Here is a 144,179-nt window from a genome sequence, read left to right as displayed (position 1 = left end):
GAGTGGCACTTCTTATTTGTGCTGGTGGAGGAGGATTAACTCTTTGTCCATTACCAAGAGATTGGGCAAAGGCTGTGAGGCCAGATCCCGAAAGAGGTCTGCCCATTTCAGTTTGAGAATTGGGATTTTCAGATCCATAAACAACACTGTCAGACAGAGGAGAGATGTGGCGCTGAGGTACCAGAGATTCTTTCGAACCCTTCCAACTTTGCCTGCGATTCACTGAATGCGGATTACCTGCACAATAATAATAAAAAAGTCAAATTACCTCAACTATAATTGCAAAAGCAATGTTTTATCTGCTTATTCCTAATACAGACAATACTGCGCTATGCATTTTATTCTTTTTTCCCTCAAGTTCTTATCCCTTGCAAAGGCAAACTGATCCTGCTACAAAAGCAGAGATACGTTTGGCGCGTCTAATTTTTATCTTACATAGTGTTTTGACATTTAGATATTTGATTTTTCTTAGCACACGTCTTCAGTTGTATACTATTCTTCTAGTTGTGATGTACTGGGGAAGTTTTTGCTGCTCATATACATGGGGAAGTTTGTACACCTTTGTTTCAATAGCACCTCTGGTTATCCTCATCCAAGAGACTGCCAGACAAGGTTGCTTCCAACCCCGTATGATGTCCACATGGGACTCTTTGGACAAGAATTGGCCTAAAGGCATTAGCCACATCTTTGGAATAAACAATGTCTCATATCCTTAACACAAAAGGAATCTTAAGGGCATTACTAAACTACATTTACTAGAGAAACCCTGGCACACTTCCAGAATGTCAAAGACAAGTCTGGAGGTAAACAATATAAACGTTCATTAATACCTCCAGATAAAATACCCAGGGTCTATTATAACAGGGATACAGGGTTCCTGGATAAATAGAACACACAACAAAAAAAATAAAAAAAAACAAAAACCACACACACGTATATTTGATAAAATTTGCTAAAACCCTGAATTCCACCAAATCAGACAAGTAATACTATCTATAGGATTAATAGTGATGTGTAATTGCACTTTAAAGCAGCTGGCTTATTTGCAATGCTTTTGTGTAGCCGTTTCACTTGCCTGAAGATTTCATGCCAACATTGTGTGGTCTTGCAGGTACAGTAATCAGCGGTTCCCGGTATGGCTCCTGATAGTTCATCCTGCTGATATACTCGATCGCTGCTTCTATGCTGCGGTTGTTGGTTTGCTGAAGGGCACGGATCACCATTTCCTGCATTGTAATATCATCTTCATCAATAACAGTTAAACATATCAATTATAGTTTTTTTTTTTGTTTGTTTTTTTATTAAAGGAGAAAAAAAAGGTAAACAAAAAAACTAATAGATGCTATAAGTACTTGCATAGCACCATTATCAGGTTTTACTACACATTTTCAAAATATTTTGCAGTATATACTTGCAGTAAAGACTGTGAAAGAATATTGCTTCTGTATATAGAAGCATCTATTGCAGTATATCGGACAAAGAGTTATCCACCATCAAGGTCCATGGTTTTAGTAGCTTTACGTAAAAATTTATTAACTAAGCCAGGTTGAGAACAGCCAGCTTTCATGTATACTGCGTACACACTCCTTAACATGAAAGAATAGCAGTATTTCATAAAATAGTTTCATACATAAGTAGGGCTGCAACTAACGATTATTTTAATAATCGATTAATCGGCCGATTATTTTTTCGATTAATCGATTAATCGGATAAAAAAAAACAATATGCAAATTTTTCGTTTATTTAAAAGAATTTAATGAACTGGATGTTAAAAAACAACTTAAAATTTACATTAACATTCTTATTTTGTTATGATGTAATAAAAAACAATATTTTCAAAGTACAAGAACCCAAACACAATATTTATGAAACAAAATAACCCCAAACATTCTGAAAAGAGGTGGACTATTACTGTTCAAGAAACTTTGCCCCAGCACTTTGCACTTTGCACCCAGCACTTTGCACCCAGCACTTTGCACCCAGCCCTGGCACTTTGCACCCAGCACTTTGCACCCAGCACTTTGCCCCAGCCCTGGCACTTTGCATCCAGCACTTTGCACCCAGCATTCAGCACTTTGCACCAGCACTTTGCACCCAGCCCTGGCACTTTGCACCCAGCACTTTGCACCCAGCCCTGGCACTTTGCACCCAGCACTGGCACTTTGCACCCAGCACTTTGCACTGTGCCCCTGCACCCAGTCTCTAACTCTGCCCTGCACCCAGCCCTGCCCCCACATTCTGCCCTGCCCCCACACTCACACTCTGCCCTGCACCCACTCTGCCCTGCACCCACACTCACACCCTGCCCTGCATCCCCACCCCCACTCTGCCCTGCACCCAGTCTCCCACTCTGCTCTGCACCCACACTCACACCCTGCATCCCCACCCCCACTCTGCCCTGCACCCAGTCTCCTGCCCTGCACCCCCCACCCCCACTCTGCCCTGCACCCCCACCCCCACTCTGCCCTGCACCCACACTCACGAACCGCTCTGTGCGAATGGAGCCACTCGCACAGAGCGAACCGCTCTGTGCGAATGGAGCCACTCGCACAGAGCGAACCGCTCTGTGCGAATGGAGCCACTCGCACAGAGCGAACCGCTCTGTGCGAATGGAGCCACTCGCACAGAGCGAACCGCTCTGTGCGAATGGAGCCACTCGCACAGAGCGAACCGCTCTGTGCGAATGGAGCCACTCGCACAGAGCGAACCGCTCTGTGCGAGTGGAGCCACTCGCACAGAGCGAACCGCTCTGTGCGAGTGGAGCCACTCGCACAGAGCGAACCGCTCTGTGCGAGTGGAGCCACTCGCACAGAGCGAACCGCTCTGTGCGAGTGGAGCCACTCGCACAGAGCGAACCGCTCTGTGCGAGTGGCTCCATTCGCACAGAGCGATTCGCTCTGTGCGAGTGGCTCTGTGCGATCCGTGCACATAGACATGAAGAATACTTACCTCCGGAACGCGTCACATCCGTCACGTAGCTAAAAGAAGGCGGAGACTGCAGAGCGTGTAGCAGAAGCGGGGAACGCTCGCGGAGGTAAGTAAAAGGAGCCGAGTGCTCCAACAACGAATTGATCACTCGATTAATCGATAACGGAAATCGTTATCGATGATTTCCGTTATCGATTATTATCGATTTTATCGATTCGTTGTTTCAGCTCTATACATAAGCATTATTGGCTCTTATATGGTTATATAGCTCTACACATTAATCACTACCCAAGATCTTTATGCCAGTTATCGGAGTGCAATTGGTCCTTTAAAACTTCTATTGAAAAGGAGATGCAACATAGATGTACCCAGATATTACATTATAATACCATTATACCATTTAATACCAATATTATCTCATATCTTATATGAGAGGTAAAATGTTTTAACCCGGTTAATAGAAAATACTACAAGGCTGTAAGCTCTACAGCAGAGGGGCGTAACTTCTTATTGTATTCACATCAGTTGTACTCAAAGTGTCTGTAGGCTACAATACTTATTAGAAGACTGCTTAATAAGAAAGAAAAAACCCATACAACTCCAGCAATAGCACAAACACTAACATTTTCATTGCATGCATATAGTTTTACCTCATCAAAACCTGCAGCCTGCAAGTCATGAAGCATTTGCCTGTTGACGTCGGACCCACTTATCTGAGAGCTTCCGTTCGCATTAGCAAAAGGTTGCAGAGAGTTGCGAATCTCAGCCAGGGCTTTATGGTATGTAACAAACTTCGTAGGATTGCGTCCCTGTCTGGGATCCTCTGTCTTGGCAACATCAGACGGTTTTGGCAAGTGACGCAGGCTCTCGCGAATTTCCATGAGCATCTGTTTGCTGTTGACCGGGTAGTTGCTTGCCGGGAAGGTTTTGGGCCTCATTTGCCTGTGTCCCTCTGGTTTTTCCACTCTCTTCATTAAAACACATGTATCTTTATTACTTTCCCAGAGACAATGGCAAACTAGCAAATTCAGTCAGCGATAGTTGAAGAAACGTCAATTTCTCCTTGCTTAGGTGAACTGAAGTCAGAAGTGAGTTCAACCTAATAAGAAAAAGGGAAAAGTCAAACATTAATAGTCGTTCCATCTTGCAATCAAGTACAATACGAAAGGGGGGGGTGGCACTATGCACTTTAACACAATAGTGTTCACAAGAACAGAGTAAAAACAGTAAGACAGACACTAGAACATAAGGAGACAAACAGCAGGGAAACAATAACAATTCACACAACTAAGTAGAAAAATACAGTACAAGATGCAATAAAATTAAGAAAATTTATGAGCATATTCAGTAAGTCCGGAGGATTTGCAAGAGAACTTAAAACATAGAAGGTTCCTCTAGGGTGAGGACTGAGATGGCCCTGCATAACGTATAATTCAGTGATAACTTGTGAACAGTAAAATAACCCAGAAATCTAAACGCGAAACACATCATTCACATTCTCTTTGATGCCGCAAATCAATCACCAGTGTCTTGGGTCCCCATGTCATGCTGCGCTTCTAAGGAGCACCAGGTACACATATATAAACCAAAAGCTAAAAGACCCCCTCCCCCATTGTTTTTGCGATTACTACTAGTGACATTTTAGGTCACTGATCGGATTCACTTACAAGGGATCTGATATAAGAGGTTACATTTTAAATATCTTTCAATATTTATTTTTAACCCATTCACTATTTGAACACTGGTTAGCGACTCTGAGCCACTGATCATCAGCATACTTATCACTAACGCATAACTGCACCAAAAACCATCCCTCACCTTATCTCCTAACCCCTAGATATCATCACTAAGCTGTTACATTGTGTGCTATTTTGTTTTGAGACTCACAAAAAAAAACATTTAAAGTTTGCCCTCAAAACCATGGAAAAGGAGAGAATAAAAACCCAGGAAACCCAGGGCAAAGAACATTATTATTATTTGTTTTATATAGCGCCTTCAAATTCCGTAGCGCTGTACAACATGAGCAAAATCCATGCCATGTGTGCAAGAAAAAAGGAGAGACTCCAGAGTGCAGCACTCATGTCAATAAGTGTATGAAATGTCAGGAGACGGGGAAAACAAAACAAAAAAAGGAAAAAAATAAAGTCTGTGTCCCTGTTAGACTTGGTATTGCAGTGGGCTATCTAAAAAGGAAAGTAGGGTATCGGAGATCCTCAGCAATGTGCTTTCAAGTACACCGCGGGGTACACCGCGCATGGGGGTCTAAACAGATCCTCACTGCACTGGAGCTGACTGGAGGCAAGTATCACATGCAAGGAGTTGCGATCGGCCAAACACATCCCTTGCGCTGCAAACAGATGGGGACGATGGATGTATTATGCAGAAGCCACCCAATGCAATTGCAAAACGAACATAATGAAAATCTGAAGGGGCCTCGCGGCTACCATATGCTTTAAAATCCCAGTAACTTCTAAAAACTTTAATTTTTTTGTACAAGCTTTCAAGTGTATTTGCTTCCCTTTCTCATGTGAGAAGCATATGGAAAATAAAGCAGAACGCAAAGCATGCTAACAACTGATGGGGAGCTAGAATTAAATGTAGGACGTCTTGTGTAAAGCCTGTGTGATGTGACAAGAACCCTATTTCCATAATTAATCCTGTGCTCCATTTGAATATAGGTTTTGGGAAGAGTTTGATTTGTGTCAAGTGGTGACTAACAGAAGGGGATATACATTTGATGTGTTTGACAACCGAGTGCCTGTGTAAATACATGATTTTTAACAGATTTAAGTGACGTGCTCTTTTGTTTTCCTTTTCTTTGCTTGTGCGTGATCCTTGTCCCACCAGTCTTCTCACATTGATCAATGAGTTTAGGTGCATTGCCCTCTCTATACGCTGTTGCAAAAGCCTGACTTTGAATCACTCCAGTATCATACACGCATTAGTGCATAAGATAGCTGAGGGGTCCCGTTAAACGTTTGCAGAGATGCTTTTGCTCTGAAGAAAGCAAAGCACAACAAGCTGCAGCCCTGGCTCGAAGCCGAGAAAACGAACGAGAGCACCCATCTCAAACTACAGGTATGTCAAGACAAACTCGCTATACAGTAAATACAGAAGGAAAAAAACACAAACATGAGGGAATGCATAGAAACGAGCATGAGAAACAGTTCTTCACACCACTGCCCTACCCACAGGCGCTAAAAGGGTTAATGAACTAAGAGTAACGAAGCGTACAGTGACAGGCCCGGACCCGAGCGAAGCTGCAGCAGAACAAACACCAACTGCACCATGCCACTTCAGGCCTCTGGCTGGGCCCGAGTTGAGCCCTTTGCACCCCACTCGGATACCAGGCCTCAGAGTTCATTCCTCCAATCCAGCCACCTCATTTACCTTTCCGTTTCCGCCAGCCCGGAAATAGGCCCGGGAAGCACTGCCGGCGACGCCCCTCCCTCGCTGCCAACCGGGCTCCCGCCGCTTTTAAGCTGCCAGCAGTTAGTGGGTTGGTGAAGGGGGGAGGAGTACAACTGCCGCTTCTCCTGCCCGGCCAGGCAACCAATCACACCACCACCTCCCCCCTGTGCTGCACAGAGTAACGTCCCTTCTTCGAGAACGCGCTTCGCTTACTAACGCTTCAACGTAATATGGGGGAACCAACGGTCACAAGAGTAACGGTCCCCACCTCCCCTTTACTGTAGTAGGATCGCCGTATGGTTATTCCCTTAGCTTCTAGGCAGGAGACGAAACAAAAATAGTAGCAGGGAAAAACATGGCGGATGAGAACCAAATGAGATATCGCGAGAGCTGAATGATGCTGGGTTACGCATCAGAAGAAGAAAAGAGGTGGTGGTAATACTACTTCCGTCCACCTTCTGCTGTTATGCTTTATAGACAATGTCTTACTGTCTTCGAGTGAGAAACGTAGGGGACGCGTAACCGCCAAAATAAGCGAATGATACATAGCTATATACTAGAATATAATATTAGAATTATCTAATAATTTAGACATATGCTACTACATACAATCAAACCGTAATAACCATGCTTATTAAAAGCGGCTCTGCAACAGTTTAGTGAGGTAGCTTGAGATTCTGAAGTAATACGGTCAGAAGAGTAGCCTCTTTGACATGTCACATATAATTTGATGCTGGTATGTGATATATATATATATATATATATATATACACCAAAAACATTACATTTCATCCGAATATTGTACACGATCATGCTTTATTTTTTTCTACTCTTTATTTCTCTAGTGACAATGGCTGATACTGTTTTTTTACTCGTGACAACGGCTGTTTTAACATTTCTGTGGCGCTCGTGTTTAGCTGTAATTTCCTTCTTTCTCATTTACTGAACCCACACAAGGATTTTTTTCCAGGACAAGAAGGGCTTTAAACCAATACCAATATTCTGATCGTATAATTTACTGTAAAAAGTATAAAATATGGTGAAACATTGTGAAAAATGGACTTTTACTTTTCTACCAAAGCTAATGAAGAAAACTTGTTAAATAAATTATAAAATTTGTCATGAGTTTGGTAATACCCAATGTTTTTCTGTGAACAAGTACAAGCAGCGTATTGCTATTTCAAAACCATTTTTTTCCCAATTATGGTTATACTGCCCACTGTCCTCTTTAGGACATCTTTGAAGCCGATCAGTTCTATTTACCCTCATCAAACCATCAAACGTTTGAAAACTAGACAACCCTGTCATGCACCTGTTACCCAAAACCAATTCAGCCCAATCTTCGCCCTGAGAGATACAGAATGGGGAGACTCCTAAAGGGAGACACCAGGCAGGGTAAAGGCAATATATGGATAGTCTCTGAGTAGAAATAATGGCAGTAGCGTGGATAATTGTAGTAGGGCTGAATCTGCTAAATAAAGCGTTGTAAGCAAGCCAAGTTCGGTACATGAAGAAGGTAGTCGTACAAGCCAGGTCGGTACACGGGAAGGTAGTCAAACAAGCCAGAGTCGGTACACAGGATAACACAATATAGGAGAGAACTGCTAGAGCATCTGAACAAGAAGACCACACAAGGGTAACTGCAAGCAGGATGTCTGGACGCGGCCAATTGACTACATTCTAGACACCCCATGGGCATTAACATGCCAGTATTTAAACTCTTTACATGCAAGGATTTTTGTAAAGATATGGCGCTAATTTTGGGACTTGCTCATAAAAGTAAATCTGGAGAGACCATCATGAGAACTTGATTAGGACTGCAACAACTAATCGATATGATCAATAATGAAAATCGTTGCCAAAGAATTTCATTATCGATAAGTTGAATCCATTTGATCGATTATAAGATGAGCGTTTTTTCAGAACAAATGCTCTGAAAAATACCAGTCGTTTTATAATCCAACCTCAGAAGAGGTCGGATAATAAGACTAAAATCCAGATCCCCTGCAGCTCTGCAGGGAACCCGGATTCTCCTCTCTGACAGCCAGTGCGGAGTTTCTGTGCAATTCGCGCAAACTACCTCCGCTACTGTCCTCAACTTCCGCCGGGGCTTCTATGATGGAGCACCAGCTTGACGTGACCTTCTGGTGCTCCACCATAGAAGCCCCGGTGGAAGTATCGGCCAGCACGGTGGAGGTGGTCTGCTCGCATTGCGCAACATTCGCCGGCTGCCAGAGAGGAGGATCCACCGCCGGTACTTCCACTGGGGCTTCTTTGATGGAGCATCAGTGTCACATGACCTTCCGGTGCTCAGTCAGAAGCAGAGGTTGTCTGCGCACACTGGTATATAGGGGGTTATAAGGCATATTAAGGGGCCACAGTGGCATATAGCGGGTAATAAGGCATATTTGGGGGGCACAGTGGCATATGGGGGGTATAAGGTATATCTGGGGAGGACGGAGTGACCTATCTGGGGGTTTAAGGCATATCGGGGTATGTGACATAAAAAAATTTGCCACATTACACAAAATTGAAAATAATCTGGGGGTATATGGCATATCTGGGAGGCAGTGTGGCAAGCTTGGGCTCAAATGTGCATAACTGGGGGGGACAGGTTGGGAAATAAAAACAAGAAATGCATTTTTTTTTATTCTGCTGTTTGTATTTAACATCCTGTTTATTAAATTATTTTAAATAAATGAAAAAGTTAATCGAAAAAATAATCGATTATGAAAATAATCGTTAGTTGCAGCCCTAAACTTGATTATTTTTTAATGGGCCCCACCATCTTGCGAGAGACAAAATCTCTTGCACTGTTGCTTGGTCTCCTCCACACTATTGAAGCTTAGGAGGAGATCATTGATCCACCTGTTTTTCCTGCATGTGAAAAACTTACACACCAGTCGGCTACTTCACTAGACAGGCAACGCTGCCAGTGGGTGTCTATGGAGACCTCAGCGTGCATGTGAAGAAGGTTCTCCCATTTATTTTTTCCCTCAAATTTTTAAAGAATGCATATTGATGTAATCATTTGACTGCCCAATTAGTGTGGATTTCTCATTAGGCATATTGAGCATGTGCCTAACATGCTATGACTTACGAAGAATCAGAGAGGGAAACATTAAATCCCATACTTGTTTTCATGAGCAATTATAAAGGTCTTTTAAAACTCTAGGCGCTCTCGAGTTTGTTGCTCAGTTGCTAGTACACTTCATGCTTGTGTTTCAGCGGTCCTGTTCATTTCTACAGTTTTACAGTGGCTCCTCTGACACCAGTGTGGAGATCACTGAAGTTCTGTGGCTGTCAGAGCCACGGGTCAAGTCCTGGTAAAAGCTGTTAGGCTGAATAATTCTCAGTGGTAAATGTGGTCTAGTCACTGGACCACTGAAATAGGGGCAGAAATGGGACAGGCAGGCTGCTTGACTTCCTAAGCATAAACTGTGTTGCTGACATGCCTCGATATCGAGGCATGTAGTAACACAACCCCCCTACCCCCGATAGCCTTGTGATTGCTCCGAAGAGCAACCACAAGTGCCATCGTGTAAATGACGTTGCCGTCATTCACACAATGGCATCAACAATAGATCTGAGTTCACAGAGGGTCCAGACCCTCTTGAGAACTCTCGTGCTCCATCCAACCTGCATCCAGCCATGCAAGGTCAATGGAGCCCTGCTCACTAAATAAACACAAAATAACCACTTCTAACACAGCACTGAAAACAGATAAAATACTATGCTTAGGAGAATGAAAAATAGTGTAAAAACAGTAACTGTAAGAACTTGCCCTTCCAACCAGCAGGTGTCCCTCTCTTCTTAAACCAAGAAAAGGAAACTTACTTACTTGGGTATAGAATATACCATAAGGCAGATCCAATAATACAATAATTAAATAAGTAATAATGAAAAAAACAATATGCAAAATAATAGTGTAGTGTGTACTATAAAGATTAGCCTAAGGAATAGGATTGCACTCACGAAATGAGCTCAATATAAAAGCTGGCAGCCCTAGAATTTGGATTTATCTTCACTATCCTTCTGCATACCAGACATGGCAGAAGAGGGCTAAGAAATTAATGTTCAAAAAAAATATGGTAACATGGAGAATTCCCCACTGTCACAAAAAAAAAATCTTCACAAAAATTCCTGCATGGAAAGAGTTAAAATATTGGCATTATAAACGCCCATAGGGTGTCTAGTTTTACAAAAATGTATTATTTGATGGGGTAAATTGAATTGGCCGGGTTCAAAGATGTCCCTGATGTAGGATCAGATGTCTAAATGGCAAAAAATACACACCTCCCAAAGGTGGCCTTTTACCTCCCAAATAACCCAACAAACCCATGCATGGGGGGTATCACTGCGCTCAGGAGATGTACTGAATACATATTGGGGTGTTGTTTGACACGGACATATACCAGGAGCGGTAAATTTATACCTGAAGTACAACGTGTGTGAAAAAAAAAATACTACCATAAAGTTTGACAAAGGCTGGTGGTAAAGTTAGTGCATGGAAAGGGTTAAAATACCAGCATTTCAAATACCTTGGGGGGGTCTAGTTTTCAAAAATATTTAGTTTGATGGGGTAAATTGTATTGGCCAGCTTCAAAGATACCCGAAATAGGATATGGGGCAGAATGACCAGCTTTGGGGAAAAAATGGTTTTGAAATAGCAAAATGCTACTGGTACTTATTGCCCCATAATGTAGGGCCCTCTACACTTAATTTATCGGTTTGTCTTAGTCTGTCAATTCTAGTCTTGTCATAACCCTTGAAAATATGTATTGTAAAATGCACTGTGTAAATTGTTGGCAAAATATAAAAGAAAAATGAAAATGATAATAAATGCATGGTATTAGTGTTTTATATGTAAAATGTCACAGTTAGTAATGGACTTTAGCTTTAGATCTTTCTGGAACCTAGCAATGCCCCTGGTTGCTGGAAAGCCCAAAAAAACAAGTATGAACTCTATCACAACAGCTACATTGCTTAACACAAAATAACCACTTCTAAAACAGCACTGAAAACAGATAAAATACTATGCTTAGGAGAATGAAAAATAGTGTAAAAACAGTAACTGTAAGAACTTGCCCTTCCAACCAGCAGGTGTCCCTCTCTTCTTAAACCAAGAAAAGGAAACTTACTTACTTGGGTATAGAATATACCATAAGGCAGATCCAATAATACAATAATTAAATAAGTAATAATGAAAAAACAATATGCAAAATAATAGTGTAGTGTGTACTATAAAGATAATCCTAAGGAATAGGATTGCACTCACGAAATGAGCTCAATATAAAAGCTGGCAGCCCTAGAATTTGGATTTATCTTGACTATCCTTCTGCATACCAGACATGGCAGAAGAGGGCTAAGAAATTAATGTTCAAAAAAAAAATATGGTAACATGGAGAAATCCCCACTGTCACAAAAAAAAAATAAATCTTCACAAACATTCCCGCATGGAAAGAGTTAAAATATTGGCATTATAAATGCCCATAGGGTGTCTAGTTTACAAAAATGTATGATTTGATGGGGTAAATTGAATTGGCCGGGTTCAAAGATGTCCCAAATATGGGACATGGGGGCAGTAGGATCAGATGTCTAAATGGCAAAAAATACACACCTCCCAAAGGTGGCCTTTTACCTCCCAAATAACCCTACAAACCCATGCATGGGGGGTATCACTGCGCTCAGGAGATGTACTGAATACATATTGGGGTGTTGTTTGACACGGACATATACCAGGAGCGGTAAATTTATACCTGAAGTACAACGTGTGTGAAAAAAAAAATACTACCATAAAGTTTGACAAAGGCTGGTGGTAAAGTTGGAGGGGAGGAGCCAAAGTGATGTATGGGAGGGGGAGGAGGCAGAGTGGTGTATGGGAGGGGGGGGGCAGAGTGGTGTATGGGAGGGGGGGGCAGAGTGGTGTATGGGAGGGGGGAGGAGGCAGAGTGGTGTATGAGAGGGGGAGGGGCCAGAGTGGTGTATGGGAGGGGGAGGAGCCAGAGTGGTGTATGGGAGGGGGAGGAGGCAGAGTGGTGTATGGGAGGGGGAGGAGGCAGAGTGGTGTATGGGAGGGGGAGGAGCCAGAGTGGTGTATGGGTGAGTTATAGTGGTGTATGGGGGGTATAAGGTATATCGATATTAGGCATTTCAGGGGTAAAAGGTATATCAGGGGGCTCAGTTGCATATCACTGGCATATAAGGAGTATAAGGCATATCAGGGGCACAGTGGCATATCAGGGGGCACAGTGGAATCTGGCATATAATAGGTATAAGGCATATATATGGGGGCAGAGTGGCAAGCTGGGGGTCAGATGTGCATAACTGGGGGCAGTTTGGTAAATAAAAAAAATTTAAACAAGGCTTTTTTCTCAGTTTTTATTAAATATGAAAAATAGTTAACATATGAATTAATATACACTGTGTTTGGGTTCTTGTAGCTCTTATTATTATGTCAGTAAAATAAGAAGGTGAATAGAGAGAGGCCATTGCAATAAAGAGATGAAAGTGTAAATTGTACGTTTTTTATTGCAATTTTTCTTCAATTTAAAATAATGTATTTTTTTATCCGATTAATTGAAAAAATAATCGGCCAACTAATCGATTATTAAAATAATCGTTAGTTGCAGCCCTAGATGAGTTATTCATTGGGTGATGTAGTGCTAGAACGATTGTGTAGTATAAATGGCCAACAATTCTGTTGAAGTTTCTTATTTCCTTTTGAAGAATAATGGTATCGCTGTTTTGTTGCACAAAATAAAAGTGAACTTTTTTATCTAAATGTTTTTGTGGTAGCAAATGCTTTGATTCCATTATGTCTAATCTCCTTAAATTATTTGGGCCTTTTAACACTTGATTTCTGGGATTTTAATAATAATGTGATAAAAAAAAATATTTAGTTATTTGGATGGCAAATAGAGTGACTCTGGTATGTATAAGTGGTGCGTGTGGGTAGATGAGATTGACCACGCAATAAAATATATTTGGTGTCCAAATATTTCTAGGGCTGCTTTTCTTTCCCACTCCAGCCTTGTCTGTACAGCATCTGCATTATTTTGACAATACTGTAGCTTGGTATGAAAACTAAAAAGTTGTGTTTTTCTAATGGTGCTAACTAAATGCTTTTGCTTTACAAAGCCAAAACTTCCACAGCATACCTATATGTCAAATTTACAATAAATAGATCCATTTCTGAGGCTTCTGTTGTACAAAACACAATGCTTTTAATTTTATGAAGAATTCAGACCAAAATTATAAATCAAAGTCCAATTAAACATTATATAAGCACTATTTTATCACTTAACAAAAACTGACGATTTATTTTAAATATAACTGGAACTAATAAAAAGGGAAAGTGGTGTTTTAGAAGGATATAAGGCTGTTGTTTTAACAATGTAACGTGAAACATGTTAACTTACCGAATTGCTTTATTTTGTGAATTACTTAAACCTGCAATATGATGCAAGGTAGCTCAGTATATTGTATGTGGTACAAGTGAGTATGATAAGATACACTTGAATGGATGCATTTCAGAAACGGTATGTCTGTCTTTGACCCAACTATGATATCAAGGGCCAGTTTATGAAAATAGATGCTTTGTTACATAGATGGCCTCTGTGTCTGTCCCACAGACTAAGCATTCTCCTAAAACATCCAGGCTGTTCACAGATAATGTTGGGCTGGGTAGCAGGTTGGTAATTTCTAAGTTGTTCTTTGTAGGGTCACTGCTGAGCCAAGGTGACATCAAGAACTGTCCACCATTCGAGGGTGCAACAGTACTACGGGACATAAGAGAAGAGTTTCTTCCACCTGTTGAGTTTCAGAAACATACACATTAGAGAGTGATTCATAGTTTACCTAAGTAACTTCATGAGAACAGAGGATCACTAATTTATGTATGCTCACCAAGGAATGAAGGCTTTTCTGTAACTTCAGCTGAGGCATCCCAATGCCACAAAGAACCATCTTCAGAGCAGGAAAACAAATGATCTGGCTTTGATGGATGGAAATGAACTTCCCACACTACAGAGGTACAGAGAGATTAAAATGACTAGCTTTTTAGTATGAGCTTCTTTTGCTACAGTTTATCTTTTCATGATTACCACAAGAGCAATTGTGATATACTAAATTGTATACTGCGAAAGTATGTCCTCAATAAGCCAGCAAAACCATTAGAACAAAATATTATATATATACACACATATACACACACAATATATATATATATATATTGTTCCTTAGCAGGTCTAAAAATACAACACATGACATATTACACTGTGTCATGATTTATGAAAAAAATAAAGCCAAAATGGAGAAGCCATGTGTGAAAAACCAAGTACACCCTTACTGCTTTATAGGAATAAAGATGCGAAGTATCAGACAGGTGCTTCTAATCAAATGCCCTTGATTAATTGATCATCAGCAAGTGTGGTCACCTCTATGAAAGCTGAAGTTTTAAAAGTTGCTGGAGCATTCATGTGTCAATGCAAAGGAGGAAATAAATCAGCAATGACCTTCGATAAGCAATTGTTGCTACCCATTAACCTAGGAAGGGTTATAATGCTATTTCCAAACAAGTCCATCATTCTACAGTTAGAAAGATTATTCAAAAGTAGAGATGCAGCTATATATTGATGGCCAAGACGTACTGGCCGAAAATAGCATTATCTGCAAAAGGCCGAAACAAAAAAACCCACCCAAAATAACCTGCCGCTTCCCTCGGTGTTGCTAAGCAGCGTCTCTTGCTCCGTCGAGGGGATACAGGAACCCAGCGGAGTCACGTGAATGCGTGTCACCTCACATGACTCCGCTCCGTTCTTGTTCCCCTGGGCAGGTCAAGAGAAGTTCAAACAGAATGTGAGCAACGCAGAGGGAGACAACGGCCCCTGCATAAGTCTGCGAGCGTTACCGGAAGATCTGCAGTTCAGGTAAGGGTGGGGGAGGGTGTGTAAATGAGTTTATGTGAATGAGAGAATGAATGTTTGTGATGAATAAATATGTATGTGATAGCATGGATGTATAAGTGGCAGGGGCAAGGGGCAGGGAGGCTGTAGGTTATGTGCATGTATTGGCTGCTTGTCCATGATAGGAGTGTCATTGCTATATTAAATATATATGATTACTAACAGCAATCACACTCCTATCATGCCCAGGAGCGTGACTGCTGTTAGTAATCATATATATTTATATTAAATAGAGCAATGCCACTCCTATCATGTACAAGCAGCCACAGTGACAAAAACAAGCAGAAATTACACTTCTATCATGTCCAGGTTCCAGGAGGAGTGTGACTGATGTTAGCAGTTGCTGTTAGGAATCACATTCCTATCATGCCCAGACAGCCAGTACATGCTGAACTCTGGGTATGATAGGAGTGTTAGGTTCATAAACATGAACCTTTATTGGAAGATCTAGATTGCTTCGGGGAGAGGATCACACTCCTATCAAGCCCAGGTTCCAGCATGTACAGGCTGCTGTACTAGCAGCTAACATCAGTCACACTCATATTATGCCCAGGCAACCAGTACATGCTGGACCCTGGGCATGATAGAAGTGTCATCCTACCCCACAAGCCTATCCCCACATTTCATATACATGGTGTCATTCAATCACACTGACTATCATGCCCAGGCAGCCATCACATGCTGGAATCAGATTCCAGCATAAACCGACTGCCTGGGCATTATAGGAGTTTAATTGCAGTTATTATTTATATAACACATTATATATATATATACACTGCTGTTTGAGTTTATTATTATTTGTTTTTTGTCCAATTTTAGTGTGTTACTTATATTTAATAAAAGTGTGTGTTTTTTTATTTTCTAAAGGGGGGGTCATTTTCAGGTTTCTGCCAAGTGCATCCTGAATTTTCTGTTTCGGTCCAGAATTTTCATTTCGGTGCATCCCTATTCAAAAGTGGAAAACATCAGACAGTTGCCAATCTTCCCATTAATGGACATCCCAAATTCACCCCAAGGTCAGACCGTGCAACACTCAAAGAAATTGCAAAAAAACAGAGGGTTACGCTGTAGACTTTACAGGCCTCAGCAGGTTAAATTTTATGACAGTATAATTAGAAAAATACTGAACAAGTATGGTTTGTTTGGAAGGGTTGCCAAGAGAAAGCATCTTCCCTCTAACAAGAACACAGCAGCACAGCTTAAGTTTAAGTTGCATCTGGACAAACCACAAGACTTCTGGAACAATGTCCTTTGGACCGAGATGAGACCAGTGGAGATGTTTGGCCATAATGCACAGCGACACACTTGATGAAAACCAAACACAGCATATCAGCATAAACACCTCATACCAACTGTCAAGCACGGTGGTGGAGGGGGGGATGATTTGGGGTTCTTTTGCAGCAACAGGACCGTCCAATCTTTGAGTTGACCATGAACTCTGTATACCAAAGTATTCTAGAGTCAAATCTGTCCAACAGCTAAAGCTTGGCTAAAATTCATTCATGCAACACGACGATGATCCAAAGCACACCAGCAAATCTACAACAAAATGGCTCATCGAGGCCTCATCCCAATTAAAATGCTCTGGCGAGACCTTAAGAGAGAGCTGTGTATAAACAAATGCCTGCGAACGACAATGAATTCAATCAACATTGTAAATAAGAGTGGGCCAAAATTCTTCCAGAATGATGTCAGATTCTCTATTCCGGCTTTATTTTTGTTGAAAAAATCATGACATGGTTATATTTCAGGTTGTATTTACCTAATTTTTAGACCTCCTATGGAACAGATGATTGTTTTGTCCGTAAAAACCATAGAGGATGTACTTTTTTTCACATGACATATACATCCATTGCAGTGTTATTTGCCACCATCACCATGCCATCTACTGTGGAAATGATGTTTCATGGATTAGACTTACTTTCTGCCTTGTGAGCATTCATCAAGGATATTGGCATTCGACTCTGACGGACATCCCATATACACAGCATACCATCTTGCCCGCCAGTTGCTACAATATGCTGCTGGCTAGGGTGTCTGTCTACACAGTGAAGTGGGATTCTGTCTCCTGTTCTGTTTAAGAAAAAGATTGAAAATGTAAAACACACAATAAATTTCTAATTTAAACAGATGACCACATTGTAAAATATTAAAGTAAAACCCCATGCACTAGCTTATGCTGAATGTTTTCTAAGTGAACACACCAAAGTAATGGTGCTGGCATATCAGTAGTTTTATCAAACAAGCAGATGAAATCAGCAAATCTACTGAAGATATATAGGTATATGCCTTTAAATTACTTTTACTTTGTCAAGGAAAGAGGGGTATCTTAAAGAATAGAGAAATATTTATTTTAAAAATCTTATTCCTCCAAGGCTGGGAGAGGAAACAATAAGACAGACACAAGAAGTTCACAACATTAGTTAATATTTAATCTGATATATAGAGTTTGGATATTTCACTTCATGCTTTTCTTTCACTAAATATGCACTCACACAGAGAAAATTTGGGTAGGGTCATTGCCTTGTTGTCTCAAATCCCACATCTTCAGCTGTCCTATTGAATTCACAGTAAGGATTTCAGTTGTACGGAGAAAGGTTACAGCATGCATAGTACTGCTGTCTGCATCATCTGAAACAAAGAGTGCCTTGCAATTAAAAAAAAAAAACAAAAAAAAAATATAAAAATAACCTAATTTAAGTTAACAGTCTGTCATAGTGGTGTCTGTTTCACCTCTCTTTTCAATTTCCTCTGGTATCAAACAGCATGTACTATAAGTAGAACATAAGTAATCTTGCATGTTTTGCCTGTATTGTGATCTCCTCTATTAGTTAACATCCCTGGATGAAAAGGAAATATATTAACTATAACAGATTCTTTATAACTAAATCATTTTCTGCCTCTTGCTCCATAACAACCAAGTGTATTAAGTGCAATAACTCCACAATACTTTTATCCATGTGACTATATGGGTGGCATTCCCTGCTCAAACATCCCCTTGAGCTGATTTTTATGGAACATACACACACATACACACAAACATCCTGGAACACTGCTTCATTTTTTTAAATAACTTACCAATGGTCCTCACTATATCTTTGCTATCTGCTCTGAAAAAGTTTATACGACCATCTTCTCCAACAGAAACAATTTCTGGACTGCTGCAAACAATACCGGTACAGGGAGCTGCTGAGCCTTCTGATCCCACATGATGGTGAGCTCGTACCCATTTCTGTTTTTCTGATAATGTCTTAAGGAATACGGCATTAAGAATATATATTGTTATTACATTTATACATACACAAACACAGGCTAAATCATCATGTTACTTTATTATTACCTGATTGTTTTGATGGTGACGAAAGATTGTGACACTTCCCGTTGACGAAGCAGTTACAACCCTCTCCTGATCTAAATACTAAAATATTAATAGGAAAATAAATGCATTATTCACCAGGCTAACATATTTTCTAGCTATTAATGAACACAAAAAATAGCTTTTATATTGATTTAATGCATGTTTAAGTTTAATTGAGCAGATCCTTCCTGTTTCTTTAAGTCACAATTATGATGTTTTGTCTTTTTACCAGTAGAGATCTTTGGGATATGATGGCACTATATGAAATAATATTGTACCTGTTTTTGGCTCCTAAAAATATTGTCGGCTCTAATTTATAAAAATGTGTCAATCGCAAAAAGGTTACAATGTCTTATGTCTAATACCATACAGTCTGCACACAAATGGTTGGAAAGCCAGTAGTCCTTACAGCAAAGTTGGATGAACTTAAGGAGCATTATAAGCCACATATTTCACAAATGCTTAAATGGCATGATGGTTGTGAAACAGTTATTTAAGAGTATACATCCCATAAATAAAACAGATACCTGTAAATCTAGCACATCACCACTGTGTCGGATATCACAAAGCAATTTGGGCTCTCCTTGATAGTCATCATCCAGATTTATTGCTCCAAAATCCCCCGTGGTCCAAACAGATACTTTGTTTTCCTGTAGAAACCAAATGAAAAGTTGAAGCAATCACAAGTTAACATATTATGTGTAAAAGTCAATATGTGCGTAGATTCTCAAATTCCATGAATGCACTGAATATCTTCAAAGTATTGAGCAACATGCACTTGAACCTATCACCTTAAAAGATGTTTTTTCTTAAAAAAGGAGGAATGTCTCATGTTGTTACAATTAATAAAAGGTCTCCAGATAAGCAACAGATATCCTAACATTATTTTATTAATCTGGGAAAACGTTTGCCATAAAAAAAAAAAAAAAAAAGTATAAATAGACGTACAGATTAATAACACGACTGCCCCTAAAGTTTTTACTTGCACATTGTATAAAAGGTCGATTTAGGAGTTTTATTTGGTGCAAGTCCTGTCCTTTTTACTGCTTACACAGGAGCTCATCACTAGATCTTTTTCAATTTTCCTTGTTGAAGAAAAGAGCAGCCATGCTATGTGAGGGAAGGTCTTTAAAGTGGGTTTTAATTATTTTAAATATGCTAATTGGGCAGGAAAGGGCAGTAAGTACCACTACGTACAACTAAGGGTTAACTAAGGGATAATATGTGTTCTAAAGGGTTAAAATGCATTCTACATTTTAAACTTATCTTAAGAATCTGCAGTTCTCTACTACCTCATCCTTGGGCTGACAGTTCTCGTCACTGATTGGCTGCTTGAAATTGCCAGAGCCAGGAAAGCGCTCCCACTGAATACCTAATTTATATAGATTTTCCATACTTTCCCAGCACTTATAGGGAACATACATTCGTAGAATGTTTATGCTTATGGCTTAACGAGTTTGGGGGCTGTGAACAGGGGCAGGGGGGATATACTATTCAGATGTTGTGTTAGGGCAATGGGATGTAAGGGTTTTTTCTTTTTTATAATTATCTTTTTTTTTATTTCATTTTTTTGTGTTTTAAAAAAAAAAAAAGAAAAAAAAGGTTAGAGGTTAGAGGTCCTCTTAGGGACCTCTTGAACATTTTATTAATGCCAGTGATGTCAGAATGAGCTCACTTTATTGCTATGCTGGCTTCTGCTGTCGGGGGGGGGGGGAGTCCAGGCTGTCAAGAAGGGCAGGACGTACCATAGGGGATTCTTGGGATGCGTTTTTTGGACGTAACGGTACGTCCTTTGGGCACTGAAAGGGTTAAAGTGCATACAATTGCTGGAGTGTCCCTTTAATGACATGTTATCTTGTATTACTCAGAAGCATAGGCTGAGTAATGGTGAAGCAAATGTGGATCCAAGTAGTTCAACAAATCTTTGGTTTACCTGGAAACACCACTTTACCAGCTGTATGTAAGCTGTAAACCCATGCCAGCTCATCTTAGATTGTTAAAAAAAATTGTCAGCTGAGCTCCCACTGAAATTGTTTTTGTGGCAATGTGCATACATTAAGATGGGCTCCATGCAATATGGACTCATATATAGGCACTGGAGTGACCTTTAACCCCTTAAGGACAATGGTCGGTCCCCAAACCCATTGAAAATAATGCATTTTGAGCCTGTACATGTACGGGCTTTGGGTTAAAGGCCTGCATAGGGCTGGTCAACTTATATTGCCTTGTAAACTCATACATTTGAAACTCTGCGTCAATGTAGTAAACACATTTAGACAGTGATCACACCCATCCATACACAAGTGCAACAACGTGCTCTCTCAGAAAGTTATGGAATTTGCTGCACACCAATGGATACTTATCAAGAATATAATTGGATCCAAAATGCCAAGTCTGTTGCAAACAAATGTAATGGTGAAGATAAAAATGAGATCAGACCAATGACCATAACAATCTTTGACTTAAAGGGGTGACCATATGGCTTTGTTGACCTTATAAATTACCATACCAGGAGGCTGCAAGTAAATGCTCGTGAAATTATATCCTTACTCGCGCATGTCCTTAAAGTGAATGTTGTTAAAGTGAGGAAAACCTGTAGTAGATGCCTGCTCTTTTTAGTCATTTGCATATTCTCAGTCCTACATTTTTCAATAAGTTTATATTTTGATTCACATGCGTAAATATTAGGACTATTTTCCTGCTTTAAACATTTTGACTAAACACCACAGACCACTAATTTAGGCTACAGATGACAGAGCACAATAAAGTAAAGCTTTTAGAATGCATCTGTTTATATGTTGGCCTCTCTGAATTGCTTTAAAAAAAAAAAAGAAAGTCATTTTTAGTATAATCTTGGTTATAGCAATAACCAGGTGTGGTGGTTCTTGGACAAAACATACTTGATTGCTTTAGCATGTAAAATAAAATAAGCCTTATTAGACTTGACATTTTCTTGTTTACTTACATGAAAATACAGAAATGTTTAACCCCTTCAGTACCAAATGTTATTAGTATCCTACGTACCACATGTTTTTGGCCATTATTCCATGTGTGGGCTTAGTTAAGATTCTTCTTTTCCATGTTTGATGTACCCACACAAATTACAAATTCAAATACAGCGCTTTAATTTGAAACATGCAAAACTTTTTTTTTTTAATTATTATTATTTCTATTTTGTACCCCTTTAATATTTCTGCATTGCTCGTGTTCAGCTGTTTTGTCCTCTCCTATTCAGTGAACCCACACAAGTTATATGTTGTTTTTCTTAGGGCAAGAAGGGCTTTTTTCAGATACCATTTTTTGACCATATCTAAAATTTCCTATAAAATAATAATAAAATATCCAGAAAATTGTGAAAAAAAAAAGCACTTTATGGGCGTGGTTCAGATGATGCAAGAAAAAAAGATCCACTGTCCAGCAGCAGAAGTCTTCTCCAAGGATATATTCTTTCAATGCGTTTCACCGGATAACTGGCTTCCTCAGGAGATATCTAATTGTTCTTCAAACTTGCCCATATATAACAAATAGCAGCTCCGTATCAAGACTTGCATAGAGATCACAGTGTCTGATCAGTGCCTCATCAGAGTGATAGACAGTCCCTGCAGGGGATATCCTATCCTTCGATGACCTTCCGGGTGATGTCAGCAGTCCAGGGAATGCCCGATTGTGCAAATCGGTCATTTAAGACTGTGACAGTTTACCGGCGTTCGCGGCAGCTGCTACAGGCGATGGCGAAGCAGAAAGCCGATGCTGCCTTCTGCTGACAGAGGGGAGCCCAGGCTGTCAAACGACAACCTGATCTCCCGTGTAGCGGCAGTGATGTGTACCTGCAGCAATAGGGGACTGAAGGGGTTAATGTTAATAATTATATTAATTAAATATTAACTCCTGCAATGCTGCAATCTTAACAGAGCGATCAGGCAGCAGGGGAGGGTTGGGGCTGGTCTCCACACTCATGTGGAGACCGAAGAAACCTTGGTCCCTGTCCCTGAAGCTGCCTCTGGCGGCAGAGACACAATCGCCGGTGAACCAGCGATTGCAAGGAGGAGCCTCTTGGATCATTCCTGTAGGAGTGATCTAAGAGCTTTGCAACAACAGAGCCCCCTACAAAAACGGGCATTGAAGGGGTTAACACTACACTGACGCACTCACGGAGCAGGGGAATGTTGTGGCAGGTTCCCGCACAGAGCAAACAGAGAGGGAAGCAGCGGCCCCTGTGGAAGTCTGCGAGCAGCAATGAGTACCTGAATGAGGGAATATTTGTGAATGAGTATCTGTGGATAAGGGAATGAATGAGTATCTGTGAATGAGTGAATGTGTGTGTGTGATAGGCACAGGGAGGCTGCCTGAGGCAAAGATGCCACAGCGAGGCTGCCTGAGGCAAAGATGCCACAGGGAGGCTGCCTGAGGCAAAGATGCCACAGGGAGGCTGTTTGAGGTCGAAGATGGCAAGTCCTATGCTTTCGGTCTGGGTGCCAGGGCAATATGCAAGGGTGTGGGGGTATTAATTCACAAGGCGGTGCTGGCTGGGGGCATGGCATAAATCAATACTAAAGGCTGGGTGGTGGGATAAATATACAATGTGGGGCTAATTTTTAAGTTGATAATTTTGTATGGCCTGCAAATTATGTTATAAATATCCAAATGGTCCTTGGCAGAAAAAAGTTCCCCAGCCCTGGCATCAGTGATAGCATTGGGTTCCTATTCGTGGAGAGTAATTGTGTTAGGTACGGTAAGATTCTAGGCTTAGAGTTAGTGTTTGGCGTGAGCAATAAGGATGGTGATCAGATCAGACTACTGATGTGGGAGACTGAGCAATGATAAGTGACCTAAAGGTTCAATTAGTGGTCTCATAGCATTTTGTTAATTTTTTTCCCTTGGATGACCTCCCCCCTATGACAGTTGTCACAGGCACAATGATCAGGTCACTTCTATTAGTAAGATGTGATGTGATCTGATCATTATCAGCATGCTTCCAATTGGCTCTGCAACAGTTTGAACTGCAGCAGTCTGACCTAGAAGCATTTTTGACTTCCAGGTAAGTACTGTTAAAGAGTTGTTTTTTGCTCTTTCAATGCTGGTGTCCCTTAAATGTTCCATTTGCAGCACTGAATGGGTTATAGCAATCATTCTCATGGAGCGTGCATGCAGCAGGGAGGGTCAGGGCTGGTCCCCACATGAAGAAACTCAGAGTCTGCCCATGGCTCCTGGAACGGGATTGTGGCGTTAAGCCTTGCATGATCGCTCCAATTGGAGCAATCAAAGGTTTACTGCTGCAGGTCTGCCTGGACTTCACAGCTGACAGCAGCCCTGCCACGATCACCACATTGTTTACCCACAACGTACCAGGTATGCCACTGATCCTCTAAGGACATTTCTTCATGTCATACCTCGTACGTCATTCTTCAGAAAGGGGTTATAGAACTATTTCTGGGAAGAGTCTGAATTGTTTGTGTATTTTATGTACTACGCTTTTCTTGTTCGGTATAACGCGGTATTATCTACATTTCGTTAAGATAGCAGAACTAAATTGGTTCAGGGACACACAACTTGCAATGATTTATACAGCTTAAAACTCCACATGTTGTGCAGTTCAAAGCGACACACGTGCTCCCGTGGAAACTGGTTAGTGACCCAAGTAGTAGTTTGCACCCCTCACCTCATTATCCCAGGAGCCAGCGGCGAAGACATCTGGCTGTTGCAGTGAGGAGGCCGATACCGGCCGCCAGCGGGTCTTGCTTATTTTCTGTGACACGAATTTTGCGAACATGTCCTCCATAGTTTCGCAAACCGACAAATAAGCCTTTGACGTTACAATAAACACGAGCGAAACGAGGAACAAACAGAAAGTGGTAAAACCGGAAAGAGACGCGATATGAATTACTATACCGATATGGAAACGAAACCGCCAATTTTTTGTGTGTGTTAGTTAATGAATGGCTGTTCGTGGCCCAGCATACAAGGGTCTCATTTCATTGGCGTGAATCTGCTTCCGCCCCATTGCCTAGAATAGGAATACACTCTATCGTGTCGCATGCTGGAGGTGCTCGGCCATTTTGTTGGTTTTCAGTTTCACGGTGTAGATAATACCGCGTTATACCGAACAAGAAAAGCGTAGTACGTAAAATACACAAACAATTCAGACACTGTCTTGAGCATCTTGAATATTGAAACCCATTTTTGTCTCTCATTTCGTACCCTATTTTTTTTCTTTTTTAAATTTTTTTCTGCAATTTGTTTTCTGGGAAAACATAGGCAATTTATGGTCAATGACAACCCAATGCACCCATATGTATATTTTTCAACATATGAAAGTAATCTAACCAGATCTAACCTGTTACTTCTATTTTTGGGCCAACTCTCTTTACAGTATAATTGTGCACTTTTTCATTCACAGGTGTATATATATTGCCTTGATTGTCACAGTCACACAATCTTTTATACAGTAATTCGGTTTGTACTTTTTCCCACCATTTACCGTATTTATCGGCGTATAACACGCACTTTTTTAACTAAAATATGTAGCTGAAAACCTACCTGCGTGTTATACGCCGATAAATCCTAGAGCCAGTGGCGGAACTACCGGGGTCGCAACTGCGACCGGGCCCTGGAGTTCTGCCAGTCAGGTGGGCCCAAGGGGTGCCGAGCGGTTGCTGAAGACGACCGCTCGGCAACTCTCGGGCCCCCCTGACTGACAGAAATCCAGGACTCCTCTGCTGGCCGCCGCCTGCCTCAGCCTCAGCAGCAGCAGCCGCCGCCTGCCTCAGCCTCAGCGCTTCAACTCCTGTGTTGGAAGCGTGAGGCGTTTGTCTCGGGTGCCGGCGCTCAGCAGTGAAGCGCCGGCACCCGAGACAAACGCCTCACGCTTCCAACACAGGAGTTGAAGGTAAGTGACCGGGGTGGGGTTAGGGAGAGAGAGGGGAGATCCTGAGAAGGGGGGTTAGGGTGTGTGTGTCTTACTGTGTGTGTGTCTTACTGTGTGTGTGTGTGGTTTCCCAGATAGCAGTGATTCTGATGAAGTTTTTTTTGTTCAGTTTTTTTGTTCGAAAATGGGGGTGCGTGTTATACACCAGTGCGTGTTATACGCCGATAAATACGGTATGTGCCTGTGTATGATGGGTGCAAGGTGTGCTTATTAACGGTTTATTTTTTAATTGCATATACCGGTATATGTCTTTGTCTTCTTTATTTTATGTTGATTTTATTGAGGAAGGAGATGTTTTATAGTGATGTCACAGCGGGGTGAAGGTTTTCTACCAGAATAGTTTGGCTGGCAGCATTCTGTATGCTTCTTCCTGTCTATCACTAACATTTCTTGTGGTATTACTGGTTACCATAATAGCAAGCAGCCATATTGGCTGCCCATTGCATGAACCCAACCCCAAAGCAGCATTTTTTTCACTTTAGATGAGCTGACAGTCCATTACATAGTGATATGCACTTTACTCAATTCCCAACTGTCCCAGGAATTGGCAGTTGCGAAAGTGAGGAGCAAGGCCAGTTGGGGAGATCATGGATCTCAAAATAAAGGGAGCACAAGGTCTTTCCCCTTCAAATGAGTGAAAAAATGAGGAGAGATAATGAGAATAAGGGCAGAAGGGGGGGGTAAAAGAGAAATAATGATAAAGAATAGGAGAGATAAGGAGAAGGAAGAGATTAAGAAAAAGGGGAGCGTTAATAAAAAAAGGGGAGAGGGAGTGTGTTTGTATTTTGAAAATGTTAAGGCAAGTGTGTGTAAGAGCAAACAAGCATGTTGCTGCAATGGCAAGTGTGGCACAGTATGTTTATGTGTAAGAGAAAGTGCGTATGTGAATGTATGTGTAATCCTATGAACATGTGTGGGGGTATCAGTGTACAGTTTTAAACTGTGTTGGGTGTCAGTATACAGAATTAAATGGGGCAGAGCAATTTCTTCCTGTGCCTTGGGGTGATGCACCATGTGTACCTGCCTCAGCTTTGCATGCACGAGAAATTATTTCTCTGCAGAAACCTTTTGGGCGAAGCATGTGGTGTTATGGCATACTACACGCCTAACTATGAACTGGACCCAAACTGAGGTCACATGATCTCGCTGAGAACTGTACTGTGGGAAATGCCATACTATCTGCCACGGAGACCCTATTTCAACTCCTCAGGAGCATAACTTTTTTTTTTTTTTTTTTTTTTTTTTTAGGAAGCCCGAGGTGCGTGCTCCTTGGTGCCGCATTCTGTGCACAAGGCAGCAGAAGCCAGACTACGATACCGAGTTCCCTCACGGAGAACTCGGACAAATTCCAACCCCCCCCCATGGGAGGGTCGGATCTTGAGTCTCACCCCGAAGAGTGAGACTCCTTGCTGGCCTTCTTGAAGAGAGGAAAGGGCCAGAAGGCTCCAATCCTCCTCCAGCAAAGTCCAGGCTTCACTGCCTCTTAAAAAGAAAACAGTGTCCAAAAACGAAGTGACAAAATCATGTGCCAAAGAATAGTGATGGCCAAGCCGTGAATTTCAAAAGCCGTGAATCAAAAAAGGGGGACAAATTAATTGGCACTCGTGACCACACGAAGTGATTAAATAAATAAAGAAAAATAATTTAAGGGCAGGCCATTTCTGGCCTGCCAGATTCAAAAATAAATCTCATCCCCAAGACCTGATGGTACATGGGGGCGAGTAGTGCTGGAAGGCCGCCAGTGAGAACGTGCGCTCACCGTGTGTAGTGGCGTGCAATACCACACACGGTGACTCCGACATTTCTGCCAGGGCAATTCCACCTCGGGTTCCATTTGCTTTCCCGAACCCTAAGGCCAGAGGATCAGTGTCATCTCTCCTCCCAGTAAGAGAGACTACACTTGATCTTAGCCAAAAGGCCGAGGAGCATAACAGCTTACTTGAATGGAAGGATGTATATGTCGTTAATAATTATTAAATAATTATAACTACTGCTACTCTTAGTGTTTGTGCTCCACAATTTTGAGGAACCCTGTGAGTTTTGGCGCTACTGTGGTCTCCAGCGTGGGTCTCCTTTTTACAGGTGTCATCTGGGGTCATATAACATAAATTCAGATGGGAGTACGTAAAACTGTGGGTAAGTCGTTACACAGAATAATGAGGACTTGCTGAGAAAGAAAAAAGTTTTTTTACCGCTCCTCTCTCCGCAAATTTGCATTATTCCAGCCTCTCTGTGCACTTCCACAAATGGGGAAGAGGGTGTGCTCAAAGGCTGTGCACTTTTGCAGAAGTTCACTTGGAGGCCATGTCCAGGCATAAACAGACAAAGCAAGAAGATGGAAGAGAAGAAGTGGAGCTGTGGGAAAGGACACAGAATAAGAGAACGTTAATGAGAGTATGAGTGGGTGAGAGTGAGTGAGTGAGTGAGAAAAACAATTCAAATGAAAATTCTGAGCTCTTCACTTTTTTGTTTGTTTGTTTCGTCAAGGTAGTCCTCCTTGTTTTCGGAGATTCATATGAATCCGAATGCACAAGTCTAGTGAACATGTTCTCAATGAAGTAAGATGTATTTAAGTGGAATATATTACAGCTGGCTATGAGGCTATGTGTGAAATTGACAATTTGCCTACTTGTCTGGATACCTTGAGATTGATTTAAATCTTAATAAGTGTCCAGTGTAAAACACATTAGGCAGGTAACTTAATCTACCCATATTTATTCATAAAATTTAAAAGCATAGATGCCCTTAGATGCTTGTAATTAGGCGCTACGAGCTAAGATTATGTGGAAAGTGTTCAAAATGTTTTTTCATGGATTTGGCATTTAATGTTTATTATCAAGAGTATCATTCTCATGTAAAACTTCCTGTTTTTTTGTTGAATGGGGCAGAAAGTACCATTGTCTGGGGTGCCATTTGGTCTAGGGTGTTTATATATGATATAGAGTTAAACAATGGCTTCTAAATATATCACATATGTTGATAAAATGTAATTCTACAGAAATATGTCCTCTTTCTTAGAAAGGAAAGAACACACTTGGTTGTGATAATCATATTAAAATACCACAGTACAGGAAACTCTTTGTTTCTATCCCACCTGGGGCCTTTTAGCAAGAGAACCTCATATAATATAAACATACTTTATATGTATACTATTACCAGAAATTAAAAAAGATCTCACCCCATCACCGAAAGCAAGAAAATAACCATATACCATGATATTTTAATATATGCTCTCTTTTTATGTATTTGCCCCATTCCAGATGTCCTCTATTTTTCCTTATTTGTCACATTTAAATGTTTGAGATCATCCAACTAATTTTAACACTTTCAGCCCCAGGGGTTTTTGGTACATCACTTCCCAGAGCTATTTTGACATTTTTACCATATGTGGGTTTAACTAAGATTCCCCCTTTTCTATTTGATATACCCACACAAATTATGCATCTTTTTTCAGAACAAATGGGGCTTTCATTTTAAACCATAGACACTTGCAAAAATAAATAGTATGCTAGTATGTAAAAGAAACCTAAAAAATACTTGTTTTGCTATTTATTTTAGGAGCCCCTGTTGAAGAATGACTGAATTTTTGTTCCACGACATTCCCGGATTACAGACATACCCCACATACATATTTTTTTTTGTAAATAACATTTTATTCGGATTCTTAGACAAAAGAATGAAAATACATACATCTAGTGTCCGCAGTCGAAAAAGGAAAATGATCCCATGAATTGCTGCGGAATATGTACAGAGGAACCCATAATAAGATACAATGATATAGAAAGAAACAAGCAAAGATACAATGGATCCATATCGACAAATAAAAGTGAGTGAGCCTGCAGGCTGGTGCGGTATGTTGTCATGAAATCAGTACAGAGTGAAAAATGATGAATCCGAATTAAATCTTTTTTTAGTTTTTCTAAACAGAAAAAAAACAAACCGCAAACTAGATGCCCAAGGGGCTAACAAAATAATTAAAATAAAAAAAATAACATTGGAAATACAAAATGACTCATGTGAAGGCAACACATGTGTTAAAACTCATGGCAAAATAAAGAAACCAAGTGAGGTGTAGAATCGTCATATTACCATGCAGTGCGAGGAACCACTCAAATAACCCGGCGAGATTTGGTCAAGATACAATGCATGGCATAGTGGGAGATGGAGTGGGAGGAAAGTATGTCAAATACGAGAGCGCGGTCAACCCCTACAGTAGGACCAATCACGATGAGTGTAGAAGCCATGGAACATGCTGATGTAAGTAAAAAGAGTAAATACCGTATTTGCTCGATTATAAGACGACCCCGATTATAAGACGACCCCCCAAAATCAAAATATTAATTTAGGAAAAAAACAAAAAGCCTGAATATAAGACGACCCTATAGGAAAAAAAGTTTTACCAGTAAATATTAATTCATGTAAATATATTTTTTAAATTTCCTTTTATTTGCCAACCTGCCCCCCCCCAGTTATGCCACTCTCTGCCCCCAGAAATGCTTTATACCCCCCCTATTTGCCACTCTGCCCCATGATATCCCTTATACCCCTATATGCCACTCTGGCATATAGGGGGTTAAAAGGCATATCATGGGGCTGAGTGGCATATAGGGGTTAAAATGCATTTCTGGAGGTATATATGCATATCATGGGGCTGAGTGGCATATAGGGGGTTAAAATGCATTTCTGGAGGTCCAGAAATGCATTTTAACCCCCTATATGCCACTCAGCCCCATGATATGCCTTTTAACCCAGCATGTACTGGCTGCCTTGGCTTGATAGGAGTGTGATTGCTGCTAACAGCAATCACACTCCTATCAAGCCAAGGCAGCCAGTACATGCTGGAACCTGGGGATGATAGTAGTGGGATTACAGCCTCCCTATGCCATGCTACAACCCCCACCCCCCTTACACATCCATGCTATCACACACAAACACACATTCACAAACATTTAAATACTCATTCATTCCATTAATCACACATACTTCACACATTAATCACACATACTTACCCAAAAACCCTCCCCCACCCCCTTACCTGAACTGCAGATCTCTCACTCGAAGACTTCTGCAGGGGACCGGCTGTACCAGCAACTTCTCTGGCCCCGCCCCCAGGGGAGGGAGGGGGAGATAGAGTTCTGTGAGGAAGCTACAAGCTTCCTGTCCTCCTGCTTCTAACGGAAGAGACGCTGCTCGCGACCGGTAAGCAGCATGGCCCCAGCCATTTTTTTGGGGTCTGATTATAAGACGACCCCGATTATAAGACGAGGGGTATTTTTCAGAGCATTTGCTCTGGAAAAAACCTCGTCTTATAATCGAGCAAATACGGTACAAAGGTATTACAAAACATAAAAAGGTATTACAAAACATAAAAAAGTCAGGCGGGACTGTAAGCAATAAACACAGTAATGGACATAATGTAAATAAATGCGTGAATCAGTCATCAAGGGAAATGGTATCACGATTATTGAGCCAGGGAGACCAAATTTTTTGATATAGTTCACAGGAAAGAGAGGATTAATGTGACATCTTTTCTAAGGAGCAGTGCCTATCCAAGACAGTCAAAACCTCAGATAGAAGTGGAGGGGTGGCAGATTTCCACGAGCGTGCAATACATAACTTTACAGCTATAAAAAAATGGACGGCCAATTTACGGACTGGACTAGGGGGGGTCTCAGGGAACATATGTAGTAGTGCAGTTTCCGGGAGAGGGTCTAATCTAATATGAAGTAGGGAACTGATAATGGAAAATATCTTCCTCCACAATGGAATTAATATAGGACAAGACCACCACATGTGTAACATTGTGCCATCTTGGCCACAACCTCTCCAACAAGATCTGGAGTAACCAGTGACCATAAAGGAAAGGCGGACCGGCGTCAGGTACCAACGACAGCTAAGTTTTTTGTGGAGTTCCAGATGGTTCAAACAATGGGAAACACCCTGCATCATTGATTCAGCTTCTAACCAGGATTCTAGAGGAAACGTGGTCTGCAACTCCCTCTCCCATGCCTGCATGTGAGATAATTTAGTGCTAGTAAACCTGGAAAGCAAAAGGGAGTACCAACATGAAATTGCTCCCTTAATACTCGGAGCCGACTTAAATAGTTTTAAGATCGGGTGTAGAATAAGGGGAGATGGAGTCACTGGGGTGACCGTGGTGTGAAGGGCATGACGGATTTGTAAGTACTTGAAAAAATCATGATGTGAAATGTTGTGTGTGCAAGTAAGATGGCTGAAAGGAGCTAAAGTACTACCTTGATATAGGTCACCCAAGGTCTTTAGTGTTGGGCGAAGCCAGTTGCGTAAAGTGAAATTAGGGATGAGAAGTTCCAATGTTTCTAAAGGCGTAAAAGAAAAAAACCTAGCGAGGGAAGGAAAACGTCGGAGGGTTTTCGTCCAAATGGTCAACATATAGGCAGTCGTGGGAGGTAAGTCCGGGAGAGGAGGGTGGTATGTGCGTTTTGTCCATAAGAGTTGAGAGACTGTATAGGGCGAGAGGATAGCATCCTCATGTGTAACCCAAACCGGAGTGTTGGAAGTGGAATGAAACATTAAGGACTGAGATAATATACAGGCCTCATGATAAGATAATATATGCGGGATACCTAGACCACCTTGAAGCCTAGGGACAAAACGGGTTCGGTTAGCGATCCGTGATTTACCCTTGATTTTAGTGAAATTAACAAAATAAGTTTGTATGGAATGTAACAGCATCGGGGGAGGAGCCACAGGCACCGTACGTAGAACATATAATAGCTTAGGAAGAGCAGACATCTTAAGGGCATTGATTCGCCCCAACCAAGAGAGTTCAAACTGACTCCAACGGAAAATATCAGATTTAATTTGTTTCCATATAGAAACAATATTGACCTCATTGAGCAAGTGGATATTTTTAGGCAATTTAATTCCCAAATAGGTGAGATAAGAGTCCCTCCAATCAAATTGATATTGTGTAATGAGTTGTGTAGTGTGTGCGTGCGTCATATTAAGGCAGATGGCTTGTGTTTTAGCAATATTAATTTTATGATAAGATATTTTGGCATACGTATCAAACTGATGGAGGAGAGACGGTAAAGATGTAGTAGGTGAAGTGATGGAGGCTAAAATGTCGTCTGCAAATAAACCTAAAGTGCAGACAGAGTCTGCCGAGATAGGGAAACCTTTGATAGAGGGGTCAGAATGGATGCTTTCCGCAAGGGGTTCAAGCGCAAGTGCATAGAGAAGAGGGGACAGGGGGCATCCCTGACGTGTACCATTCGTGATTTGGACGGGAAGAGAGAAAACCCATCATTGAGATACAAGCAGTAGGATTGGAGTACAGGGCAAAAACAGCTTGAACAAAAAGGGGGGGAGGCCGAATTTAATAAGGGTCGCTTTTAAATAGTGCCAATGAAGCCTATCAAAGGCTTTTTCAGCATCAAAGGAGACTAATAAGGTAGGATATTTGCGTTTTGTCGCTTCCCAGAGAAGATTAATAAATTTACGGGTGTTGTCTGATGATTGCCTGCGCAAGACAAACCCCACCTGATCCGGATAAAGCAAGGAGGGGAGAAGGGGAGCTAGTCTATTGGCAAGTAGTTTGGCATATATCTTAAGATCACAATTGAGGAGGGAAATTGGTCTGTAATTGGAGCAAGAGTCGGTTGGTTTGCCAGGCTTGGGTATCGTAATCACAACGGCTCGTAAGTTCTCAGGTGGAATAGTGCCTGAAGTCATATATGAATGAAATAAGGCTAACAAATAAGGACCTAATGTGGGGAGAAAAGTTTTGTAATAAGAAGAAGTGAAACCATCAGGGCCTGGTGCCGAGTGGGTTTTTAGTTGGGCCACCGCTCTCTCAATTTCCCTCAATTCGATGGGAGCATTAATGCCATCAGCAACCTCAGGGGAGATAGTCGGTAAGCGGATGGAAGTTAAGTAGGAATTAATATCTGAGGTAGATGGTTGGTGAGTCGAGGTGTCGGAACGGATATTGTATAGTTTGGCGTAAAAATCTGCAAAGACTTCGACCATAGCGGAGGGGTTGGAGATCAGGTGACCCATGTGGTCTTTTAAGTGAGAAGGTCTAGAGGAAGCCACTGTAAGTCTTAATTTTCTAGCTAAGAGTGTGTCCGCCTTGTTGCCTTTGGCATAAAAGCGTTGTTTCAACTTCATCAACATGTAAGATGTGCGTTGGGAATCATGATCCGCAAGTTGCTGACGGGTACGTTTAATCTCTTTTATGAGAGAATCTGTGGTGTTTAGTTTGTTAAGTATCTCTAAATCATATAATTTATATAGTAAGGTTTCACGGGAGAAAGTATATTGTTTTTTAGCATGAGCCGAAAGGCTTATTAGGCGCCCGCGTATAACGGCATTCCAAATTGTCTCAATGGGCACGTCATCTGAATGATTGTCATGGAAGTATTGGGATAGGTCAGATTGGAGTTGTGTTTTATGAGTGGAAGATTGCAAGAGAGTGTCATTTAGTCGCCATGTCCCCCTGCCCGAGGTTGGGTGAGTTATCTTAATACTGAGCAGGACCGGAGCATGGTCCGACCAAGAGATTACACTGATTTGGCAAGAAAGAACCTTTTGAAGAGATAGTTTATCCAAAAAAAAATAGTCCAAACGGGAGTACGATTTATGCGGGGCGGAGAAGAAGGTATAATCTCTCTCCCCCGGGTGAAGGACCCTCCAAGCGTCAAACAGCATGTGAGAATGAAGTAGGGCAGTCAAGTCAGAACTCGTTTTAAGGACGTGTTTCGTGTGGGAAGTTTGTCGTGTCGTCGAAGTGTCTAGGGACAAATCAAGAGGGGAGTTAAGGTCACCGCAAAGAATTAACTGGCCCTTTTAGTAACGATCTAATTTCTCTAAAAAAGAGCAGAAAAAGGAGGATTGACAAGTATTCGGAGCATAAAAAGAGGCTAAAGTATATATCAAAGAATTAATTGTGCAAATGAGGATGAGGTATCGTCCCCGCGGATCAGCAAGTTTGTGGTGAAGAGTAAATGCTAAGCTCTTGGAGAGCAAGATCGATACTCCAGCTGTCTTAGTGGCAGACGTTGAGTGGTATTGCCAGGTAAACGTTTTAGAGTAGAGAGTGGGAGAATGTGGACCTTTTTTTAAGTGGGTTTCCTGAGCACATATAATGTCAGCCTTAGAGGCTTTGGCCTCCTCCCATAGCATTTTACGTTTGTGGGGAGAATTAAGCCCCTTAACATTCAAAGAAAGCAAGTTAAGTGTAGCCATGGTGAGTGGAAGAGGAAATATAAGTGCACAAAATTAAATCTAGTGGATAGCCTGCGCCCGCGGGGAGACGCCACACCTCAGAGCAAGTTTCAACACTGGGCAGTCGTGCCCTATGTAAGAAGAAGGCATAATGTGTCATGAAATAATAAAATGGAGGTAAATGGTATATAAAACAGAAAACAAACAAAAAACGAGAACAATGAAACCATGTAGAAGCGGTCATGTGCTAAATCAGTAGATAGCACAACGGGGATACGTGGAGAGCTAGAGTGGAACAGAAGATGCCCTGGGAGAGCGACCACCAAATCCAGAAATAATAATAATAAACCGTGGAGTAAAAAAAAGAAAGAACATATAAAATAAAGTCAGATACGACTTAGCTGATTAGGACTACCAGTCCAAACGGAGACTAAGATGAGAAGGACAAATGCAGCGGAGATTCAGGTCTTCGATTGAACTGTCCATTCTCGGCAAAGTTTCTTTGGTGAAGACGAGCGGTTCCGGGTGGTGTCGGCGTGTGGAGATGATGGCGGATGGTCGGTAGTAAGGCCCCAGGTATGTAGGATATGCATGCCTTCCTCAGGCGTAGAGATTGTAGATGTTGAGCCCTCTCTGGAAACGTAGAGACGTACCGGGTAGCCCCATCTGTACGGGATCTGATGAGAGCGAAGAAGTGTCGTGATCGGTGAAAACAGCCGTCTGCGTTATAGTGTGAGTTGGGATAAATCGGTGAGGAGCTGCACATCACGGAAGCGCAGAGGAAAGTCAGGTTTGCGGCGGGCCGCCTGCATAATTTGTTCTTTAATATCAAAATAATGAACTCTGGTAAGAACATCACGTTAAGATAAGTTTTCCAGCAGTCTGATGGCCGCATAGTGATGGGAGCAGCGTGAGGGGTGAAAGGTGAGTGCGAGGGGGCGGAGCCACTTCACTTGACTTGCCCCCCCAGGCTTTAGGCTGCCAGCCCTCCCCTGCTTACAAAGTACCCTATAGGGTAGTATTTTTAATAGTTATGGCTTAACGAGTTTGGAGGTAGAGAATGTGGTTTTATGTTTTTGCACTGTTATCGGTCCAATATGGATAGAGATCCCGCTAGGTACTCTCTGGAACATGTCATTATGGCAATAGCTCACTTTATTGTTTATTTTTAAAATTTTTATTTTTAGTCAATTAAAAAAAATGAAAACATTTTTACTTTTATCACTTGTGGAAAGATGCAGGAATATTATTTCTCACACTCTTCCCCGCGATTCCCCTGCACTGATCACACTATGATCACCAAGCAAGTCTCCATAAACTTGCATTGGGGATTGCAATGTGTGTGATTGGATATACCAGCAGGGTGTAGACTAAAGGGGTTAATATAAGATAAAGACAGCATGAGTAATTACAAAATGCATCTTATAAATCATAATTTCATTTGTTGAAGGTAATAAAATAAATGCCATTTAACCCCCTATATGCCACTCTGTCCCATGATATGCCTTTTAACCCCTATATGCCACAGTGGCATATAGGGGTATAAGGCATTTCTGGAGGCAGAGTGGCATATAGGGGTCAAAAGGCATTTCTGGATGCAGAGTGGCATAAAGGGGGTTAAAAGGTATATCATGGGGCAGAGTGGCATATAGGGGTTAAAAGGCATATCATGGGGCAGAGTGGCATATAGGAGGGTATAAGGCATATCAGGGAGGCAGAGTGGCAAGCCTAGGGGCAGATGTGCATAACTGGGGGGGGCAGGTTGGCAAATGAAAGGAAATAAAACAAAAAAATTTTTTTTTTCTCAATCATAGCTTTTATTAAATATGAAAAAATAGTTTACACGAATTAATAAAGAAATAAAAGTTTCTTACAAGAATATCGTGAAGAACAATATGATCACTGTTTTGTTCCACTGAATAAAATGGAACTTTTTCATCTAAAACTTTTTGTAGTAGCAAATGTTTTGATTCCATTATGTCTAATGTATTTAATTTATTAGGGCCTTAACACTTGTGCTTTCTAGCATTTTAATACAAATAATGTGATAAAAAGAATGTTTTATAGTTATTTGTGTGGCAAATAGTGTGACTCGGGTATGTATTAGGGGTGCGTGTGAGTATAAGAGCTCGACCGTGAGATACATTATACGGGGCTGGTCTCCAAATGTTTCCAGGGCTGCTTTTCATTCCCAGTCCGGCCCTGCCTGGCATCAGGTGGAGAGGCAGACAGGGGAGCGGCCTCAGCATGGTGTCTTTCTGTCTCTTCGTAGTAATGCCTCCTGGCCAGTCCGAAGATCTTGAATTGCATGGGTCAGGGCAGTCAGCTGCTGAGAGAGGGCAGCGATGGTGTCGCTGGCTCCTGCAGGCTCCATGGAGGCCAGGTTATTATGTAACAAGGTGAGATATGTAACGAATTCTGGAATGCAGTGGCAAAGTGTGACTAACAAAAAGTCCAAGAGCGTCAAATCCAAAGGGAGTAAGAAAAGCCGTAGTCAGACAGTCCATGTTCAAGCAGCAGAGTAGCATAGGTCAGGATAACAAGCCAAGAGTCAATAGACCAGGAGTCCAAAAGGGGATACAGGAGTGCAGGAAAATGGAACAGGATAGCAGGAAAGAATGTCACAGAAGCCTCCGTGATCTGGGACTTGGGGTGGGGGTGCCTGGAGGCTGTATTTCCCATTTTAGACGGTGGACTCCTGGATTGCATTACATACTTCCAGCAGGCGACAGTGGACACTAATTGCAGTGCAATATCTGGTTCCTTTGCTTGAATTTATATTTAAGTCACCCTGTACCTGTTTAGGGGTACAAGGTAGCAACAGTGAGAGAGACAGAGCTCTCTGGATCCCAGTTTCCTCCTTCCTATCTGACCAATATTATTGGTTCTGCTGACAGGTTTGTGTTAGTGTGTTTTTCTGTTATAGCTAATTTGCATATGATCTGCATATTACATCTTACATATGGTGTGATGGATGCTGGTCATAACTCACCGCCATCCTATTGAAAGGCTCTTGGAGGCTGGTGGTGACTGTTTCCTCAATAATGTTAGTTCCTGTTTTACCTCAATATGAGTCCTGTCTTGTTATTGTGGGGAGCCTCGATGCTGCCCTTGTCAGGGCAGTAAACCACTGTTTTGCTATGCTTGTGTATACTACAGTGGCGCTGAGGTTCCCAAGGAGCTATGTTTCCTGCTGTCTTCGATGCTAGTCCTGCCTGATGGTTGAAGTTTCATGTTCCCGGTGGCAATGGGGAGAAGGTGGCCATGGACAGAAGGGTCGGTGGGTGCACCCAGTCAGGATGCAGGTCGTTCCTGTCACAGGTGGGTCTGTGAAAGCTGGGCTGTAGAATAACCTGGCACTGAGCTGCAGTTACTCTGGGCTTTATAGGTGGGGTAACCTGTGTGTCTTAGATCTGTGTGCATGGCCTCCTCATCCCCACATGACGTGCATGTTGGGGAAGCCCCCCGTCAACCTGAGTGCCCCGCTGGCTCCCGTACACACAGCAGTGCGGAGCGCGTCGTGCACGCACATGCCGACACTGACTGAGTGGTTCCACCCTCTGCTGCTCTGCTAGGCGCAGCGGGACGCAGAGAAGCTGTGACACAAGATAACTACTTGATTGGAAGAGCAAATGACACAGGAAGACTACGAGGTAGTTAAAAAAATCCTTCTGTGATTGGTACTGGGTTACTGCAGAGAGAAGAAAATTTAGAGGTAAAGACAAAGATAAGTTACACCTGGAATTTGTGACTAAAATGACTTGTTTGATCGATGCACTCAAGGATACCAAGTGGAACATTTAGAAGATCTTTGCCAACTAATGATAATGGAGTGATTTTTGAAGAAATGTTCACCCAGGGTGCGTGAATGGATACTATAGAGGGTGCCAACAACCTCTATAGGTTGGTCATCTGGCAGACAAACTAATAGAAATAAATCTGGGTTTTTGAATTCCCAACACACTGTTATTGTAGTACCCACAGGGGGAGACAAAAAGAGAATCTCTTTAGTACGAGTTAATTTAGACTAATTTGGTCTGGTATCAGCTGTGGGAACTGATTAACTAAATATACAGTGTAAACAATTTTTTACCCATATTTCAGATTAACAGGATTTTCAGATGCCCCAAGACAGTGATCCTACATTAACTAAATTAAAGTCAAGAGTTAATGAGACCAGGACAGATTTAAGAGACTCTATATAATTCTTCAAAGTTACTTTTAATATCCAAAAATCTTTCCATCAAAGAATAATAAGGTTTTGCCTGAAGTTAAACAGTTGACAGTACCGGTGAACTTCAGGGAAGTGTTACTGAGATTGGCTCATTAAATACCTCTTGCGGGACACCAAGGAATTACCAGAAACAAGCATAGATTAACACACAATTTCTACTGGCCTGGAGGGTCACAAGATCTGGCTAAATACTTTAGAACAGGGGTGTCCAACCTGCGGCCCTCCAGCTGCAGCATGACTACATCTCCCATACTCCTCTGCCAGGTCCTTAGCTGAAAGAGCATTATGGGAGATGTAGTCCTGCAGTAGCTGGAGGGCCGCAGGTTGGACACCCCTGCTTTAGAACCTCTGATTGAATTGGGCCTAAGAACAATGGAGGTAAGGCTCCACTAAAGCCTTTACCCATTATGAGGGAGCCATTCTAAAGAGTGGCCATGGACATTATATAGTGCCCTTGAATAGATTATGCCATGTGGTATCCAGATGGCCCCTCTCAAAAATAGATGCCATAATTATTGCTGAAGCCTTAGTTGTGGTGTTTTCAAAGGTGAGCTTCCCAAAGAAACTGTTAATGGTCAAGGGCCACAATTTATGGCAGTACCCCTGGGAACATTGTGACATAAAATCCATAAGGATCTCCCCATGTCTCCCAGAGATCAATGGATTGTGTGAAAAATAGATAAAATCTTTGCTGAGTCAGGTGAGCATAATTGGGAGAAATTCATTCCTCACTTCTTTTCCTATAGAGAGGTGACTCAGGAGTCCCCAGGATTTTCTTCCTTGGACCCCTGACATTGATTAGCGAATATTGGGAATGTAAATGCTTATTGTTCCATATGTTTTGAAATGTAGAGGTCGGATGGAGCAGTCAATGGTATATGTAAGGGGCAATTTAGAAAAGGCTCAAGGTAACAAAAGCATTGGTATGACCAACAGGTGACAATACACTATTTTGAAGGAGAGTACTCATATGAACATTTGCCAGAAAAGGCTAACTGCAAGCAGAGTTGGAAGGTCCCTATACTATCCTACAAAAACTAGGTGAAATGAATTATGTTTTAGCGGATTATTCAGATGCAGGTAAACAGATTATTGCACATGAAACAGTATAATCAATCAATCACATAAAACAGTATAGGGATATAGTCAATCCTGTTTTAGCCGTATGTAGTCCTCCATTGGAATTGAAGATATTGAGGAACATGAAATGGTTCAGAAAATGGCAACAGCTTGAATGAGGGAATATTGAGAGTAATGGGGCAGAGGGATCATTTTAGGCAAATCTAAAAAAGATGTGTTGTTGTTCATCTCAGGTTGTACTTACCTAACTTTTAGACCTGCTAAAGAACAGATTATTGTTATTATGTCCTGATATATATTAAACCATACAATTGAAAGAGGGTGTACTTACTTTTTCACACAAAAAATACTACACACTGACCCTAACAATTTACATACTGAATTATTAACACAACAGTACAGTACACATACATACAGACACACACTCTACTTCCCCTCTTACCTCGCTGTCTCCCATTCAGCTCGCAATCATTTCTGTAACAAAAAATGCTGGGCTCCCTTCAAAGACCTATGGCTTGGGACCCCCAAGTTCCTCCTACACACAGTAACGTACTTAGACACCAACATAGACGCACAGTAAAATATTTACAAATACTAATACACACACAAATATACTTCCGCACACCAAAAAACTTATACACGGTATCATACTTACACACCCACAGTAACATAGTTACATATACAAACATACACACACACATGTACAGTAACTAACATCCTTAACTACCATACCTGCACTAACAAACGCACATAGAGTAACATAACTACAAACACACTGTCATTGTCCACTTTTCTCTGCTTCATGTAGCCCTGACCCGAGCCTGTACCCGTGCCTGAATTGCTCTGTTCCAATCTGCCCTGCCAGTGCGCTTACCTGCCAGTGTACCCGAGCCTGTACCAAGTGGCATTGGCAGGGGGGGCATGACCCCCCTACAGCATGCTGTGCCCCCCCCCCCGTGTGCCCCCCCAATTGAAACGCTGTCCTTTTTTTTTTTTAATAGACGCAGAGGCAGGGACGGGCTGGGCAGGGGGACAATTGCCCCCCAAGCCGCCCTGAATGTACATTAAATGGCCGCCCCCAAAGGTGGGGGGGTGGCTGGGTTCAATATACATGGGTCAGTCATTAACAATGCAAAGGGGGCATCAATACACAAGGGAGGGGGGCTGGCTGGGGACATCACATAAATCAATACACAAGGGTGTTGGGGCATAATGTACAAAGGGGGCTGGCTGGGGGCACAAATCCACATGGGGCAATACACAAGGGGCAAAATGTACAAAGGGGGCTGGCTGGGGGCACAAGTCCACATGGGGCAATACACAAGGGTATGGGGGGAAATACATTAAAACCAAAGAGGGCTGGCTGGGGCATCAATACACAAGGGGGAAAAACAAACAAACAGCAAACCAGTGTGGAAAGCATTTTGGATGTGGGTGTCAGTGTGGCAGAGCCTGTCCTGGTGTGTGTGTGTTTGGGGGTAGGTGTGGCAGAGCCTGTCCTGGTGTGTGTGTTTGGCTGTCTGTGTGGCAGAGCCTGTCCTGGTGTGTGTGTGTGTGTTTGGGTGCCGGTGTGGCAGAGCCTGTCCTGGTGTGTGTGTGTGTGGGTGTTGATGTGACAGGGCCTGTTCTGGTGTGTGTGTTTGGCTGTCTGTGTGGCAGGGCCGGTCCTGGTGTGTGTGTGTGTGTTTCGGTGTCGGTGTGGCAGAGCCTGTACTGGTGTGTGTGTCTGGGTGTCGGTGTAGCAGAGCCTGTCTTGGTGTGTGTGTGTTTGGGTGTCGGTGTGGCAGAGCCTGTCCTGGTGTGTGTGTCTGGGTGTCAGTGTGGCAGATCATGTCCTGGTATCTGTGTGGCAGAGCCTGTCCTGGTGTGTCTGTTTGGGTGTCTGTGTGGCAGAGCCTGTCCTGGTGTGTGTGTTTGGGTGTCGGTGTTGCAGAGCCTGTACTGGTGTCAGGGCGGGCTGTTTGGAGCCAAAATTGCCTCACGCTGGGCTGTTTGTGGACAAAGTTGGCCCACTCTCGACTGTAATTTGTTAATGTTATCTTGGTGCTGGTCGGGTTCTATGTGGGCAGTGTGGACACCAGGGCTGGTGAGCTGCATCCTGTGAGCTATGTCTGTAATTTAGGGGGTTTTATCTATACCTTTAATGCAGAGTTTTTATGTTTCCATGTGTTGTTTATTTGATCTATAGCTGAACTACAGGGTGTAAGTAAAAGAGCGGTATGGTTTAGTGAATGAGGGGACAAAGGGATGATTACAGGGGAGAGGACCGCTCAATGTCATGGTGCAGTCAGAAGGACTGACTCTCATTGTCTTCCCCTGATCTGCAGTCAGTGTGGCAAATATATTTTTTTGGTGTGGTAGCGGAGGGAGTGATTGCATGCAAGGGAGCATTGAGTGGGGCTCAAGGAAATGCTTGGGTAGGGTCCAATTTTTTCACTATAAGATATATTGGCAACAGGGTCTAATATTTATATATATATTGGCAGCAGGGGCAAATATTTATATTTTTATTGGCAGCAGGGGCAAATATTTATATATATATATTGGCAGCAGGGGCAAATATTTATATTTTTATTGGCAGCAGGGGCAAATATTTATATATATATTGGCAGCAGGGGCAAATATTTATATATGTTTTGGCAGCAGGGGCTAATATTTATATATATTGGCAGCAGGGTTTAATATTTATATATATTGGCAGCAGGGTCTAATATTAATATAGATCGGCAGCAGGGTATAATATAAGTATATATCTGCAGCAGGGGCTAATATTAATATATATCCGCAGCAGGGGCTAATATTAATATATATCGGAAGCAGGGTGTAATATTTCTATATATCGGCAGCAGGGTCTAATATTTATATATATATATTGGCAGCAGGGGCTAATATTAAAGAATGAAAAATAACTGCCAGTTCAGCTGTTATTTTGAAATCATATTTCAATCACTTGAAAGAGATAAGTACATATGATGTAGTTAAAAATGCACGTCTAACGCATATATATATATATATATATATATATATATATATATATATAGTATATGTACCGTTTTATAATGTGCCCCCCCTAAATATGAAAGCTGGAGACGCCACTGCCTGTACCCGAGCCTGTGCCTGCCGTCCTCCCTGCCAGTGGGGCTTACCTGCCGTCCGCCCTGCCTCAACTCCCCTGTCTCTGCCTCAGCTCCCTTCGATTCCGTTTTCCAGTCCTGCTAATCTGTCTGTACCTTCCTACCCATCAATATGCATAAAGGGGTACAGACAGACTCCCCAGTATCCCCTGCACATGGGCTCCTACCCGACCTGTTCGCCCGGGTGCTGACACACACTAACACATTTGCACACACAACCTACTTTTGTTGGCTCAGCAGGGGGTCAGCTATTGCCAGCTCTTCTGCTCTCAAAGTTCTTACTCGCTATGGCTGAGTACTGGGAAATAACGTCATATACTGGCACTCCAACTCAGGGCATTGGGCCTGAAGAGACGTGTCCTGAAGCACCAGGCTAAGGGTATGCCAAAGAGGGGAGGTGAAGCTGGTCTTTGGTCCTTTACACCAGCGTCTGTACTACCAGGAGGTCAAGTAATTCATACTTTCTGACCCACTTGGGCTCTTTAGTTACCAGGCACCTGAGTGCCTCAGTGCAACCATGCGGCTAAGCAAGGATTCTAGCCTTCCTGCTCTCTCAGCAGGCCGGACCCGGTAGACCAGTACTGTGGTGTACCATCCTGACAGCCACCCTGTATTATGTAATGGGATGCACGGTTTACCCTACATTATGAATAGTTTAACTTGTTCTGAAAAAAGCAACAACAATAATATATATTCTTTAAGCTGTGTATAGCATTGTCACCTTGTAACTATGTACATTGTAACATTGTAACTATGGCATAAAATCTGAAAATAAGCCTGGATGCTGTGGGGGGAAAATGTCACACCCTTTGGCATTCAAAGGGTAAAGGATCACATACTTGAAGAAGCATAGACTGTATAATATATTTCTGGCTTTTAGAAACTATAATAACATGTACTTTAATGAAGTCTTATTCTCATAATAAAGTGTCCCCAGGTGATACAAACCATCACCTATTTGCATGTTGTATAATCATGATTTCCTTTTGAGGAAAAAAGAAGAAACTTATTTTGTTTTGGAACCTGAATCTAAACTGTGAAGTCCAACTTTCCCTTCCCAGTAGCTAGCTGAATGAACTTAGTTTGTTATGTGTATATAAAGGTCAACCATATTATCTGCAATGAAGATCCTGAGCTATGACACATACGTCTCAGGTTTACCAGATAATGTCAGCCTAGCAATAAGTGAGATTAGTGGAAGTGTGGATAATTTATTAAGCCAAAGACTATTGAGTTTAAAGATTGCAAGTCATTCTAGTTATTTAGATATGCTTACTACAGAAAGGTACCAAGTGCATTATATAGTATATAAAGGCACGGCTACTTACAAATTAAAGGCCTAACTTCTCCCGCATCTCTATAGAGACTTTAGATAATATCACTGAAACAGGTGTGTTAATAATGTACTAATTGTCAGGGAGGTAGATTTAAAGCGCTGGTGGCTGGAGAAATTATTTATTTTTTATTTGTTGTACTGTGCAAATGTTATGGCAAATAATATTTTCATGTTTAAAAATGTTTCATAATAAATTAATGTATACATTAATTATCATTTTTAATATGTCTTGTTGTTAACAGATAACATGTTCATTATTATATAGTGTAACAACATTAGTCAAGTATCTCGGTATTACTAGTGAAGTATGACTTTTTGCAGATGTGTGTTGTATAGCTAGAGGTATTAGTAGCAGAAAGAGAGAGAGGTCATTCTGCCACCAAATATCTGGCCAGACCTCACCTAGAGTATTGTGCACAGTTCTGGAGACCCCAGAAGGATATTAATATATTGGGGAATATAAAATTATCTGGGAAAAATAAGGTTATATATATATATATATATATATATATATATCTTTGAGAGGGGAGATATAAACATTTTACCCTCAGAGTTCCAGTTCCCTACGTCATATGCAGCAGGCAAAGTGGACCTCCATGGTCAGCTATGTGTGTCATTCGTAGTGACGCTTTCCACCCTCCCCAGCCTGATCAGCGGCGAACAGCCATATGCAGTTTCAGGCACAGGGCTAAGGTTTTCTTTGGTCCCCATACCCCCCCCGTCTCATAATTGCTCCATAAGATTGTGACTCAGTGGCGGAACTACCGGGGTTCGAGTTCTGCCAGTCAGGGGAGCCCAAGGGGTGCCGAGCAGTTGCTGAAAACGACTGCTCGGCAACTCTTGGGGCACCCTGACTCACAGAAATCCAGGATGCCTCCTCTCCCCGCCGCAGTTCATAGTATTCATTCAAAAGACAAACATGAGAATATAGTAAAAATGATATGCTGATATGTTTTAAGGTACAACATGCTACCTCTTGTAAAAGAACATCACCACTGGTTTGTATCAAAGGGATGCACTGACATCACTTGGTTGATTTGCCCAAGTTCTCATGCTGATATGTGGGTGTGTCTAAGTGCCATAGAATTGTAAATATAGTCAGTTAGGCCTAACGCATTGAGTGTTACACTATCTAGCTGTGTTTTATGTGGGAAGGTATACTTGCAGCTGGTTACAGAAAAACAAAACCAAGCACCAAAACAAATGTGACAATGTTGCATGAGAAGGATGTAACAACATAGCACCAGAATTATGGCTGGCGGCCTGCACTGTCAGTGAGATAAACAACATTTTATCTAACTTTCTGTATTGAGGGGGTGGAAGCACAAGCTCTCCTCACACTGCTCAGTAGTGCAGTTTTACACAGGTGGACTCTGCTAAAATGTATGGCCCATTTCCAAGTTTTAAGATAAAATTCTTGATAATTACTCATGAAGTAGCACTAGAAACCCTCATGAAAGAATGTGGTAAGAATGTGTATGCATGATTGATATACTATTATTATTATTACTACAACTACTTACCAAATTCACGCTTCTTCGTGCATCATTGAGGGCGTTAGCAAACTATGGGCAGGAGGCATCCTCAATGTTGCACTGTTAGATTTATTATAGAATTATGCCTAAAATATGCATGTTTAAATTCCCTCACTTTATTAGCATCTAGCACTTCTGCCATTTTATTTTTAAATCAGGTTAAGTTAACAAATATTTTTTTTAGTATTTTATTTATATATTTTTTATATATTTTTTTTAAATTGTGAATAAATATTTTTTGGAAAAAAAAAAAACAGTGAAAATAGATTTAAAAAAACCCCTATTTGTCCGGGAAAAAATAAATTTGTTTGGGTGTCTTGAAGGAAGACTTGCTCTGGTCCTATAGCATAAAAAAAACTGGTCCATAAGAGGTTAAATTAATAACAATAGTTAAACCTTCAAGCAAACACCACTTCTGTTATATCAGAAACAGACAGACAGCCAAAGCAGAGCAGTGCAGAGGGAATACATGCAGAGGCCCCCTAAAAGGTTTTCAACAAGAAACTACAGAAAAACCACATACTAACCAAGTAAACCTCTTCATTGCTGAAGGGCAAAACATGTATGTGTGTGTAGTTAACATCCTCAACACTGGAGTGTTAAGACTCCATGTGCAGGCAGTCATCTTTTTCAACCTTTGTGAGTGTCTCATCTAGCCTAGCCTCATCTGTAGGCTTTATTTTGAAAATAACGCACACTAATGAACACTGGCGTAACTACAGGGGTAATTCCCTTGTTCATATCCCCTCGTACCGATTCAAAATATTTTAGAAAGGGACCTTCCAACCTGGACAGCACCACAGTATTTTGAACTGGCACAGAGACACAAGAGCATATAGGGGGTCACTTTACATCACGTGACCCCGTGGTGAAACCGAGGCTTCCTGGACAGTGAGTGAGCAGTCAGACAAGAAGCTGCAAGGGTGGTGAGAGGTTTATGGGGGGGGGTTGTTTGTATGAATTATTGTTAGCATGGATGTGTAATTGTGTGTGTGTGTGTGTGAGAGAGAGCATGTATGTGTAAGTGGGGTGAGATGGAGTGCGTGTTAGTGAGGATGAGTGTGTGTAATTTGTGTAAGTATATTTACATATGTGTGCCAGAGTGTATTTTGGAGGGGAGCAAGGGGCAAAGACAAGTTGTTTGGGGGCAATGATGGCACAGACCAACTGTTGGGGGGCAGCCCATTTTTCGCACCTAGGCCCTGAGATTTTTTGTTACACCCCTGTTAATGCATATTATTGCTGTGCGCTCTCTAAATTTTTGTGTTGGGCATTTTGCAACAGATTGAAAAGATTCCCCATCCCCCAAGAAAATGCCATGCACATGATAGACTCATCTCTAATCAGCTCCAGCACTGGTTTGGGTAAGGCTGCAAGTGTGGAAAGTGCAGCCAGTGGCAAAAATAGTCAGACCATGGCAGAGGAGGGCAGCTGCTGCAGCAGCTGTGTCTGCTTTAATTAAATGTTTTTTTGTCGTTTTTAAAGAATGCATATTAAAGTACTCGCATAGTCTTTAAATGTGCATTATTCTGTAGTGGGGGTGTCAGGGACACTAAACTGTCCCTTTAACAGGATTTTCATTTGAGACTTAAGGCATGTATATTTTGCAACTTTGTACCAAACTTCAAAGTGACCAGCTTTTCCCCCAATTATGAAAATGTCACTTATCTGGGCTTAACGCCAGAATCATGTTTATTGGTGAAAACCCTAAGTGACATACGCTATGTAAAATATTCTTATTAAGGATTATCGCAGTAAACAAGTGTTTTAAAATAACCTTTTCAATGCCAGCCCTGTTAAAGGCAGTTTATAAATAACCCTTGCAATACTGGCACCTATCATTTAATCTTGCTAGATCAAAGGAATGTGTGAATGTGCGGTGTCTTTGACTTTTTTAACAGTATGTTAAATGAGTTTGTGTGTTACTATGAGTTTCTTAACCTACTTTTTTCATCTAGAAAAATGAACAATTATCTATTTAATATATGCTTCAATTTTGCTCAACAAAGTGAACTGCTTAGGTAAAGTTGTTTCAATTTATTTCTATGTATCCTTTTTTCACCTCTATTAAATCTATTTAACGTTTGTATGGTTAACCAAATCAAGCCCATTTTATAAATGCCTGAAGGTTGTACCCAATGAAGAAAAGTGTTTCCTTTGCCTTTAGCTACAAAAGTGGAGTTCCCCTTTGGAAAGAGAATGTGTTTTGGATATGGGATGAAGCCAAATTCTCTTGTATGACAGCAAATCAGGTTATTCTTAACTTGGAAAGGAGAGCTGATAGGTTAGGTTATAATAAATTACCAAAAGAACAAATACACTGTAACAAACAATTTAGAAACCAAGAATCTTTTTTCAGTATAATTTATGTTTTATTAATAGAACTTCAATGAATGTTTGGACAAGACTCAGGTTGAATTCCTTGTTTAGATTTTCCTTCCCAAATAAAGGTATTTGCTGAACTAAAATGAGTTGGCTTAAGGCAACATATCAATTTAATTACATTTATTATTGTGTTATACTTGCCAGGTTTATACCTATTCAAGTATTGTATTTGCCAATCCTACATTTCAGGAGAAAATTTGCCTTAAAACGATCTCTAACAACAATACATTTTTTTACACCCAAATATACATATTTTGTTTACAGATATTTTTGCGTCAATAAAGCACATATGAAAATTAAGCAGTTTAATGTTTTCTGTTTCCCAAGGGCAGTTTGAGCTCTTTTTTTTTTTTTTTTTTATCTTGGCCTAGGTCTATTTGCACTAGTTTGCCTAAATTCTGGTGTAGGTGTTGCAATCATCTACTGCACTGTATTAGTACTGTGTGCACAACACATAAGACATCCAAAATATCAAAAGCAGCCATAAAAAAATTTTTATAGCAACATTTGGTATATACTATGTTACACAAAAATCAGAACTTACATTTTAAATAGTAACAAAGAGCAGATTCATGTCAACTTTTAAGCCACTCATATCTAGCCATCTTTCCACTTTACCACTAGGATTGCTGTACCAGGCTGTACCAGGCTAGTTGTGTAATGTCTTTGCATGCGGCTGTTTGATCAAGTGGGGTTTCTTCCTTGTGGGAGGGTGGTCTTGTTTACTGCAAAATTCTGGCTGGAAAGTATTTGTTCCAACCAGAAAGCATGTGATTTCTGGTTTCTTCAAGGCATCACAAGATACTTTGCACTGGCCATCACCCTGAGATGCCAAGTAATACCATAAATAGATCTAGAATTTCCCCGAGTGGAAATGTACCTCAAAAGGTGAAGATTCTCATTCCATTTAGTTGAAAGACCACTTAGTTAGAGCCATTTGGGTAACACTTTTGGCAAGTTACTACAAAGAATCATTACAATGGGCTATTAAAGGGTTAATATTTCAAGGATATCAGGGTTAGCTCATTTAGAAAGTTCCCAGTTATGGTCCCTCTTAATGAAGCTCTTGATTGGCGTTTGCTTAGTGGGAACCCTCACTGTTTTCTTTGTTAGCAAGACTTAAATGACTCTGGTTTTTATAGTGCTTTTAAGAAACCCACTAAGACCACTTGCTCATACACATGCATGCTAACACCACTAATATACACACTCTAACACTATATGCAGAAATATACTCATACAAAATCCAAACAGAAGAAACACACACTAAACACCAAGTGCTCTTACACACTAAACTATATACACACTCTGCATAAACACTGGCTCTAGCACTATATATAAACACACATACACATTGACTGTAATACTATACATATCCACACACACATACACATTGAATCTAACACTATACATACATACACTGCCTCTCTGCCTCCGCGGGGTCCCATTACATGTGTGTCTGGGTGCCGTTTCAGCATCCCCCTGTAGCCAAGCAGGGCTGCAGTTTCCTTGCTTCCTGGGTGCCAGAAGGTGGTTTATTATCACCACGCCAACCTGGGCTTTGTCAAGCCCTGATATGCATATTTGGTTTATTTTATTTATGGTTTATTTTATTTATGTTACCGTTTACCATAAAAAGGGAGGTACAATAAATGCTGTCAATAAGTAATGTAGTCTACTGATTGGGGTACAATAGGTATGGATACATTTATATATATATATATATATATATATATATATATATATATATATGGACCTTTTTTAAAGTACGCATTAATACATTAAAACAATGTAACACTGCAATGGTATTGCTTTATAGGTGGTTGGCTGAAAGCACATCTAACCTTGGACAAGTTACAGCCATTTATATTGCAAGCAACAGTAGTGCCTAATTTCTCTCATTTCCTAACATACATTTTAAATCACATTTTAAGTACATTTCAAGTATAAGTTAAACAGCCAATAAATCAACACTCTTCCTTTGAAAGATATTCTTTATTTTGTGCAGAGAATTGTGAGCTCCAGAGAATGAGAGTTCCCGCCCCTCTCCCCTGCCTTGTGCAAGCTGATTCTGGCTGTCCTTTCTCCTCCCTCTTGCACTCTAAGCTCTTCTTAGCTGGGAGTCAGACACACGGATATATTCGGCTTTGGACTACTGCAACACCTTTCATTAACTTCAAAAACTTTACTCCATGACAAGTCATAGATTAAGGACTGCTTAAGTTAAGTGAGAGAACAAAAGAAACAAATTCCTCCTTTCTATATTCTCCAAGAAGTTTTCAGGAAAGTTTGGCTTTTTTTTAACATCTTTTATAGCACCTGTCTAAGATCCCACCAGTGCTGTTTCAGCTCAGTTTCAAAATAACACTAAATTTACAGCTCGCCACCATTTTACCAACTCTAAGCACTCTACTTGAAGTACTATTTTTGAAGGAATTGGGCATCTAAGCAAATTCCAGCTTGTCGTTGGAGACCATGCCAACCTTTGATGAAGTGTTGAAGGAAGCTGGTGAGTTTGGACGCTACCAGAAGAGAGTGTTTGTTTTACTATGCCTGACGGGAGTAACATTTGCCTTCTCATTTGTGGGGATAGTATTTCTTGGACAAATACCGGAAAGCTATTGGTGCAGAAATCCAGAGGTGGAAGAAATAAGCAAGGGATGTGACTGGAGTCCACATGAAGAAAGGAACTTTACTGTACCTTGGAGGCATGCAGAAAGAACCGACCAAAGCCAATGTCACATGTACGATGTCAAATGGAATATCACCACCGTATCTGTAAGCTGTACTGATCCACTGTCCTCTTTCAACAACCACAGCCTTGGCCAGTTGCCTCTCAAACCATGCCAGGATGGATGGGTGTATGAAGAGTACCGATCCACCATAATAAGTCAGGTATTTCAGGTCTTTCCACTAGATCATGTAAAATTTGAACATGGACTCCAAATCAGAATATGTTTAGGTGGGGGTAGGGAGGCTGGTACCCTTGAGCCTGGGGGACACTTTTAGCTAAGTGGCCCAATATTATGCATAAAACATAAGAGGGGCATAGAAAGGATTCAGTGAGTAATTTCTGAAGCCCTTATTCTAAAATCTTCTTCTGTATGAGGGAATGCAAGTAACTCAACTCAGTAGAGCTTCAGGTAGTGCTCCAAAATCTTTAAATCAGAGCAGCCTAGGGAGAAATCTCCTCCTCCCCGTGCCATCCCTTCCCTTGGTTTGGGAAATTCTAAATAAACAATTTAAATGCGTCATTTAGAGTGTATTGACTTACAGCATTTAACATGCTAACACTAGGACATAAGGGTTATTAAATGATATGAATGAAAAGAACATGGCTATTTTATTATTAACCTTTATTTCTTAAGTCCCAGAATGCTTTGCAGCACTGTACAATTTAGGTTTATGTGGTTATCAAGAACATTAAAACACACACACACGTATACAGACACAACAGCAGTTTATGACCCTGCCCGTGAGTTTGCAATCTAGCCAATAATAATGTCGACATATAGGTTTCCGCAGTATTATTAAGGGCAGAAAGAAAGTATATGTGCTTCACATGTAGGTTATTGGACAGAACAATGATTTCCATATTTTAAACCATTAAATTGTGTTATGGCAATCTATTTTGCTATCATATTTACATTAGTGTAAGCATAACCAATGAAAGATATACACACCTGAAAACTGCTGAAAAATATAGAAGCACGCCTTGTTTAGATTAAAAGTATAATGGTCCTCATAAAAGATTAACTGAATGAAGCCCCTTTACTTACCTGCCGATACTCACTTCCCGCTGGTCTTCTCTCAATTCTGCAATGTGGAGCCGGTCTCCATTGGTACAGGAGCTGGCCGTGTCCATACCTCCCTGTTGGAGTCTCAATTTCTGACAGTGAAGATCTGAAATCATAGTATGGACACAAAGACAGGCTAAGCACTTAAGGACAGGGACAATGTGTACAGGAGGAAGTAGGCATCGCAGGTAGGTAATGGGACTTTTTTAAATCTATCAATTTGCGCAAACCAGTGTTTTAATAAAGTGAGCTTAAATATGTTCTTTACAGAAAGACACTTTGCTGGCATCTATGAAAAGCTCAACATGTTCCTCATCTACAACTAGAGTTGTATGTTTTTTTATGTTTCATTAAATGCTGATGCAACATATCTCCACTAGAGGCATCTATCACAACAAATTGATATTTTGTGCCCTAACCTCCACAAATCTATTTTCATAGTAATTTTTGATGTAGCTTGGCATACTTAGTAAAGTCAGGGAGCTGAGTGGACAGTAGGTGTGCAGTCTATTAAAATAAAATGTACATCAAATAGCAAGCTTTTCTTTAAACATGTATTTCTACTATAACATGCCTAAGTAAGGTGTTCTTACTGTCAAACTTTAGGTGTATATGCTTTACCTTTGGCTAAAAGTTGCCAGCCTTCTCCAAGACTAGATCTGAATCCTTGACATGTTTGCTGTCTAATCAAAATATCAAGTGCAACACATTTGCTAGTTTAGGCAAAACAAACATAGGTAAACGTTTAGGTAAAGTTTAGGGTTGTTTCTGAAAGCAATTAGTAGTACCTGAAACAATTTCTAAAGTACTAGGGCATATTTTCTCTTCCAGATATTTCCCTTTTGATTCATCAAATTCAATTTAAATTGCCATTTTTTTTTTTATAAAATAAGCAGAAAGGGGCTATGTTTTTATTTTATGCAATAACATTTTATTTAGTCTACCTTATAATAGATGAAATCATTGATATCCAGTTTGTTAGCAGTGCTGCATTGCTCGCAACAAAGTGGTATTACAGATCATTGAGTACATTGGCACTCTCCCATAAACCAGTAATGGCACCTTCAACCACATGATTCATCACTAATGACATTAAAAGTCATGAAATGTTTGGTTAAATGCCTACCTTGTAATATACTGCAGCTTGCAAGCTATTAGCTTGTTAATATAGTATTCTTTGCAGTGAAATATGCTAGTATAAACAAGTCAGGGGGGATCAAACAACACTTTCTTTGCGAACAGCTGAATGAAAGTTCTAGGTAAAGCTTTATTAAACACAGGTTATGTATGAAATGGTTAACGGTTTAGAGCAAAGGAAGATATAAAGGCAAGCAGTCTTATCCATTTTGCACTTAAGGACATTGATTACATAATTACTTCATAAATTTAAAAAAAGCAGCTTGAATTTTCACTAAATTCTGTCTGATGTAATGATATGAGATCGTAAATGGGATTGTTATTCAATTTTCATTGATTAAGCGGATATCATTTTTCAACCAAAGCATACAATACATATATTCAAAGGGTATGAAAAAAGTTGAACCAATAAACTAAGATGAATCAACACATTAGGTAAAGAGGGCCCTGCTCGCAAGCTTACAATATTTTACCGATCATCATAACTTAACATGTGCAAATTAACATATAACTTGACTTTTTGTAGGTTCCTACCTCAGGTACAACACATACTTACTTACGCCTGTCATCCTGACCAGGGCATGGGCTGCTAAAGTCCTTAGTCTTGGGCCATTTTCTATAGCTGGTTCCCTATGTAGCCCATCTGTTTAGTGTCAGCCTTGAGGCAGCATTGTGATTCTTCGAAACTCTCTCTTCCGATTTTCTTGAGGGTTTCACCTGTCTGGTTGTGTTGGTTGCCAGCTTGCATATAGTGTGCCCTATCCATATTCAGCCCCTTATTCTCTTCTGGATTTCTTCCTCTATTAAGATTTGGCAAGTTCTCTCCCAAAGATTGGTGTTGCTGATGATCCTTCCAAGGTCTGGACCTTCCTCGTTGATCAAGGTCTGGACCTTCCTGGTTGATCAAGGTCTGGACCTTCCTGGTTGATCAAGGTCTGGACCTTCCTGGTTGATCAAGGTCTGGACCTTCCTGGTTGATCAAGGTCTGGACCTTCCTGGTGATAGTTTTGTTTGTCCTCAAGTTTTTAGCTGCATAAAGCAGGATTGACTTCACATTGTAGTTGAATCGGTGTTGTCCAAAGAGAACTCTCTGGAGCTCCAGATGTTCTTGAGCTGTAAGAAGGCCGCTCTTGTTTGCCAATACTTGCATTAACGCCTAAATCAATTTCACTCTGGTCAATGATGCTACCCAGGTAGGTGAAAGACTGCACTTCTTCCTGGTGGCTTTCATTCAGTGTGACTAGGTCTTTGCTGATGGAGTTTATCTTGAGGGTCGTGTCCTCGTCCTTTTAGATGTTGAGACCAACCTGCAATGGTTTGGCTGCAACTACATTGGTCTTCTCTTGTGTCTGCTGTTTGCTATGTGAAAGAAGTGCAAGGTCATCAGCAAACATCAGGTAATGGAACTGGGTGTACAATGCCAACTGGATTAACAAGCTTCCTTAATGGCACATGAATCAACCGCATCCTTCATTCTCTCTTGGAGGATCCAGTTGTAGATATTGCCCGTCACCGACAGGAGTATGGTTCCTCTACAGTCGGCACAGTTGCTGAGTTTCTCTTTCTTGCGTATTTTGATGAGGTATCCCTCCTTCCAGTCTGCTGGAATCTCTTCTTCACATATCTTCTTAACGGGTTGTACAGCATCTCCACTGATGCATCTGGGTCTGCGCCCACAACTGCCAGCAACCCGCTCGGCAGCGGCAAGGCACGGACGATAAAGCCTACAGGGTAAGTGTGAGAGCTCCGCGGGACACAACAGAAGATCGGTGAGAGGTGCACAGCAGCATATTTAGTTCTCCTGAAAAATCACAATAAAGACACACGGTATCTAAAAACATTTTCATAGAAAGGATCGCTAAGGAAGTCTTCATAGAAGACACACCGAACACTGATAAGCGTTATCACCTACAAACTGTGAATAATATGATATACTCTTTTTCCACAGAGGACTATATTTGAAATACTTTACATAACAAACAGCAGTACTATTGTGTGATCTACTCGGTCTCCGATATATATATAGAAACCAACTATATGAAATTTGTACATATTTCACATGAGAAAGACATTATCTCTTGATGCAATAATCAACTGCCTTGAGCATATTGTGTCATTTCAATAACCAGTTTTTTCCCCATTTTATACTTATTTCTCAATTTTTATCATAACGAGATACCCTATCTTATAGGAAAGTTATTTTATGCAATTTATTTTATAGTCCAGCTGTAAGGGCCCTGCAGCTGACCCTATTTTTTTTTAATTTATTTTTTGTATTTGTTTTAATAAATGTATCTATGTTTCTAAACCACTGTACACGGTTCTACTGATTGAATACTTTTAAACATTCTATAACACCACACACACAATAACACCAGCTGTATTCTAACATACCATTCAGGGACCTCATTAGAGAACAGTAATAGTCTTTATACTCATTTGCGTTAGGTTGTACAGGGTACACAACCTCATCTCAATACCAGTTCTCATTTGGTCCTACCCTCTATATTGTCGAGCTACCTATTCTGTTTACATATCTGCTGGAATGTTGTCAGGTCCAACTGCCTTCCCGTTCTGAGATTTCCAGACACTTGGCGGTGTGGTACAGCTGTTTCATCATTACGCTGTATGCTGCCTTTTCCGCTTTTGCTTTCAGTACGTCCACATAGTCTCTCTTGTCCATCCTGATGTTCCTCTTCACCACTCTGTGGGCTTTAGTATACTCTTCTTTTGCCTTGGCCTCTGCTGTTCTAATCTTGCTGCTATCCTGGTCAAGGTCTCGGCTGTGATCTACTCTTTTTGCTGGCATTTCTTGACTCCGAGCAGTTCCTGGCATGATGATCTAAGTGTCTCTCTCACACTTTCACCCAGCTGTTGAGGGCACTGTCTCTCTCTTCCTCAAACATCTCCTGTAGTACTGCAAACCTGTTCTTCAGAATCAGTACAAAGTCCTCCTTGGTCTAAGGAGTCCTTTAAACATCTGCTGTTGTGCTTCACCTTTCTGTCTGATGTGTCTTTCCAGTTCTTCTTCAACTTTTGCTCCTCTTCTAACTCTAACATCTGGGATCTTCTGAATTTCTTGGTAATGCAGACATGGGCAATGTGGTTCTCTGTTGCGCTGCCTGGCAATACCCAGTTGCTCTTATGGAATCACTTGTGAGAAAAGATGCTGCCTCTGATGTCCAGATTGTTGAGTATATACAGGTCTGCAAATCTCTCCGTTATCACTCATCTCTTCTAGCACATGGGTCTCCATAACTTCTTCATATCCTGTGTTGTAATGCCAATATTGGAGTTAAGGTCTGCTATAAGAATGGTGACATATTTTTTGTCTCCCTTTTTCCTTATATATATCAAACGCTATTGAAATTTAAATCTCATCAGCTGGAGATACCAGGTTGTACATTTCATCCTATTTGTAGGATTTCATCCTATTTGCACAGATAACTTTTTTCTTGTCTGCATACTACTTTAATCCGTGGCACAGATAAGCTGTTTGAGGACACTGACAAGCTGAGGGCAAATATGGCACAAACAGGCTGTTCGAGGGTTAGGATGGCACTGATAAGCTGCTTGGGGCAAAGGCACTCGCAAACTTTTTGGGAAAAAGGTGGCCCTGTGGGACATGTTACTTGGTGAAGTTAGGGGGTCCCGGGGCAATTTCCGCACCTGGGCCCTGTGGTTTCTAGTTATGCCCCTGACTTTAATTCATAAAAGAATAGCTATGGAATAATTGAAACATGCAGATACTAAAGCACACCTTCAGAGGTCTAGTGTAGTCCATGCCTCGACAGGTCAAGGCTGTTCTGGCAGCAAAAGGGGGACCTACACAATATTAGGCAGGTGGTCATTATAGCTGATCGGTGTATATATAGATAGTCAAGTTTAGTGTTGGGTAAGTTTGGTGGATGGTTAGAGGGAATTGTTTATAGTGTAGAGGGGTTTTAAGGAAGGCGAAAAATATATATGTAGTATAGTGTTAGAGTAGTTTGGTGGGTGACTAGGTGGAATTGGGTAGGCAGTGTAGATTGGGGAGTGAGAAATTACTCTGCAAGTATCTAGTGTCAGTTGACACTGATGCCCAGGTTCCACCTCCTAGATTGAGGTGTATTAAACCTGTCCTTGACCAATGTTGGGTACCCCAATATGTTAGAACTTGAAATCTCCCATTTATTGCATCTCTGGGCATAAGATGTGATATTGATGCCAGTCAGCCAATACCTTTTTTTGACCTAATAACAGCTCAAACTAACATATATGCTGCCGAGTGTCTGGCAGCTAACCAAGCGAGCAGATGTCAAACCTCGCACACCTATGAAATTCTGAGCCTTGATCCTTATAATGGCAATTATAAAAAACAAAACACCAAACATTCAGATTGGAGCACAGAGGCATTTTTCTCCTTCTTCTCCTGTATTATGATCAGGGCCAGATATTTTGATCTTCATTTTATAATGACAATATCCAATACCCCCTAGAGGTCACCTACAATTTGACCGATTCTTGAAGTTAAGGCCCATTTAACAAAATAACTTCTAATACATCTTCAGAAATGTACAACCCAAGAAGAATATCTCAGTTGGTAAGTCCCTTGACCTTTCTAATGGTAGGCTGCATTTCAAGCAAAATATATCCCATTCAGGCAGTTGGCAGAAGCGGAAGCGGTTGGCAGGGAAGGTAAGGAAATATCTAGAAAGCATAAGAGAGAGAGCGCAAAAAGAAAATGAGAGTGTGAGAGTGAGAGAGTGAGCGAGTGTGAGTGAATGTGGACCCACGAATGTCGGACAAAAATTTGTCGGAGCTTCCTATGAATCTCTGAATTTACTGTAAATTTGCAATTCATACGAATCCAAATGCACAAGTCTACAAAATATCATGTTTGGCAAAGGTAATGGGCATGTTCCAGCTTGGGCCCTGTAATGTCCAGAAAAAAACAAAAGCCCTATGCATGTGGGGTATTTACAAAATCTGGAGAGGCAGCTGAACCCATCTGGCTACATATCTCTGCCATAACATATAATATGTGCAAAAATCCTAAGCAACAGAGAAGTGTTGGTGAAAGAAGCACAGGAAGTTATTGTTACAAAACCATAATGTACACCTTATATGTACCCCATAACTGCTGGAAATTCTATATAACTGAGGCATTTCCAAACAAAGGGCACTTGAATTGTTACACTTTTTCTGTCAATTTAAATGAAAAATTTGTTTTTCTCCAATTTTCTCTAGTTTTTACTAAATTAATCCTACTATTTTTCCGCTAATCATGTAATTATGGTATATCTTCTTAAAAAACAATGTAGTTTACATGGTTAAACCGTTCACGAAAGAGGAAAGGAAAATAAACTGACATATGGCAAAAAAGCTCTGGTATTTGAGTATGAAAAACCCTGGTACTAAAGGGGTTAGTTAGTGCAGGGTTGAGAAGGGACCTGTTGGGACTTGTGTACAGTGCCTCTGTCTGCAGTAAAGGAGGGTGTCTGTCTGGATTTTATGCTCTGGTTATTTTGCTTTCACAAAATGGAAGCCTTTAATGCCTGCCTACCTCTGACAGCCTCTCAGGTGTCCATCCTGCTTATCAGGGGCAGCCAGCATATACTCAAGTGGATATCCTGAACACTGGAACTCAGCTCCTCAGCACAAACATGATGCCCAAAATACTGGAACATGAGGCCTTTGTTGGTATAGGCTTGGACCATCTTTAACTCCAAGCTGGGATTTTTGTAGCTGGCTTTTCTGCATAGTGATAAGCTTATATTTCTAGTAGAAATCCTACTGGGATGGTGCAACATCAAAGTCTTTAGTTTGGGACTATATCAGTTGGTAAGCTTACCAGAAAGAACCTTCCCTAAAGGCGCCTTGCCATGCTCTGAGCACTACTCTGAGCTCTCCACTTCTCATAGGCTCACATGTCAACATCCCAAGGATTGCTGGGAGGAGGGTAATTTCCTCAGTTCTGTACTGCCCTAGTTTCCATAACAACCTTAGTTCCAACTGAGCATGCAATATGGAGTGTACATGAGAATAACTTGAAACTATACTGTGTCAAATGGAACGTGGATGATAATGCGGATTTTGAGTTTGTTTGGAACTCTGTACGAGGAATCTACTACAATACTGCAATATGTAAAAAATCAAAGAAAACATTTTTTTACCACAATTTTACGAAGCGATTGGCATAAAAAGTGTCAGAATTGCCCTAAATAAATCTTTGGTTACCAACGTTAATGAAAATATCTTGAATAGTTATCAAGGCTCTGCTCAGTACATAACAAATTTGAATAACGTCTAGTTTAAAACTCATTTAACCCCTTCAGGACTAAGGCATTTTTACACTTGTGGACAACAGTATTTACTACATTTCTGTTTTGTCCTTGTTCAACCAAATTTTTTCTCATTTAGTGTACCCACAATAATTATATATGTTTTTTTTAAGGTAAGCAGGGCTTTATTTTAAAACCATATTCATCTATATAATCCATTCATACAATCTAGAAAATTTAGATTTGATTCATTTGGCCAATCAGTTAAAGATTCCAATGGTACTGCTTTCTCTAGACACAGAGATGCTGTTTAACTGGCTTCATATTTAAGGACAGCATTGACAATATTCACCTTTCCTCATTTTTTCATAAAATGATTTTTGCACTGTATACAGCCCTTACAGGAAAAGTTATGAATTGAGGAGTTTTATTTAGGGCTTGCACTATTTCATGGTAAGGTTGTCCATTGTCCCCACTTCTATGTATTTTAGCATTAGAGCCATTAGCTACCCTGATAATACAATCTATGGAGGTAAGTGCTATTGTCACGGACTGGGTCCAAACAGATGACGGAAAGGACCCAGCGCACCCAAAGATTGTGTGCAGGAGTTACGGTGCAGTAGTGGAGTTGGACAGGGCCTGGTTGCAGGGTGACCGCACTCACCTGGGTGTTGAGTATCTAGGGTTGTGCAGCCACATACCAGCACCCTGACATAGCAGCAGATGTAGTCCAAAAGGAAACAAAGTGATATCCTACAGGCACCCTGGAGCAGGCATGAAACATATCACTGGAATCACGTGCAGGATGCTGCAGGCTGGGTGTATGGAAGCTAAGCAAAGGAAATAGCAGAAACATAACAAGCAAGGGACAGGGAGACCAGGCACGAAACATAACCAGACAAGATATTCATAAAACAGGGCACAACATGGAACAAGACAGGACACCCCTCAACCGGGGATACAGACAGGACAGGTCAGGACACCCCACAGGTACATCACAGACTGACACACATAAATACAGAAACTAGCCTAGGACTATTTGATAACTATTGGAGATTCCGTCACATCTTATGGCCATAGTATGCTTAGCCCACCACTACGCCAAAGTACTCCAATGACGGTGGGTCCTAACGCTAATCCCTGCTGACAGTGGTACGAAACAAACCAAACACGTAAGCCAAACACATAGCACTGAAACATACCTTTTAACTGCGGACTGAGACAAACAGAACACACCGGTGGGGCACACCTTATAAAGGAAACAAAGCTGAAGCAAAGAGCTGAAGCAGAAACAAGGAATGGAAGATCAGAACAGAGCAAAAGGAAATCCAGGAATGGATTGAAGCAAAACAGGGAAACTGAAACAAGAGTGAGATATGCAGCTCTGCAGCCTGGGTAGGACGTGACAGCTATAGAAGGTCTTGGTTTCAAAGAGGCAAATGCTAGACATTTTTGCCACCCTAATTTGAATGCAGTTATAAAAAATCCTTCCCCAACTTCACTACCAAACTTAATGACTGTTCTCACTAAATATAGTGAAGTTTCATACCATAAAATCAACACAGCAAAATCACAGGCATTGGAGATACATCTTCCACATCACCTAGAAACATACACTAGGGAGGCATTCCCTTTCGAATAGAGATGAGACTACATTAAATACCTTGGGGTTCTACTGTCCAGTTCAGTGGAGAGTGGTTTCCAAGTAAATTTTTATGAGCATCCACAAAAAACAGGTGTAAATGCAGTTTGAAGTTTGTCTGTGAATTTTGGAAGGATCAATCTGCAACCAGAATGGCGTTATCCGAGGACAATGCCACCAGATGTGGTCAGGGAGCCCTGAGAGGCACCACATCTCCAGCATGAGTCTGGTGTGTCTGAGTGGTAGTGGTGGATCACGGAAGGGGACACCTACCAATTTACGAAGAGTTTGTAGGACATCTCCTGGATCGCATAACTAATAGAGCATCGGTAGCTTTTTCCCCCACTGTGTCTGGGTGAGGGAGATCTGCAGTGCCTACAAAATCAGGTAAAGAAGGGGAAAGAGTGTATACTCTTTCTGCTTTCTGGTTAAGGATAGTGGGCAAGTATTGCTGGAGGGTCAATAGCTCCTGGAATTCTCCCACCCCCATAGTGTTGTCCTGGGGAGCTTCCAGGGTCACAAGCCCCCCAGACCCATTGCGCCCTGCTGCAGAGCATGAGGACATGCACAGCCACGACCCGACTGTCATCACCCACAGTAGCAAGGAGTCCATGAGGAGATTTTTGTGTCAAAGTACAGCTAAATGGGCAGGCCCAGAGGCTAATTAGATTTTTGGAATGAGGCCCCTAACCAGGGCCGGCCCAAGACAAAATGCCGCTGGGGCGAAGTTTAAAATGCCGCCCCCCCATATCTACCCTTGCTCTCCCTCCCTGCCACCCCCCCATTATCTACCCTTACTCCCCCCCTTCCCCCATACTTACCTTTCAGCAGTCCTGTGGCGAGTCTCCCTGCTCGGTCTCGGTGCCGGCTTGTAATGCTGAGCGCCGGAAATGACGTCATCTTCCGGCGTTCAACATTACAAGCCGGCACCGAGACCGAGCTAGAGGGCTCGCAGAGTAGAGAGAGAGGGGCGCCCTCTCTCTTCTCGGCTTTAAAAAAAAAAAAAAAGGGCTTGGGGCCCTTCAAAAGTGCCGCCTGGAGCGGTTGCCCCACTCGGCTCCATTGTCGCGCCGGCCCTGCCCCTAATGGCTCTACAGGGGCCAAACATGTCTGAGCACAGCTCTTGGAGGAGCGTGGTGACTCAAGCAGCAACAGTAGCAGAACTGCTGTTCTTATTGATATAATTTCCAAAATAAAAGAAAAAAAACTGCTATATAAAGCTATGTTTCTGAAAGTAGAAAACCCAGAGTATTGCACTATGGTAATTTTTCCATATTTTGCTCATTAATTTTCCCACCAACCTCATTGCAAATTAGCGGTAAAAAATATCTACTTGCCCAAGGTATGTCCATCTGGAGAAACAAATGCCAATTTGTGTTTTCCATCATTCCCAGAGTACATGGATGCCCCACATGCATCGGTTTGTTTGTTTTTTTTGGGAAGATATGGGCCAATTTTAGAACATGGGCATTTTTAAGCATACTTCAAAGTGCAATAAGTGTTTTGTGTAAGCACCTTTAAGATTGCCTTCATGAAGAAAAATATACTTCTATGTACCAGCATGTTATACATTTTGTTTGTATATAGAGTTTTATGGAGAGTTGTGTTGAGTATTAGTTACTATTGAGTAGTTTTCAATTATGCCATTGAATCTTTGCAAGGGGGAATCCCACATTAAAGTGCATATGATGGTTGGAGTGTCCTTTTAATACGCTCCAGACCTGCTGTAGAAGAGGAAGCATCAGTGGTAGTAAAAATCTCCACATGTAATCATGGTTTATGTGCGTGCAGTCACACTTGCAAGAGGGGAACCATAACTTTTGAAGGTGCAATGTCTCTTAATATTTCCATTTTGCTGATACATAGTAATATTGTAACATACTTTTAATTTTTAGGGACTATACAAGCACAGACTTTGAAAGGTTACTTTCGATATACTCATAAGTACAGTACTCCAAAGGTTTTAGGCAGGTGTAAAAAAACATGCTGTTGTAAGGGACTACGTCCACTAAACGGGTCTGGGACCCTATGGCAGAGGGCAACAAAGTCCGAAGGTGTCAAATCCAAGAAAGGGGCCAGGCAGAATCATGGTGAGGCAGTCATGGTTTGGGGCAGGCAGCAAAGAAGCACAGGTCCGTATAACAAGCCGAGGGTCACGTAGCATGAAGTCCAAAAAGGGGAGAATGAGCGCAGGAGCAAGGAGCAGGAAAACAGGAGAAAACATTGGGCTTCTGTGCATGGGGCAACAGAATAACCTGGCAATTAATTGCAGGTATGTTGGGGCTTAACATTCCCTTGTTGCTGGGGTGATGAGGGTAGACTTCTGGGTTCATGGGCATTTCCTCCCTGTCCTCCAGTTGCGAGGAAGCTCCCGGGAGTCTGCCCTGCCTTGGCGCATTGATGGCGTGACGGACCTCCTTCCCTACCACTCCATGGGGCACCCCGTGGATGGACACCCGAGACATGACCTCGGTGCTGTGAGTAAGAACGCTTTCAAGAATAGAAGTAGTTTATTTTTACCATTTAACAAAATGCAAAGAAGGTGAACAGAAGAAAAATCTAAATCAAATCAATACTTCGAAACAGCGTCAGCTCTTCTAGGTACACCTGCTTTTAAGAGACTCGGCAGGTAGGTTCCAAATATCTTAGAGAACTTACCACAGTTCTTCAATAGATTTAGGCAGCCTAAGTTGCTTCTCTCTCTTCATGTTATCCCAGACAGACTCAATGATGTTGAGATCAGGGCTCTGCGGAGGCCATAACATTACTTTCAAGAATGCTTGTTCTTTACGCTGAAGATAGTTTAATGGCTTTGCCTGTATGTTTGAGGTCGTTGTCATGGTGCAGAATAAATTTGGGGCCAATCAGTCCAGAGCACCTCCTGACCATTTCTGACCAGACTTCTCCAGACAGTAGATGAGTGTACCAATGCTGAGCCGATGGCACTGATGGATATCTACTCATTGTGAAGGGACGTAAGCATGATGTGTCTTTCATCTGCTGGCTGACTACTGCATATACGGTCCTCAAAATTGCCAGTTTCTTTGTTGCTTTTTTTGAAAAGAAATTGGAAAGAACATCTGGAAACCCCTGTGTGTCTTTTGCCTGGGAGAGACCTTGCCATTTCCCCTCCCCGGTGTCATGTGACTTGTTAGTGTTACAAGGTCTCGGGTGTGAATGTGGAGCAGGTGTGTTAAATTTGGTGTTATCGCTCTCACACTCTCTCATGCTAGTTACTGGAAGTTCAACATGGCACCTCATGGCAAAGACCACTCTGAGGATCTGGAAAAAAAAAGAATTGTTGCTCTACATAAAGATGGCCTAGGCTATAAGAAGATTGCCAAGACCCTGAAACTGAGCTGCAGCACGGTGAGCAAGACCATACAGCAGTTTCACAAGACAGGTTCCACCCAGAACAGGCCTCGCCATGGTTTACCAAGGAAGTTGAGTGCATGTGCTCACCATCATATCCAGAGGTTGTCTTTGGCAAATAGACGTATGAGTGCTGACCCCCCACAGATGTTGAAGGTGTGGGGGGGGGGTCAGTCTGTCAGTGCTCAGACCATATGCTGCACACTGCAACAAATTGGTCTATATGGCTGTCATCCCAGAAGGAAGCCTCTTCTAAAGATGATGCACAAGAAAGCCCGCAAACAGTTTGCTGAAGACAAGCAGACTAAGGACATGGATTACTGGAACCATGTACTGTGGTCCGATTAGTTCAGATGGCGTGTGTAGCGGCAACCAGGTGAGGAGTACAAAGACAAGTGTGTCTTGCCTACAGTCAAGCATGGTGGTGGGAGTGTTATGGTCTGGGCCTGCATGAGTGCTGCCGGCACTGGGGAGCTACAGTTCAATGAGGGAATCATGAATGCCAATATGTACTGTGACACGCTGAAGCAGAGCATGATCCCCTCCCTTCGGAGACTGGGCCACGGGGGGGGGGTATTCCTACATGATAATGACCCCAAACATACCTCCAAGTCGACCACTGCCTTGCTAAAGAAGCTGAGGGTAAAGGTGATGGACTGGCCAAGCATGTCTCCAGACTTAAACTGAGCATCTGTCGGGCATCCTCAAATGGAAGGTGGTGGAGTGCAAGGTCTCTAACATCCACCAACTCTGTGATGTGGTCATTGAAGGGGTGGAAGAGGACTCCAGTGGCAACCTGTGAAGCTCTGGTGAACTCCATGCCCAAGAGGGTTAAGGTAATGCTGGCAAATAATGGGGTGTACTCACTTTTGTTGTCAAGGTTTAGATGTTAATGGCTGTGTGTTGAGTCATTTTGAGGGGACAGCTAATTTACACTGTTATACAGGCTGTACACACACTTCTTTACATTGTAGCAGAGTGTCTTTTCTTCAGTGTTGTCACATGAAAAGATATAATAAAATATTTACAAAAATGTGAGGGGTGTACTCAGTTTTGTGAGATACTGTACATTAACTAATAAATTCATAATCAATAGCACCTGTTTGGTATAATTGATTCATCATACATCTAACTATATACCTACAAAATCCCTGACGTTGTGCATGTGTACCTATAACAATTAATTTAGGCAAAGGGTGGTCCAATATTGATTTGATTAACATTTTTCTTCTGCACTCTTTGCATTTAGTTAAATGATAAAATAAACTACCGTATATTCCGGCGTATAAGACGACTTTTTAACCCCAAAAAATCTTCTTAAAAGTGGGGGGTCGTCTTATACGCCGGGTACTTACCAAGCCGGAGGTTCCCACGAAGCCACCAATCTCTCTAATCACTACGCGCCGGCTATTGATGCCGAGCGCAAGGATGCCTTCATGTCCCGGCGCCCGGCATCAATTGCCGGCGCGTAGTGATGAGGGAGCAGGGAAGCCCGAGGTCTGGCACTTGAGACCTCGGCTTCCCTGCTCTCTAATCACTACGCGCCGGCTATTGATGCCGGGCGCCGGGACATGACGTCATCCCTGCGCTCGGCATCAATAGCCTAGTGATTAGAGAGCAGGGAAGCTGAGGTCTCAAGTGCCAGACCTCGGGCTCCCACAACTGGATGGAAGAAAGAAGACAGAAGATAAGGTAAGAGATGGGGAGAAAGGGACAAAGGGGGGAGAAATATATATATATATACTGGTGTGTGTATATATGTATATGTATATATATACTGGTGTGTGTATATATGTATATGTATATATATACTGGTGTGTGTATATATGTATATGTATATATATATGTATATATATATATATATATATACACATATACATGTGTGTGGTGAGGGCAGTGTATAAATGTGTATGTATGGACAGGCATATGTGTAGATATATATATATAGATATATATATTATATATGTGTGTGTGTGTGTGTGTAAGGGCAGTGCATGTCAGCAAATCACCGGTAAGGTACATCGCTTGCCGTGATTGGCTGGTTGTTGTACGCTGGGTAGAGGGGTAGTCTTATACGGCGAGTATAGTCCAAACTCTATATTTGGACTGTAAAAGTTGGGGGTCGTCTTATACGCCCAGTCGTCTTATACGCCGGAATATACGGTATTTACATGTCTATTTTTGAAAGCATTCTTACTTTACAGCATTTTTTCACACCTGTGTGCCCTTTCACAAACAGCTTGATTTCTTGATTCCTTGACAGTTTGTGATCTTTCTAATAATAGATCTTCTACTAAGCCACCTGTGTTGACGTACATATCCTCATTCACTGACAGCTTTACACCCTGCCTCAGTCATCTTTGTGCCAATAGTGATATATGATTCCAGTAAAGCTAGAACAGTCTTTGAAACAGAAATCTGTGTGCCTGGGTATAAACAAATACACAAATTCAAAGAAGCTGTGGCATATGTCTGAAATGTGTTTTGGAGGCACAACAGTGGGCATAATGATTGCCCTCACACACATGTTCGCCTGTTTAGGGCCACACTTTATAGTTTATAGCATATTCTGTCTATCCCCAGTAAATGCTGCACCTAAAGTGAAATAAGACATGAATTAGGGTTTTTGAATTAGGGTTGTGTGCACATATCATGGGTAAAATGGACGTCAGGCCAAATATTTTTTTCAGGACTCACCATACCATTTATCTCATTAATTTACCTTCTCTTCATACAATGTGGAATTGTAGAAATGCCTCAGTTTCTTTCCTGGTATTAGTGCATGTGTAGCTAGTCCCAAATTTGTAGGACAATGCCAAGAATGGGGTTATGTCCTGACTGAGGTGAGTGAGCACAAAATACTGTGAAATCAAACTGTGTCCCTCACCCCCATTTACATCCATGATTTCTGGTTTTTTTTTTTTTAAAAAAAAACTCTTTACAAAGAGGAGAGTTATCACCATTTAGCATCCTTCCACAATCATATTTCCATCGACCAGCAAATCTTGCATCATAAATTTGGATGGGGTTAACGTCTGTGCCAACCATCTTACCTTACCAGTCAGTTACAGTACTACTAGACTTTCCTGTAAGAGCCACTGTTGTGTTCATGGGTATTTCCACTACAAAAAAGAACACCAGTTCTAAAAACTCAGGTTGCAGTGTAATTTGTTGTTTATATACGTATATTGGAAAAAATGTTTCCTTTTCGAACAGAACGTAACCGTGCATTTAAAGTGCATTTAAAGTGTCCATAACACCCCCTTAAAGAAGAATGCATTCTACTCTGTAACTACGTGTTACTTTAACCCCTTCAAGACCCGGACGTGCCTGGTATGCCATGGTTACATGGTACCTGCAGACCTTGATCGTGGTGATCGCGGGGCGCTGCTGCTGTCTGCCCAGGCATCTGGGCAGACCAGCACAGCCACCCCAAGCCCCCCCAAGCCTTCGATCACTCCCACGGAGCGATTCTGTATGCTCAAAATGCAATCGTCAGCAAACCGGCAATCTTGTTTTCAGCTGCCACAGGCAGCTTCAGGAAAAGGTGGTTGTTTGTTGATTGGGTCCCCACACAAGTGTGGAGACCTGACACAAAATCTCCCTGCTGCCTGCTCGCTCCACGAGAGCGTCAGTGCAGCGTTAACCCCTGCAATGATCGCAGCATTTATTGGTTAATACCCGTTTTGTACGAGGCTCTGCTGCTCTTGCCGGTTTAGGGACAGGGAAAAAGGATTCTTCGGTCTCCACATGAGTGTGGAGACCAGCCCCAACCCTTCCCTGCTTCCCGATTGCTCAATTAAGAGCGATCGTGGCATGTTAACCCCTTCAATGCCGCAATTGTGTATGACCCCATTGCAGCATTGCATGGGTTAATGTCGAGGCATTCAGCAACAACAGAGATCGGCATTAGGGGCCATGTGTGATCCTTCCCGGGCATCAACTTCCACCATACACTGTATGGCGGTGGAAGCCCATTTTAAAAGTTCTTAGGAGGTGATCAAGAGCTTTGAAAGTAAGACCCAGAATTTTTTTATTAATCCTGAAGCGCACAGTCAACTAGTAAAGAGACTGACAGAGAGGAGAGGTTTTAGTAAAACGATGGGTGAGGAAGATAAGTCTGGCATCAGCTTGAAGATTTCCTATTTGTCTATTCTGAGTAGTATCCTAAAGTGGTTGGAAGAAAACATGCTTTTGAAAGTCAGCTAGTTAAATCAGGGACCAAATTGCATGTCTGTAAGAAGTAGAACACCTTCAAGTAGTTATAAAAGCCACATTTTCCTTTTTGGTAAAGACTAACATATATCATTCTACATTAAAACTAACTGCACCCTACCAATGTAAGAAGTTTCTGTGACAAATTGAGGAGAAAATCACCTTTTCTACATAGTGTGATGTGTGGACATGTCACATTGTGAACCACATAAGATGATGAGCTTTTCCACTTTACCAGAATCCCTTTGTTGAAAAATATTACGAAAATATTAAGAAAACTTGAAAGTTTGAAAATCTGTAAATAATTTGTATTTATAGGAAATAGTTCCATAGCTCTATTGTTCACCCCACGAACCATGAATTAGTTGGTGGCCTGTGGCAGAGCTGGTATTATTTGATCAATTTCCTGTCATGAATTTCTTTCCTTCTCTCGCACATTCAAGTGGCAGATCCTCTTTAAAGTGGATTGATCCTATATTTTACATTAAAATTGACTGCATGCAATGGAAGAAACTTGTTTATTTTTTATTTAATGCGAATAATCATTATTTGTTCTCGTTATGTTATTTTTGTGCTTTTTTTTTTTTACTGTGCTTCTTTGGTGGTATTTTTTTTTCTGGTTACCTTTTTGAGGGGAGAGATTATGGTTCACTCTGGAATCAAAATGCCAAGAGGTAAAACCTAACTCCAAATACAGGACAAAATGTCATGGCAATTGGAATTAAATAGAAGTCACGGATTGGGACAGGTGATGTTAAATCAAAATCATGCTGATATAAAACCAAGAAATCAATATTGAGAGAGAATGCACACAAACATTACTGTGCAACTGGCTCTCTACACGGATGATGATGCACACTCCACTTCTTGTTTAAATAGTTGACTGTGCATGAAACGTCAGATGCGACCAGGATGCCTAACCATGTACAGAATGACGCGTGGAGGCGCCACTAAAGATATTGAAGCACAAGGACTAGGCACAAAGACACAAATGGGAAGGCATCTAAGGTGAATCAGGGCAAGAGGGCAGGATGGCCCTGCAAAATTGATAATCTCTTTTAAATATTATAATGCCTGCACATATGGTGAATTCCCATAGATGCACAGCAGTTTATTGTGATTCTGATTTTTTTAACCCCTTAATGACAAAGCCGTACATGTACAGGTTCAAAATGCATTGTTTTCAATGGGTTTAAGAACCGCCCATTGTCCTTAAGGGGTTAAAGTTGGTCCCTAGGTTTCTGAGCTTTTAAGGAGTAACTGTAGTGAAATAGCAGGTGCCTCACTGAGTCTGCCATGCTACAATGCTTGTTTATTAAAATCACAATGTACCCTAATGAATCAGTAAAAAAGGAGAAAAGGTTTTAATTAGGGACTGGTTACAGGCATTGTAACATTCACTTTCTTACTGACAAAGGTTTTGTACTCTAATTATCATGTTCCCATAGAAACACGTTGCAAGGGAACACACTTCATTATGTTTAATGCATTTACAGAATTCTCAAGGATACATTTAACTATTTACAAATAGTGGCAGTTTATCGTTAAACCATCAAAGACCACCATTTGCTTTGTTTTACGCATCCGTAAATGTTTGGTGTTAAAGGCACTGTTCCACAAATTCAGTAATGTTCAGTAAATAAACCTTAGCAGGTCTGCCATTTGGAACTGGGGGCTGTCTGGAGCAACACATCTTTTTGGAGTGTGCTGGCATTCGGGGGGCCAGTCACTGGAGCCAAAGGGTTAACCCACATCCCCCAACAATGTTAAACATGCATAAACTCACTCAAGCCTTCCAAAAATAAAAAAGTGACATGTGCGGAAATGTGCGGAAAAATGGCCCATTAAAGCCCCAGCTAATGGCTGGTGTCATAAAAATGTTTCTACCACTGACCAGCCACAGACTAAGCCAGGGTGAGAAATATAAAAGGTACAAAAGAAGGGTCTGAGTATCCATGGTGCACTTACTAGCCCTAAAACAGTATGTGTCAAAAGTGTAATTCTCACCTATAAGATGTTGAGTGTCCTGGTTGGACCTTACCAGGGGGCTCCATTAAGACACTTTCCTCCATACTCAGCCTTAGAGCCCGATGATCAGTACTCACTTAATCTTAGACAAAGGCCTTGAAGTAATGCTGCATTTCGTTACAAGTGTGTTTCTAGCGTTCTTGCATTGAGTGGGTTCTATGGAGGTGGATCTCACATTGGGTGTAGTTAGTAAACATCATTAGATTTTCGGTGCATGGATATCTCAGCTAGGGTGATGCTTATTCATTTAACATATTTCTGAAAAACAATCTGTGAATTTATAAGGGTGTTGTACCCAGCAGTTGTTTGAGTTAAAAGCATGAAAGATAATCTATGTGTTTCTAGTTGTCAATGTAATTTGGGGACTAAGCGTTTTACAAAACTCTTACAACCAGATTAGCTTTTGTATTTTTTTTAACTGTTGACATAGTTTGAACTGTTTAAAATCTGCAAGAGAGGTAAGGGGGTGTGGGAGAGTGAATGAGTGAATGAATGAGTGTTTAGTGGCTGAAATGGGACAGGCAGTCTTTTTTGGGGCGGGGGCAGTTATTTAAGTTACTTAAGTTATTTATAAGTTAATAATTTATTTTGTCAGATTTCTAGTTTTTTTCTAGTTGGCCACATACAAAATCTGCCCTGGGTGCCAAATACTCTAGGTACACACCTGTGACAATGGCATATTTTCAAATGCTATGGCTGACAATTGTAAAAAGGTTAAAAAAAAAACATGATGATCAGCGGAAATAATGTTTGTTGCAAAACTAAGCTGATATGTTTAACAAATTCTTGTTACCAGTGTGGCCAAACACTCAGTAAGTTGTTGTAAGGTTTTTTGGCTTGTTTTGGTATTTTTTTGGTAAATGTGCGTAAAGGTTCGCTATAAAGCTCTGCTTTGTCAGGGGCAACTGAGGCTAGGAGCAAGATTAAATATAAATAGCCAAAGTCCCTCCTAATCTTTGATGTCAAAGTTGTCCATTTTGTACACATTTTTATATACCAAATAAAAGTTAGATTTTGTTCATAATGGACTACATTACTTTGTTTTGTTAAAAAAAATTTGTAACAATTTATTTCTACTTTTTTAGATCTGTCGCAGAGCTTCTGTTTTTTTTTGCATTTATGTTCTGTAGAGTAGTTTGTAAGCATCCTTATTACAAATTAACAATGTATAGTTAGAACATAACTTTCATGGAAATTCTTTGTATGTTTGTTGTTTTTTTTATCAAAGGGTGTCCAATACATTTTGATCAGAAGCACCAACATATGAAGTTATGGAAACTACTTTTACTCATGCTAGTTCACAGTCAATAGGAGTCCATGATATGAAGGAGGTGTACTGAAGTAAATCTCATTTCTAATGCCACTGATTTGCATACAGCAAAATGCACTGAAATCAATGCTAAATGTTATATAATAGGCATTTTATCTAAAAACAGTGCTCGGGTGTAAGGTAAACATTATAATTCAAATATCTATATTTTTTGTGATTTGGTTATAACACTTTAGTGTGATGCCAAATCACCCTTTTTTGCAACAGATGTAATAGTTCAGTAGGGAGTTTCCAGCAGAATGAGATAACAAAGATATGTGTATGTTAGAGTTCTGCAAAATGTATACAATGAAAGGCTTTACACTTGACATTTCCCATAGAAAGCTAAAGGAATTTTCTTAATCTATACTAGTATTGAACACATAATTATTTTCTTATATTGCTCTGTTTTACAATTCTTTAATAGCATTGAACTGTTACTACGAATATTCTCAATCAGGTATGTTTATGTTTTACTGTTCACTTTGGATTGCCCCGGGGAAATTATTGCATATGTACAGATACTGTAATCTCAGTTTTTTTATTTGCAATGTAAACTTCAACTAGATTCACTAACTAGTCCTGACACACATAAGTTTGGAGCACTCTATCTCTGCAATACTTTGAATCTTCAAGAATTCTATTCTACTTACTACCAAATTACTTCTATGGAGTTACAGAAAAAAATCATCCATCTAGGTAACTTTGTACCTTGAAAATGTAACATGCCTTCATTGTAACAGTACAACCACAATCTGAATAGAGAAAAATATTTCTTAGCCATATCACACACATCAGGGATTTAATATCTAATAAATAAATAAATCAAGACTATTTTAATTAATTAAATGAAATTTCAGCATGTAGCGTAATCACATAAAAATGTATATAATACAAAAGAAATATATGCTACATACTCTACACTACCTGCACAGTTAATCACAGGTGACTCCCTTATCACATAAAAAAGTGTATACACATTAAAGTGTTAATTTGTGCGCTCAGTACAATCTACCAGAGAATTTGGTTGAGACTATTTACAACCTTAAATAAAATACTATGTTGATGCAGGCAGACTTCCAATATTCCAATTAATATGAATATAAAAAGAGTTATTGTGCTGTACAGTAATGCACTCAAATGTGAATAGAGATAAGCAGGCTTTGCAAAATAAACGTTTTCTCATTCTTCCATCAAGGCTGGCACTCAAAAGGATATGAATAAAAGAAATCAGAAAATCAAATTTCAACAAATTTATTAAGCATAAACTATCTCACATTATAGTTTTCAGCATCCTACATCAGTCAGTAGATATACAGGCACAGAAACCCAAAAATATACAAAGATCCTAGCAATAAAATGAAAAAGGAAAATGCCCAAAATATAAAAAATGTTGCAGCTCAAATTAGACACGCTGCACGTTTCTCCCTGATGGGCTTCAACCTTATCTCACATGAGTGTGTTACCATGCAACACTTTAAGTGTATATATATATATATATATATATATATATATATGGATTTTCTACAACAATGCACAATAATACGGGGAAAGTCTCCAGGTCAGTTTCTTCTACGCTGGTCAGGGAAGCAACATTTGACCATGATTACTTCCTTCCTACTCTTCACCTGCTAAATGCTGGCTGGAGCTAGCCCCATTAATAAACAAAATTAATTCTACAGGAGAGCTCTTGGAGACTCTTCTCTCTCTAGGACAGGTTCATCCAGTGGCTGTAATAATGATCCGATTACTCCTATAGGCCTGGAGTGATCAGTTCATCATCAGCCCACTTTTAATTGGTTCTGCAGCAGTTTGAACTGCAGCAGAGCCTTAACTGGCTGCAATGGACCTAGAAGCACTTTTGATTTCTTACCAGGTCAGTGCTGTGATATACACAATGACTCTAACACCATACACACACATTGACTCTAGCACTATAAATATAAGCACACATACTGACTCTAGCACTATACATACAACACAACACAATATAACACACAATGACAGTTCAACACACACTCCCTGAGAGTTTCAATAAAATCTTGAAGCCTACTGTGTCTCGGAACACCTCCCTCTACTGTTACCCTAGAAGTATTCTGGCAGGTACCATCTTACATGTGGTGATAGAAGTGGGATGTCCTGGTACTAACCTTGCTACGGTGAAAGGCTTAAAAGGGGTGGGACGAAGAGCTGAGGCACAGCCATTGGGCAGCGCGGTGCGTGCACGCCAGCCTCTTTAATTTCATTAAGCGCCGGAGAGGCTTTACATCCCGCTCGCAGCCGCTCAGCGGCTGTTTTGAATGTTGGTCTGCCAGCCCACCGGGAAAGATGCAGTAGTTGAAAATTGAAATTCCCAGCAGCAGTGGCAGTAGTCCCAGCCACATGTCCTATTCCCAACCCTTTTGCACCCATACAGAGCAGCTGCACCAGACCCACGGACCATCAGCTCTTGTAACTTTGGTAGGTATTAGTACCACCCAAGCTTCCTATTTTGCCCAGTCAATGAGGATACGGAATGACAGCACAACACACAGCAATTTGATCAAGCAAAACTTTAATATAGAACTCTTACTACAGCAGAAAGAAAATAATTATGTGTATAAACTTATGTGTATGTATGTATGTGTGTGTGTGTGTGTGTGTAAAACGAGTTAAGTAACCAATCAACATCACAGCAATCAATGCTATAGTGTCAAATGTCAATACAGTAATACATTACCGAGCCAAGTAGTTATCACTCCTCTAGCTGATTAACTTGCAACTCAGCAGGGACTGGGAAACCCCTCAGAACAGTCTTTTTGAAGAGCCTCTTGTCTTGGACACAAGGATCCCTGGATCTGTCCGTGCACTTCTTTCAAACACCGCAGGCGAGGCTTCAAAGTTTGTGATTGCGGCCTTAGGTTTTTATAGCCGTCGTGGGCACTTTCCAGAACCTTCCAGGGACAAGTGTCTTTACATCATGGTGTTATCTCTAGCTTCTTTGACGCAGGCTAGCCCTCCATTTTATGATGCTGGCCAGGCACCCTAAACAGAGGTCCTTCGCCATTTTGTTCTTATGTGCTTGGGCGTTTCCTTATCTATTCAGCACAAGGATCTATACAAGTTGACGGCTGACTCCTAAGTTACAAGACATATGACTATACTTACTTAATTAACTCTGTCGTGACCGTCCAAGAGCCACATTATTAAAATGCACTACACACCCCAAAGTCAGAATAACCTCTTTGAGATTGTGAATAGATCTTTTCTACTCCATGCTAAGGTTATAGATAAGCAGCACACATCAGCTCACATTTGGATTTGGACTTTGCGGGTTTGCATTATGTGGCACATTAACTATACGGTAAGGGCAGCTGTCAAACTGAGTGAAGGCAAGCCAGTAGCTAAGGGAGGAGCAGGAAAAGGCAGGTTTACCCCAACACTCTATATTTCATTACGCAGTCACCCGCTGGAACGCTACCCTGGACGTGATGAAGTGGATCTTAGAGCAGCAGCACACTCTGCACTCAATCTCCTCTGAGCAGAGCCTGTGAATTTGGGATATCCTGCAAACTTCCACATTGGTGAATGAACCACATTAATACAGAAAAGCTGTAGGTTATAAGGTGTACAGTGTACAATTGAATATAAGGAATTGGGTTCCTTGTCCGTTTTGGAAAAACATTCTGAACTGTGTTTGTACCGATTAAATATAATTGTGATATTTTGCCACCTGTGATTTGACGTAGTATAAATAAATGGAAAATGTGTAGTCCTGACAATTGTAGCACACTGCAGAAGTGTGTTGAATTTAATATTCACACCTCTAGTATACACAGCTTACTGAGCAACTGCTTTTAGCCAGCATACCAAAAGAATTGCGTATGTCCTGGAAATATGAGTCAGTCTGACACTTTAGTTGTTACTGGTATGAAATGCGTCCCTTACACCTGTTAAAGTATTTGTAAATTGGCTTTTAAATGAAGGGCTGTTGAAACAAGTGTGTGATTGTGTGGCAGAAATTAGATTTTATTTGTAAACAAACAATACAGTGTCGTTTTTAATTAACCTGATTTTTGGAAATATTTGTCAATTTGGGTTGTGACATAACTGTACCTGTGTTTTTGCATTGGTTGGTGAGGTAGTCTTAGGAAGTTGTGTATCATTTCAAATAGTTTAGCAATGAATCGGTTACCCCACTTTTAAACACAAAGGCAACATATTCACCTTTTTGATAAGGAGTACCAGAAATAACTGAATATTTTTTTATTGTAATTGTATTCCTGAATTTAGATTTGTGAGGGAGGACAAAAGCCCAGCTTCCAGTGCTCTCGGATGAGCTTTGCCAAGTTTCATTCACACACAAAAGTCCCTACATCCTTACCCAATCTGGAAGGCTGTCTGCCCAGAGGCTTCACTTTTTGCTGATTCAAATTCAGCTGTGGTGCACACTTTTCCTCTAAGAAGGAGCAGAACCTGCCATCTGGCTTGAAGCTACACCAGGCAACCCCATGCAGTGAAATGCAATAGCAATATACATAATTTGTGAAGCAATTTTTCAAGCCCAGGTTCACAGGCAGTTTCAGGCAAAAAGGCTTCTAATAATAATAATAATAGTTGACATTATTGTTCTGACAATTACAGGTGCACATGGATGGTGTTGGACACAAACTATAGATAAATCTAACATAAAAAAAATAACATAGCATTATCATGCAAAATAAAGAGTCAAGGCAACAACATAATTCATTGCTAAAATCAGATAACTGGATTTTTGGAATTAAAGGATGCCACCATTCAAATGGATCTATACATTCTGCTAACCAAAATTCTAGAAATTAATATAAATGATGCAACGTGTCGCAGAACTGCATGACGTGAGCCCTAACTTACTTTACCACCATACTGTTTTTCTTGGGGCAGTCGAAATTTTTGGGTATTGTCTCAGTGTCCTGCATATCCTCTTAATCTCCTCTGACAGGCCTGGGTAGCTTGTAAATAGTTGGAGGTCTGAGCTGATGGAGTATAGGCCAACATTGTTTCATGTAAAGAAATCAAGACACAGTAAGCTGTTGGTTTGAGGAATCATGTTGAACTGCATAACTGCATCCAGGTCAGAGGTTGGAACAGGAAACAGGAAATACAAGGCAATTCAATATTACCATAAACAAACAGTCACAGTATTTGCATAATAACTCCATAACATCTCATACAACTCATACATGATCACCTCATGGTGCTCTTAACCCCTTAATGGCAAAGCCCGTACATGTACGGGCTCAAAATGCATTGTTTTCAATGGGTTTAGGGACCACCCATTGTCCTTAAGGGGTTAAGATATAGAGGCAGATGCAAACCTGTCTTGGTCCCACCCCTGGACCAACCCCTCGTTGCCAGGGGTGAATGAAGGTCAGATGTGGACCTAGGGTTGTAGAGGTTAATATAGAGTTTAAAAATGCATGTGATATGCTTAAGACTATCCTAGATAAAAAGATAACATACATTATTATTATTATTGTTATTATTGTCATTATTATTATCTTTTATATATATATATATATACCGCCAACAATTTACACAGAGCTTTTTACAATACATATATTCAAGGAGTATGACAAGACTAGATTATGAATACTTGATATGTGAAAGTATTCAGAAATCCGACAGACTAGATGGGGTGAATAATGAATAATTCTTATCTGCTAACTCATTCTATGTTTCTATAATATATATACACACACACATACATAGTACACGATACATGTTCTCAGTAACATTACTATATTTCTATAATTCATGAATTTTTCTTAACCATAAACATTCACAGCCCAATTCAGGGATTGAGAGCTCCAGACAGGAATCATACGTAAGGGAAGGCAAGAAGGGAACCACTGACAAAGCTCTGTCCTTGTGTTGCTACACATATAGACACAAAGGCAAGGTGCACATTCATTCATTCACACACATACATAGATAATAGGCACAACTGCACACATGAATACATACACACGTCCATCTCTTTTCCTGTAGCTGCAGATTCCTAGTTGTGGGATCCTGACATCAACTCTAAGCCTTGCAATGCAGCTTCCACTCTGACTGCAGCGAGTGACTACAAAGGGAGCTTCCTACTGTTTGACCTTGTCACAAGGTCACAAGATCACTCTGCCATCACTGATGAGGATAATAATGTCTGTCTATATCTCCGCACCAAGTGGGGCCCCATCCAGCCTCCCACATGATGTAGAACAACAAATACTGTTCTTGCTGTTTAAACAAACACATAAGTAATCCCGCTATGGACATCTGAAATGTTGGTGGAGGTATGCTCTATGCAAAGTCTGGTTACTGACATAATGGGCTTAACACCTCAACTCTGACAGCACAGAAAAGTAAACAAATACATTTTTCATGTAAACATAATCTACGTCCCTGGTTTGCAAAAAGTTGTTTATGCTTAATTTTTAAAGAAAAATGTAATCCTTTCTTCCAATGTTTTTCCATAAAAAAACCATATCTGTAATCATAAATGCCACTAAAGTGAAAGACTCTAAACGCTTGTATTGGTTCACAGACTGAGGAAAGCCATTGACTCTTCTTGACAAGTAAAGACTTTCCACTAAAAAAATTGTTTTCTTAAAAGCAGATTTGTCATTTTATCTTTTTTGTTCTGAAGGTTTAATCACATAAACAAAACATAGAAACAATTAAGATGCTATATAAAATGAAAACAATTTGTCAGTGCCTGCAGTTGTGTCACATGACAATTAAGGAAAAAAATGTGAATGAAGGGTTAGTTAGGATATTCATCAATACTCGGAATTATGTTTCTTATTCCACATTTAGCTACAAAATATTAAATTCAGCAGAGCAGGTTTCTGTTTAAGTGCTATGAAACTCCTAATATACGTTTTTTTCTTTTTGTATTCTGCTGGATAATATCTTGGTACTTCATTATAAAAGATACAATAAACAGCTTGTTTTAACTGACTGCTTATGTTTTTTGAAAATTTGCGAAACCTCAAAGAGTTTCTTAAAAATTGAGTAAACATAATCAGTGAGTTTAAAAGGCCTGTTTATATAAACTATAAGAGGACATTGACTAATGACATGGATGCTGACCTCTGTCTTTATTTTGTCTCTAGACCAATGGTTTCCTTTATATACGGAGGAGGGGGTCCAGAGGGGGGTGGAGGGGGGGGCAGGGGTTATTGTTTTTGTGTTTAAAAAAATATATATATAAGAAAATTAAGATATGACAAATCTTTTCCCAAGCATTACATTTTAGTTTGTAACAATTTAACAATGATGCTTTATGTGTGATTCACATAAGATTATTTAAAAGTTATATAGACTGAATAAATAAAGATATCTGTGCTTGTACTCTATTAATCAATGCATTTATCTGCATATCTTGTCACAGTTGTTTGTTGTACGCTTTGCTTTATGGCAGTTTTTTGTTGCTCCAGCAAACAGGAGGTCCTACTATTTATAATTAAGTACTATATTTTTCTTGAAGTACCACAATATAATTAGTAGTGGGTTCAATGTTGTAATTAATTGACGATAATAACATTGCAGGCACTGTTAATAAGCCTTCAACTTCTCCTCTGAGAACACTTGTCGCAATATCCTTCATTCACCTGACACATTGGTCATACTGGGAACCCAGCCCAGTTTAAATCTTAGCCGGCTCTTGCTGCTTGGCATTCTTGTATGGTTTTTCGAGGTAACCTAATAGCTTAACTGTATTGCTTTATACTACTGCCAAGCGTCCCTCTTCTGATGTGTCACTTTTATGTTTCCTTGTGATTATTTTTGGCATCGCTCAGTTGCATTTATAACTACAAAGATTACAAAGGCTTAGCTTGTCTGTTCATTTCCCCCTGGAGTTTTAAACTGGTGATACCCTTATACTTTATGAAAAAAATAACAAAAAAAACAATGTTTTACCAAATGCAACTATCATGCTATCTCAAATATGTTTCCTTTTTTATATATAATATATATAATAGTTAGACCAGTGTAATATTTTCGTACTAACAGCCAATATACTTTTTTGTACATTCTTTATTTTGTATTTTATGTAATAACAACAATGGTGTACAGATGCAGAACATATCTCCTAAATTTTCAACACCTAAAGAGAGTTCCAAGAGCAAATAGCAAAAGTGCCAAATAGTCATTATGACACTGGTGTCGTGCAATACTGTGGATGTGGTGCTGTGGTGGGGTTGGATCATTGTCCTTGCAGTAGGGTGAATGTTCAAACAAGTTCCCATATGCCACAGAAATCTGTATGTGATTCTACCTTGCTTATCCAGTCTTTAAAGGATGCCTTTTGCTCCTGAAGATGGGTATCAGACATGTGGTAGTACCGAGTGCTTGTGTCACCGTGCAAGCTAGGTAGTGTGGTAACAAATTTGAAGAGGTAGAGCCAGTCATGTCCAAATCTGTAACATCTGAATCACTGCCAATACCTATGAGCAAAAGTGGGTAAAGAATGTGTGGTCCCATCATATCTATTTAAGGGCACCCAGTGTTGACTGGCTCCTCCAGCCAGTGTGTGGGCTGTGTATATGTCGTGTAGGATAACAGGAGTAAGATACCACCTAGTACCACCTAGTAAATTACTTATATGATGTCTCTTGATACTTGGAACATAAAGTGCTACCATGTGTGAGCTGGAAGACCTTCTCTCATTGTGTACAGGTCAAGGAAGTAGTCCCTCTTCAAGAGTGTGGTGTATAAGGGAGTAGGGTCATCTGAGCAGTCATTAAGGATAGCCAAAATTATAGGTGGGTAAGGTGGGTCATAATGTTGCCTGAATAAAAAAAATGTGATGAACAAAGGTTTATCTAGCTTGTTATATTATGTTTAAGGTTATAGTATTTCAGGATATCAGGAAAGGTAATGACTCTACTAGGTTATAGTTTGAGTTTGTTCAGTTGAGCTGTGTTAAACATATGTCTTGCTTGGAATTTCTGACTGACTGTATGGGCTGTGGTGAGGAAGGCCCCTCGGCACAATGGCACACCATTCTGTGACATGAGTAAGAAGTTCCCTAGCAGCAATGCATAGGGGGACTAGACAAGCTAGATACTATTCCTTATTTTCAGCCTCAGATAAGTCTCTGTTTCTCAGGTTGTAGCACCAACCTTTATTATCAGTATATTTGATGTGATGCTAAAGTGACCGAAGATTATGGTCTTGGTCAGCAACACAATCTTGCAGGATGGCATTTGAAGTGGTCCTAACTTTCTCTAAATCAGTGACAATCAACACAATGTGCTCACTCCTACTGACCATGAATAGTCTCTCTTGCCCTTTTTTAGGCTCGCTCCATTGTTTAAGGTGGTCCAGCCTGGTTTACTATTTAGAAATGATTTTGCCTGTCTCTTGTCATCTGATTCTTTTCTCCAGCCACTTCACAACTTTCGTTTTGTTTCTTTAGAGACATTTATTTGAGCCACTTGAACTTGCTTGTGTGCTTCAGAACATTGTTCTGCTGCATAACTAAGATTGAACTTTAGATCATGAACTGATGGCCAGACAATCTCTCTCAGGATTTTCTGGTAGAGAGCAGAATTCATGAGTCCATCAATTATGGCAGAAAATCAGCCCCAGGTCATCACATTATCACCGCTGTGCTTGACTGTGTCAGGCATCCATTTGTAGTGCCTCTCCAGAATACCCGCCATCCCCTATGTGCAGGGATCTGTCCCCTCTACGTACCTCCACAGCGTCCAATACAGATGTGTCTTCAGGCGCTGCTCCTCTCACTCTTCCTTCTCACTGCTGCCTGGATCAAACACACTCTAGTCCCCAGTAATGTCACAACCTGACTTCTCAGGCATGAGCTCCCGAGCATTTAAAAGGCAGCTTCTCCTTGTTGCTTGGAGTCCTGTTCTTTGCAGTACCTAGCGTTCCTTTATATTTTGCTGGATATTTTATTGCTGACCTCGGATAGTCTATGAATTTGCATGTTTGCTTGTGGCCCCTGACCTTGAACTGTGTTACCGTTTTTGCTCCTTGCTGTTACCCTTGAGCTTGAATTGCTGTACCGTTTTACTGTTTCTCTGTTGACCCTGACCTTGGCTGGCCTCAGTTGCCCTTTATTAACCCTGTACCTTACCCTGCATACTGTGCTCTCCCACTTCCCCCTACGATGCTGGGTTACCTGTGTTATAGGTAATGGGACCTATGTCTTCCAAAAAGGTCCACTTTTGACTCATCAGTCCACAGAATATTCTCTCAAAAGTCTTGGGGGGTCATCAAGAAGTTTTTTGGAAAACGTGAGACGAGCCTTAGTGTTCTTTTTGGTGAGCAGTGGTTTTTGCCTTGCAACTCTCCCATGGATGCCATTTTTGCCAAACATTTTTCTTATTGTGGAATCATGAACACTGACCTTAACTGTGGCAAGCGAGGCCCGCAGTTGTCTACATTCTTTTGTGACCTCCTGGATGAGTTATTAATGCATTTTTGGAGGAACCACTTTCTCCATATGTAAATAAATACTCTCACTGTGGTTTTCTGGAGTCTGAGAGTTTTAGAAATGGCTTGTGTGCAATCTAGACCATGTACCATTACATGAATAGGACATGACTAAGGAATTCTTTTTTCATCACTTTTACTATTCGTCTTTTGTATTTTTGCCATATGTTTCACAAGTGAACTCAAATGGAAAGACACAAAAGTTAAACAGATAGAAACCCAGTAAAAGTTAGGCAACATCCATCAGTGAGCATATCGATACCACAATGGCCTCTGTAAAATGCATTTCCTAGACAAGTGGTAGTTTGTTCTAGAGCAAAAAAGTGTTCCGTCATGGAAACTTTAAATGGAACTCCCCATTACCAGCATACACACATTCTTAGAAAGTCACAAAAATGCATGTAATGTGTAAACAAAAGCAATTAGTGTAGTTGTAAGGCAAGAGTAGATCGGGTAGGTGCTTCATTTGAGGTTATCTATAGCCTAGCTCACACTTATTCATATTCCTATAAAACAAGAGAAAGTATCACTGCTTACATATCATTTCATGGGGTATGGATCTCAGCCAACCATTTTTTATTACAGTTCCTTTTGGTGTTATATTTGCCAACAATATAATCAGGTGCTCCCCCCCCCCAACAAATGAAACGTATTATTCTGAAAATGTATACTTGTTGACACATTTTTTTTTGCATGGGACGAACATCATGCTGTTAGGGTAGTTACAATAAAACTCAAATAAAATGTGTAAATGTGTTAGTATAAGAAATAGTATATTAAAATATATGTAAACAATGGTTTTCTGTTTTGTTTCTCAATAGTACAATCTCGTCTGCTCTGATGCCTGGAAACTTGACCTGACGCAAGCCTCTCTCAACCTGGGATTTTTGATGGGAGCTCTAACTTTAGGTTATACTGCAGACAGGTAAAGAATAAAATACATCTTTATAATGCATATATTTTCGAAAACTGTAATTGTATTAAAAGTGGAGTATAATTAACTGCAGTTAATTAACATTACAGCAGCCATCTTGACATATTTACACGGTTATTATGAAACTGGAGATAAAGTTCACTCATAGAAATTGTCAAGTTTGAGACATAATATGTCTAGGGAGAGAGAGAGAGAGAAACAAAAACAAGGTAAATCAAATGGAGAGATAGTGAGGTAGATTTTTGTGGAATATTAATCAGTTGTGGCAAGATTTTATTTCACACCACTAATTGCACATTAAGAAGCTCTAAAACTGTCTTTTACTGTCTTTAGTTGATAACTTTTCATGTGAAAATACATAGACAAAGTAATGTTGTAATGTTGACATAACAAGACATACAAAAGCAATTTCAGCGCTAAGATGAAATTTAACAGCTATAATTTTATGTTCTATGAATGAACACTTTTGAAATTTGGTTAGTATGACTTTTCAGTCCATTCACCAAGTCAGATGGTCAGTGGAATAAAGGCGTAACTCGACTGGGCATACTCGACTGAAGTTACATGCAAATTGTTTGCAAGGGCATATATGAGTCCCTGTGACTTAAATACACATACACACATGAGTGGTATGGGTGTGAGGGGATATATATATACTAACAGTTTTATGCATTTCTGTGATTTTACAAAAGGCACTACTTGACCTGAACAAAACAATGTGAGGGTAAATTTAAATATGGAAAAAAGGGAATCATGGTTTAACAAATGGTACAAACCACAAAAAAACCCTCCTAGCTTTAGGGTTAAAAAAACCCTTAAGGGCCCTGTTCACGCAGGAACTTACAATCTAGGTGGATAAGGTGGTGAGAAACAGGAGGTGAGGACTGCGTGGTAGTGAATTACGTTAATGTAGGGCGAGGTAAGGGTTGTAGGTGGGTGAGAGAGAAGTTTTGATGTTTATGTCAGTGGTAGGCTTACCTGAAGAGAAAAGTTTTTAGGGAGCGTTTGAAGGAGTGTAGAGTTGGTGAGAGTCGGACAGCACGGGCAAGAGAGTTCCAAAGGGTAGGTGCTGCGCGAGAGAAGTCCTGTAGGCAGGCATGGGAGGAGGTGATAAGTGAAAATGCAAGGAGCAGGTCAGTGTTGGAGAATATTTGCTGATTAGGGAGGATAGGGAGGGGGAGTAGTGTTAGTGAGAGCTTTGTAGGATAGAGTGAGTATTTTGAATTCAATTCTGCTATGGATGAGAAGCCAGTGGAGGGACTCGCAGAGAGGAGCGGCAGATGCAGAGCAAGAAAGATTAGTCTGGCAGAGGCATTGAGGACAGACTGGAGGAGGTATAGTCGGGAGAGAGGGAGGCCAGAAGTCTAGACGGGACAGAGGCGATCCAGGAAGAGATGCCAGATAGACAGCTGCTGATCTGAGAGGGGACAGGTGCAGAAAGATTGGGGGTGGAGAGATAGAGTTGCATACCCTGAGAGAGTTGCAGAACCCTGAGGTACTCCAACAGACAGATCCTCACTTCGTCCACCGTGGTTGGAGGGAGGAAGTGGAGAGTGGCAGTGGGGTTGATCGCGGAAGGAGGAGGAACTTGGAGACCATGCACTGGAATGTCGTTGTGGATTGATTGTGTTTTTTTGGAAATAGTCTGCAAGATCTTGGACACTAAAGGCAGATGAGGGAGGTGGTGTGGGGGGGAGAGAGTGGAAGGTGGAGAAAAGTCATTTGGGGTTGGAGGAGTTGATATGAGGGAAGAAAAGTATGTTGTTGTAGTGTGCTGTGGCAAGGTCAAGGCAGGTTATAGTAGAAGTCTGGGAGATGCGGAGTTGAATTAGATTAGAAAATTGGAGAGGATCAACATCGGGCAGATTTTTACATGTGCAGAGGCGAAAGTAGGTTTAGGTGTTTGTGTAAGATTGTAGGTGAGGAGATGGTAATCAGAAATGGGGAAGGGGTGACCTCTGATAGTGTCCATCACGGTGAGTAGGGGATAGAGACATTTGTAGGAGACCAAAGGAGGTTGTGAGAGAAAGAAGTTTGGAGGCAGCAGGCGAGGGTGGGTTATTGATGTGGATATTGAAGTCACCGAGGATTATGGTTGGGATGTTTGGAGAGAGAAAGTGGGACAACCAGGCAGCAAAGTTATCCAGGAACTGTGAGGTAGGTGCAGGAGGGCAGTATATGACTGTCACTCACAGAGGGGAAAACAGGTGTATGGAGTGAACTTCAAAGGAGGAGTATGACAGAGAGGGGAGGGGAGGCAGGTGTTGATAGGAGCAGGAGGGGGGGGCAGGATTCCTCCATGTGTCTCGCCTGGCCTAGGAGTGTGGCTAAAGTGGAGGCCACCATATGTGAGAGCAGCAATGGAAACGGTGTCAGAGGAGAAAAGCCAGGTTTCAGTAATGGCTAGGAGGTTGAAAGAGTTTGCGACAAATAGGTTGTGCACGGCTGTGAGTTTGTTACAGACCGAGCGAGCATTCCAGAGGCATTTTCGTCCACACAACTGCCCCTTCCTGGATATACCGCATTTGCTCGATTATAAGACGACCCCCCAAATCTGAATATTAATTTAGGAAAAAAAGAAAAAGCCTGAATATAAGATGACCCTATAGGAAAACAGTTTTACCAGTAAATGTTAATTCATCTAAACTATTTTTTTTTAATAAAAGCTATGATTGAGAAAAATATTTTGGTTTTATTTCCTTCTATTTTCCAACCTGCCCCCCAGTTATGTACATCTGCCCCAGAAATGCCTTATACCCCCTATATGCCACTGTGCCCCATGATATGCCTTTTAGCCCTATATGCCACTGTGCCCCATGATATGCCTTTTGACCCCCTATGTGCCACTCTGCCTCCAGAAATGCCTTATACCCCTATATGCCACTCTGGCATTTAGAGGGTTAAAAGGCATATTATGGGGAAGGGTGGCATATAGGGAGGTTTAAGGCATTCAGGAGGCAGAGTGGCGTATAGAGGGTTAAAAAGGCATTTCTGAAGGCAGAGTGGCATTAAGGGGGTTAAAAGACATTTCACAGAGCACTCTGCCTCCAGAAATGCCTTATGCCCCCCATTTAACACTCCCTCCCCCTCCCTCCTCCAAACTTACCGGTGCTTCTGACTCCCCTGTCATGTAGCCGGGGCAGCGTGTAGATCCCACGCACTTACGCTGCAGCCATAAGGAGGCGTGGCTAGCAGCGGGGGTTGTCTGCGTCCATCGCGCAGACCTTCCCCGACTGTCAGAGATCAGAGTTCCCCGCACCGGCGCTGATCTCTGACAGCCGGGGAAGGTCTGCGCGATGGACGCAGACAACCCCCGCTGCTAGCCACACCTCCTTCCTGCTGCAGCAGAAGTTGTCTATGCGAATCGCGTAGACATCTACATGCTGCCCCAGCTACACACCGGGGACTCAGAAGTACCGGTAATTGGGCCGGGGGGGGGGGAAACAGGAGGATCCAGGTCCCCTGCAGCTGCGGGGGATCTGAATCTTAGTCGTCTCATAGTCAGACCTATTTGAGGTCTGATTATAAGACGACCCCGGTTATAAGACGAGGGGTATTTTTCAGAGCATCTGAAAAAAACCTCGTCTTATAATCGAGCAAATACGGTATTCTCTTTTTTGGACCATTCTCTGTAAACCCTAGAGATGGTTGTGTGTGAAAATCCCAGTAGATCTGAAATGCTCAGACCAGCCTGTCTGGCACCAACAACCATGCCACGTTCAAAGTCATTTAAATCACATTTCTTCCCCATTCTTATGCTCTGTTTGAACTTCAGCAAGTTGTCTTGACCACGTCTACATGCCTAAATGCATTTAGTTGCCGCAATGTCATTGACTGATTAGCTATTTGTGTGAACATGCAATTGAACAGGTGTACCTAATAAAGTGGCCAGTGAGTATATTTCCATGTAGTCTTTCCATGACACTCCTAAATTGATTAATCTGGATAAAAGAAAAATATCCCTCTTAAACCCATTGTAATTTTCCCTGAAAGGAGAAGAACAAGCGTTTTAATAATTGAATTTGTGGTAAAACACTTTTAGCATTAAAAAAGTGTACTTCCTATCCACAGTAGAATTTACCCCATATTACCATGACCGTTTTTAGCTCTTAGCTTTCTGATGATGTTTTTTTCTCCAGACTACCTAAAACTATATCCAAAAATATCCTTTACATAAAGAGTTAACATAATTTCTGCAGCCACCCCTCCTCCCACTAATACCACCTTTCCCACTAATCATTTAGGGATTTCTACTCTGTTCCCATTCTGTTTCACTTCTGGAGGAGTGTAATTTGACCTTGGCATTGGTTTTAATTACCAGTTGCATAATGTTCCAAGAACAATCCTTCTCAATGACTGCTAGCACATTAATCTTTTTAATGAGGGTTGTAGTGCAAAGTGTTGTATTAGCTTATATAAGTTATTTTCAAATAGCTGCATAGTTTTCGTGGGTGCTTTTAAAAACACAACATGCTCAATCACGGTCCACAAATGTTGTCAAAGACACTGACAAATTCCTGAACTCATCCTTGCACAGAATGCCTGGATCTACACAAAAAAGTTACTCAGGTCACCATGATATGATACTTCAGTCACCTTTTTTTATCATAAAATAATGCCTTTTTATGTCCACATAGACCATAAGAATAGCCCCTTTGGTTGTTTGGATTTGCAGATTTGGGGCCACTGCCAAAAACCTTTTTTTTTCTTTTTTTTGTGTCTGTTTTAGTTGCAGTTATATTTATAGTCCCCTTAGTGACTACAATAAAATTAACTTTTGGCAGCATTGTGCTACCTTACAACTTAGCTATTTGGTCTAAGTTTGTCCCCCAGGCTGAGAATGTATTGTCAATTCTTCTATTGTGTGTTGCTCTTCTATAAATTACTTCATTGTATTGTATAGTGCAAGTTTTATTTACAACCATTAAAGTAAATCTATTTTTTTTTAACAGATATGGAAGAAAAATCACGTATCTAATATCAGCTTTCGGAGTTGGACTATGTGGAATTGTTGTAGCATTTGCACCAAACTTTTATATTTTGGTGTTTTTTCGTTTCCTTCAAGGGATCTTTGGGAAGGGAACCTGGATGACTTGTTACGTTATTGGTAAGTTATTTTCTTCATTAAACATAGTTGCTAAATTATTAGAATATGGTTGTCGCATGCTTGAACATATCTCAAAGTGTTTTTATGAGTGATTTGGAATTTGCATAATCTGTCACAATCACTCTAAAAATTGCATCACATTTCATCTTGCGGTATGTCTGTGAATGTCACCAATAATGCTTAATATGTTATTGCGAGGAGGAGGTATTTTGACTCTATCTGCTGATTTGATTTTTTAATAGACAAATGTATGATTTTTTTAAATGCACCATGCAGCAAAAGACAGTAAAATATTTAACTCGTGTCCATCTACAGTATTGATACCCACACAGCCACTGCATAGACTCGATTTAATGCTCTTGACTAAATTCGATCATAGTCGTACGAATGTATGGAGCAATTCAGTACTCTTAACTAAAAGATAATGAATGAGCATTGTCAGCCAAAATGCACATAAGCGGTGACAGTGAATGACCATATCACTTAATCACCATACCTGGGAACTCTCGGGTTTGACCCGGAGATCACCGGGTGAGCACTGCTCCTCCGGTTCTCCGGATCAAGACCCGAATCCTCCAGGTCGCGGGGTCTTGACACGCCCCACTCCCCGCCTATTTTTCCTTTAAATGGGGTGTTTCCCGCTCCCGGCACTCCCCCAACGTCAATGGGAACACTGCAGACGTTAGCGGGAACTCCCATTAATGTCAGCGGAACCGCCCACCGACATCAGCGGGACTGCCCTCTGATGTCAGTGTATAGACCTGGCCGGGTCCTGCAAGGGAAGGCTCCAGGTAGCCGGAGCCCAGAAGTTCCCAGGTATGTTAATCACTTAATCCCGGCATGTGCTGTGAGAATGGCAAGACCACTTAGCACCAAATAGACCAAAGCAAAAAAAGAGAAAAAGAGAGTTGATGCCTGAGATAACTAAAGTGTAAAATTACTGACGCAAGTTTCTAATTTGAGTTGGCAGAGATCCCAAAATGCTAATTACTGAGTTAGCAATAGTACTCAAAAGTTAGGCTCTAATCAGTATTAGAAGCATGTGTCTCTTGTAATTAACATTTATTGAAAGCTATTATTGACAGAACTGGAAACAGTTAAACATCCTTGTTACGGTTTATTTTTGCTTGACTGTGCATGTGCAGTGTGTTTACTTGGTTCTTGTACAGTGTTTACATTTAGTTTAGTCAGGTCTAATGGAGGCTAGACAAAGAATTTGATGGTCTGCAATGTAAAAGCAAATATTCATTAATTTTAGATGCTCATACAAACTAAGTATTTTCTGTGTGGTCATACTGGAGAATGGATGATTCAACAAGGTTTAGCCATATAGTATATTTTGGCAATAAGAACGTGAACCCACAAAACTGGCTGGAACCTTTAATTTACAGAATACTTATTAGTACATTATCCTAAACTGATCACATTACGCTGATCAGTTGCATCAGGGGCTTCTAGGAACCACCATTATTTATTTATTTTCACAACATGCCTCAAGAGACAAAATTGACAACCGTATTCACTCAAAACTGAAAAACTTCGCCTTGAAAGCAATATAGACTGTACAGAGAATGAGTATGTATGTGCCGGAGGAGAGGTAATACATATGGTCAATGGGCATATAATCATGGCAGGAAACTGAGGTTATTATATAAATTAACTGGTTCAGGTTGCATTATCCTATGATTAAACCAAATAAGTAGGCATGCAGCAATGTATGTCATTGCAAAGGAACATCATACATAGGATCACTAGTAGCCAAGGTAGCAGAACACTTATTTTAGGGCTGGATGGAGCATTATAGTTAGCAATAAAAAACTGAACATGCTTCTGTCATTTTGTGATGTGGTGCTGGAGTAGTTGCCTTTCACTTGTTCCCAGGTCATAGTCTACACAGAACAGCAGCACATCAGTGATGCTTGGCATCATCCAGATATATGAATATGTCCTCAAGCAAGTATGTGCTTCCCATATAAATACATACATAACTATGAAACACACCTACATTATACATTACATTACATTATATTGTAAGTTATATACAAGTTTCCTTTCTCTTTAATTAATGAAGGCATTAATTACTTTTTTAATAATGTGCCTTCAACAGGATTTATAATATAAACTGAAGTTTTTGGTGAAATTAATTCTAAATATTTTAATGTCTGCTGAGTTGAATCATAATTTAATTATAATTTTTGGTTATAATTTAATCATAATTTTGGGTTTCACTGCACTCTGTTCCTAAGTATCTGCATATATACAATAAAAGAGTGGCATAGATATACTTTAACATCATCGTTACTACAATTTATTATGGTGTTACAATTTATTAAATTGATATATATTCCAAAGTAAATTAAGCATTACAAGACATATGATTGCAGTTGGAGGCCCATGTCCAGAGAATATCAAGCATAGTCATGACAATAGTCAGACCACCTTAAATATGTTCTGACATGATGTATTTATAAAACTTAATGTAACAACATGTATATATCAACTTCATAGTATAGCCTTGCCTTACTATCGTAAACCAGAATATGCAGTGAAAAATATATCTATTCAACCTAAAGTTGTGCTTATTTACTATATTTTTTAGTTTATGTTTTAAACGAGAAGCCTTGTCAGAGATAAGGCAGGCTTGATTGGCCTGTTTTAATGGAGAGTCTATACTAACAAAAATGAATTTAACAAGTAAATAATAATGCCCATAAATATATTTGCTATAGTATTCCATTTTCCCCCTCTGTATAACCCGCACCAGATGTGTAAAATGAGCATTGAATCATGGCATTTAGTCTTAAGATAGAGCAGACTAATTTATTTGGTAATACACAATAGATTTTATTCACATTGTTGCAAGACATTCATGGTTTCTCATTATTCAGTAAAGCATTGGGCTGCAAGCTAAGAGCCATAATGGTCACCTTTAAATCAACTTGACAGTCATTGTGGCTTATTTAACTCCTTTTTATACTAAATTACATTTCAAAACCAACCAAGTATATCAAGTCAATTTTGTAATTTGTTCTGTCACAGGCCTTTGAAACTAGTGTGAGAGTTACAAGCAACTATATAAATGCTTGTGTCTTGCACCAAATAAGACACAAACAGTATAAGCTGCAAAAATTGCACATTTCATATACAAGTATACACCATTAACTCATCACAATAACTGTACAATGACAGTGCATACCACAGAGCACAATGAAAATTAAATAGGATTCAAGGTGACAAAACATACACATGATCCTCCAAATTTACAGTAACAGACAATTACTGTACCTTTTAACGAGCGTCTTCTGAGAAAAAAAGAATCTTCGTATTTGCGTGCGTTCTTCGTGTTCGTTTTTTTTAGAAGGGGTTAATACGGGGTTAACGCGGTACGGACTACGCAGCAGCACACCTGTACTTCATTGGTTGATGGCAGAAGAGCCCCTGCTGGCGACCAATAGGGTCGCTCGTACAAACTTCTAAAATCCTTTCTCAGCAACTTGGCCCAAAGAGACCACTGGTCTCCCTGCTACAACAGTTAAAAGTCTGTACGAACGACCATTAAGTCGCTTGTACAGACCTTTAACTGTTATAGCAGGGAGACCAGTGGTCTCTGCCGGCTATGTTAACCCCTGACGGTGAACTTACGGATTTCCGCTCCCATTATCTCCGCAGCATCGCAGAGGTTAACGGGAGCAGAAATCAGTAGGTTCCCCGTCAGGAGTTAAAAAGGCTGTGCGAGTGAGCCTATTGGTCGCCTGCATGCTCTTCCTCTGGAATCAACCAATAGAGTCGTTTGCACGCCCCCTTAACCCCTGATGCCGAACCTATGGATTTCCTCTTCTGTCAACCCCTGCCATGCTGCGGAGATAAGGTAGGCTAGTTGGGGAAGGGACCACGGAGATTAGTAGACGGAGACTATCACGAAGATTCTTCGTGTTGTGTGTCTTCGTCTTCGTGTATGTTTTATCGCCACTATATTCTATTATACGTTTGTTCGGAATGAACGCGAAAACGCACTCTTCGTGTTCGTTTTCATGTTCGCCCAAAGACGAATGCACAAGTCTATAAAATACTGTGTGACAGCTGTTTCTCCTACTGTTGTCCCACCCACTGTTCAGTCTTCAGTTTATACATCATGAACTAGTATTTCACATAATATTGGATTTCACGACAGGTCAATTTAAATGTTTTTATTACACATTGATGTATGCATTATACAGGGACAGCTCGGGCTCGGCTGCCCCTGCAAACTCTTCTGCCAACCCTTCCTTTAGTGAATTAACCCCATTCTCAAAGCAAGGATAGTAACAACACAATTCATTAGTCTAAAAACAAGAACCCCCACAAAAAAAACAAAGATATTTGGGGGTTTTAATTGAATTGTTTTCTCACTCCTTCATGACCTCTCCCACTCTCATGGTTTCTCATGCAAGTGACAACCACTTCAGTGTCTCCACATCTTGTTCTTCTCTGGTTCGTGTTCAGCTCACCTTCTTGTTCTTCTCCTGGCCTCTTCCGTGTACTTCTGCAACAGGTTGAAATCTCCACGCACAACCTCTCCCCAATTGGAGGAATGGGAGAGAAGTTGATAAGTGGTTGGTGGTTGCTTATTTTTCTCTGTGGATCTGAATTATTCTTGCCTCTTGGAGTACTTCCACGACAGGGCTGAGCCTCTATGCACACCACATAGACCCCCCCCGTCCCTTCAATTAGGGAGAGGGTGTGCATGAAGGTTCCACCCTTTCGTGGAAGTACATGGAAGAGGCCAGGATAATGAAGGGAGAGCTGAGAGAAGAAGAAGGAGAACAAGAAGAGGGGCTGCAGAGAAGGAGACACAGGTAGGGAGACAGAAAGAGTGAATGAGATTGACTGAGAACAAAATTTTATTTCCAAAGATAAAAGCAATCCGAGCTGAAAGGGCAGGAAACAAAATCCGCAGTCCAAATATTAATGGACCAAAAATCTGTTCAAATCTTTTTTTGTCCATGTGCTTTGTTTTTGAATTATGCATTTATAACTTTAATACTATAAGCAGTACATCATATATTAGGATAAAAGGCCCGTAGATACATATGCCCATGATGAGATACTCTACCTTCTGATATCACAGGTAGAATGGTGAGAACTGAAAGCTAAAATAGTTGAAGAGGTTGATTCCAAGAATACTTAATACTACAAAAACACGTTTGGGAATGTATAATGCAACCTATGTATTCTTGTGACACACTGTGACAATGACAAAATGTGGTATGACTATTGCACAATATATATTTTTTACATAAATTCTCCTTTTCTTTCTTTTTTCTTTAGTGACTGAGTTGGTGGGATCAAAGCAGCGGCGTATTGTTGGTATTGTAGTTCAGATGTTTTTCACACTTGGAGTAATGATCATTCCTGGAATTGCTTATTTTATTTCAACATGGCAGGGAATCCAATTGGCCATTTCACTGCCAAACTTCCTCTTCTTGTTCTATTACTGGTAATAACTAATATGTCTATATGTTCTGTTTATTTGTGTATATGCCCATGATAAACGTTAACAAGAGGGTAATCCAATACACATATATAAAATAAATTCAACAATAGTTTAATCATCATTAAAGTAAATTACTGAAAACAAAAAAAGAAAAAAAGATTGAGCCTGGGCAATTTTAATGAACTACTAACATATCCAGCTTGATCTGTCTCTTAAATTGAAATACAGCTATACTTCATTTAAGGCCATATGTTTACTTTACAATATACATCCTCCTAAAAGAGAAAACTGCCAATATGCACTATGTTGTTGCATGATAAGATAACTGGCATGCTGGTAAAAAAAGCCTTATGCTAAACCTATTCACCTAAATAACAAAAATGAGGTTAAACCAAAACACATCAATTTATTACACCAGATTTCATGTGTCTTAAGAGTTGTAATCCTCAAAAGCAGGTGGACCAGAGATGGAAATTGGTTCCATTACTGGAGGGCATATGTATTTTCATCAGAGTTTGTGTCTTTAGCATGTATTGGATACATTTACTAAAGGAGTGCTTTTTAGTTACTTAACTGCTTGGTTTGGATTTTATGGGAAATAATGGAGGCATTGTTTTATTTAATAAAGCTATAGCTATTACTGAATTACTCAAGCGTTATATTAAAAAAAACTATAGAAAAAACTCTGAAAGTTCATGGGAAAACCCCCTGCACTCAGAGGGTTAAAGTCACAAGGACTAAAATGCAAAGGAAAGGGTGGCAACTAGCCAACCTCACAACCTTTAACTACACTATATGGACAAAAGTATTGGGACACACCTCTTAATTATTGCATTTAGTTGTTTCAATCAGACACATTGCCACAGGTGTATAAAATCAAGCACCTAGCCATGCATTTACAAACAATTGAGTGAAAAAAGGGGTTAACCCCTTCCGTACCGGCGCTCGCGTACTTCGCTTTCCCATGAAGACCGCAGTATTATTTAAATATTTTAATTCCGTGCTTGTGATTTGCTTCAAAGCGATCACGTGCACGGGCTTGAGGAGGAGTGGCAGCTACGGATCGCTGGGGACACCCAGCAGTTAGTAGCAGCCGCCCCTCGCGATCCCAGCGTCCATAGCGACGCTGGATCGCGCATCATCGATGACCTACCTGGTACGTCCCGGTCTGTGGGTGACACCCAACCAGGAAGTACCAGGTACGTCATCGGTATGGAAGGGGTTAAAGAACTCAGTGAACTCAAATTTCAGTGAACTGAAATTTCATTCCTGCTTGATATTCCATGGTCAACTGTAAGTGGTATTATTGGAAAGTAGAAGCGTTTAGGAACAGCAACAACTCAGCCATGAGGAGGAAGACTATGCAAAGTCATGGGGGGGGTCACTGAGTGCTAAGGCACATTGTGCAAGTCACCAACGCGCTGCTGATTGCATAGCTGAAGAGTTTCAACCTTTCACTGGCATTAATATCAACACACAATATGTGTGGCAGGACCTTCATGGAATGGGTTTCCATGGCCGAGCAGCTCCATGGTAGCCTCACATCGCCAAGTACAATGCCCAGCGTTGGATCCAGTGGTGTAAAGCAGATGGCAGGAGAATGTTACCTATCTGACTCCATTGTGCGAACTGTAAAATTTTTTGAAGGAGGGGTAAAGATATGGGGCTGTTTTGCAGGGGCTGGACCAGGTCACTTACTTCCAGTGAAGAGAAATTTTAATGCTTCAGCATACCAAGACATTTTGGATAATGCTATGCTTCCAACTTTGTGGGAACAGTTTGGAGAAGGCCCTTTTCTATTCCAGCAAGGACACGAAGGACACTGGGTGCCAGATCAGGTAGGAGTCTTGATGCAAGGGCAGGTTCAGATTGAGAGCATGGCTGTAGGCAGGCCGATGATGTATCCAGTTCTGGGCTGCGCTCCACTTTAGCCTTAGTCTTTCTTTGGGCGTCATCCAAAGGTGTTCTAAGAACTAGCAGGAAATAAACTTGGGGTGACAAGCTCAGTACAGGCAGGAAACTGGAAGCTCACCAGCAAGAGGTAGGAGCACGGCTTGGAAACTCTCTGGCAGGGCACACGGCAGGAGCACAGCTTGGAAGCCTTCTGGCAGGGCACACAGCAGGAGCACAGTTTGCAAGCCCTCTGGCAGGGCACACAGCAGGAGCACGGCTTGGAACCACTCTGGCAGGGCACACAGCTTCGAAGCCCTCTGGCAGGGCACAAGGCTTGGAAGCCCTCTGGCAGGGCACACGGCACACGGCACACGGCACACAGCAGGACTCAAAAACAAACAATGCAAAGGCCGGGAACCCAATGCTCTAGCCCTGAGGTTAGAATAACGCCAGGTTAATATTAGGGCTTAATTGATTGAACGAGGGGCAGGTGTATCAAGAGCACGCAGGAATAACATGGAGAAGGAGAGACAGAAGGAAAACAGCAACCCAAGATCCACCTGGTGGAGTAGTGGATAAGTGATTCATCTAGATTCCACAAGGTTGCTGGTTTGAATCCCTGTGGGTCCTGACACAGTGTGACTTCAGTGCACAAAGCAAGGTCCTTAAAGACATGGTTGGATGAGTTTGATGTGAAAGAACTTGACTGGCTCACACAGAGCCCTGACATTAACCCCATCGAACACCTTTGGGATGAACTGAAACAGAGATTGTGAGCCAGATTGTGACACACTACAAAATCTGGTGGAAAGCCTTCCTAGAAGAGTGGAAGATGTTATAGCTGCAAAGGGGGGGTCAATTAAATATTAATGCCTATGTATTTAAAAATCCCTGTTGGTGTAATGGTCGGCTGTCCCAATACTTTTGTCCATATATTGCATGCTAAACACAGACCTTATTTTTTAAAAAAAATCATTGACAGTGGTAATGCGCTTTTCAGGGAAAATACTTATGCAAATCCAAAGCTTATCCAAAGCTTAATGTGTCAATGTTGATTTTGATGCCCACCAGTGGCCTGTTTTGAGCCAATTATTTTTTTAAGTAGTGCATTACTGTTGCATTATGATAGTAAATGGTCAGATAGGTGCATATAAAGATGTCCGCCTCTATACTTATAGCATCTCTAATACTTATTGGTTATTCCTTCATAATAAATATAGTACTATGCAAACATTTGAGGCAGGTATGAACAAATGGTGTAAAGTAAGAATCCTTTTAAAAAGAGTGAACAGAACAAAAACCTAAATCAAGTAAAATTAGGCAGCCTCGGTTGCTTCTGTCTCTAGACAGACGATGATGTTGAGAAGATGGCTCTGCAAGGGACCATATCATCGCTTCCAGGACTTTTTGTTATTTGTGCTGAAGCTAGTTCTTAATGACATTGTCTGTGCATTTGAGGTCATTGTCATGCTGCAGAATAAATATGGGGCCAATCAAATGCCTCCATGATGATATTGCATGAAAGATAAGTATTTGCCTGTGCTCAGCATTAAGTAGACTATTAATTCTGACCAAATCCCTAACTCCATTTGCAGAAATGGAGTCCCAAACTAGCAAGGAACCTCCACCAAGCTTCACTGTTGCCTACAAACACTTATTCTTCACTCTCCATCCCTTTGGCGAACCAACTGCCTTTCGCTACAGCCAACGTCTGATAAGGCCCCTGCCGCCATTGTCCTGCACTCCAGTTCCTGTGCTTTCGTGAATAGTTGTTTGTCCTTCAAAAACATATATATAGGTGACCGCGCCCCTCACACCAAGTGAGTATAAATAATGCAAATGATACCAATTCAATGTAGCTTCAAGGAAATCCGAGCAGTATGTAAAATTCAATCATAAAACAAAGAGAAAAGAAAAAAACATCATAGTGTAATTCATCAAAATAGTTGTGTGTATATATCTAACAGGCAAAATGGACCCTTACGTTTGGTGGGGCTTATTCAAGCCCATAAACCGCGTAGGGGGGTGAGCGGGAGGGATTGTTCGTCTCCCGAATAAATTTCAGTCTCCACCGTAGAATTATTCAAAACTTCGTGATCTCGGAAGAAGAGCGAGAAATCGAGGTAACTACTCCCAAATTCTTCAAAGCACAGATCCGGAGGCGAGGGTGAGATAAAGATGAATACTTTAATATATAAAATAAATAAATAATCGGACTAGCGGCAGTTTTCAAAATCACGGCGTCCCACGTTCATCCACTGCTGCACAGCCGAATGTATATCCGCAAATAAAAGTCACGTCCTCCTTCTCCTCTGTCACAACGTGCAACGTACGACGCGTTTCGTGCTATACTTCCTCAGGTACGTTGGTGGATCCCTTTCTGTGCTCCTTTATAGCCGTCTTTAATTGATTAGATCAATGGTAAATTGTCCACATAGATTTGTCAATTGTCCATAATTGGGTTCTTCATTATAGTTAAAGTATATGCATTTAATAAATTAATTAAACAGGATCACAATATAGAATCATATTAAAATAGTCCTTAGATATATTCAAAACAATCCTTAATTATATTTGAAACAGTTCTTAATTGTATTTTAAAATGTAGGTCTTTATCATTAATACTATAAGGGAATAAATTAGTTAGTATACATTATCATAAGTAGTAAATCTATAAGATAACAACTATATAATAGATCATATGTAAATATACAGGATAAGAATATAAATGAATAAATATTCGCGTAATTCGCATATGTGGTATAAAATTATTATCACCATCCACATTAATTGACCATGTAGTTAGGGGGCTATTTAAACTTCTTGCCTTAAAAATACATTGTCTCCTGAAATGGATTTATAAAAATATAGTAAGAATTCGATAAAGAAAGTACTAATATACCGATAAAAAAACGATAAGAAAAAGGCCTCAAAATCATTTATACACCAGATAAAACAATTTTTATAAAATACATTATAAAATATATATATATATATATAAAACCAAAGTATTGATATATATATCATAATAAATAATTAAAAAATAATAATTTAGAGAAAATGACAAAGTTCAAAGTCATTATTCAATCCATTCGGTATAAGAGTTTTTAAATTATAAATCCATTTCATTTCAGCCTTACCTAACTGGTCTAGAAGGTTGCCTCCTCTCCAAAAGCTATTTATTCTTGCAATCCCTAAAAATTCGAGACATTTTGCATCTTTATTATGATGTGTTAAAAAATGTAAGGGTACACTATGGTTTAATGCTCCTTTTTTAATGTTTCTCATATGTTCTTCTATTCGGATGTGTAATTGTCTCGTAGTGCGTCCTACATACTGTAGTCCGCAAGGACATGTTAGCATGTAGATCACATTTTTTGAATGGCAAGTTAATTGTTGTTTGATGCAGTACTGCTTCTTTGTTACAAATGAAGAAAAAACCTTAACTTTGTTTCTACTGCTTTCTTTAATGGTTCTACATGCTAGACAGAGACCGCATTTCTGAAAGGCATTGTCTCCCTCCTGTATTTTTTGGTTTGAGATTTTTAAATAACTTCTAACCAGCTGATTTTTAAGTTTTGGTGCACCTCTAAATACTATTTTTGGATGTTGTCCCAAATTTTCTTCCAGGTATGGGTCTGTTTTTAGTAAATGCCAGTGCCGATTAATTACCCTTTTTATTTCCATCCCTGCTCCATTATAATTAAGGATTAGAGGGATGTTGGTTGGTGTCTGATTTGTTAGTTTTTTAGTTGCATTTGTCTGTGTGTATATCATATTTAACCGTTCCTTTTCTGCTACTTCTTGTATAGTTTTTTCTAGACTTTCAGGACTGTAACGTTTTTCTTCAAATAAGTTTTTAAGTTGTTTGGCTTGTCTCTGGGATTGCAAGAATAAATAGCTTTTGGAGAGGAGGCAACCTTCTAGACCAGTTAGGTAAGGCTGAAATGAAATGGATTTATAATTTAAAAACTCTTATACCGAATGGATTGAATAATGACTTTGAACTTTGTCATTTTCTCTAAATTATTATTTTTTAATTATTTATTATGATATATATATCAATACTTTGGTTTTATATATATATATATATATTTTATAATGTATTTTATAAAAATTGTTTTATCTAGTGTATAAATGATTTTGAGGCCTTTTTCTTATCGTTTTTTTATCGGTATATTAGTACTTTCTTTATCGAATTCTTACTATATTTTTATAAATCCATTTCAGGAGACAATGTATTTTTAAGGCAAGAAGTTTAAATAGCCCCCTAACTACATGGTCAATTAATGTGGATGGTGATAATAATTTTATACCACATATGCGAATTACGCGAATATTTATTCATTTATATTCTTATCCTGTATATTTACATATGATCTATTATATAGTTGTTATCTTATAGATTTACTACTTATGATAATGTATACTAACTAATTTATTCCCTTATAGTATTAATGATAAAGACCTACATTTTAAAATACAATTAAGAACTGTTTCAAATATAATTAAGGATTGTTTTGAATATATCTAAGGACTATTTTAATATGATTCTATATTGTGATCCTGTTTAATTAATTTATTAAATGCATATACTTTAACTATAATGAAGAACCCAATTATGGACAATTGACAAATCTATGTGGACAATTTACCATTGATCTAATCAATTAAAGACGGCTATAAAGGAGCACAGAAAGGGATCCACCAACGTACCTGAGGAAGTATAGCACGAAACGCGTCGTACGTTGCACGTTGTGACAGAGGAGAAGGAGGACGTGACTTTTATTTGCAGATATACATTCGGCTGTGCAGCAGTGGATGAACGCGGGACGCCGTGATTTTGAAAACTGCCGCTAGTCCGATTATTTATTTATTTTATATATTAAAGTATTCATCTTTATCTCACCCTCGCCTCCGGATCTGTGCTTTGAAGAATTTGGGAGTAGTTACCTCGATTTCTCGCTCTTCTTCCGAGATCACGAAGTTTTGAATAATTCTACGGTGGAGACTGAAATTTATTCGGGAGACGAACAATCCCTCCCGCTCACCCCCCTACGCGGTTTATGGGCTTGAATAAGCCCCACCAAACGTAAGGGTCCATTTTGCCTGTTAGATATATACACACAACTATTTTGATGAATTACACTATGATGTTTTTTTCTTTTCTCTTTGTTTTATGATTGAATTTTACATACTGCTCGGATTTCCTTGAAGCTACATTGAATTGGTATCATTTACATTATTTATACTCACTTGGTGTGAGGGGCGCGGTCACCTATATATGTTTTTGTAGTTTTTCTTTAACAAAGTGGGGATTTGTTCTGAGGTGTACCAGCAGCACATTCACATTTATTTATTTATTACATTTTTTTGCTTGTATATTTGCATCTTATATTATTTATATAATTCTATTGCGCACTACTCACTTTTTATTCTAGTTGTTTGTCCTTGTTTCCACATATGGCTTTTTGGCCGCAAGTCTTCCAACAAGACCACTTTTGACCAGAGTTCTCTTGGTCACACTGATTTCTTCCAATCCTGAGCTGATGGCACTGCTGAGCATCTTCCAATTGCAAAGAGAGTTGAGCATGATGTCTTGGCCAATCACTGCATCTATGGTCCTTAATGTTACCTGTTTCTTTTGTGCTTCTTCAAAGAAGCTTGAACAGCACATGTGGAAACCCCTGTCTAACTTGAAATTTCTGCCTGGGAAATACTTGCTAATGCAGTATAACTACCTTGTATCTAGTTGCTGTGCCTGCCATGCTGTATTACTTTTGACATTGGTCTTCAGCATGCTTACCTTGTAAGTGAGTTTGTCTGTTCCTCATCCACTTGTATTCCTCCTATACAGCTCTTTCTGTTTCAGTTAACAATTGTGTTTCAACCTACATATTACATTTATGATTGCACCTGTTTGGTATGATTGTATACCTAACAATATGCCTACAAAATCCTTTACCTTTTGTGTACCTAGAAAAATTCATGCTGTTTTGAATGCAAAGGATGGCCACACCAAATACTGATTTGATTTAGATTTTTCTTCTGTTAGTTTGTGACTATTAGCAGGGCCGGCCTTAGGGGTTTGCAGAGGAGAAACAGGGGCGCCGAGCGGTTGCTGAAAACTTTGGTGCCCCTCACTCTCCTATGCGAGGCATCTATCTCTGTCGCGGTGCCGGCGTTTCCTGCTGAGCGCCGGAATATGGCATCATATTCTGGCGCTAATGTGTGAAGCACGCACTGCGGCAGAGCAGTAAGACGGGCGCCTGAAGCTCCCACCGCAGGACTCCGGCAACAAGGTAAGTGAGGATAATGAGAAGTAGGGAGAGGGGGTAGATAGTGAGAAGGGGCAGCGGGGGGGTGGGCAGTGAGAAGGGGCAGCGGGGGGTGGGCAGTGAGAAGGGGCAGAAGGGGGAAGGCAGTGAGAAGGGGCAGAGGGGGGCAAGGCAGTGAGAATGGGCAGAGGGGGAAGGCAGTGAGAAGGGGCAGAGGGGGGAAGGCAGTGAGAAGGGGCAGAGGGGGAGGCAGTGAGAAGGGGCCGAGGTGGTAGATAGTGAGAAGGGGAGAGAGGCTGCATAGTGAGATGGAATAGATAATGAGAAGTAGGGGAGGGGTAGATAGTGAGAAGGGGGAGAGGGGGTACATAGTGAGAAATGGGTATATAGTGAGAAGGGGCAGATAATAAGAAGGGGGAGAGGGGATAGATAGTGAGAAGTGGGAGAGGGGATGGATAGTGAGAAGTGCGGAGGGGGGTACATAGTTTGCCAACAAAGATGTTTTACACTGGGCTGTTTGGGGACAAAATTGGCTCAGGCTGGGGTGTAATCTGTGTGTAATCTGGGTGCCGTGGGCAATGTGGATACCAGGGCTGGCTTTGGGGTGTGCAACCTGTGATCTATGCCTTTAATGCTGAGGTTATATGTGAATTCCAATTGATTTATAGCTGCAAAGATGGGTGTGTGTTATTCTGTTGACCTGTATCTGGTACGCTCTGTTTCCATACATTATTATTGTATACCTACAAATAGTCTGTTTATAGTTCTGTTTATTTGATCTATACCTTCAATGCTGAGTTAACATGTGATTTTCAGTTGATCTATACCTGCAAAGCTTGTTTTTTTGTGTTGATTCTGTTGATCTATACCTAATATGCTATGTTTCCATACATCATCTATGCGTACCTGCAAATATAGGGTTTGTATGTGATCTATACATGCAAGTGCTGTTTATATGTGTTTGATCTATAGTTTACAGGGATGAATGAAAGGAGAGGTATGGCTTAGTGAATGAGGGACAAATGGACTGGGAATGATTTCAGGGGAGAGGACCTCTCAAAGTCATGGTGAGAAGGAAGGAAAACTGCACTGACTCTCAATCTTCCCTTGATCTGCAGTCAGTGTGGCAATTATTTTTTTGATGTGGTAGCGGAAGGAGTGATTGCATGCTAGGGAGCGTGGAGCATGGCCCAAGGAAATGCTTTCTGGGGTCCAATTTTTTCAATATTTAAAAAAACATTTTTGTTACAGCAGATTAGCTGTTTTGTTTAATGAAAGCTATTTGTTTGTTACAAGATTTTTTTCCTTTCATTTTTTTGGGATGGGGGGCGCCAGAGGAGTAGTCCGCACAGGGCGCCAGAACACCTAAGGCCAGCTCTGACTATTAGCATGTATATTTTGAAAGCATTTTTACTTTACAGCCTTTTTCACACTTGCCTAAAATGTTTGCACAGTATTGTGTGTATATGTATGTGTATATGTATATGTATATGTATATATATATATATATATATTTATACAGTATATATATATATATATATATAAATATTTGTATGTATAATATATTATCACTAAAAGAAAACTGCTATATTCTATAATATTTTGAGAAAAAGCCTACCAAAGGATTTCAAAACAAAAAAAAATTATAAAATAGCTTTATGTACCAAAGTAGGTAACGGAAACTCTTCTTGGCTGTGTTATAACAAAAGATACCTTTTCATAAAACAACTCACATGTTGTCTGTTAGGAATACATGAAATCGGTCAGAAATCAGTAAGTAAATGTATAGAAGAAAAGTCATTCTACTGAAAAGGTAGTTCAAATTTAATAAATGACTGAGGATTTCTTAGGCTTAAGGAGAAACTGCCTGCCTTACAGCTATCATATAGACTTTAATACTTATGAGAACTGAGAGGTCCTTTAAAGTGGTGCCCCTTGTAGATGTGGGGGGGGGCTGCATTTTCTGCTTTCCCCAACCCCTGCTATTTTCCTGCTATGTGATATACTGTAATATGCTTTTTCTTTCTGTGAGGCTGTCAGGGGGACATTATACTGTCCTTTTAAAGGGTTATATTGATTAACCAGTGAAACAGAATATTTTACCTGAAGGAAAGATTAATCTGTAAAACAATATCCATCTGCACACAAACAGCTGGTTCCATTTAATTCCTGCATTCACTGTGGAGATAGATATATATATAAATATATCATATTCCACAAGGTAGTACAAAGAGAGGTAATAAAACATAACCCAAAGAACAACATCTGGGTGGATAACAGCAGTTGCACATATATCTTTTACACCATAGACAGGTTTCCTCTCTCAAGGAAACATAAAAATTATATAAATTCCTAGAATTGCTAGGAACATTGTCAGGAATATGAAAACTTGCATACTATGCACAAGATACCCTATTACTTAAATAACTTTATTAGAGTCTGAAATGGATCTCAGTACCCTTACTGGGTATAGCTGCTAAAATCAGCTTCCTCTGCTACTACAAACGGCTGAACCACTCGCTTGCAGTACACGAGATAAATTACATACAGAAGTCACAGCAAAACACACATAGTTCTCAATTAGGCCCTCCTTTGTACATCGATCAGTTTTTGCACTCAGCCTCACCTAAACCCTGCTGTAGTCTTTGGGGAAGATGGTAAACAGGGGCAGTTCCCTGACATCTGGCTCAAATCAGTTTAAAACAGATGGATATCAGTTCTTGGTGCAAATACTGCCCATAAAGGTCCCTAGTAATTGGGAAAAGAGGCACCCCATACTAGGGGGAAGAAGTAGTCTCAATGGAGCCCTTATACCCACCCTAAGAACAGAAGGGGAAATTTCTGGAAAACAATTTATACCTTTTAAAATAAAATAAATATGAAACAACATTACTTTGAGACATGTTTTTTTACCCTACCACACAAAAAACAAACAGTCTATTCACAAAACAAACACATGACCCCCAACTATCCCGGGACAGTCTCGATTTTGGGTCTCTCTCTCGCCTATCCCTTCCTCCGTCCAGCTTTGCAGGGGCAGAGGAAGGGTGAGGCCAGGGCCGTACTGGCCCACCAGGATACCTGGAAAGTTCCCGGTGGGCCGGCAGGCAGACGAACATTCAAAAAAGCCGCTGAGCGCCTGCGAGCGGGATTATTGAAAGCCTCTCCGGTGCCTAATGAAATTAAAGGGGCTGGCGTGCACGCACCGCGCCGCCCAATGGCCGTGCCTCAGCTCTTCTTCCCACCCCTTTTAAGACGTGGGTCTTTCTTCTGCATGATGGTATGAGCTAAGGTCCTTAAATGGAAATGGCACATAACTCTGTTGACATATACTACAAACTTGAAGAACTTCCTGTGATCCATCTCTATGGAGAGACATGTGTCTTTCAACTCCATTTGAATCATCCTGTGCCCTTATGTCAAAAGACTCAATCCATTTAGAAATGTTCCAGGTTCAACAATTTGTTAACCTGATAAAGGAAGAGAGTTTCTTTAAAAGAAGAAATATTACCACAAGAGGACATAGTCTTACAGTAGAGGGGCAAATGTTTAAAAGTAACATCAGGAATTATTATTACACAGGGAAGGTAAGCACAGTGGAGGTTATATAGCATGTGTCTTCATTTTAGATTCAGCATCTGTCCTGTAGAGGGAAGGGGAAGACCCTCTGTTGCAAAATGGTCGTTAGGGAAAATAAAATAAATAAAAAATACAATAGGGAGCCCAGTGATGTCACTGTGACATCACTAGTGTACATAAGAATAAAATGAAAAATTAGAAATGTATTTTATAAAAAAAATGCCCCAATATCCTTTAGTTATACCAGCACAACTAAAATAATAATGATAAAACATTACTATCCCAAAGCCCCTCATCCAGCAGTATGAAATAAATACAGAATGACATGTAACCAGGTGATATGGCACTCTAGACCATTAAAATATATGTATGTGCGGTATTACTGTAGTTAAATGATGTCATACATAAATTATGCTATAGTTCAACCGTGACACCTAGGCAAAATTGGATATTGGTAAAAACATCCCAGTCCTGAAGTAATTAAAAACATGAAAAATGGTTTCAATTAATAAAAGTGTGTGGACTATTTAGCTTTGCATTGCTGATGATAGTACCAATACGCCTGGGGAATCTGGATAGATCCACTGCAAGCACTTTCACTTATCTTTCACTTTACCTTGTCCGTGAATAATATAATATAATCTACAGTGTTAGCATACTTGAATTCACAAATTTTGGAAGATACAAATGACAAAAGCATATAAACTTGTCATTGTAGAAAGAAATAAACGGCAGATTTTAGCACATTGACACTGTCAGATCAAACCAACGGTACCAAACACATAGCCCATACCTAATGGCACTCTTCATGGTTTCTGGAGTGTAGTAGGACTGGCTCCTGGGCCACTTGGAAGCCATATCTACTTCCTCAGGAGACTTCAGTCAAAGATTGAAAGCACATGTCTGCAGTTAAATAGAAATGCTTCCAAAAGTGAGATAACAGCATCCCTCAAATCTGACTGTATATGCAATAAGAGTACATATCTCTTAGTCTCCAGATCCAGAAACAAGAAGAATAGTTTTATTAAAATTTCGATATTTTTTTTTAACAGGCTGATCCCCGAATCCCCACGCTGGTTGTTAATACGGCAAAAGAAAGAGAAGGCTATGAAAATCATGAGTGACATTGCTAGAAACAATGGGACATACCTGACTCCCAACTACTGTCAGGTAAGCCATTTATAATTACTTAATGATGCACCTTGCCTGTAAAACATCATCTCATCTTATTCAATTACAACATAAAAAATATTTCCACAAATTATTTTTTTAGAAAATGGATGAACAGGAAACACTTAAGAAGACCCTTTGGGAAAAGCGTATTGAGAAATTAACTAGAAGTTTAAGGCTAATAGGAAAATTACCATTTGGGTGGTTATAATAACAATCAAAATGTTTTTAGCATGTTAATGCATTAAACTGGACATAAAACTGTCACTATCATGCAAGGCAAGCATTCTGTCTTTCTGGTTCCTTTAGTATGCTTTGTCATATGTGTTAATGTGTACATAATGTGTCCTTTAACATATAACGTGTAACCTGAAGCGGCTGAAGAAAAGGACCTAATGTCCTTGTCGTGGACGAAGCTTGCATGCACAGAGGTATTCAAAGTTGTGGTGATTGGTATAGATTACTAATTCACAGCTCCATCCAGTAGGTGCCTCCACTCTTTTAGGACTTGCTTAAGTGCTTAAGAGTTCCCAGTTACCTACATCATAGTTCCTTTCTGGGTTTATGAGCCATGAGTATGGAGTTGATCGTTGTTAGCTGGATGGAGTTGTCCGTTATTGAATCTGCCTAATGAGTGTATGGATGCGTATATGCTAGATCTGTTAAGACTTTAGTTGCATTTGTTATGTTTCTCATAAATTGGAGCAGTCATCTTGCAATCATTAGTGATGATGTCTATGGTGTCTAGGAAGTTCATTTTCTGTGGCGTGAGCTTAAAGGTTGGTTCACTTACCCTGGAAAAAAACAGCTAGGTTTGTGCTTTTAGAGGATATAATTATTTGTCCCAATGTACTTTATTAATTCATCCCAACCTTTCTTTGCTCTGCAGTGTTTTATGTGCTCATTTCAGCTTCTGTGAATTATCTGTACACTTGCACAGTGCTATATACAACACTTGTGGATAGTGTAAGTGTGTGTATAAATATACTGTATGTATGCATAGTGTAAGAGTCAGTGTGTATATTATAATACACACACTGACTCTAATACTTTACATACATACTGACTTTAACACAACTGTACAGTACACATACATACACACTCTACTCCCCCTCTTACCTCGCTGAGTCTACCGCTGCCCCTCTACTCCGTGGCATAACAAAAAATGCAGAGGTTGCAGTAACGTACTTATACACAAGCCAACATACTTACACACACAGTAAAATCATTACACATAACATACTCACACACACACTAACATATGTACTTTCACATACTGTAACATACAAACATATTTTCACACACACTTACAAACTTACAAACAGCAACATAGTTACACATACTAACACCCACACAAACTTACATACTTACACACAGTAGCATATTGACATTCTTACATATACATACTAACATACTTATACATGCATACAATAACATACAGTATTATACCTACACACAGTATTATACTTACATACGTATACGAACATACACACATACAGTAACATACTTACACGCTAATATACTAATTTACACTTACACACTCACAACCCTTCTGCTCAAGGTCCTGTGCGCAAGGAATTGACATCATATCCTGGCACACAAGACTGAGTGTGTTGGGCCTGAGGAAACGTGGCCCTCAGCACCAGCCTAGCATGATGGCTGGGGGGTGGAGCTGGTGTTATGGGCCTGCAGGGGCCTCCACTATCTTTAATACAGAGGGGTCACGTAATTCATGTTATTTGACCCCACTGGGCATTTCAGTTACTGCCTCAGCACAACCCTGCAGCCAACCAGGGGGCCCTGCCTACCTGCTCTCTCAGGTTAGAGACCAAGGAGACTAGGCCTGGTGCACCACTGTCAGGTGTATCCCCCTCCCTGATGGCAGCCCTGCCCACAGGTAATTAACTTATGCAATGGCACACATATTTAAACACTCTCACACACAGCACATACATGCTACACATCCTTACACAAAGACATACACACGCATACACAGTTATACTAACACCACAGACATCAGCCAGGACACAGTCCAAGAACAACACAGAAAAGCCACAGAGTTGGGTTAGCCAGCATCAGGATGCTAGGTATATGGAACCATACAGATAAGAGAAAATTTAGTCTAATAGGTCAGGGTCAGAAACTAGTGAGTAAGTCAATGCAGGAACATGGGTACCGAAGAATGTGGAAACTCATGGATCCAGGCTATCTAGGAAGATTCAGTCTAGCCGAGAGCACAAATGCAATATAGCCTGCATACGGATGTGAGTGCATCAGGGTTTAAGTCCCATATGAGTCTGAGTTTAGGGCAGGCAATAAATAAAAAATGCTAGAGTGGCTTCCCTTATGCCACGTATCCAGAACATTTAAAAAGAACAAAATGGAATCAATATAATGAATGAATTAAATTATGTTAAAAGCTGGGAATGTGACAGTTCTCATAAATAAACCTACATCATGTTTTACGACACTATCAGTCTACCCTGCCTCCACAAACTTAGAGAGGGCACATAAAAGACCTCTCAAAAGAACAGTTATGTAAAGAAAACATTCCTTAAAGGGGCCCACTTTTTTCCTGGAATGAAAAGCTTGTTTTCAAGCTATTCAATAGTCTCTATAGAATAGCTTTCAAGTTTTTGCTTAATATTTTAAATTCTCACTTACCAGGCGCCATGGATGCTTGTACTGAGCACAATGAGTTTTTATTTAGAAAGGCAATACTGAAGCAATGTTTTAGCAATGTGTTAAACCTTCTGTTCTAATTTCCAAATAGACAGAAGTCTCACTATTTCCCCTATATGGTGGAACTTTTAGTTGTCTTTCACTGATACAACCAAGTGCAAATATATCAGAAAACGCATATTCCATCCTTGTCTTGCAGTGGAAAAATTATTGCTAGAAGGTCACTAGGTGTAGCTCTGTAACTGTAGTGATTTTAAGTAATAAATATGGCTGTGCCATACAAGCGCTTCTTTAACAGAGCTGAATGCTATGAGAAATTCACAGCAGATAAAGCAGTGCTATTTTTCATTCACATAGAAGTAAAGGAAGCCCACTCATTGCACTTCATGAGGAGCTGTCGCTGAGAGGATCTTTTATCTTACCCATTGAGAGTCGTGTGAAACCTAGCAATATAAGAAGCCAATGTTCCAGTGACTATAATAGAAATTAAGCTACAATAGTGATGGAACACAAAATCTTTAAACCAAATAAAAGAGAAAAAAAAAATGTTCTAAGGAAGAAAGGTCCATATAATAAGACTGTATCAAAAGTAAATACATTTTGGTTTTCTCCTTTCAATTCTTTGGGAGGTTATTATATCCATCAATATGCTTTCTGAACCTCATTCACAACATAAATGTCTCTATTTTAATACTGTATAGTGTTTATATGTTTTGGGTATTTATTATAGCTACTTTTGTAAATGCAAATGCATACATATCATAGCATTTATAACCACATAGTATCCTATACTGGCTTTTTAGCTTTCTATTTTTACATGAACCAGTAGTTAGTACCATCACACATGAACATGACATCCGGGTCCTCGGATCGGCAGCCGCCATGGAGAAGGGGGAGACCCCCCACCTTGCCGCCTCAGCCGCCACGGAGAAGAGGGAGACCCCCCGCCTTGCCGCAGCAGCCTCAACCGCCGCGGAGGAGAGGGAGACCTCCCGCCTCGGGTCAGCAGCTGCAGCCGCCGCGGAGAAGGGGGAGACCCCTCGCCTCGGCACAGCAGCCTCAGCCGCCACGGAGAAGGTGGAGACCTCCCGCCTTGCCGCAGCAACCTCAACCGCCGCGAAGAAGAGGGAGACCTCCCGCCTCCGCGAGACAGCTTCCGCCGCCGCTAGGACGGGTAAGACCCCGCAACTCCACACGGCAGCCGCCACCTACTGGAGCCAGGTCCGGACCTGCCGCGTGCACGCGTTCCTCTGCACGCCACCTAGTGGCGCCAGCCAGTACTACCGCTCCTTTTAGAATTTTACGATCTCGCCAATCCCAAGATGGCCGCGGACCGGAAGTGACGTAACGGCACTTTGAATTTTGGGCGGGAAAACTTTAATTGGTGCCTAGACTTCTTCTGCCTATTTAAGAGCCTCAGAAACCTTCCAGCCTTGCCTTCTGATGGTTGTACCTATCTTGTATAGTGTCTATTCCTCAGTAAGCGTTCCTGTGTGATTTCCCGTTACCGACTTGGCTTGTTACTGTTCCTGTTTCCCTGGCGTTTGACTCTGCTTCCTCCACGACGATTCTGACTTCTGGCTCCCTGACCTCGGCTTACCCTGCAACGATCCTGACCTACGGCTTCCTGACCTCGGCTTGCTCCTAGTCTATTCTGCACTGGACTTATCTGTCTGTTGGACTTGCACGTGCTGTTCTACCTGACTACAGGTTCTATCTACGCTGTGCGTGACATTGTTTAACAAAATTTCTTTATCTAGCTTTGGATACATTTGGCCACGTTCATTGATTTAAACTCCAATAATATCACATCTTTTATTTCAACAGATATGATGCCATTACAGCCATTTTTATAATTGTCAACAATTAAATTAAACTAATTAAAACCACAGAAAGGTATAAACAGCTGGTATGGGAGTAACCAGATAAATCACCCTTTGAGAATACCGGCATCCAAAGCCCAGTAGCCAAATACCACCATCCACACCACTGGGGCCTATGCCTAGGAAGTGTTGAGCACTTCAACCATTAGGCTTGTGAGGTTGGCTCAAGCACCGACCAGCCAACCACATATCACCAATAACCATAAACCTTGCATGTTACATTTCATGTAACATCTCACTTCTGAAAAAGTTTCAACAAAAAAATGAAAAAAATTAAGGGAAAATGAAATATTAATAAAATTATTGGGAGCACAACAATGTCACCATGAGATCACTGGCATCAAACATGTATGAAAGGTCCCCAGAGAGATCTTTAAGCATACTGCACTGGGAACAGTACACACACACAAAAAGAAAATATTAAAAAAATAGTGAAATAGGGAAAGGGGGGAAGAAAGTGAGAAGGGAGGGAGAGGGGGTAGAAAGTAAGAAAGAGGGGAGAGGGGATAGAAAGTGAGAAACAGGGGAGAGGGGGTAGATAGTGAGAAAGAGGGTAGCAAGAATATTGAAATAAATAAAGAGCGAGAATGAAATGATTAATGTGTGGATGAATTGTGTGAATGAGTGAGAGAATGAAAGAATTAATGTGTGGATAAATTGTCTGAATGAGGGAGATAATTAATGAATTTGTGAGAATGCATTAATGAATATGTGTAAATGATTTGTGTGAATGAGTGAGAGAATAAATGATTGTGTGAATGAATTATGTGAATGAAAGTGTGAATTAGTAAGTGACTGTAAAAGTGTTCGTGTGAATTTGAGGTGTATCATTGATTTGTGGAAAGGCAAAGATGGCACAAGCAGGGTGTTTCAGCCTTGGGGACCAAGATGGCACAGGCAGGGTGTTTATTGGGCAAATATGGCACATGACGGCTGTTTTGGGGACAAAGTTGACTCATGCTGAGCTGTGTGGGGACAAAGATGGCAAGTCCTATGTGTGTTATCTGGGTGCTGGTCAGGTTCTATGTGCGCAGTGTGGACGCCAGAGCTGGCTTTTATGTGAAATCCAATTGATCTATACCTGCAAAGCTGGGTTTGTGTGTTATTCTGGTGATCCATATCTGCAATGCTATGTTTCCATACATTATTTATGTATACCTGCAAATACAGGGTTTGTATGTCTTATTCAGTTGATCAATACCTGCAATGCTGTTTCCATGTGTTTATTTGATCTATACCTTCAGTGACGAGTTTACATGTGATTTCCAGTTGCTCTATACCTGCAATGCTGGGTTTGTGTGTTCTATTGATCTATACCTGCAATGCTATGTTTCCATACATTATTATTATTGTATACCTGCAAATACAGGATTTGTATGTCTGATTCTATGCCTTCAGTGCTGAGTTCACATGTGGATTTCAATTGATCTATACATGCAAAGCTGGGTTTGTGTGTTATTCTGTTGATCTATACCTGCTATGCTATGTTTCCATACATTATTTATGTATACCTGCTAATATAATGTTTGTATGTCTCATTCAGTTGATCTATACATGCAAGTGCTGTTTTATGTGTTATTTGATCTATACATATTTTTTGGTGGGGGAGCTGAGGGAGTGATTTTATATATATTGGCAGCAGGAGTTAATATTAATATATTTCGGCAGCAGGCATTAATATTAATATATTTCAGCAGCAGGGGCTAATATTAATATATATTGGCAGCAGGGGCTAATATTAAAGAAACTGCCAGTTCAGCTGTTATTTTCAAATCATGTTTTAATCATAGTCTATACTTCAAAGAGATAAGTACATTATATAGTTAAAAATGCATGTCTAACGCATATATATATATATATATATATATATATATATACACACACACACACCTATGTGTGTGATCTCATGCACTTCATATTGTGTCCCTGAATGGCAGAAATAAAATGTGGTCACCCAGTGTGTGTGTGCAAATGATTATTGTGACAAATCCTGTAGCATGAGGGCCATTAATGTCACTTTTAGGGATCTTAAGCATGGTCCTTTCCCGGCAATAACAACATTGATAAGGTAATTGATGATGGCAATGGTAATGTAAATTTTTTATGTAATCACTGTCACTGATAATATAATTCATAATGTCATATCTGACTTCATTAGTAAAAGCAAATTGGGGAGGAAACTTAATTTTGAAGGATTTTATCTTGTATTTCCAGGCTTTTTTTTCCCTATAAGTTAAGTTTGGCATTAACAAAAGATTTTGCCATTCAATTAAATACTTTTTAACTTTTCGTAACTGGCGAAAATTAATACCCACATGTTTTTTTGTGAGGTACCAGCAATACAAACTTGGTTTCTCTAACTGAGCCCTGTACTCCAGTCAGACACACTATGTGTTAACCTGACTTGTCGTTGCTGCCCACCTCAGTGTTCATCAGTGGTGGGTGTGCTGTTGTCATCCATCCATGCGATCCGCACACTTGTCACGTTAGGAAAAAGAAAAATTAATATTGGATATATTATTCGTATTACTTTCTTTTTTTTTTTTTTTTTTTTTTTTTTTTTTTTCTTGTAGCACTTCGCTCGGAGACTCCAGGTCAAACCCGGAGAATTTCATGTTGTCCTTATATATCAACATTCTAATAAGAGGTTATAACGGAACCATTTGACAATCTTCAGATGGCCTCGTAAGAAAAATGGACATAGTCCCTAAACCTTACTCAACATTACAATTTTCTGAATTTTTCCCAAAATACGTTATCAACGACTGCTAAAGACTCCAGGTGCCTCTGGAAACGTGACACCTCCATTAATTAGAGGAGAGATGTGATGGCGAATCTGCCGTGTTACCATGTTTCTTCCACACATTCATAACGTGGCACCATAATTACTCACGATATAAAAACCTCACGGTAAAACACTCCTGATTTGTTGCCTTTTTTTTTTTTTTTTACAAATACGGTACTTTAATGAGTGAAAGATACTTATTCTTTTTTTTTTTTTTTTTTTTTTCCTCTCTCTTTTTCTCTTCTCTTTTTCTTTTAACAGACAGACAGACAAACAGAACAGATTCGATTCCATTGTGATCTACAAATTTTTTATCCAAATTCTACTAGTGATGTTATTTTGAGTATTTTACTAATATTTCTCTTCTTTCACGGGTCTAGATTGCCTTCGACCACAAATTTTATTCTATCCTCCCAGTATCCGTGAATACTAGAGTTCCAATACGTTTGTATCAGAATTCCTTTTTCCATATTAAGTTGATATATTAATTGAGCTTTTATTTTGGCCCATGGGATTATCTCTGCAGTACGCCAATTTCTAGCGATCACAATTTTTATTGCAGTCAATAAATGTACTAAGAGTTTAATGTCTTTTCTTTCGTTATTTGGTAAGTTTAAATGCAATAACGCTCTTTCCGGAGTTAGTTCCCAGTCTAAGCCAAATTTATTTACTAGCCTATGTGAAACCCTTTGCCACAGGTTTTTAATAGGATTGCAGTTCCACCATATATGGTGCATATCTCCTTTTTCTGCGCCACATCTCCAACAATTTGGAAGATTATTGGGGAACATTTTTGCCAAAACATAAGGAACTAAGTACCAGCGATTCATAAGTTTGAATTGGAGCTCATTTAGATTTAAACAATGTATGATGTCATATGTTATATTTAATGCTTTACTCCATTCTTTACTGTTTATTGTAATATCTAAGTCTTTCTCCCATTTTGTTATTGCGTGGCAGATATTTTCAGTTCTACATAGCTTAATCAACTTTAACGCTTTTGTTAAAAGTTTCTTATATTGCTCTGTTTCTACCAATTGTTTAAATGCATTAAGATTTTGAGTATTCCCTTTCTGCCATAAATTTTTTTGAAAAAAGCTTTTTACCCTTAAATATTTGAAACATTCTCCTATTGGGAGATTAAACTCGATTTGTAGTTGGTGAAAAGTTTTTAAGATGTCTCTATCCATTAGATCTTGTATCTTGTCTATACCTAACTGTTTCCACATAATTAAATTTAGATTTTCAATCGCTTGTTCCAAAAAGATAATAGGAAGACTAGTTAATATTAGACCCTCTAGACCCAGTTTTGATTTAATCTGATGCCAGTTGCTTACTATATGATGCAGCGCTAGACTGTTTCCTGTTTTGGTTATCTCACTCGCTTTTCTGGAAGAAATCCAGAACAGATATTGTAGATCCCCAAATGGGTTATTATTCGGTAATTCCCCTTTATACCAAGTTTCCTGTGTTGCGCAGTTTGCTTGTGTTATTATAGCCTGCACAGTTAAAGCCGCCTGTGCGTATTCTTTTATCAGGGGAACTCCCAATCCTCCTTGGTTTCTATTTTTTGTAATATCCTGAAATTTTAACCTTGGTTTTTTATTTCCCCATATAAATTTGTTAAACAAACGTTGGACTAGTTCTAACCAACTTGTCGGGACTGTGTAGGGGATCATCCTGAAAATGTAAATAAATTTAGGTAAAATATATGCATTAACTGCATTTATTCTCCCCCACCATGAGACATATAGCCCTTTCCACTTTTTAAAGGAGAGACTCATATCTCTAATTAGGGGGGAGAAGATTAATCTTCATCCAGGATTTAGGTGTAGAATTGATTTTTAAACCCAGATAAGAGAAACTATCTTTAACCCATTTAAACCCCAATTTCTCAATATATAATCTTTGGCTATAGTCTAGATTAGAGGGTAAAGCTACTGATTTATCGATATTCAACTTGTAGTTCGAGACCCCACTATATTGCTCAATCCAATTGATAATATGTTTTACAGACTTCACTGGGTCTCGGACTGTCAGTAGAACATCATCTGCATATAACTTGATTTTTTGTGTTCCCTCTTTTCCACATCCCTTCACATTTTGGTCTGCCCGAATATCTCTAGCAAGAGGTTCTAGAGACAAAACATATAGCAGGGGAGAAAGTGGGCAGCCCTGTCGCGTCCCATTTTGAAAAGAAAACCAGTTTGATATGATTCCCGGACCTATCACTCTTCCCATAGATTTAGTATACAGAGCCAATATTGCATGGTATATCCGTCCTCTAAATCCAAAAGCTTTCAAAGTTCCTGCCATAAACCTCCAACTGACCCTATCAAAAGCCTTCTCGGCATCTAATGAGAGGGTCAGTTGCGGGATGTTACTTTTTTCTTTAGTATTTTCCTCAAAAATGCCAGCGATTGCTCTTATATGGTTAGTAGCAAGTCGATTCTTTATAAAGCCTACTTGGTCTGTATGGATTAGATGAGGAAGTACTACATTCAGTCTATGAGCAAGCACTGCTGCGTATATCTTAGCATCTGTATTAAGGAGAGATATCGGTCTATAGCTGGTAATATCTTCTGGGTTTTTATTAGGTTTTAATATTGGTGTTATGCTCCCTTTCAAAAGTTCTTCCGGAAGGGCTCCTCTATCTATGCTTTCATTAAATATTCTTACCAAGTAAGGGGACAGTTCCTCCAAATATAGTTTATAGAAGTCTGAATCAAAACCATCAGGACCAGGGGATTTTTTTGGTTTTAACTCCCGGATTCTATTTTGGACCTCCTCAAGAGTAATTTTGCAATTTAACTTCATTAACATTTCTTCCGAAACCTTGGGGAAAGATCTCTTTAGGAAATAGTTTTGAACATCTATATCTGTTGCTCTATCCGATAGATTATACAGATTTTTATAGAAATCATTAAATGCATGGCCTATTTCCATTGGATCCATAAGGGTTCTCCCTTTATATAGTATTTTGGAAATAATTCTTTTTTCTCTTTTCTTTTTTAGTAAATTCGTGAGCATCTTATCTGCTTTATTTCCTTTGTAATATCTTTTGGAGTTTAGTGCCATTAATATTCTATTGGTCTGTTCCATAAGACTTGTGTTTATCTTGGTCTTTATTATATCGATTCTCTCGGTCGTTAGTTTGGAAGGGCTCTGCTTATTGGATTTATTTAATTGAAACAGAGTTATGTACAGATCAGATAATTTAGCTTCCATAGTTTTTTTTCTTTGCGCAGCTAACTTAACAAAATGTCCCCTTATTACAGCTTTATACGTGCACCATAAATTAGATGGGGACATATTTTCTACATCGTTTTCTTTAAAAAATTGTTGGGTTGTTTCTTTTATGTATTCTATATCTATATTTTTTCTTATTAAATTATGATTTAATCTCCATTCCGTAGTTATTTTTCTCATTGAGTCTTCTATATCCATTGTTACTAAATTATGATCTGACCACGTAATTTCGTGGATTTTGGTTTTTTTAACTTTTGATAGGAGGCCAATATCTCCAATTATTAACTCTATTCGAGAGTACGCACAGTGAGTTTTAGAAAAACAGGTAAAATCTTTTTCAGTTGTATGCTGTATGCGCCAAATATCATATAAAGTATGTTTACTCAATAAGGACTGGAACCTATTTGCTTGCGAGATAGTGCTTCGTTCTATATTTACACCTTTAAGCGATTTTTTATCCAAAAGGGGGTCTAATACACAATTAAAGTCTCCCATCCATATTAACGGGCCTTGTTTTACCTTTAAGGTTTTTTCCAAGATTTTTATAAAGTAATTTACAGGAGAGCTATTGGGAGCATATATATTGAGTAATGTTAATATCGTATTGTTTAACTCTACCACAGCTATAATGTATCGGCCATCTGGATCTGTTTCAACATATTTGTATTTTACATCAATATCTTTAGAAAATAGAATTGCTACACCTCTTTTTTTTTGTTGTTAAAGAGGCTTCTATAGATGTGGGGTAGTTCTGATTTTTTATATTAGTTTTATCTTTTATTCGCCAGTGTGTCTCTTGTAGGAAGACAACATTTATTTTTTCTTTCCACAATCTCTGTGAAGCTAGAAGTCTCTTTTGTGGGGAGTTAAGCCCTTGCGTATTAATTGTGCCAAATCTAATCCAGCCCATTAGCGTTTAGGTTGTTAATCTTTCTACTAGACCTCATATAAAACTTGGAATAATTAAAATTGGAATCGACATAAATCAACATACAATATTTAAACAACACATAAAAAACATATATTGGTAGGCAGTGATACACCACATAGCGCTGCCTACTTCTACAATCACCCCCTGGGTTGTAGAACTGTTTTGCCATCTCTCCAATGGCAAATAGGAGCCCTGGGCAGGGAAACAGGAGAAAAAAAAAATAAAAAAAAAATAAAAAAAAACGATATTACCTAGTATGACTAAGCTATGTAATTTTATACTAATAAATTATCAATTCCTTAAGGATATATTTATTAATTTACATCTAACTTAGTGGCCAATGCCAATATAGTAATTCTTTTTTATGTGAAATTAACCCAAAAAATAAATAGACAAATAAAAAAAAAAAAATATATGTATACTTCTTATGGTAAGAATATCTAACCTGCTATTAACTCTTATATGTTAATGTCACAAACCCTATTAGTTCCAATATTTAGTGATCCTCAAGCATTTTTCAGTGCAAAGTCATATCAGAATTACTTAGTAGAATAATTCCCTGTACTATCTTAATTATTAAGTTATTAGTAATTTAATCTATTATAGTGAGCTGAGCATTTCTTAAAAATTATATAATACTTAATATTGTGTCTAGTTCTACATTCGTTGTAGTATTACACTTTTACATAAGAGTGACCCAATTATGTGAATGAATAAAGTAAAAAATTATAATATTAATAATATTCTTAACAATGTTACCTAATCCAGCTGTGCTATGAGATTTTATTATAAATAAATTATAAGTTCCTTAAGAATATATGTATTATGTTAAATCTAACTTTATGATAATTACTTATTCCCTCTTGTATGAGAATATTCAAATTTATACGTATTAGATAGTACATATTTTGCCTCGTAAAAAAAATAAAAAAAAAAAAAAAAAATAATACTATTGGGTAGAAATAACGTACTATTAATGCTTATATGCTGATATCACAACCCCTTTGTATTTCAATACGAAATCATCTCAGTAGTGCTTAATTTATATCTATATACGTTAAAGTAATTCCCCTGTGCTATCTCAGATGTCAGTATTGTCTAATTTTGTTCTACTAAGCTAGATACTTCTTGAAAATTATATATACTTAATTCGTGTCTAATTCTACATTCAGTATAATGTTTCCCTTTTACATAAGAGTGATCAAATTCTGTGACAAACAAAAAAAAAAAAAAAATAAAAAAAAAAAAATAAAATAAAAATACTATTAGATAAAAAAAACGTGCTATTGTTTTTTATATGTTAATATCACAACCCTTATGTGTTCCAATATTTAGTGTTCCACAACCACTTTTCAATACAAAATCATAGCAATATTGCTTAAATTATACCTATAATTAATAAAGTAGTTCCCCTGTGCTATCTCAACTATCAGTATTATCTAATTTCGTTCTAATAAACTAGACATTTCTTAGAAATTATGTTTTACTTTTTTCGTGTCTAATTCTGCATTCAGTGTAGTATTTCCCTTTTACATAAGAGTGATCAAATTATGTGAATAAAATAAAAAAAAAAAAAAAAAAAAAAAATACTATTGTATATAATTAACATGTTATTAGTACTTATATGCTAAATATCAGAACCCCTATGTGTTCCAGTATTTATTGTGCCACATTTCTTAGAAATTTCTTAGAAATTATGTTTTACTTATTTCGTGTCTAATTCTGCATTCAGTGTAGTATTTCCTTTTTACATAAGAGTGATCAAATTATGTGAATAAAAAAAAAAAAAAAAAAAAAAAAAAAAATACTATTGTATATAATTAACATGTTATTAGTACTTATATGCTAAATATCAGAACCCCTATGTGTTCCAGTATTTATTGTGCCACGGGTACTTTTCAATGAAAAATCGTATCGATATTGCTTAATTTATATCTATATCAGTGGAATAATTCTATTCTCATCTATCTCCGATGTTACATAGAGTGATCAAGTTGTGTGGAAAAAATAGTAGTTATTACATATCAAAAAAAAAAAAAAAAAAAAAAACCTCCGATACTAAGAGTTTGCTGCTTCTGTTATTTTATGCTCAATTAGCCATTTTCTCAAATTTTCAGGCGAATCTAACGTCCACGTTTTGTATTCATAAGTTAGAATTATTTTAACTGGAAACGCCCAACGATAGCGAATTTGTTTTTGCCTTAAGATCTCAGTCAAGTGTGCATATTGCCGTCTCTTCATGCGCGTATGGTAAGATAAGTCCGGAAAAATCTTAATATTTAGAAATGGTTCCTGTGGTGTTGCTTCTCTATATGCTTTCAATATTTTTTCTTTTGTACGTAGATCTAAACAATAGATCATAATATCTCGGGGAGTCTCTGAGGGTAGATTTGCTGGTTTCATCGTTCTGTGGCATCGTTCCCATACTATCGTCTGGTCTTTTTGATATATTCCAATTTGTAATAGATATTCTTTGAGATATTTTTCCAACTGATCTTTGGATATAGATTCTGCTATCCCTCTTATCCTCAAATTTAGTCGTCGTGATTGATCTTCTATATCCGCCAATTTTTGCTCAATGATGTCAATTTTCATATCATACTGTTTAATATTATCCTTATGTATTAGATCCATCATTGTTAAATTCTCTATTTTCTCTTCATTTGTTTTGACTCTAAATGCAAGCGCTAAAAAGTCAGTTCTCAGATCTTGTACCTGTAAATGTATTTCTTGTTTTATTTTTTCAAATTGTTTGTCAAGTGCCATATTCATATATTCTTGAATTTGTGGTAATGGATCTGAGGGAGGTAGAGTCATGCTATGTTGTTCCTCTTCACCTGAGCTTGATCTATTCATTGCGGCATCTATATCTGATCTTCCTTTTTCAGGTTTTGAAGTTTGAGGAGAAAAAAAGGACAGTCTTTTTTCCGCTCTGTCTTTTTTATCCTCTCTTTTATCTCTTTTTGTAGATTTTTCTGGCGCTTTTTTTTGATGCCATCTTTTGGCTTGTTATTTTTTTTCCTTTTTTTTTTCCTTTCCTTTCTTTCCTCTTTCTTCTTGTCTTTTTCTTTATCCCTTCTTCACTTAGCCTTTTTTTTTTTTTTTTTCCTTCCCTTCCCCTCCCTTCCTTTCCCTTCTTCTTTCTTTTTGTTTTTATATGTTTTTATTTTTCCTTCCTTTTTCCTTCCCTTCTTCCTCCCTCTCTCCACCGTTTGATAATCAAACACACAGAGGCCCAATAAGTATGGAGTAAAATCATATATCTGTCTGTTATGATTTAGTACTTCAAAAGGCTGCCGTTCATATGTCTATTTGGTTAGTTGAGCACCAAGCGACTTGTCTGTAACAATATCGGGCTTCCATACCTTGTTATTCCCAGTAGTCATAGAGTTAACTCTCAGATGAATATCTTTAATCCAATTCAGGTGTAAAACGTTTGTTCTATTAGTTAATTGATTAATCCCAATGTATTTTACACATTTATCACCATATAGTTAGTCCAGCACATAGAGAAAAAAAAAAGATCATATAGCTGTTTAGTTGATCAAACAAAAATATAGCATAGATCTATTGGTTTATCTGTGAATTTAAAATGATGTATATCTTCCAAAACTTGCAGGTCCCAATAAGCATATATTCAGTTCTCCAATATACATGTTTCAGCCATATCAGATGAAGAGAGGGGAGTAATACTGAGAAGGAGGAAGCCTTGTTACAATAAAAAATTGTATTAGATAGCTTTAGATAGCTTTCTTTTCTTCTTTATAGGCACAAATTTAATTTCCTCAGAGTTAATCCATATATCAGTATGTAATAAAAAACTATATAGTGCTTTTTTTTCTTTTTTTTTTTTCACCGCCAACTGGTCGACCGCACGTGTACCTGCTTTGACGCCGTCTTCATTCGATACAGCACCGCATCTCGCCAAGCTCACAAGCTCATTAATAGCCGGTATCAGCACTGTTGTAGCTGTTTTCAAAACTGGCAGCGGTCCGTCAGCAAATATTTAAGTGCGGCGACCACGGTGAATCAGGAGTCAAAGAGAAAAAAAAAAAAAAAAAAAAAAAAAAAACAACCAAAATCGAAGGAACCCGAATCGGACAAACAGAGGCAGTAGGAAACAAATCAGCACCGCGCCAATTTGAGGCTAAAGAGCGGCACCAAAATCACTGCCTTGCCGGTTAATGCAATTCAGCATCGGAGGGAAAAAACTCGAGGTTCCCTAACCCAGGACTCCAGAACGCCGCGCGCGAGCACGCTTACGTGCTACGTCATCGCTCCTCCCCCCCTATTCCCCCCAAACTTGGTTTCTCTAACTGAGCCCTGTACTCCAGTCAGACACACTATGTGTTAACCTGACTTGTCGTTGCTGCCCACCTCAGTGTTCATCAGTGGTGGGTGTGCTGTTGTCATCCATCCATGCGATCTGCACACTTGTCACGTTAGGAAAAAGAAAAATTAATATTGGATATATTATTCGTATTACTTTCAAGTCACTGTGAATGTTTTTCCATGCAAATGCATAGTGGGATTTCTCAGAATCCTCTGTTTATATGTTATATATATTTTGCTTATTTTCCTAAACACATCTCCTGTCCAGGACTATAGAAGTGTGAGGTACTTACCTCTAGCCAGCACCAGTTATCAATTGCATAACATCTTCAAGAAGTCTACATTCATGTGTATTCGGTGCTTCTATTAAATGTATTTATGCTTGATAAGGCTGTTTTGGACAATATAAGATGGTTGCATTTGTTCCTATTATAATGGATTCTATATGTCTATTTAGATAACACTTCATGACGAAGAAGTTGCCAATCCTGCGTGTATGGATCTTGTCAGAACTCCACAGATGAGAAAATGTACCATCATCCTCATGTATGCATGGTAAGACTTAAACTAGGAAACAATTACTTATTTATGCGACAGAGTGCATTGAAAATACATTCAGTTTTAAACTATATTACACATTATAAAACAAATCTTTAAATCCAGAGCAAAATCACTGATGAACATCAAAATATCCTCATAGATACTGTTATTCTTGGGGCAACAAGTCATTGGTACTTTATATAAAACATTTCCCTTTTCATCCTTTATTTATGCTTTTTTGTGGGTCTATAAGGAAAGAGTCTACATGAGTGTTATGTTTCAGCTCCTTTACTTCACTATACATTATGAAAGGACTAGCACCTCAACCACAAAAGTAACAACTATTACAATATGGTATAAGGGTAAAAATGCCAAAAAAATGTCAGGAACTGGGTCCATACACACGACTGTAATGACCCAGAGCGTCCAAAGATTGTGTTCAGGAGTTCAGGATGCAGAAGCAGAGCCACGGGACCTGGTGCAGGGCGACTGCAGTCACCCCGGTGATGAGCACCTAGGGTTGTGCAGTGACATACGAGTGCCCTGACATAACTGCGGATGTTGTCCAGAACAAAACGAAGTGATATTCTGCAGGCACCCTGGAGCAGGCATGAGACATAGCACTAGAATCATGTGCAGGATGCTGCAGGCTGGGAGTATGGAAGCTAAGCAGAGTACAGGAGAAACATAGCAAGGAACATAATAGACAAGACATACATAGTACAGGACACAACAAAGGACAGGAAACAAGGCAAGGAACACAGGGAATGGAGTGAGATCCTCAGACGTTTTTCCTTTAAGCAAGAATAGGATATCTTAAACTGGAACATGGGGAGAGGAGAGAGGAACCAATAACCTCAGATGATATAGGGAAAAGAGGGCAAAGGCACATAAAAGACTGACACACATAAATACAGGACTAGCCTAGGACTACGTGGTAACAATTGGAGATTCCATCACATCATATGGCCATAGTATGCTTAGCCCACCACTACGCCAATGTACTCCAATATTCGGTGGGTCCTAGCACTAAACCCTGCCTACTGAATTATTAATAAACTGAAACTAAACATTGAATCTAAACACAAAACCAAGAAGGACATACCTGTAGACTTCGGACTGAGACAGACATAACAATCAGGTGGGACACACCTTATAAAGGAAACAGAGCTGAAGCAAAGAGCGGAACTGGAATCAAGGAATCAGAAGCACAGAACAGAGCATATGGAAATCCAGGAATGGATTACAGCAAAGGGGGGAACTCTAGCGAGACGGGGTGAACTCTAGCGAGACAGGCGGAGCTCTAGCGAGACGCGGGGAACTAAAACGAAGCAGCTCCGCATCCTCGATGGAGCCTGACAAAAAGTAAGAGTTCATACATTACTAGTAGTTTATCCACGTAGGTGATAATAAATTGCCGGGTAGACACACATAAAATGGGAGTAAATGACAGAACTATAATAGAAAAATACAGTCTGGTAATACAATGCACATTTCCACAAGTATGACTTCATTTTGCAACTCTGGTATACCTGCTTTTTGGACTAGCCATTATTCTCCTCATCTTTTTTTAATCAGCTCACTAAAAAGTTGATTAGTCAGTGAAATAAAGGGTTAAATGTTTGAGACAATGTTTCAGTAGCGTTAATGTTTCATTTTCAAAGTGGCTTATTGTGCATAAAACTTTCTGTTATGGAATAGAATAACACAGGGGGTTTGATACACTAAGGAAGTTGAGCGGTCCATGAGGTTAACTAACCAGATGTGACTGAAGTTGCATGCCCTCACATGCAAGCATCTTGTATATTCATTATTTATACTAATTAGTTGCATGCAAAGTTGTGTGAAAAAAACAAATGTAAACCCTCTTTGAATTCTATGGTTTTACATATCAGGGCATTATAACAATCATACGTTCCTTAGCAAGTCTAAAAACTAGGTAAATACCACCTCAGATGAAAAACAACACATGACATATTACACCATGTCATGATTTATTAAACAAAAATAAAGCCAAAATGGAGAAGCCATGTGTCAAAGTACACCCTTACTGCTTTCATAGGAACTATGATGCTAGTTATGAAGCAACAGACAGGTTTTGCTAATCAGATGCCCTTGATTAATTGATCATCAGCAAGTGTGACCACCTCTATAAAAATGTTAGCAGTTTGTTTGTCTGGAGCATTCAGCTGCGTGTTAACACAAGACCAAGTAGGAGAGACATCAGCAATCATCTTAGAGAAGCAATTGTTGCTGCTCATCAATCTGGGAATTGGTTATAAGGCCATTTCCAAACAAGTTAAAGTCCATCATTCTACAGTGTAAAAGATTATTCAAAAGTGGAAAATATTCAAGTTGCCAATATTCCCAGGAGTAGACGTCTCAGCTAATTCACTCCAAAATCGGACCATGCAATGCTCAGAGAAATTTGAAAAAAACGTTATATCTGAGACTCTACGGGACTCTGTTACCATGTTAAAGTTAATTACAGTAGAATAAGAAAAAGACTGAACAAGTATTGTTTTGGTATGGAAGGGTACTCAAATTGAAGCAGTCATCTTTGTTGATTACTTGAACAAGAATGATATTAACCTTAAGTTTACATAAAGTATGAAAAAGGTTAGCATAGATTGTCTGGATATTACACTTAAGGGTAACCCAGTAAGTGGGACGGTGATGTCATATGTTTATAGAAAACTAAGTTCACAAAATACATTATAACATACCAGATCTTGTCATCCAGCTCAACTTTAATTGGGCATAACTAAAGGCCAGTTCATTAGGCTTAAAGGAATTTAGTATAGAGGCCATTTTTTAAGTTAACAAGTAGTTTTTAAGCAAGGGGCTGCCATAAAAGAACCATTTTTAGAGCCAAAGGTATAGTGGATGGCATCCTACGTTCTGATCTTTTGAAAAAAAAAAAATAAAAAAAAATCTACTGCAAAACTAACCTTTTATGATTCTGGGTGGCTAGTAAACCTACATTTGTAACTACATACAGTTTAGAATATCAGCATATTTGTAAGTTGATAGATAAGTGCCTTCTCATGCTTTACTATGACAAGACACTAAAACCCGATGTACAAAATAGATGTAGGTTTTCTAGCCATAGAGCTAGAACATTAGGCAATATCCTTGCAGCTAATATGCTCGCAGAAAAATAATCTCCCTGGTTTAAGAGCGTGGTTCAAATGTGGTAACACTATGTGTTGCAATCATATTACTAGATCTCCTACTTTTGTTTCTACAACCGCAGGTAAATCTTATACTTTCGATTCATATGCTTATTGCAATACCAGTTTTGTTATTTACCTATTTACCTGTGATTGCCATCAGATTTGGAGATAGAATGAGATTACTCTACGAAAGGGATTTTTGAGCTTTTCACCCGTATACGAGCGGGAATAAATTCTGAATGGGATGTGGGTATTTTTTTTATTAATAATCCCTTAATATATAGGGTTTTGCATTTCCTATTAAACTATTCTTGTCATGGTTCCTCTGTTTTCACCCATATAATGACCTTTACTGGTTAATCTTGTGTTTAAAAAAAATTAAAAAATTATAGCAACCCCACAGAGTGATATACCGTATTTATATATGATAAATTAAAAAGGTCCCAGTATCCTTTCTATATACAAAAAATTGTTTATACAAACCTTAATGATTGTCTATATCTGTTAATTAATGTGGGATCGTGGCCAAGGCTATACATACACCACCTCATTAACATATAAATACCACCTGGAGGGGATGGGTGTGTACCTATGACTAACAATATAAATAAATGCATCAGTGGCCACTGCTCTATTGAGGATTTTTTGTACTGTGTCATGGAGAAATGTATCACTTTTTAACTGGAACTTCAAAATAAAGACAAAGTTTTACTACCATGAATGCTCACTCTCACTGGATTTATCTGCTTTTTTCTCCATACTGGCCTTATTTTTGTTTGATAAATCATCCACGGCTTGCCCCTTCTTAAGAGTAGCAGCAACGTGCAAAGTCGTTTTGCCTGGGCCCCAAAACCTAGAGGGCAACCCTGCCTCTCTTGCCTTAAGCAACTTAAATTTGTGTTGAGGCCCTTACCCATTTAAACATAAGTACAATTACACAAACTTCTAGTGTTTTGTCATAGATGCCTTGTGTGTATGTTATGAGCATATTTGTAAATAAACCTATTTTCTTGACAAATGCAATTTTTTTTTATAGGTTTACAAGTGCAGTTATCTATCAGGGTCTGGTTATGCGCCTGGGAATTGTGTCTGGAAGTCTATATACAGATTTCTTCATCTCTGCAGTGGTGGAGTTACCAGCGGCTGTTATTATTTTACTGTCCATTGATCGCATTGGACGGCGACTTCCATTTGCTTTGAGCAATGCTGGTGCTGGAATAGCGTGTTTAATAACTGCTTTTATTTCAAAAGGTACATATACAATACTTCCGTACAAAATAACAAGTAATTGTTTTAATAAAGCTGTTTTCATAATCATGTTACTGGCTGCTACAGCATGCCGAATGGATAAACTGTCACTTGATTCTGTAATTACTATCTGTGAGTATGTACATCACAAAAATTGAAATATTGTACTGGTTGGCAACATGTGAGATGCATATTAGACTTGGGCATTTGTATTCCTAAAAGAAACAATTTTAACTAAATTTGCCAATTTTGCCACTTCTTACGGATGTCTGAAAACGAGGAGGGACTTCCAATGAAACAAATGAAGCAGAGAGCTCTTAATTTTCATTTGCATTTAATTGTTTTTTTTTTTTACTCACACTCTCTCATGGTCTGGCAAATTCTCCTTCACACACTCACGTTATATCTCAATGTCTATCTCAATGTTGCGAAACGCCCTACTCCTTGCCGAGTTCACTTCCAGCCGCACCAATTTTCTTCTGTGTGGGGCTTGCCCCACACACAAGGTTAGTGGGACCGCCTACTGACATCAGTGGCACTGCCTACCTGCATCAGCGGGACTGCCCACTGATGTCAGCGGACAACAGTCAATGTCAGCGGGACCCCCTACCTGCATCCTGAAAAGGGACTGCTCCAGGTAGCCAGAGACTAGATTTTACCAGGTAAGGAAGTGTAACAGCATAACATCTCCACATACAAAAGATAAGGCATGCTGTGAGGTCATTTTGCCACATTATGCTTTTTACAGAGTGCCACAATGTCCTCATAATGGTCCTGTCACATTCTGTCCATTTGGCAGAACATTTTTAAATATGTATCTTTATACAAATCTTTTGTTTTGCTCACTGTGGAAAAAGAAAAACAAGTAATTTTTAAATGTATGTTGCAATTAGACTTACAAGATGTTCTGAGGACAAATGGTAACATGAAAGACCAAGGTAGAGGACTGCATTGGGATGCAAGTCCTGCCAAAAAACTTGCGGGCACGGGCGGTCTTGCTGGTGTTGCAGACGGGAGCGGGAGGTCAGGCACTGTACCTGCGGGTCCCATTAATCCCGCGCAGTCCCGCAAGGCTGCCTTTGCGCTGCCCCCTCACAGCATCTCTTCTCTTGCTCCGCCCAGGAACAGAGCGGAGTCACGTGATGTGACGCCACTTCCCATGACTCCGCTGTGTTCCTGGGCGGAACAAGAAAATAGACGCTGTGAGGGAGTAACACGAAGGCAGGCTTGCGTCACTGCGCGGGAAATCTGCAGTTCAGGTAAGGAGGTGGGCGGGATTGACCACATATGTGGCGGCAGCGGGGGGGATTGACCACATATGTGGTGGGAGCCGGCGTGATTGGACACACATGTTGTGGGAGCGGTGGTAGTGGAACATACACATTGCGGGAGTGGGCGAGACTGGACAAAAAAATTGCAGGAGCGGGATTAAAAAAGCACGTAATAAGTGTCAATCTTGTTAACTCGTCTGTGCTGTTTGAATTTTAACAATTGATATAAGATAAGACCATACATTTTGTATTTACAGTACTATAGCGGATTGGATTTCAGATCTCTGAAAATCTGAAGTATTTTTGTGTTTTTATAAAAGCCTCTCATATATTATGTTTTGCAGACATGTTATGGCTAAAAATAACTTTAGCTACCCTTGGACGGTTGGGCATCACTATGGCATTCGAAATTGTATATTTTGTAAATACAGAATTGTATCCAACATCATTAAGGTAAGTAGAATGTTGTATCCCTTGTGTTTGGTTTATTTAATATTTGTAAGCAAAACACCATTGGGCTAAATCATGCTAACTTTAAAAACACTTTTACTTGCTACCAGCCTTTTACATACACATGGTTGAAAATGTATTATATGTTCTAAGTGATTCCTGACACTTGCACAGCACACAGACAAATGAGAGATGGGTACTGTTCAGAAATATAGTAGTGTGTTATATTAACACTCTATTTATAACTATGCATTAAAGCATTAGATTCCTGCCATACACCCATGGGTGTTCATTTTTGGCATAAATGATCATTATGTTGGTCTACTGCGGCTAGTGGCAAATGTGGTGAGTTTGCTGTTGTCGACAATGCCACCAGTTTCCCTCAGAACAAAAGCTTCACTTGGTGTATATGTAGGTGTTGATTCATTCCAGAATTGGTGAGATGTCCTTTTACCTTACCCCGGCTCAGTACCTTATGACACAACTTGCACCTTGCATTGCACCTATCTCCCAAAGTCTCAAAATCCTCCCACACTTTACTATGATGTTGCCCACCAGACAAGGTAGCAGTGGTATGAGTGTGTTTCTGTTGTATATTTTCCATATTTGTATTTGTGATGGTTGTGGTAGTGCTGTCAGTGCTTACAGCAGGTATGCTGCTGCTTATGTGGATGATCATATGCTTTTTAGCCTGGGCAGAAGGCAGAGTAAGGTCCACTCCTGCTGCAAGAGTAGACCTTCCATCTTCTTCCTCACTATCTTCTATACCAAAAGTAGACATACTGCTATCATCTAACTGTGCCACTGCCTGTCCATCTTTGCTCTGGAAAGTGGTGGCAGTGCTTGCGGTAGTGGTATCGCTAGGGCTGGTTGTGGCACCAAGGGCGGTAGTGGTGATACTGGTAGTGGTGGTTTGATTCCGTGCTTCACCATAAAGTAGCTTGATCCCACCTAATCACCATCATATGAGCCCTCAGTGAGTTGTAACTTAAACCATGCCTTACTTTCGAAGGTGCGGTGGACAAGATTTTAGCACTACAATATCTGTGTACTGATGTACTTAGATGTGCTTTACATATTGCAGTATAATAAAGCAGGGGGTACAGTAAGTGCACCCATATAATAAGGGAAGAAGACAGATTGTAGCAAAATTTTAAAGAAAAAAGGAATTTTTTTTTTGCCACAGGATAAAAAGTGGAGCCATCCACGGTAAGATTGAAGTGAAAAGATTTAGGTGGAAATTTAAGTCTTTGATATATAAAGATTTTATTCTCTGGAAGTCATCGAGAAAGAGACTACTGTAAGGCAATCTATAACCTGGTTGAAATGTGGGTGCAGATAGATAGATTTGAGTATCACTTGCATAGATGTGACAGGAGCCAAATTATTTTTTAAGTTGCCAAAGGGAAAGAATATACATGGAAAAGAGGAAAGGACCAAGGACAGAGACTGGGATACCAGTATTGAAAAGGGGAAATGGAGTTAATGCGATGTTGGCATCCATTGGGAAAAGGAACTATGAGTGAGACAGAAAAAATATTTTACTCATCCAAAAAAGCTCATGAAAAAACCTGCTAAATAGATTCTACTATTTGTCCTGAGTTTAGAAATACCCAATATTTTTATGTTTGTTTTTTTTTCTTTTTTCTGCTATTTTTGCTATTTTAAAACCATTTTTTTCAAAGCTGGTTATTCTGCCCCATGTGCTATTTCGGGTGTCTTTAAAGCCAGCCGATGCAATTTACCCCATCAAACCATATATTTTTGAAACCTAGATATATTTGAAGGTATTTCAAATGCTAGTATTTTAACCCTTTCCATGCATGAGATTCTACCACCAGCCTTTGCCAAAGTTTGTGGTATTAATTTTTTGGGGGGTTTGTCTGGTGTTTGTAGTTAAAAGGCCACATTTGGGAAGTGCGCTCCCCCCCCCCCCATTTTGGTCAGTCTGTGCCTATGCCCTATATTCGAGCCCAGCCACTCCAATTTATCCCATGAAACCATTTTTTTTTTTTTTTTTTAATTAGACCCCCCCTTGGGTATTTGAAATGCTTTTACTTTAACTCTTTACATGCTAAGATTTTTGGGAAGGTACCACCCTAATTTTAGCACTTGCTCTTTTTGGACTTGCAACTGGAGGGTTTCTCTGATGCATAATAATTTTTAAATGCATAATAATTTTTAAATGTTACCATTTTTGAAGCATTTTTTTCCATTTTTATTTTTTTTTTACTAATCACATAGTGATTAGAAAGCTGGGCTCCATTGAATACAGGTACTGCATTCAACCTGCAAGTGGAGCCAGAGTTCTCTAGAGGGTCTGGAGACCCTCTTGCGAACTTTCCCAACGTTGTTATTTTTTTTACATGACGGCCGCCATCTTGCGAACGGCTAAATCACTCGCAGTGACGGTTGTGACCGTTCTCCGGAGCGGTCACAGCAAGTCCTGGGGTGGGTGTTCGGAGACATTACAGGAGAATCATCAAAGGTAGCAGTGTCTTTACTGTATGTGAGCTGGTTTTTTTTCTATTTCCTACAATATTTATGATTCAACCTTTTTGTATTTAGAAAGCAGTACAAGTAAACATCTCTGATATTACACACGGTTACAGCCATTGAGAAAACGCACAAAAGAAACAGCAGTGTTGAAACATAGGATAAAGTAGATTGCCTGGTAGTTTGTCATCCCACTCTGCATATCTTAAAAGCCACCCTAGTATATAATTATTCCAATCAGTAATCATTTTTTAATAACTCATGCAAATGCTCCATAAAGGGATGGCATCAATGCATCATTATGTGGCTTTAACAAGGGCCAAATTGTGATGCCTAGATGACTGGCTCAGAGCAGCTCTTATGGGGTGTTTCCAGTTTGTACCTATCAAAAGAGGTCCATGGAAGGAAAAGCGATCATCCAGAAGTCATGAGCGACAAAGGCTCATTGATGCGTGTGGAAGGCGAAGGCTGGCTGGTGTGGTCAAATCCAACAGATGACCTACCGTAGCTCAAATTGCTGAAAAAGTTAATGCTGGTTCTGATAGCATTGCAGTTTGTTACTTATGGGACCAGTCAGGGTGCCCGTGCTGAACACTGCCAATGTTCCTACAATGGGCACGTACCATAAGAACTGGGCCATGGAGCAATGGAAGAAGGTGACCTGGTCTGATGAATCACAATTTCTTTTACATCATGTGGAGGGGCGGGTGTGTATGTGCCACTTACTTGGACACGAGAGTTCAATCTACTATAGTATGTACAGTATTTCAGGCCCAGACTGCACCACATTACCACACAGCGATTCACACACAAAACAGCTCCAATGGCAGTGGTTTGAATCATATGAAATAATTTGTAAGAGTATTATAGAAACCTGTGTGTTTTTGTAAATAGTTGAGTCACTTGGCCTTGTTTCCATGTCAGAATTATGGCTGGTTGGCCCCAAGTCTTCCATGAAGACCATTTCTGACCAGACTGCTCCGGACAGTAGATGAGTGTACTAAGGTCCCACTGTTTTCTGCCAATGTTGAGCTGATGGCACTGCTGGACATCTTCTGATTGCAGAGGGAAGTAAGCATGATGTGTTTTTCATCTGCTGCACTGTCCTTGGCCGACCACTGCGTCTATGGTCCCAACATTGCCCGTTTCTTTTTGCTTCTTCAAAAAGGCTTACACAGAACATGTGGAAACTGTTGGCTGCCTTGAAATTTCTGCCTAGGGGACTCCTTGCTGGTGCAGTTTAGCAACCTTGTGTCTTGCTGCTGTGCTCAGTATTGTCTTGGTGTATGACTTTTCACATTAAATTGTCTTCAGCGACCTCGCCTTGTAAGTCAGTTTGGCTGTTCCTCACCCAGTTTTATTGCTCCTACACAGCTGTTTCTGTTTCAGAGGGAGTGACATTATGAAAGTCATGTCCATACATTTTTTTTATTATTGCACAGTTGCAACAATAATGATCAAAAACCAGCTGCACCTCTGACCGCACTTATAAAACGCTGTCCCTTTTTTAGCCATTTGCCATACAAGGAGGGTTTCTGCATACAACAAACTCCGACATTTGTTAGGGAGTAGGGTTAGAGGTGGGTCTTTCCAAAGCAATGTAGAAGAATAATGGTGTATTTTATTTGCACAATTTAATAAACTCATGTTTACAACTTTGTTTATATACACACCGCTGAAACTTTAAGGACTATAGGATATTGCAATCTACTTACACCCAGCAAATATTCTCAGGTCTTACAAAAATAGGGATATCAACCTATAGAGGAGAAACATTACCAAAATTGGTCTCAAAAAGAAGACACACTAAAGCTTTTTTGTCTCCAGCACCAGAATCTTAGCACGTATTGGTAATTTGTTTGATATATTTATTTGATTTATATGTATAAAATTACCTATTTTTCATGAAATAAAGAATATATTTAATGTCAATGATGTAGATGGCAAGTCAATATGACATTTTGCGATTATATTATGTTATGTAACACTCTCTTTTTTTCCACATTGCAGAAACTTTGGTGTGTCCTTGTGTTCAGGCATGTGTGATTTAGGGGGAATCATCGCCCCTTTCCTGCTTTTCCGCTTGGCTGCATTATGGGAAGACTTACCACTTATCATCTTTGGTATAATCTATTTTCTTCATATTGTATGTTTTAAAAATGTACACTATATGACCAAAAGTATGAGGGCAACTTTCATTACACTTATATGAGCTTGTTGGACACCCCATTCTAAAGCCATGGGCATTAATATGGAGTTAATCCTACCTTTGCGGCTATAACAGCCTCCGTTCTTCTGGGAAGGCTTTCCACAATATTTTGTCTGTGGTAATTTGTGTCCGCTCAGCCAAAAGAGCATTTGTGAGGTCAGGCACTGACGTTGGATGAGAAGGCCTCACAATTGTCATAGGACTACAAGAAGAAGCCGCTCATTTATTTAGTCATAAGGAAAGTATTTCCATTTTCTTCTTTATTTGATTTTAGGTGCTCAACACTCATATTAACATACCCAGACACTCACAGCATACACAACCAGACACTAACACACACCTAGACACTAACACAACCAGACAGTCAGACTAACACACATGTACAGACACTCACTCTAACATAACCAGACATATACACACTAACATACCTACACACAAAAAGAACACTAACATACTCATACACACACAAATATACACACCCACTAAAATACCAACACATACACACTAACATACCCAAATGCACAATCAAACCTATTCACACGCTACTCACTTGTGAAGCTTCAAACTGTCCTTAATGCACCTCGCACACAGTCCAGGGCGGATCCAGAGCTGACCTTGGGAGGGGCACTCACACTAACATACGCCAGAACACTTGCACTAACTCACGTACACAGACACTCAAGCAAACATACCTAGATACTCAAACTAACACAGCCAGTCCCATACTAACATACCCAAAGACAACTCTTAACACACTAACGTACCCAGGCAGGCACACATTAATGTACATACCCAGGATGACATACCCTGACATACACAAGTAGACATACACTAACATGCATCCCTCGGCAGACATGTATACCCAAGCAGACACTAACATGCATATGCAGACAGACACTAACACATGCATGCAGACAGAAACTTACATACAGACACACACTAACATAACCAGTCAGACACACATTAACATACCCAGGTAGACACACACTAACATACCCATTACACATATACATGCACACATGCATTTACTAACATACATACCCAAACATACAGTTACATACATACCCAGTACACACACTAACATAGGTACACGCTGAAATGCACAGGCAGACACACACTAATATACCCAGAAACACATGCATGCCCAGGCAGACTCTAACATACTTACCCAGGTCGACACACACACACTGTAATATACAGGCACACACAAAAATACCCAGGCAGACACACACTAACATACCCAGACACACATGCATATCTAGGCAGACACACACTAACATAGCCAGATGCACATACATACCTAGGCAGACACTAACATACATATGCCCTGCAAGTTGCCACGTGATGTTGAGTGACTCCCCTCCTCCTAGTTAGGGTGTAGGGACTTATCTCTACTGCCAAAGCATCCCTCCGTTTCTCTCGTGGAGGTGGAGGATCAATTTCTGAATTGCGTAGGATTTTTTCGCACATGTTATGTGTTATAGCAGAGAAATCCAGCCAAACATGTTCAGTTGCATCTCTAGATTATGGCAACAGCCCACATGCACAGTTTTTTTTTTATTTTGTCTTCTAGACATTATAGGGCATAAGTTGGAATTTCCCGGTATATTGTGTCAAGTTGTTTTGCTAGGCCTATGCGATATATGAAGCAGCTTAGCAGTCTCGCAGGACACCATGCTCCCATAAAAATATATTTCTTTGCAAGGCAGAGAACGCAGCGTATTTAATCAGGAGCATTTGGATGCTTTTTTGCAGACATTTAGCCACCAATCACTACCAAAGTTAGCTGTAGCTAATTGGAATAATTTCCTGCACTTGTTTCACCAACACTTGTGTGTCTCTTAGGATGTTTTGCATAGGTTATGTGGTATGGCAAATACATCCAAGGACATTTTCCTTCTTGCACATTCAGAATGGACTCCTTATATGGTAGTTCTCTAAAAAAAATATTGAACATGCCAACCTGGGTCAGGTAGATGGCAACCTTTTTATATTCTGGTTTTCCTTAAGACCAGGTAAACTATATTTTCTCCCTCTCTATCCTGTTCTGTCCTTAATTCCCTCTAGCCACCCACCAATCTAAAACATAAACTACAGCTACAATTATTTTATTAAAATTAGTTTATTAAAATTCTTTATCTATGTATTTTTGAAGGATCAATGGGGGGTGATATATATACTGTAGGTAATCAGTGGGTTAGATTGGATAATTGGATAATTAGAAAAATATTTTTTATGATCTAACAGATGATGGCGAGAGGCACAGTAACTCATAAAACAGTCCTGTGATGACTGTGATTGCTCATCACAGAGATCACATTAGTGTTCCATTGACTTATTGGTTCTCACGGGACTGCCTTGGTTGCGAGGCATCATTGTGCATTGCGAATGAGCCTACCGCAGCGTGCATGCGGGCACATCATAGGAATTTCTACAGGGCGTACCAATACGTCCAACAGGTAATCCTGGCATATTGTTTGTGGACGTACCAGTACATCCATAGGGTAATGAAGGTTAAATAACATTTTAAGTAGTATACATTTCTCAAGTAAAAAAAAAATTACCTTCAGGAAAAAGTGAAAAGGAGCAGCTCCAGAGCAGCACAATGCATCCCCCAATCAATTTTAGTGGGAGCACTATCCTGTCACTGATTCAAGTAGCCAATCAGTGACATGCAATTCCAGACCATAGGCAAGGCGTTGTCACACAGGAAGTCTTGTAAGATCCACCCAAATGCTTGCTGACCCAGTACTGGAGTTGGCTGGCTGTAAATATATCACATGACAGGATATGTGTTCAGCTGAACACATCTGTGAGACAGCAAATGTGTATTGGGAATCTACAGAATTTACAGATTCTACAGAATTTCTCAATGCATTTGCAAAGGGAGCACCATGAAAAAATTTCACATAAAAAGGCAGACAATTATGTATTAATTTATGAATGTTCTAAATAATTTATTAATCACAAAACGGCATATACTATTTTAAAAAATGCAATGTTAAATATTATCTTTAATAATTTAGTATTTTAATATTTTATTTTAGCAATACTTGGACTTGTTTGTGGAGGTCTAGTGATGCTTTTGCCAGAAACAATGGGGATTTCATTACCAGAAACAGTTGAAGATGTTGAGAATCTTGCAAGGTAAATTCGTAATCTACATAACTTACTTTTTATTTTTCTTATTTACAAAGTTTATTTACAAAGTAAATTGTCATTTATTTGTTTAAAAGTGTGAAATGGCGACCCTTTTGATATGTAGGTTTTTAGGAATGGACTGCCAGTGGACTATAAATGATATAAGTGCTTCTGTCTTCTTCATACATGTGGCTGCACACTACATTCTTACAGTTTTGCAGCATGTAGTCATGTATATCCAGCAGGTATACTCTAAGGGTAGGTGGGAAGCCCCATAGGGCATGGGTCCATCATGACTTTGCCTCTTTTGCCCAAAGGTAATTTTGGGCCTGTATACTGAACTTAACAAACTAACACAGCTATTGCAGCTTTCTTACCAAATTGTATGGCATCCTATATGATAATGCAAAAATTAATAGGAATTTCACATAAGGCAATTTCTATGAAGTGCATGGCGAATGAGAGTGGCCTTGTAAAAGATATTAAAATGGTTCTGCATAATGCACCACTGGCACCTGTAGCCACTTATGAATGAAACACGGAGATTGTAGTATTTAGAGCATTTCTAACTGACATCGACACTGTTCTAAAAACACATTCAAAGACACACACAGGAATGCCCTTGTAAAATATTAATGAAATAATGTGATTTCATAAAATAGCTCTTTCATTGTCATTAATAAGCGCAGGTTGGCTGGTACTACGCATCTGATTATAAAATCTGCTCCACTAAGTTATTATGACATCTGAAATAAGTGGTATTGCTTTCTATTTCTATTCTATTCTATTTGCATAATAAATAAATAAATATAGAACTGTAACCGTTAAGAACACATTGCCTTATTTCCTATGTTCTTCCTCACCTACTGAATTGCAGAGTTTAGTGTTACAAACAATTATCATCATAAATAATTTAGTTTTTTGAGTTCTGAAAATATATTAATTTGTACAAAACTGCTATTTTTTTAGGCAAAAGAGAAGTACAAAGAAAGAAAAGGATACACCTGCTTTTACGTGACACTTTCATAATCGTATAACTTGTGACCTCATGAATGGTGAATTTATTTTCCCTCAGATACCTGCAATGCCATATAATCATATTTTTTTTTAATATTTCTGTAAATGTATTACTAAATAACTCCAAAACAATTTTAAATGCTTGAAAGCAAGAGGGATGAGAATTGTGTTGGAGCACCATCTAGTGTGTGACAGATGTATTATTTCATGTATTTTTATACATTAAGTTTTTTTTTTTTAGCAAATTGGTTCCACTTTCCCAAAACAGTTACAAAAGATAAAGACTTCATTCTCACACTTTAATGAACAGAAAAATATATGTGTTAATGGCATACACCGTAGTTCTGAATGTTAAACTTGCAATTGTTACAAATTGTATAGTGCATAAACCCAAGTCACTGCTTTTTTATGAACTTCATAATAAATATATATATATAGCTAGATTTCATGTCAGATGATAGCTTTGTATAAATGCATTTGCTTTTTAAAAACACTTGTGTGACTGCACTCAGGAGCACTTATTTTTACACCAAATGTTGTGGGTAAAAAATCCAGAACTGTAGCGTGGCATGTGATGAGCGCTTGACAAAAAAAATGCAAGTTTGCAGCAACTGGTAAAGTTAAACTGGCAAATTCACTAAAGCCAACTTAATTTATTACTCAGTAAATAACTCTCAGCTGGCATATACCTACTTGCAAGTGAGAAGTGAGTGAATGAAGAAAAGCAGGGAATTTACATATTCATGTACATGCAAGTTCCAAGCGTAGGTTCCAACTCCCTTTGATCATAAAAAACAGAGCTGTATGCAGTAATGTAGGTTATCATTGACAAAAAATTATTTAACCTCATTTTTAGCAATATGCTTCCTTTATCTGCAAACTGGAGGCAGGCATTTTTGTCAATTATGTGATATCTTGAATGACGTTCTCTTGTCAAACACAACACTGAGTTGATTTGGCAGAGCAAAATGAGCCATTGTATTCTTTATCAAATGCAATATGATAAGGAATCGGGGTGTTTGTCTAATAGATTGGGCTAAGAGCTAGAACACATTCAAATGACTAATATGCAGCTCCCTGAAAGTATTTATATTATGCAAACACTACAACTGTTTTAAAGAAGAAAACGATACACTATTTTTGAAAATGTATTTTTAGTCTGATACTCGTAATAAAAAGGGGGCATTGCTCTCTCAGAACTAAACAACAAAAAAAGTGGGGAGGTTTAATATGGTAAACATGCTATATAAAAAAATTAAAAAAAACAAAGAAACATGCTATATAGGATGCACAAAGAGGGTAGTAGATAAATGGAACAGCCCCCCATCAGAACTGCCTAATACAGTAAGGGAATTTAAAAATGCATGGGATAGCCATAAATCTGTTCTAAAACTAAGATAAGATCACTAACTGATTAATACTTGAGTCCTACATCAGGAAAAATGGACAGACTAGATGGGCTGAATGGTTCTTATCTGTCGTCAAATAATACATCAATCAGCCATAACATTATGACCACCTGCCTAATATTGTGTAGGTCCCCCCTTTGCTGCCAAAACAGCCCTGACCTGTCAAGGCATGGACTCTGCTAAAGCTCAGAAGGTGTGCTGTGGTAAGATGTTAGCAGATTCTTTAAGTCCTGTAAGTTGCAAGGTGGGGCTTCCATGGATCGGACTTGTTTGTCCAGCACATCCCACAGATGCTTAATTGGATTGAGATCTGGGGAATTTGGAGGCCAAGTCAACACCTTGAACTTGTTGTTGTGTTCCTTAAACCATTCCTGAACCAGCTTTGCTTTGTGGGAAGCCATATTATCTTGCTGAAAGAGGCCAATCCCATCAGGAAATACCGTGTCCATGAAAGGGTGTACATGATCTGCAACAATGCTTAGGTAGATGGTACGTGTCAAAGTAACATCCACATGAATGTCAGGACCCAAGGTTTCCCAGCAAAACATTACCAAAAGCATCACACTACCTCTGCTGCCATTGTGCATCATAGTGCCATGTGTTCTCCAGGTTAGCGATGCACCCAGCCATCCGCTTGATGTAAAAGAAAATTGATTCATCAGACCAAGCCACCTTCTTTCATTGCTCCGTGGTTCTTATGCTCACACGCCCATTGTAGGCAGTGAACAGGGGTCAGCATGGGCACCCTGATCGGTCTGCTGCACTGTGTGTTCGGACACCTTTCTATTAGAGCCAGCATTAACTTTTTCAGCAATTTGACCCACAGTAGCTCGTCTGTGGGATTGGACCACACAGACCAGCCTTCACCCCCCACGTGCATCAATAAGCCTTGGCCGCCAATGACTTTATCGCCATTTTTACACTTCCTTTGACCACTTTTGATAGATACTGACCACTGCAGACCAGGAACAACCCACAAGAGTTGCAGTATTGATGCTCTGACCCAGTCTACCCATCACAATTTGGCCCTTGTCAAAGTCGCTCTGATCCTTATGCTTGCCCATTTTTTCTGCTTCTAACACATCAGGACGAAATGTTCACTTGCTGCATTATATATCCCACCAACCTAATGTTATGGCTGATTGGTGTATGTTTCTATGTTTCTACAAACCCAATCTCTTCCTCCTAAAAATAAGTTTAAATGTCCTTGGAGGTATCCTTACTAATTTTGTGCATGTGGATTAGTCCAATTTTTAATTTTAACAAAATTTACCAGTTTTGTCAATGGGCATGAATCTCCCGAAATGAGGAGGGACTCCCCTATGAAAACAAAGAAAAGAGCTCAGAATTTTCATTCACTCACCCTGTCTCTGAATGTCTCCCTACCTTCTCACCTAATGCTTATATTTCCCAGTCTCCTTGCCGCAAAATTCAGCTCTTGGGGAATAGGTTTAACAACAAAAAACTGGATTTGTCTTTTATGATCAAAAAATGAAAATTCATAGCTCCTCAATATTGAGCTCCTGTCATATTGAGAACTCAGAGTGGACCTTTTACTAAACAGTAAAACTTTTTTTTGTATTTCAGGATATTTGACATTAAGGTTTAATAGAAACGTTTCTCCAATGAATAGTAATGTAACAGTATACTCATCAAATCCTTTTAAAAAAGGGTTATGCCTATTATTATTATTCTTATATTTTGTTTATATAGTTCCATCAACTTACCCAGCATTTTTTTTACAATTCATATGACCGGTATATGGAACATCTATACGATTTCATTTAATTATATTTAAATTTAATTACGGTATATATTTACTTCAACTTTTTTATTCTAACTAGTTATCATTTCTTTGCCCAAGGCCAGTACACGTTAGTAAAAGTGATAGCAAGTATAATACTGTTAACATTAATTAATAGGGCCATTTTTTGTATGCTTTTCACAATTTTGGGATCAAAACATAATTTATTTTATGTGTGTTTGATTTAGTTAATAAAGAGCTATTATGAAACAAGTTCTATTATAGAAACTTTAGAATGTATGTGTTTGCCTGCCTGTACATGGCATAAACATTTGCTAAGGGTTGTAATGCCCACTGACTTTGAATGCTCTAGCACCTATAATTTAATAAAACATCAACCTCAGCTAGCTGCATGTTTACTGTAAATCGCTGTAAATAACAGCTTTGTTTTTAGACGAACTATAGCTTTACTTGTGACTTTTAGAAATATTTTAGGTGTTCCGCTTAAAATCAATATCAGTAGTCACTCCTTCACAAGCTTCATGAAGTGAATAAAACTTCATACTTTTTCTTCTGGGTTACCCAAAGATATTTTGATTAAGTGGGCCTAAAACATTGGTCACTCCACAATAGAGCTACCTTCCTGTTAAAGATAGAAAGCTCTTCTAGGTCAGAGCTCCTCAATGTCAGTCCTCATGTATCCCCAACAGATCCCGTTTTTATCGAACACGCTAATATATATATATATATATATATATATATATATATATATATATATATATGCAAAAGGAACCAATCACACTGTTTTACATGCATCAATTTGTTTTATAGAAATTGCTGGTTGTAGTGATGAGTCATGTAAACTCAGTTTTGTTGGTTATAAAAATATATAAGCTATAAATACTTCCTGTTTACCATAAAAGGTTCTTTCCATGCGTAACATCTATACAGAAGTTAGTGACAAACTTATGACTTTGATTTTAGCATGAAAATATAATATATTGGAAAAAAAATTCAATTATCAACTTCAGTAGTACATTAATGAGTATTTCCATTCATTAGTAAGTCAATGACTTGACACTAGAATTATCTCATTGTTTTGTAGACTTTAAAATTCATCATGACATAGTAACTAATAGTTTGAGGTAGTTTTAGTTCAATCACCAATTCTTTAAGAAGTGGGTAGTTCATATTATATGTGCACTGAAGTTATTTACTGGGTATCCTTGACTTTGAATCCCTTGAACTGAAGTCCAAGTTGGTCAGCTGAAGCTAAGCCTGTGACAATTTCCCAGAAGCTGAGTATGTTTGAAGGGGGGTAGTATTTGAGGTGGATTTCAATCCACAGTACATGTGCACTTTGCACATATGGCCAATACAGGTTTAGTTAGTTTCATAATTTTTGGCAGTTTTATATTTTGCCTACATTTTGCTCTTCATTATGTCCATGTGATAAGTAAGCAAGAATTACCATGTCTTCATATTCATTCAATTAAAGGTTTAGGTTTTGGATTTTTACATTTATATTACTGTGTTTTGTAAAACTAAAAAGTATTTTATTATCATATTTCTGTTTTCACAAATATTTTTTCACATGTATTTTCATGAATGGCGTTGATTAAATTATATTACTTATGGTATATTTGGTATGTACTTTTGATGTTTGCTACACATTTTGTTATAAAAGTTGAAATGATGTGTATCTCTATAGCATTTTGTTACTCATTTATATTCACAAAAATACAATTGACAAGCAATTTTTGGTGTCTTTGTCTTCTTGTATTGGACTTTCAAAATGATTCCTTCATTTTCGAAAAAGGAGCTCTAGTAATCGCACTACAGTCCCTGATTTTTACGACGGCCTTTCACCAATGTATCTCTCCTAGTGTTTGCATCAGCAGAATTCTGTCTGCCCAGGAAAACATTTTAATTGTACTCATATCAGCCTGTTTATTTAGACAATTACATTAACCTTATCTCTCAAGCTATAGTTTCACTTTATACACTATTCACATTTTTGTGGCAATATATGTTCAATTGCCAATTCAGCAAAATTAGATTTTGTGCTAGACACTTGGATTTATAGACTCTGGACCAATCCAATAAAGTTATGTGTTATGTTACATGTTAAGGTGTTTCTATTTTTCACCAGTCTCATCCTTTCTATACCCCAACCCCAAACTCCAAGTGGGTTTTACCTTTGCTCTTGATTTTTGTATGTCCTCCAAAATTTCCTCTTTTGTTTGTTGGTGGATCTTGGATCTTAGAATGATTGTTGTGTATTAGAATACCACAGTGCTCTAGAGCAAAGTATCTTACAGTAATATATGTTAAAATTATATTTTTTAAAAATTTAACGTGTTTAGGGCTTTAATTGACAGCTGGCTTTTCAGATGGCGAATGAGTAAGAAAAATCTACGAGTCTCACTTTTGATTATGATATTGTA

The 144,179-nt window shown here is 39.7% G+C and overlaps 3 protein-coding genes across 4 annotated transcripts in view; 1 reads left to right on the top strand and 2 right to left on the bottom strand.

Annotated features, from left to right (window-relative positions):
- Nucleotides 1-6,672, bottom strand: part of LATS1 (large tumor suppressor kinase 1) — a 12,265-nt gene extending 5,593 nt beyond the window's left edge. Inside the window, exons 1-4 of the mRNA XM_053459971.1 lie at nucleotides 6,319-6,672; nucleotides 3,579-4,027; nucleotides 1,076-1,226; nucleotides 1-237 (exon numbers count right to left, since the gene is read on the bottom strand). The exon at nucleotides 1-237 is cut by the window's left edge and continues 1,220 nt beyond it. Coding sequence (XP_053315946.1) covers nucleotides 1-237; nucleotides 1,076-1,226; nucleotides 3,579-3,902 — 712 coding nt within the window. The 5' untranslated portion in view covers nucleotides 3,903-4,027; nucleotides 6,319-6,672. The remainder of the gene's footprint in view (nucleotides 238-1,075; nucleotides 1,227-3,578; nucleotides 4,028-6,318) is intronic.
- Nucleotides 6,673-13,540: 6,868 nt separating this feature from the next.
- Nucleotides 13,541-24,600, bottom strand: NUP43 (nucleoporin 43). The gene is made up of 8 exons (XM_053459967.1): nucleotides 24,323-24,600; nucleotides 19,191-19,313; nucleotides 18,646-18,723; nucleotides 18,384-18,555; nucleotides 17,801-17,936; nucleotides 17,227-17,378; nucleotides 14,248-14,364; nucleotides 13,541-14,151 (listed from the first exon to the last, which is right to left on the bottom strand). Exons 1-8 carry the CDS (start codon nucleotides 24,440-24,442, stop codon nucleotides 13,922-13,924), a joined length of 1,128 nt encoding a protein of 375 aa, XP_053315942.1. The 5' UTR covers nucleotides 24,443-24,600; the 3' UTR covers nucleotides 13,541-13,921.
- A 26,004-nt stretch (nucleotides 24,601-50,604) lies between these two features.
- Nucleotides 50,605-138,881, top strand: SLC22A3 (solute carrier family 22 member 3). Of its 2 annotated transcripts, XM_053461183.1 has the most exons (12): nucleotides 50,605-51,011; nucleotides 51,096-51,397; nucleotides 83,557-83,660; nucleotides 88,622-88,776; nucleotides 94,084-94,252; nucleotides 107,052-107,169; nucleotides 123,489-123,586; nucleotides 127,784-127,998; nucleotides 129,611-129,719; nucleotides 134,223-134,335; nucleotides 137,469-137,568; nucleotides 138,532-138,881. In XM_053461183.1, exons 1-12 carry the CDS (start codon nucleotides 50,978-50,980, stop codon nucleotides 138,578-138,580), a joined length of 1,566 nt encoding a protein of 521 aa, XP_053317158.1. In that variant the 5' UTR covers nucleotides 50,605-50,977; the 3' UTR covers nucleotides 138,581-138,881. The 2 variants fall into 2 exon arrangements, with proteins under 2 accessions (XP_053317158.1, XP_053317157.1); XM_053461182.1 differs by having other exon boundaries at nucleotides 50,605-51,397.
- Nucleotides 138,882-144,179: the final 5,298 nt, after the last annotated feature.

The sequence above is a fragment of the Spea bombifrons genome, chromosome 3 (assembly GCF_027358695.1).
Source record: "Spea bombifrons isolate aSpeBom1 chromosome 3, aSpeBom1.2.pri, whole genome shotgun sequence".
Classification (NCBI taxonomy): Eukaryota; Metazoa; Chordata; class Amphibia; order Anura; family Pelobatidae; genus Spea; species Spea bombifrons.
This window is presented reverse-complemented; position numbering and strand designations above follow the sequence as displayed.

Coding starts and splice junctions, on each gene's coding strand:
- NUP43 (XM_053459967.1), bottom strand. CDS start 24,442: ATGGAGGACATGTTCGCAAAATTCGTGTCACAGAAAATAAGCAAGACC. Junction 18,724..19,190: donor GTGATGTGCTAGATTTACAG/GTATCTGTTTTA, acceptor TTAATATTTTAG/TATTTAGATCAGGAGAGGGT. Junction 18,556..18,645: donor GTCACCATCAAAACAATCAG/GTAATAATAAAG, acceptor GTATTCCTTAAG/ACATTATCAGAAAAACAGAA.
- SLC22A3 (XM_053461182.1), top strand. CDS start 50,978: ATGCCAACCTTTGATGAAGTGTTGAAGGAAGCTGGTGAGTTTGGACGC. Junction 51,398..83,556: donor GATCCACCATAATAAGTCAG/GTATTTCAGGTC, acceptor GTTTCTCAATAG/TACAATCTCGTCTGCTCTGA. Junction 88,777..94,083: donor GATGACTTGTTACGTTATTG/GTAAGTTATTTT, acceptor TTTTTTCTTTAG/TGACTGAGTTGGTGGGATCA.